Source organism: Musa acuminata, chromosome BXJ2-9 (assembly GCF_036884655.1).
Source record: "Musa acuminata AAA Group cultivar baxijiao chromosome BXJ2-9, Cavendish_Baxijiao_AAA, whole genome shotgun sequence".
In the NCBI taxonomy this organism is placed as follows: Eukaryota; Viridiplantae; Streptophyta; class Magnoliopsida; order Zingiberales; family Musaceae; genus Musa; species Musa acuminata.
The window spans coordinates 1520700-1638501 of NC_088346.1; the positions used below are offsets into that span (position 1 = coordinate 1520700).

Consider the following 117802-nt stretch of genomic DNA (forward strand, 5'->3'; position numbering starts at 1 on the left):
GCCTCTTGGGATAAGATTCCAAAAACTTGATTTCAAAAAATGTGCGTATATTATTATATTAATATTTAAATTTAATAATATTATATTTATCTATTGATATATACCTTATGAAACATTAGTTAATTAGTGATGCATTTATCCACCTAAGAAGGTTTGAAATCTTATTTGATATATTTTTATATAAATTTTTTATCTAAATTAATTATCAAAGGTTTTAGGATCTCATCTTTTAAAAAAATATTATCCATCTAAATATAAATTCATATATTCTATTGCAAAATAAAAGTTTGAATTTCCATCAATTTGTTGTCGTTTGATTATATTGAAGTACTAATAATGGTCAATATCCTCTAACAACATTTTGTTGGATACTGTAAAGGTAAGAATATTAGGAGCATTTTATTTGTTTCATAGTCTGGAAATATCCTTCATATATCTCATATTACAGTAAATAATTTTCCCAATCGCTTTAATAATTTCTTTTACAGAAAGAAATGTTGATATATCTATTGCAAAGCAAAAGCCGGCATAGGAGCTAAAGAACAAGACAACTGGTTTTATTATTGGAAACAAAGCTGAGAAGGTTGACGACCAATGCCGTACTCGAGAGCAGACTCACTCACAGGGCAGGCACTGAATTCGAAGACACCAGAAAACAAAGTAAAGAGAAAGCTACAGACTTCTCTCCCACACATCTTTATTGCGAATCCACTACGACCTCAATCCAAGCTTGCCGTCGGCCAACCCCGTCATCTCTATTCATTACAGCAGCGGTAGAGGACGAACTTCTCCATGGGGCGCTTGCACTCCGCGCACACCACCTGCTCCGTGATCCTGCCCGTGTCTCCGGGAAGGATGAGGCGGGTGCAGTGCTCCGGGGTGTGGAACGGCTGCAGCGCGTTCGTCAGGGCCGGGATGAATCCCTCCTCCTCCACCCTCACCTTCCATTTGTCGAACGTCTCGAGGCAGTTGTTGATCATCTTCCCCTGCGCCTTCACCATCTCCACCGAACCCCGGCTGACCACCGCCCACCCGTCGTCGCTGCCGTCGAAGCTCAGCATCGTCAGCACCTCCTGCACGATGGGGTCGTTCTCGATGGTCTTGCCGTGGTGCATCTTGGAGTACCACATGCTCTCCAGCCGCGTCCAGAAGAACCACATCATCACCGGGTCCTGCCAGTAGCCGCTCAGCTTCTCGTTGGCGATCACCGTCACGGCTTTCTTCACGCGGTCCCTCGGGCTGCTCTTCCCCACGTACACCATCTCCAAGGGGATCCTGGCTTCCTGCGACGCGCGCCTCATCAACGTGGTAAACCTCCGTATCCACTCGATGTCCTCTCCTCCATACAGGCAGACATGGCGGCCTTCTTTCACCTTTCGGATCATATCAGAGAAGAAGAAGAACAAGAATCATTTGCAAGCTTAGACAAATAATCCATGAACGCACAATGCTGATTCATACCCATCCAAGCATCAGAGGATCGATTTCGTCGATCAGGAACTCGAGCCGCCACGTCTCATCCTTCCAGAGCGCCTCCTCCCTGTTGCTGGTGAAGGGGAAGGCAAGGCTTCCCCAAATCCACATCATGTGGAGGGCATTAGGGCAAACGACCTTCCCCTGAGAGTCCAACACCACCAGCATTGGCCTCTTGTCGAAGTGCCACGCGTCCCGTATATACTTGATCACTGGTGGCTCCAGCAACGAGGGGTGGTGCAGCGAGTACCACGGCATCATGGAAGCCAAGCGGTTGAAGGTCTCCTCTTTGGCACCTCCCCACGGAACGTGCCTGTCGATGATGGGCAGCCAGACGATCTCGTAGTGCCGTTCGATCTTCCCTTGGTGCGTGTCACTGTATATCTGTATCAGAACAAAGAGCTCCTCCTGGGAGATGTCGAGGTCGGAGATGAAAAGCATCACAATCTTCCTCCTCAGTACGTCGACGCTAACTCTTCTCTTGGTAGTCCCGTCTACCAGCGGCAGATCATCCTTGGAGTACATGAGTGCCTTGAGGATCTTCATGTTATCGATGTGCACAGTCTGGAAGAGATGCACCAGCGTCTGGTATGCTTCAACGTTCTTCTTCTCACCTGAATCAAGAAAGATGAGTGGACTAATAACTGGTTTCAAACCATGACTAAAGCATAAATTTGTATTCGCTCTGACCAATGTGTCGATAGCACAGTTCAAGTTGCTTGGTGAGGTGATCATGGATGTTGCTGAGTTTGTGAGCCAGACTTGAGAGCTCCCATGCTTCGCTGGTGGAGCTGACATGCCTGCGACCAGAGAAGAAACGTTTATGGCTTCGAGCTTCAAGTAGTCTTTTGGGAACCAAGGGATTGAGCTTACTCATGACCCAGGCCTATGAGGGAAATGATCTGAGAAGCACAAGCTACGACACTTCTGATGGTCCAGTAGACGGCAGTGGGGATGTGCGCCAAGGCCATGGCCATGTCAGGGGCGTCGGGCGAGATGTACTCAGAAGGCAGCTCCTTGAACTGGACGATGCACTTGGTGACATCCACCATTGCCTTGATGAGGTTGTTGAGGGCATCGAACCGAGGCTTGAGGGCCTCGGTGTGCTCGAGAATGTCAGGCAGCTGCTTGAGGAGCGCCACCGACTTCGCCAGAGGATTGACTGTGTGAAGCTGGGCAGTCAGCCAGAACTCCCCGTAGCTCACAGCAAACGCCGCCAGCGCTATCACTACTTTTGCATCCCAAGAGTAGTTTGATAGTGAGTTGAACAGGGATAACGTTGTCGCGTGCCCGTCGCCTCCGCCGGAGCACTTGCAGGTCAACTGTAGTGGCCCGAAAGAACGAAAAGAAGTCTCAAGAATTAACCTTGGAGGCTTAAATAAGAGTGATAAGTGTACAGATGCTGCTGCATTACCTCGCAAGATATCTTGTGGATGGTGTAGGCCAGGGCTTCAAGCATTCCCACAACTTCAAGATGATGCGCTTTGTCTTCCACAAGCTCCAGATGAGCTTGCGGCGTCTGTCCAATTACCAGATCAAAGCAAAACGCAAGATTAGATCTACATTCCAACGTCAAATACTTGTTCTACGACTTGCAAGAAACAAGCTAGAGTCAGCTTATGTGATCATACCACGATGACAGTAGGGGTAGCCCGCTGCAGTATGTCCTCCACGAGTTTCAACAGCGGCATGGTATCGATGTCACGGCCGTCGGGGGAGTGCGTTGCAAGGATTTCCTTCACTACCACGCTGTCGTCCGACTTCGCGTAGAGGTGGCGATCTCCCTTGATCAGATGCATCTTAGTCGCCGCCGCCGCTGCTGTCGACGCCATTTCCGCAACAATGGCAGACGAAAGGGCTAAACGTGCAGTGGCTGTGCAGTGCAGGTGCTCGGAGGCCATGGTCTTTATATAGCCAAGTGCAGAAGAGGTAGAACAAGGAACACAGAGAATAAAGATGGCAGCGGACCAACAGTACTTTGCTTGCCAAAGCTCAAGTGAACCGAACCTTTGCTTCATAACTGGGGTTTCTTCTTTTGCCCGATACGTAGTGTCATGGTAGAGTTCAAGCATGCATGGCTTTCCTCTTTACCACGGACGTCCTCTAAAAGAACAGCCCACGTAATTTGCATCGACTTCTCATCCAGCGGAGCAAAGACAAATGCAGAGGCATCAATAAAGTAGAAGAAAATTCTTTTCTTATGGGTATAATAAAGGGGAAGGATGCATGCACTTTACGTCCTTTAGGGATATGTATCTTCCTTTCCATGGTTGATGTTTACTAGTAGAAAGGATTGGATTTAGACAGCTATCAGCCATTAGCATTGCGTATCATTATTGGAAGATGATAAAGCAATCTTTACGGAGGAGTCTTGTCAGGGCTCGACGTCAAGAACAGCACGTATCTCAATGCAAGATGGATGTACTCCCTCAGTCTTCCTACTCACAATTAATCATGAATGAACCGAACCATATTTGAATTGGATCGAACCAGATGATACCACTAGAATGGAGTCAATTCTTCGTCAGATCGATAAACGATATGTATAAACTAGTAATTGAAATCTTGATTGATATTAATTGGCTTGACTATACCACTTGATTCATATACGATCTCGACTAGAAACAGACCAACTTAAGTTCAATCATGGTTGAATGATCTAATCAGGGCAAATATGAGGACATTGTAGCATATGGTCAGTAGTAACACTAAAAATTGTATGTAATGGTACTCCTCGGTAAATTTTTTATAATAAATATATATTCAAAACTCATTCCATAATAAATTTTATATGTTTTTCAAAACCATTAAAAAAATCATCTTTATATTTTACTTATTCTCACTATATTTTTATTAATTGTACTAACAAATAAATAGCTTCTATTGATGATATTACAAGAAAAAAACCACATTGATCTAAAAAATATTTTATTTCACATCGTATTCTACCTTTGTTTACTCATTTTCAAAGTTTCATTGTGTGAATAATTATTTGAAGTCTTTATATAATTATAATATTTTTATATTCATCTTATTCTTATAAATTATTATTTATAAATCATTGGTCAACTTTCTCATCCTCAAAATCTTGTTAAACGAATTATCGCTGGATTTTTTAGACTCTGTTAATTGTCAATAATACTATCTGGTCCACATTCTTACCTCTTTTCATATTTCATAAAATTTGTTACATCATTTGTTTTGTATTTATAAATAAAAGTATGATTATTAAATCCATCACTGTTATATATTTATGTTACTTATAAAATATTTCACAAATTTCTTTTTAAAAAACCTAAAAAAAAAAATTTCACATAGCATCCCTTTTTGTTTTATTTGTATGGAGCATCACTTATTTTTTTAAAATATAAGATTCTTCCTCCATGGTCACCTTCATCATCTTCTAAGAATTACCTCTATAGTGATGTTATTGTTGCAATGACTCTTAGTGATAACTCCTACGATAATGACTCGGAAGATCTTTCCCCCTTAACTTTCTCGATGAAGATAGATAGTACGAAAGAGACGAGCAAAACACAACATGATGAGATAGAGGTGATCATGTGAGTCGAAAATAGACACGACCAGATGGAGAGGTAACATTTTTTTTAAAGAAAAAGCGTGGAAATAAAATAAAAAAAGGGTACTATGTGAAAAAAAAATAAAAACCTATTTTTTTTTAAAAAAATTATCCTAAAATATTCATAATTTTTTAAATAAAATTATTTTAAATCATTAATCGGCTTCTTTTATCTTCATCCTTAATGCATTTGGTAACTTCTAAAATCCTTAGATGATTTTACAACCGTTTAAGATGATATCTACAACATTTGTTCTTTATTTACACATTAAATCGATCTGTCGAAGATGCTAAAACTCATTGGATCGTCTTCTGAGGTTTGTGATCATCGAATTAAAATAAAACAAAAATCAAATCAAACGTCTCGATGTGATCGACGCACCATCATGTGACCGTGAGTGACTCCATGCTCCTCGTGATGCGAGATCCGGAGGATGGACGGCAGTGATCGTCCAGCAGCACGTGTCGGCCCATGCTCCCGAGACCCGGCCGTCCTCGTTGCAGGTTGCAGCCTCTGCTTCCGCCTCCCGCCGCTACTGCACGCGCACCCACTCATCTCTCTCGCACGCATATAAAATATGCGCACGAAATTTGAAGAAAAGGGGAAGGAAAAGCCACCGCCGCGTTCGTCCAAAGCGTCTGCCCTCCCACCGCCTTCTTTCCCGGCGCCGATACACACAAACAAACAAACGAATGGGCCGCTTTCGAGAGCGTGATCTAAGAATACAAAAAACGAAACCTGAATCGAAAGGATGCCACCTTCCAATGACTGGTTGTATTCTCCTCTTTAGCATTAATAATGAATCAATAATTGCTATTTAGCATGGCGGTTTCGGAGACGCATCTCTCCCGCCCTGCCATCAATGCCGCACACCGCCATGGAATGAATGCCTCGGTCAGCTGCACTCGTCCTTCCATTATTTTTAGTTCTTATGTATCCTTCCAATAAATTAAATATAATTATTAAGATTTCTTTTATATAAAATTAAAATTTGTTGGAGACGAAGCTTCGTATAATCACGAAAACAAACTGTTTGACTTTGACTCGAGTCTACTTTGACCCGTCAAAGCCAACACTGTCGTTGTCACTTGCTCTTTCACTTTTTATTTTTAAGCTTTTCATCTGGTCAAATGTGTAGGACTAATATCTCTACAGATGCAGAATAATTCAAGAAAAGAAAAGACAAAAATAATTGAAGAGGAAATACTATATAAATATTTTAATTATATGTAAAGAAAATTTTCTTAAGAAATTTAAAGAAACAGTTAAATCATGCTAATATTCACGAAATGTGGAAGCACAAGAACGGAGGCTGCTTTGTTTGGTGTTCGGTGTCATTGACTCAGTATAATGCATCAGTAACTTACAAATCAATATTAACACAATACTATATTTTATATTATTATTATTATTATTATTATTTTGGAGAACCTTCGCTGGAGTTTCCGCCTTTTGTTTGTGGTATTTACGGTTTCGCCTCAACAACTCTCCTGTCGTCGCTCATTAGTGAGGAGATCAGGAGAAGGAATTGGGAGGGAGCGATGGGCGGCGTGGCGTCGTCGGTGGCGGCGAAGCTGGCATTCTTCCCGCCGTCGCCTCCATCGTACGAGGTGGTGACGGATCCGGGGACGGGGATGGCGAGGCTGAGCCGCTTCCCCCACCGGGAGAACGTGGAGGTGCTCCGCCTCCCCACGCGCCGGGGCACGGAGATCGTGGCTGTCTACGTCCGCAACCCCATGGCGTCCTCCACCCTCCTCTACTCTCACGGCAACGCCGCCGACCTCGGCCAGATGTACGAGCTCTTCCTCGAGCTCAGCATCCACCTCCGCGTCAACCTCCTGGGGTACGAACGAAACCACTCGTTTACTCAACTATTTCCATCAATTCGTGTTCGTTTTCGCGGTAGACACCGGATTTGTTGTGGATAAGGTTTTGGTCCGTCGATTTGCGTGCTTCAAGTCTGATTTTCATCCAAAAGGAAAAAAAAAAGGAGCATCTTTGACGGCCGGATTAAGCTGTATCTAATTTCTTTATGAAGCTTGATTCTATATACCTAGTTGGAAAGTTAGTGCTTTTACGGAACCATGAATCTACGGATGCATTTGGTGGCATGTCTCCGTTAAACTGTGTCAGACAGCTGTAATCTAAGATTTAGGGTTCTTTATTTAATCTTGGGTTTTATACTGGGTAATAAAAGGAACATCGAGTGCTTGCTATATCGTAATAATTTTGCACCGAGGATCAAAATGACATTTGAAGGTAGATTTGTCATTTTTATTGTCAAATTCCTCTTTCCTTTTGATTGTTGGGAGCTTGATAAGCAACTGCGGATAAAAGTCACTGCTTTAGAGGAAGCAGATTTGGGTCATGGTCTGCTAGATTTCGTTTTAATGGGTTTAGCGAGTGTGCCTATGTGGTTTGGCTTTGGAACTTGTAACGGGCAGGAAGTACGTTTGCAGTTATATGAATCTTGTTATTGATCGATCCGTCACAAGCTTTACAGTATTCTGAAGCTTTAGTTATGAAGATAAGACAATGTGCATTTTATTAACTGCAGTTGCACTTTTCCTAGTTGTTGGAAGTTCTATAATATTTTTTTCTTTACTTTATCAGAATTTGGGCTAAAAGATATGTTTCTAGGCTCTTTGGTATCGTAGGTTGCAGCATGAGCCATGAAGAATATCTGTTACTTAACAATGTGTTTGTTCTTTTGTTTTTAGTATAATGGCATAATTTTTCATTCTGTTACTTAACATGAATCTTTTTTAGTGTGTATGTTCTTTTTTTTGGTAACATCACTAGTTGTCTATTTCCTTGTTGCATATTCTCTTTAGAGGTCTCTTTATCCTCCTCAAATTGGGAACCTTGATGAGAGGGTTATATCCTTATATCTGTTAAACAAAATTAATGTCTAGCTACAGATATTTGGTTCAGCTCAAAAGACTTATGCTTTGGTGTTAGTTGCTTTGCGGTCTTAAGAGAACATCAATATTTTTCTTACCCAGTTATGACAAGCTTAAGCCAATCAAAACAAAAGTCAACATTGTGTTCCATGTTCTTGGAACTTGAAGTACTAAACCAGACACAATAGTAAAGTCCAATATCAAGATGATAGTAAGAATGCAACTGGATCTTGTTTTTTTTCATATATTGGCATGTTGCCTCCAATGAATAAGTATGAGATCATCTCCAAGAGCTGAGGTAGGGTTGGTTTTCTAACATCTTGGTGAAAAGGAAATAAAAAGACAAACAAAAGAAGGTTTACTACTTGTATGATACACAATGTAACAAAGGGATCTAGAAAGAACAAAATTCATCAAGGATGATAAATTAATGAATTTGATCAAAATGATGAAGCAAATAGAGATCTTATGAACAGGGAAGACGGCAGTTGGACAGATTGTCATCATGAGGGGTCAATAATTTGAATTAAATGTTGGTTTTAATTGTGTGAACAGATGCATGTTGGTTTATTCTGATTTGTACTTGGTCAGGCTTTGTAGATGGGAGTACAATTCAGCGATAATTTGAATTAAGAATTTTTATTCACTCATACATGACCTTTACCATTTGTAGAATGCAAGCCAACTGATGTGTCATTTCAATAAGCCACATCAGGATATTGGTCATTTTTATCAACTTTCAAGTTTGACAGGACTTAACACATTTTCACAATTGATCAAATTTGCATATATTTTGTAATTTTATAGTTGCATGGTTCGTTTGACTGTGCTTCATCAACCTATGTATATACGGTATGTACTTTTTATGACAATGCACATTGACCAGTCTTTTCATACTCATGCAGGTATGATTACTCTGGATATGGGCAATCCTCTGGAAAGGTCTGTCTCTGTTCTCTTAGATTTATTTCTTGGATTTTTTCTGCTTGCCAGCATTTTGAGATTAAGAGGACCACGTTTGGCTACACTGTAAGTTTATATCTCTTTCTTTATTCTTCGCAGCCAAGTGAACAAAATACTTATGCTGATATAGAAGCTGCTTATAAATGCCTCATAGAGCAATATAGTGCTAAGGAGGAAGAGATTATATTGTATGGACAATCTGTTGGAAGTGGACCAACTGTGGATTTGGCTACTCGCCTACCTCGCTTGCGCGCTATTGTTCTGCATAGCCCTATACTGTCAGGTTTAAGAGTGATGTATCCAGTAAAGCGCACATATTGGTTCGACATTTACAAGGTTAACACTTTAATGGGCTTTTACAATTTTTGTTTTAATTTCTCTCTCTCTCTCTCTCCCTCTCTTTATTTAAACTTTCCCTCACCATGTTTATCCAGAATATTGACAAAATTCCACTGGTCAAATGCCCGGTGCTAATAATTCATGTAAGTTTTCTATCTTTGTTTCTTTTTATTTTTTTTATTGTGGATGTTGTGTATGTTTTTCCTACGTTCTCATTTGTTGCAATCTATTTTTGTAGAAGTAACTTCACTTTTTCAATGATTAGGAAAAGTTTATAAGAGCACTGTTATACGGCTTGTAACAATATGTTGTGAAAATGCAATGAATTCTGTACTTATTTACCATCATAATTTTAGGTCTTCTGCTGACCTCTGGAAAGGTCATTAAATTTCATTCCATATTATCACCTTTGTGACCTCATCAACAGATAAATTGTTAATTAATGTATCTTTAGGAATTTTCCAAATAATGGTTGAAACAAAGTCAATTGCTGACTGCAACTAGTACACATCTCAAGAGCTGAGATGTCACCAGAAAGGCTTTGTGGGTCACTTTCAGTTTTGGGCATATCCATATGTTTGTTAGGTATTGGGCATCCTTGAATGCATATATGGGTTAATTTAGAACCAATAAGAATAGCCTGCCATTATGTTGATAAATTAAAGTCATGAAAACAGTGACTGAGGCTTGAGTTAATAAAATCTTATGGCTCTACTAAGCAGCAATATATCTCCTGGCAGGACAACAGAACAGTAGATATAAACTTAGGCTATAGATCTGAGAAAAAAACTTAGGTTTATCCACTGTAAACTATACATATGCGCACAAACGACGGGCAGCAGATTAGCTGATAGCTGAAAAAAATTAGTACAGGAGATATTAAGCAAAGAGGAGGATGAAAAAATTAGTGTAAGAGTGAGTATGGAGAAGAGTAGATCAAAAGGTAAAAAGTGGTGGCCCAGTCAGAAGATAATTTCTTTTAATGAAATTACATACTCGTCACCGACAACATCACTGACCTCTGTACAAAAAAGATATGTTTGGCCTTCATTTCCCTCTTGGACTAGGATTTTAAGATTTAGGAATTAATCGGCAACTAAACCAGGTCCCAATTGAAGCTATCAGCTGCAGCTCTTAAATTATGTTTTTTCAGATCAGTGAGATGAGATCTGCTCCATCTGTATACCAAAAGCAGCCAGTATTTACCTAACATCTATAACTGATCCTTGTATGACTCACTAGATTTGTACACTTGCATTAAACGTGCAGGTGGCTTCCTTAACCTTTTGTTTAGAAATTTTTTCGTTGAGCATGCCTCTTTCAATATGGTAATAATATCTAAAATTGTATTTAATATATTTTTCGAGCTAATTTTTCGTGTTTAAGAAATTTTACTTTTTCCAGAATGAAAAAAATACAATACTTTAATATCCAATTTCAAAAATATAACATGCTCCAAGCAAACTTAAACACAGAAAGATAGCACTGTAAATAATTCAGTTTTTTGCTTGCATGCACATATTAAGTACTAAAAATGTAATTCTAATGCATACATAGCAAGAGTTGTCATGCATGCAAGCTTTTGTGTGCTTCTTAATTTTGAATTGATTTACCTGTTTGTATAAGAATTTTCTTTTATTTGTTTTGTTTGTCAAAACATATTGCTTGTAGTTGTGATTCTCATATATTTTCAATCTGATCTGCAGGGAACATCCGACGAAGTTGTAGATTGTTCTCATGGTAAGAAGCTTTGGGAACTGTGTAAGGAGAAGTATGAACCACTTTGGCTCAAAGGAGGGAAGCATTGTGATTTAGAACTTTTTCCTGAGTACATCAAACATCTCAAAAAGTTTGTATCTACAGTGGAGAAATCACCTTCCCACAGAAGCACCTGGAGAATAAGTACAGAAAGATTTGAACCTCCTAGGAAGAGCTCTGATTGTTTTGAACCATCAAGGAAGAGCATTGATCATAGGGAGAAGCATAGGCCTAGTTCAGATAAGTCAAGAAACAAGGATCAGCGACGTAGCAATATGGAAAAATTGGGAAAGTCAAAGACCTCGTTTGACCATTTGGAGAAATGTAGGAGAAGTGTGGATTGCCTGGAGAAGTCTAAGAAGAACACTGATCAGCTGGATAGAGGCCGGAAGAGTGTGGACAGGTTGGACAGGATATGGGCTGGCTAGTCATTTTACCCCATGTAAAAATTATAAATGGGCTTTGTTGTATCAAGGAATTTATTTGTGTTTTTTTTTTCTTTTCGCCAATTATGTAGTTTATTTGTGGATGTTACACAACAGTTGGTAGAGCTGGAAAGAAAGTTGTTGATGTAGCGTAGTTCCTGAGTTAAAATGACATCTTTTGTCAAAAATGATTGACATGATGGTTTGTTGGGATTTATGTGATCATCCATTTAATAGTTTGTTCTCTTTGGAAGCAGCTGCACAAACAAGTGAAGATTTTGGATTTTATTGTGAGTTCTTTTCATTTATATGATATCAGGACTTCTGACACGAGGGTTCTCCTCACTAGAAGTGATACTTTAAGTGCATGTAACAGGTTCTTTATGTTGATCACATTGCATTGCATCAAGTTATCTAGAACTTTATCAGTAACTTGATATAATATGTTTTCTCAAGTTTCGAACAGATCCGAGATTGCATACTGATCAATCTCAGATACGAAACTAGTGTTGGATCAAGAATTTAAACCTTGCTAAATTTTTTCTTAGTTGAATTTGTTTTGAGCAAGGTATATTTCTTGAGTCCTGATAACATGTATCTTACCATTTCATGTGGTTTCTTTCGTATGCTTGGATTCACAGGATACATTATTCATGTAATACACGACAAAACAAGAAAATTTTTATTATATGGGTACATGATAGTTTGGCATTTTACTAGGTTTATATCAAATAGAAAATTGTTGCATGGTTATTATTGTTCTTGTTATTATTATTTCTGTTTGTAATGTTTCTGTATGTTCAAAATATTTTGAGCCTTCCAAATTTCCAAGTCAAGTGAGTTTGAAACTGTGAACTGCTTAATTGTAAGAGAGAGGAAAAAAAATGAATAATTCACATTCATAAATTCTACCATCTGTTTTTCTGAATCTGCCTACTAATATATACAAACTCTGGCCTTCAATGCACTAAAGAATCGAATGATCAAATGATATAGAAGTTGACAGATCATTTAAGCAAGAATTACTACAAAGTCTGTGTTGAATCTCGTATTTTGATGATGAAACTACTTGATATATGTTTATGATTTAATCTGCGTTTTGAGTGACGCAGGATGCTTCGATCAGGATGAGACAATTAAAGCAGGAAAATCATGTTGTGCCGAAGGAACATGTCAGAAGATTGGACGTCGGGCCGGTGGATCGGTCGGCGTATCGACAGAAGGCTTCGGGCCGTGGACTCGGGCATTCGGCCAAGAAGAGCAGGTATTGTGCCAAGGATATCGGAGTTGCGGAGTCAACTGGCCGATTGGGCAATAGGCTGCAGGAGAGGACGATGCGCCGAAGAATCGGACGAAGCGTCGAGAGACCAATGACATGTCGGACAACTTGGTTAATTGCTTAGGATTAATTGTCTCGATCGAAGTTTTGTTTTAATTGTGCAGGATTAACTATGATAACGATGAAGACATAAAGCGAAACAAAGTGTCGGAGTCAAGCGCGAAGGATTTGTTGCGAGTTCGAGAGTTCGACGGAAGTCCGAAGATTCGTTGGGAGTTCGCGGAGCTCGCCGAGAAAGATCGGAGCTTGCCGAAGAAGCTCGTTGGAACTCGCTAAGAACAAATCGTGAAGTCTAGGAGCTTGCCGGGAGTCCGCAGAATGGTTTCCGAGAGTTCATCGGAAGACCGCCGGAAGTTTGCCGGAAGCTCGCTAGAAGAAGTCTTGACTTGCGGACTTTGTAATAGCTTAGAAAATGTCTTTAAATTCATAGTTAGCACGTTAATTAGGGTTAGGATTAGGTGTTAATCCTATAACCCAAGTAGGGGCCAATTAGGCCCAAGTTCGGACTGGTTTGGACCAAGTTTGGAGCCAAACCAAGTGAGCTGGAATAGTGAAGAGGTGCCACCGCCAGGGTTGGAGGTAGCACCGCCCAGGCTATGTCTTCCTGCGAGGTTGAGAGGTGCAACCGCCCCAGCCAGGAGGTGCAACCGCCAGGGCTGCGAGGCTGGGAGGTGCAACCGCCCCAGCCGAGAGGTGCAACCGCCCAGAGCTCAGTCTTCGAGCTAGACTGGGCGGTGCAACCTCCTCTGCCAAGAGGTAGCACCGCCAGAGCTCAAGTTTCGAGCTCTGCCAGGCGATGCAACCACCGAGCTCAGTCTTCGAGCTCTGGCAGAGAGGTGCATCAGCCTGAGCTCAGTCTCGAGCTCTGCCAGGTGATGCATTCACCGAGCTCAGTCTTCGAGCTCTGGCAGAGAGGTGCATCAGCCTGAGCTCAGCTTGGAGCTCTGCCAGGTGATGCAACCACCGAGCTCAGTTTCGAGCTCTGCCAGGTGATGCAATCACCAAGCTCAGTCTTCGAGCTCTGCCAGGTGATGCAACCATCGAGCTCAGTCTTCGAGCTCTGGCAGAGAGAAGCAATCGCCTGAGCTCAGTCTTCGAGCTCTGCCAGGCGGTGCCACCTCTCCAGTCAAGAGGTGCAACCGCCTGATCCCAGAATTCTGGGATTTGATCGATTTGATCGTTTTGAGCTCGAATTTTGAATTGGGTTGGGGCATATAAATACCCCACCCATTCAGCACTGAAAAGATACAGACCTACACCGAAATCTTGATCTTTTCTGTGATTCTAAGAGCTCAAAAGTGTTGAAAAGCCTTTAAGTTTCCTCCTTCTGTTCTTCAAGTTTTCAGTTGTAAAGTGAGGAGAGAAAGGTCTGTAAAGGTTGTCTCCTGAGCCTGTCAAAAGGAGAGAAACTGTAAAAGGGCAGTTAGCCTTCGCCCATTGAAGGAAGGCACCTAGTTGACGTCGGCAACCTCGTCGGTGGAGGAAGCCAAAAGTGGAGTAGGTCAAGGCTGACCGAACCACTCTAAATCTCTGGTTTGCGTTTATTCTCGAGCACTTTATCATTACTGCAAACCTCCTTCATTACTACTGCTCTCTGCGCTTTCACGAACAAGTTCTAAGTGCTGTTCTTCCGAATCTGCATTCAGACGTAAATTCGTATTTTCATACATTACAGTTTACGTTTACGTTTGATTCTGCAGAACTGTCTTCCGTGCTTTTACGAACGAGCTTCTTTGCAGTTTACCCTTACATTTTGATCCTATTGATAACTGCAAACTGTCCTCTACAATTTTACGAACGAGTTTCAACATTTAGACGTAAAACTGCATTCAGACGTAAATCGGCTTTCCTCGCACAATCATCATATCTCAGTTTACGTTTACGTCTTGATTTCAACTGCATACTGCTTTCTGCGAGTATACAAACAAGTTTCAAAGTTTAGACGTAAATCTGCGTCTAGACGTAAAACTGCGTTTAGACGTAAATCTGCGTTTAGACGTAAAACTGCGTTTAGACGTAAATCTACGTTTAGACGTAAATCTGAGTTTAGATGTAAATCTGAGTTTAGACGTAAATCTGCGTTTAGACGTAAAACTGCGTTTAGACGTAAATCTGCGTTTAGACGTAAATCTGCGTTTAGACGTAAAACAGCGTTTAGACGTAAATCTGAGTTTAGACGTAAATCTGCGTTTGGACGTAAATCTGCGTTTGGACGTAAATCTGCGTTTAGACGTAAATCTGAGTTTAGACGTAAACTGCGCTTAGACGCAAAACTACGCTTAGATGCAATCTGCGCTTAGACGCAAACTGCACTTAGATACAAACTGAGAATTTGCTTTTGCATCATAACAGTTTTTGAACGAACGCAGCTTTTGGTTTTTAATCATTGTAAGATTTCCGCTGCACTAATTCACCCCCCCCCTCTTAGTGCTCTCGATCCTAACAATTGGTATCAGAGCGGGGTATTTCTCATTTCGGATTTACACCCGAGAGAAATGGCTCTTCAAGAGGGCTTGTCGGTCTTTCGTCCACCGTTCTTTAACGGATTGGACTACACTTATTGGAAAACTCGAATGAGAGTTTTCTTGATTTCTCTAAATCTGGATTTATGGAATATCGTTGAAAACCGTTTTCAACTTCCCTCCAAACCGATGAACGAATGGTCGGATTTGGAGAAAAAGAATTTTTCTTTAAACGCAAAGGCTATGAATGCCTTATTTTGCGCATTGGACAAAAATGAGTTCAATCGGATTTCTACGTGTGAAACGGCTTTTGACATTTGGCGAATTCTTGAAATCACGCACGAGGGAACTAGTAGAGTCAAACACTCGAAAGTTAACTTTTTATTGCATGATTTTGAGTTTTTTCAAATGCAACCAAGCGAGACTATAGGCGACATGTACACCCGTTTCACGGATGTCGTCAATAGTTTAAGAGCTCTTGGAAAATGTTTTTCGGATTTTGAACTCGTAAACAAGATTTTGCGTTCTCTTTCTAAAAGGTGGGATTCAAAAGTAACTGCAATACAAGAAGCTAAAAATCTAAACAACTTACCACTTGAAGAACTAATTGGTTCATTGATCACATATGAAATGACGTGCAATGCACATGAAGAACTTGAGAACCACCTTCCAAAGAACAGGAAGGATTTGGAACTCTGGACAAATGAATGCCACTTGAGCGATGACTCAAGTGATGAGGACAATGATGAACAAACCAACCTTCCAAAGAACAGGAAGGATTTGGGACATAGAACATTTGAAGACCACTTGAGCATAAGCTCAAGTGATGGTGAACTTAAACTACAAATGAAACGAAAATTAAAAAGCAATCGAACTACTTGCTTTAAACGCAAGAAGAAGAACAAAAATTGGGATGAATCGAGCTAATCTGAAGACGAGAAAGTCAACAAAAGCGAGGCGACAAAATACGCCTTACCAGCCTACGACGTCGAGGTAATTAAAATGCCTTTGGTTTATTTTGAAATTACTTGATGCTTTCATGATATATTTTCTTTTTTAGTTTAGAATTAATTTTCTTGAAAATTACATGTTTAAAAATAAAAATACAAAAATTATGATCATGCTGATAATTTCGAAAATAATTGCATATTTTATGATAAACAAACAAAATGATTTTGATCATGGTTAAGAAGTAATAATGTGTATCATGTTTAATTAACATTGTTGAATGAAATCACGTTTGATTTAAAGTAATGCATAAAGATGTAATATGAAATGGTTATTAACAATTTTATGCATGTGATTTTAAGTTATCCATGATCATGAGCTTGTTTGATCTTCTTGACTTAATTTCAAGATCTATAGCAAAAATCATGTTTGAATATATGAAAGTGTTAATTTCATTTTCAGATTCACTTAACAATATGCAGAAAAAGAATCTCTTAAAAAATGCTTTTCCCATCTGATCGAGATTAATGATTTCATGATATTTTATGAATCTCGAAATTAATTTTAATGACTTGATCATGAACTTCAAGTTAATAATTTAATTTGAATAAGTTTTATCTAAATCATAATCTTGATCTTGCAAAATTGAAGTCACAAATAATATCTCATGGTATTCATGAATTGATACTCACAATATGAAAGCATTGATATTCATGACTTGAATTGGATTGAAACATTGTATGCTTAATTTAATCATTCTCCTATGTTTCAAAGATTCCTTAAATGCCTTATGTGATGATTGAAAACTAATCTGCTTTATGATGAATTACGAATCATGACTTGATCTATGATATAAATGCATTGAAATGATTGAAATATTTAACACTTTTATGCTTTACCCCCTATTTTCTTCTTGTTTTCAATGATAAAATGGGGAGAAGTTTTGATCATGCATGGTAGGATATAATTTGACAAAATTGATACCATCATGATATGAAACATTTATGATGTACAATTATGCATGCAATACTTGTGCTTTCTAATTATGATGTGATGTATTGCATATCATGATTTAAAATGCTATGAGTGCCAAGTTACACATTTTGAGAAGAAATTGTTATATTGAAATATTAATGTAATTATGAATGGTGATATGATATCATGCATGTAATACTTCAATTTATGATAATGATGCATGCAATGATAAAATATTCATGATGAAAAATTGTCTTGACATTCATAACTTGATTATCCATCATTTGTCATGATTTTGAAATCGTTCTAAAAGGAAAAGAGAACTACAAAACTGTATTCTCTCTTTCTTTTTTACAATGACAAAGGGGGAGATAGCTAGCTTGTACAAGTCAAGAAGATGCAAAAACTTGATTGCTAGCTTACCTATTTTAAGAAGCAAAGATTGCTATCTTGCTTATTTCAAGAAGAAAAATTGTCTTCTTGAACATCACTATCTTGAATATCTCAAGAAGCAAAACTTGCAATTTGCACATTGCAATAGGAAGCAAGAATCATGAGCTTACACAAGAAATTTATCTTGCATTTGCTTTCGAAATTTTTGCTAGCTTATATATTGTGAAACTTGTAGATCGTAAAAATTGCTAGCTTGTTGGTCTAAAGAGAAGCAAAAAGTTGCTATCTCAAAAGAAGCAAATGTGCTATCTTGCCTATCTCAAGAGGCAAAAATGCTAACGTACGCATCTAGCAAAGTGAGCAAAATTTTCAAGAAGCAAGAGTTGCCTTCTTGAACATCTCTAATTTGCTAGCTTGCATAATATAGAACTTGCTATCTTGAACATTACCAAAAGTGCTATCTTATATGCTATAAAACTTGCATATCTAAAACTTGATAGCATGAATGTTCTAAGCATGATGTAACACTTGCTAAATCTTCTAGCTCCAAGATTGCATGATGATAAAACTTGATATTATGATTTTCATGCAAAAGAGTTGAACCAATATCACACACAAACACTTGATTGTGATACTTCTCCTTTTTGTTGATGACAAAGGGGGAGAAGTATGTTGATGAAAGTATGTTGATGACATGACATGTGATGCATAAGTTTATGCATATGTTCATGTTGACGTATTGCAAGTATTCATGATGAATATTGCAATGACTTGAATTCAGTTTGAATTCAAGGTTCTATCAATATGGCATATTGATAGGGGGAGTTTGTTTAAACTCCGGGAGTTAAGTTTAACTCCGTCATCAAGTGGTTGTCATCATCAAAAAGGGGGAGATTGTTGAATCTCGTATTTTGATGATGAAACTACTTGATATATGTTTATGATTTAATCTGCGTTTTGAGTGACGCAGGATGCTTCGATCAGGATGAGACAATTAAAGCAGGAAAATCATGTTGTGCCGAAGGAACATGTCAGAAGATTGGACGTCGGGCCGGTGGATCGGTCGGCGTATCGACAGAAGGCTTCGGGCCGTGGACTCGGGCATTCGGCCAAGAAGAGCAGGTATTGTGCCAAGGATATCGGAGTTGCGGAGTCAACTGGCCGATTGGGCAATAGGCTGCAGGAGAGGACGATGCGCCGAAGAATCGGACGAAGCGTCGAGAGACCAATGACATGTCGGACAACTTGGTTAATTGCTTAGGATTAATTGTCTCGATCGAAGTTTTGTTTTAATTGTGCAGGATTAACTATGATAACGATGAAGACATAAAGCGAAACAAAGTGTCGGAGTCAAGCGCGAAGGATTTGTTGCGAGTTCGAGAGTTCGACGGAAGTCCGAAGATTCGTTGGGAGTTCGCGGAGCTCGCCGAGAAAGATCGGAGCTTGCCGAAGAAGCTCGTTGGAACTCGCTAAGAACAAATCGTGAAGTCTAGGAGCTTGCCGGGAGTCCGCAGAATGGTTTCCGAGAGTTCATCGGAAGACCGCCGGAAGTTTGCCGGAAGCTCGCTAGAAGAAGTCTTGACTTGCGGACTTTGTAATAGCTTAGAAAATGTCTTTAAATTCATAGTTAGCACGTTAATTAGGGTTAGGATTAGGTGTTAATCCTATAACCCAAGTAGGGGCCAATTAGGCCCAAGTTCGGACTGGTTTGGACCAAGTTTGGAGCCAAACCAAGTGAGCTGGAATAGTGAAGAGGTGCCACCGCCAGGGTTGGAGGTAGCACCGCCCAGGCTATGTCTTCCTGCGAGGTTGAGAGGTGCAACCGCCCCAGCCAGGAGGTGCAACCGCCAGGGCTGCGAGGCTGGGAGGTGCAACCGCCCCAGCCGAGAGGTGCAACCGCCCAGAGCTCAGTCTTCGAGCTAGACTGGGCGGTGCAACCTCCTCTGCCAAGAGGTAGCACCGCCAGAGCTCAAGTTTCGAGCTCTGCCAGGCGATGCAACCACCGAGCTCAGTCTTCGAGCTCTGGCAGAGAGGTGCATCAGCCTGAGCTCAGTCTCGAGCTCTGCCAGGTGATGCATTCACCGAGCTCAGTCTTCGAGCTCTGGCAGAGAGGTGCATCAGCCTGAGCTCAGCTTGGAGCTCTGCCAGGTGATGCAACCACCGAGCTCAGTTTCGAGCTCTGCCAGGTGATGCAATCACCAAGCTCAGTCTTCGAGCTCTGCCAGGTGATGCAACCATCGAGCTCAGTCTTCGAGCTCTGGCAGAGAGAAGCAATCGCCTGAGCTCAGTCTTCGAGCTCTGCCAGGCGGTGCCACCTCTCCAGTCAAGAGGTGCAACCGCCTGATCCCAGAATTCTGGGATTTGATCGATTTGATCGTTTTGAGCTCGAATTTTGAATTGGGTTGGGGCATATAAATACCCCACCCATTCAGCACTGAAAAGATACAGACCTACACCGAAATCTTGATCTTTTCTGTGATTCTAAGAGCTCAAAAGTGTTGAAAAGCCTTTAAGTTTCCTCCTTCTGTTCTTCAAGTTTTCAGTTGTAAAGTGAGGAGAGAAAGGTCTGTAAAGGTTGTCTCCTGAGCCTGTCAAAAGGAGAGAAACTGTAAAAGGGCAGTTAGCCTTCGCCCATTGAAGGAAGGCACCTAGTTGACGTCGGCAACCTCGTCGGTGGAGGAAGCCAAAAGTGGAGTAGGTCAAGGCTGACCGAACCACTCTAAATCTCTGGTTTGCGTTTATTCTCGAGCACTTTATCATTACTGCAAACCTCCTTCATTACTACTGCTCTCTGCGCTTTCACGAACAAGTTCTAAGTGCTGTTCTTCCGAATCTGCATTCAGACGTAAATTCGTATTTTCATACATTACAGTTTACGTTTACGTTTGATTCTGCAGAACTGTCTTCCGTGCTTTTACGAACGAGCTTCTTTGCAGTTTACCCTTACATTTTGATCCTATTGATAACTGCAAACTGTCCTCTACAATTTTACGAACGAGTTTCAACATTTAGACGTAAAACTGCATTCAGACGTAAATCGGCTTTCCTCGCACAATCATCATATCTCAGTTTACGTTTACGTCTTGATTTCAACTGCATACTGCTTTCTGCGAGTATACAAACAAGTTTCAAAGTTTAGACGTAAATCTGCGTCTAGACGTAAAACTGCGTTTAGACGTAAATCTGCGTTTAGACGTAAAACTGCGTTTAGACGTAAATCTACGTTTAGACGTAAATCTGAGTTTAGATGTAAATCTGAGTTTAGACGTAAATCTGCGTTTAGACGTAAAACTGCGTTTAGACGTAAATCTGCGTTTAGACGTAAATCTGCGTTTAGACGTAAAACAGCGTTTAGACGTAAATCTGAGTTTAGACGTAAATCTGCGTTTGGACGTAAATCTGCGTTTGGACGTAAATCTGCGTTTAGACGTAAATCTGAGTTTAGACGTAAACTGCGCTTAGACGCAAAACTACGCTTAGATGCAATCTGCGCTTAGACGCAAACTGCACTTAGATACAAACTGAGAATTTGCTTTTGCATCATAACAGTTTTTGAACGAACGCAGCTTTTGGTTTTTAATCATTGTAAGATTTCCGCTGCACTAATTCACCCCCCCCCTCTTAGTGCTCTCGATCCTAACAATTGGTATCAGAGCGGGGTATTTCTCATTTCGGATTTACACCCGAGAGAAATGGCTCTTCAAGAGGGCTTGTCGGTCTTTCGTCCACCGTTCTTTAACGGATTGGACTACACTTATTGGAAAACTCGAATGAGAGTTTTCTTGATTTCTCTAAATCTGGATTTATGGAATATCGTTGAAAACCGTTTTCAACTTCCCTCCAAACCGATGAACGAATGGTCGGATTTGGAGAAAAAGAATTTTTCTTTAAACGCAAAGGCTATGAATGCCTTATTTTGCGCATTGGACAAAAATGAGTTCAATCGGATTTCTACGTGTGAAACGGCTTTTGACATTTGGCGAATTCTTGAAATCACGCACGAGGGAACTAGTAGAGTCAAACACTCGAAAGTTAACTTTTTATTGCATGATTTTGAGTTTTTTCAAATGCAACCAAGCGAGACTATAGGCGACATGTACACCCGTTTCACGGATGTCGTCAATAGTTTAAGAGCTCTTGGAAAATGTTTTTCGGATTTTGAACTCGTAAACAAGATTTTGCGTTCTCTTTCTAAAAGGTGGGATTCAAAAGTAACTGCAATACAAGAAGCTAAAAATCTAAACAACTTACCACTTGAAGAACTAATTGGTTCATTGATCACATATGAAATGACGTGCAATGCACATGAAGAACTTGAGAACCACCTTCCAAAGAACAGGAAGGATTTGGAACTCTGGACAAATGAATGCCACTTGAGCGATGACTCAAGTGATGAGGACAATGATGAACAAACCAACCTTCCAAAGAACAGGAAGGATTTGGGACATAGAACATTTGAAGACCACTTGAGCATAAGCTCAAGTGATGGTGAACTTAAACTACAAATGAAACGAAAATTAAAAAGCAATCGAACTACTTGCTTTAAACGCAAGAAGAAGAACAAAAATTGGGATGAATCGAGCTAATCTGAAGACGAGAAAGTCAACAAAAGCGAGGCGACAAAATACGCCTTACCAGCCTACGACGTCGAGGTAATTAAAATGCCTTTGGTTTATTTTGAAATTACTTGATGCTTTCATGATATATTTTCTTTTTTAGTTTAGAATTAATTTTCTTGAAAATTACATGTTTAAAAATAAAAATACAAAAATTATGATCATGCTGATAATTTCGAAAATAATTGCATATTTTATGATAAACAAACAAAATGATTTTGATCATGGTTAAGAAGTAATAATGTGTATCATGTTTAATTAACATTGTTGAATGAAATCACGTTTGATTTAAAGTAATGCATAAAGATGTAATATGAAATGGTTATTAACAATTTTATGCATGTGATTTTAAGTTATCCATGATCATGAGCTTGTTTGATCTTCTTGACTTAATTTCAAGATCTATAGCAAAAATCATGTTTGAATATATGAAAGTGTTAATTTCATTTTCAGATTCACTTAACAATATGCAGAAAAAGAATCTCTTAAAAAATGCTTTTCCCATCTGATCGAGATTAATGATTTCATGATATTTTATGAATCTCGAAATTAATTTTAATGACTTGATCATGAACTTCAAGTTAATAATTTAATTTGAATAAGTTTTATCTAAATCATAATCTTGATCTTGCAAAATTGAAGTCACAAATAATATCTCATGGTATTCATGAATTGATACTCACAATATGAAAGCATTGATATTCATGACTTGAATTGGATTGAAACATTGTATGCTTAATTTAATCATTCTCCTATGTTTCAAAGATTCCTTAAATGCCTTATGTGATGATTGAAAACTAATCTGCTTTATGATGAATTACGAATCATGACTTGATCTATGATATAAATGCATTGAAATGATTGAAATATTTAACACTTTTATGCTTTACCCCCTATTTTCTTCTTGTTTTCAATGATAAAATGGGGAGAAGTTTTGATCATGCATGGTAGGATATAATTTGACAAAATTGATACCATCATGATATGAAACATTTATGATGTACAATTATGCATGCAATACTTGTGCTTTCTAATTATGATGTGATGTATTGCATATCATGATTTAAAATGCTATGAGTGCCAAGTTACACATTTTGAGAAGAAATTGTTATATTGAAATATTAATGTAATTATGAATGGTGATATGATATCATGCATGTAATACTTCAATTTATGATAATGATGCATGCAATGATAAAATATTCATGATGAAAAATTGTCTTGACATTCATAACTTGATTATCCATCATTTGTCATGATTTTGAAATCGTTCTAAAAGGAAAAGAGAACTACAAAACTGTATTCTCTCTTTCTTTTTTACAATGACAAAGGGGGAGATAGCTAGCTTGTACAAGTCAAGAAGATGCAAAAACTTGATTGCTAGCTTACCTATTTTAAGAAGCAAAGATTGCTATCTTGCTTATTTCAAGAAGAAAAATTGTCTTCTTGAACATCACTATCTTGAATATCTCAAGAAGCAAAACTTGCAATTTGCACATTGCAATAGGAAGCAAGAATCATGAGCTTACACAAGAAATTTATCTTGCATTTGCTTTCGAAATTTTTGCTAGCTTATATATTGTGAAACTTGTAGATCGTAAAAATTGCTAGCTTGTTGGTCTAAAGAGAAGCAAAAAGTTGCTATCTCAAAAGAAGCAAATGTGCTATCTTGCCTATCTCAAGAGGCAAAAATGCTAACGTACGCATCTAGCAAAGTGAGCAAAATTTTCAAGAAGCAAGAGTTGCCTTCTTGAACATCTCTAATTTGCTAGCTTGCATAATATAGAACTTGCTATCTTGAACATTACCAAAAGTGCTATCTTATATGCTATAAAACTTGCATATCTAAAACTTGATAGCATGAATGTTCTAAGCATGATGTAACACTTGCTAAATCTTCTAGCTCCAAGATTGCATGATGATAAAACTTGATATTATGATTTTCATGCAAAAGAGTTGAACCAATATCACACACAAACACTTGATTGTGATACTTCTCCTTTTTGTTGATGACAAAGGGGGAGAAGTATGTTGATGAAAGTATGTTGATGACATGACATGTGATGCATAAGTTTATGCATATGTTCATGTTGACGTATTGCAAGTATTCATGATGAATATTGCAATGACTTGAATTCAGTTTGAATTCAAGGTTCTATCAATATGGCATATTGATAGGGGGAGTTTGTTTAAACTCCGGGAGTTAAGTTTAACTCCGTCATCAAGTGGTTGTCATCATCAAAAAGGGGGAGATTGTTGAATCTCGTATTTTGATGATGAAACTACTTGATATATGTTTATGATTTAATCTGCGTTTTGAGTGACGCAGGATGCTTCGATCAGGATGAGACAATTAAAGCAGGAAAATCATGTTGTGCCGAAGGAACATGTCAGAAGATTGGACGTCGGGCCGGTGGATCGGTCGGCGTATCGACAGAAGGCTTCGGGCCGTGGACTCGGGCATTCGGCCAAGAAGAGCAGGTATTGTGCCAAGGATATCGGAGTTGCGGAGTCAACTGGCCGATTGGGCAATAGGCTGCAGGAGAGGACGATGCGCCGAAGAATCGGACGAAGCGTCGAGAGACCAATGACATGTCGGACAACTTGGTTAATTGCTTAGGATTAATTGTCTCGATCGAAGTTTTGTTTTAATTGTGCAGGATTAACTATGATAACGATGAAGACATAAAGCGAAACAAAGTGTCGGAGTCAAGCGCGAAGGATTTGTTGCGAGTTCGAGAGTTCGACGGAAGTCCGAAGATTCGTTGGGAGTTCGCGGAGCTCGCCGAGAAAGATCGGAGCTTGCCGAAGAAGCTCGTTGGAACTCGCTAAGAACAAATCGTGAAGTCTAGGAGCTTGCCGGGAGTCCGCAGAATGGTTTCCGAGAGTTCATCGGAAGACCGCCGGAAGTTTGCCGGAAGCTCGCTAGAAGAAGTCTTGACTTGCGGACTTTGTAATAGCTTAGAAAATGTCTTTAAATTCATAGTTAGCACGTTAATTAGGGTTAGGATTAGGTGTTAATCCTATAACCCAAGTAGGGGCCAATTAGGCCCAAGTTCGGACTGGTTTGGACCAAGTTTGGAGCCAAACCAAGTGAGCTGGAATAGTGAAGAGGTGCCACCGCCAGGGTTGGAGGTAGCACCGCCCAGGCTATGTCTTCCTGCGAGGTTGAGAGGTGCAACCGCCCCAGCCAGGAGGTGCAACCGCCAGGGCTGCGAGGCTGGGAGGTGCAACCGCCCCAGCCGAGAGGTGCAACCGCCCAGAGCTCAGTCTTCGAGCTAGACTGGGCGGTGCAACCTCCTCTGCCAAGAGGTAGCACCGCCAGAGCTCAAGTTTCGAGCTCTGCCAGGCGATGCAACCACCGAGCTCAGTCTTCGAGCTCTGGCAGAGAGGTGCATCAGCCTGAGCTCAGTCTCGAGCTCTGCCAGGTGATGCATTCACCGAGCTCAGTCTTCGAGCTCTGGCAGAGAGGTGCATCAGCCTGAGCTCAGCTTGGAGCTCTGCCAGGTGATGCAACCACCGAGCTCAGTTTCGAGCTCTGCCAGGTGATGCAATCACCAAGCTCAGTCTTCGAGCTCTGCCAGGTGATGCAACCATCGAGCTCAGTCTTCGAGCTCTGGCAGAGAGAAGCAATCGCCTGAGCTCAGTCTTCGAGCTCTGCCAGGCGGTGCCACCTCTCCAGTCAAGAGGTGCAACCGCCTGATCCCAGAATTCTGGGATTTGATCGATTTGATCGTTTTGAGCTCGAATTTTGAATTGGGTTGGGGCATATAAATACCCCACCCATTCAGCACTGAAAAGATACAGACCTACACCGAAATCTTGATCTTTTCTGTGATTCTAAGAGCTCAAAAGTGTTGAAAAGCCTTTAAGTTTCCTCCTTCTGTTCTTCAAGTTTTCAGTTGTAAAGTGAGGAGAGAAAGGTTTGTAAAGGTTGTCTCCTGAGCCTGTCAAAAGGAGAGAAACTGTAAAAGGGCAGTTAGCCTTCGCCCATTGAAGGAAGGCACCTAGTTGACGTCGGCAACCTCGTCGGTGGAGGAAGCCAAAAGTGGAGTAGGTCAAGGCTGACCGAACCACTCTAAATCTCTGGTTTGCGTTTATTCTCGAGCACTTTATCATTACTGCAAACCTCCTTCATTACTACTGCTCTCTGCGCTTTCACGAACAAGTTCTAAGTGCTGTTCTTCCGAATATGCATTCAGACGTAAATTCGTATTTTCATACATTACAGTTTACGTTTACGTTTGATTCTGCAGAACTGTCTTCCGTGCTTTTACGAACGAGCTTCTTTGCAGTTTACCCTTACATTTTGATCCTATTGATAACTGCAAACTGTCCTCTACAATTTTACGAACGAGTTTCAACATTTAGACGTAAAACTGCATTCAGACGTAAATCGGCTTTCCTCGCACAATCATCATATCTCAGTTTACGTTTACGTCTTGATTTCAACTGCATACTGCTTTCTGCGAGTATACAAACAAGTTTCAAAGTTTAGACGTAAATCTGCGTCTAGACGTAAAACTGCGTTTAGACGTAAATCTGCGTTTAGACGTAAAACTGCGTTTAGACGTAAATCTACGTTTAGACGTAAATCTGAGTTTAGACGTAAATCTGAGTTTAGACGTAAATCTGCGTTTAGACGTAAAACTGCGTTTAGACGTAAATCTGCGTTTAGACGTAAATCTGCGTTTAGACGTAAATCTGAGTTTAGACGTAAATCTGCGTTTGGACGTAAATCTGCGTTTAGACGTAAATCTGAGTTTAGACGTAAACTGCGCTTAGACGCAAAACTACGCTTAGACGCAATCTGCGCTTAGACGCAAACTGCACTTAGATACAAACTGAGAATTTGCTTTTGAATCATAACAGTTTTTGAACGAACGCAACTTTTGGTTTTTAATCATTGTAAGATTTCCGCTGCACTAATTCACCCCCCCCCCTCTTAGTGCTCTCGATCCTAACAGTCTGTGCCGCAAGGACTGTGAACAGGTCATCAGATAAAAAGTTCAGTGACACATAAACGATGGAGTATGTGATTCTCCAACAATAATTGTGTGGGGATTGATGAAGTTCCTGCTGAGTTGTGACACTGTTCTTCCTTTACATAAAATCAAGATGAGCATCACTTGCACATAGCAAGAATGAGGGAAAAGAACTTTCGATAAATTACAAGGAAAATTTACTGATGATAGCATGCAAGGGATAATATTTTCAAGTGGTTTTGATTCCACAATGAAAAATGTCTGTGGTTTCATAAAGTTCATGCAGAAGTTCGACTTAATGTGGTCGATCTGCAAGTAGATACATTTAGGGATTCAGCAGTACTGAGCAAGACCTTCCACAATGGAGAAATTTGTCGCCTGCTCACTGTATTCGACTATTGCTGACGATGGGAGCTGACCGATGCAGATCTCGTGTACAGTCGTGAAAAGTGGGAATATGGCTTGCCATCCCCGGTGACTCAGAATTTCATAAACTTCTTTTGCTGTGGAGACACCCTTCAAGAGCAATATCGCACAGTTAAAACCACTAATGTAGAAGATACTGATGAAGGAATGCTTTATCACATGTTTTGTGACAAGTGCGAACTTGTAATACTTATGCTATTATTCAATATGAGCTCAATTTTTAGCTTTTGCATTGAAACTATAAAATTGGAAAGTGAAGCCTGGCATCAGTAAGGTTGTAAGTTTGGGGTTATTTAAACAGTTAGACACTATCAACATATGCTTTGATTTCCTTCCCTGACATGTCAAATTTGCACATTTTTGTATGTAGATGATAGAATTCGGTAAAATTTAAATATCTTAGAATTTTACATTTACACATGGAGATATTGTAAAGTATCTAAGCAAATTTATCTTAATCTTCATTGTACCTGTAACTTCTGGCCTCCTAATAGCTCTGCTTCTAGCTCATCAAATGATCTGTCATCAGGTTCCACAGTTCAGATAAAAAATTCATAGAAAAATAAGCCCCTCAGTTCAAATTATATGAAATCTGTGTACCCAAGAAAGAATATTTAATCTAGTCAGAGAATAACCTTTTGCCACCACATTTTGCAAAAGCCTCGGCAACTTTTCTGTTTCTCCCTCCAACTGCATAACAAAACCATAAGTGGTGATATATACTATATAGCATATTGATACAAAGGTTTGTATGAAAAAGCTTCTTACGACAAGTTGTTATTAGATCGGCCACACCACAGCTTTCAAAGAAGGTGCTGTCTCTAACAGAAGGGAATAGCAGTTTTGAAAGTGCACGCATCTCCCTTAAACCAATCCTCATTATTGCTGCCTGGTATATATTAAACATGAGGTTACAAAATGTTTTATGCATAAAGTCTTATCAAGGTAAATGTATTCATGCAAACCTTTGTGTTATTTCCCATGTTCATGCCATCCACAAGACCTGTACACACATTCATTACTTGACTGATTTTTTCCAAGGTAAATAGGACTATAGGAGTATCACAAAGTCAACAAAACTAATAGTTTGAACCTGCTGCAATAGCAACCACATTCTTCAGAGTCCCACAGAGCTCTACTCCTTCCACATCCTGTACCTGCAATGATTTGGGCCTAAGCTTACTTGATGCAGATAAATTATACTTAGCCATATCAACGTTCTTTCTTGCTCCAGTGCTGTGGGTGTTTGCACTTTAAATGCATAGTAGAACTCATTGCCTGTTGGGCACAGGATGTAAAATTATGCACAAGTTTCAACCTTTTTCTTTTCAGCTATAACATACATGGTTTCTCTGCATCCTTGCCGATGAATTCTATATGTTCCTTTGCTTCCTGAAATCATCTCAGTGAGGAATTTTGATTGTCATCTAATATCTAGAAGTAACCTGTTTCCTAAGTTGAATACTCTTTTAGTTACATGTAATGCAATTGCGATAACCAACCTTTGCTATATTATCATATATTTCGAAATGCAGCTCAAAATAATCAGTAAATGTTAATCATTCCTCAAGTTCAGTTTGGTTTGGGGATTTCTACCTGTGAATGGTAGAGGATAATCCCCGGTTAGAATTGTAATCCTAGTCTTATCCTAAAGCTTTATTAGATACAACTCTGATTTCCAGGAATATGTTTTACCTTGTTTCTTCAGATATGGTAAAAAAATACTAAAATATTAGAAAAGTAATCATATGGTTTTGGGCAATTTACTCAGATACCCTGCATCATCCCTGCCTCTCTCCCCATGTGTAATCCAGCACAATAGTAGTAATAAATTATGATGTCCTGTTTAGACTACTTGTCGTGCGAACAATCTCATTGCTCAGATTCCGAGAGTTCTGCACTTGGCTATCCTGTTTTGGCTACTCTGTCCTTTAGAAGTGATCTAGATAATTTTCACTCTCCTTTTCCTTTCACATCAACAATTTAGCACTATTTAAATATTTTAAAATTGGGAAATATCAATAGTGTAAAAATATAATGTATACGAACATGTGTGATGAACAAAATTGCCTTGGATAATCGGAAGCAGCAAATGAACAAATGAATGCTTACCACAGATACTAGGAAGTAAGGGGTGCAGAATAATCTAGCCCATCTTTGTGCAACCTCCTTTTCTTGTTTGTAGCCAATTGTCGCTTCGCTGAACTTCTCAACAGCAATCTGTCCAAAAGACACAAGTCATATTCCTGAACAGAGAAAACAAGTTAGAATAGATAGAAAAATCAGATAACTCCTTGCCTCATTAGCGATGTTAGCACCCATGAGAACACAACAGTTGATCCCAAGCATATCAGTTATAAGTTTCGAGATCATGCATGGCCCCTCCGTTTTAACCTCCATACCCTTAATCAGAGAGATGGCCTCTGTGTTGGGTTTTATTTTCCCTACGAGCCTTTTGCATATGCCCGCAACGAACTGGTGGGGAGTTACAAAGACCAGCATGTTGGCTTCTTTCACTGAAAACCAGATAGATGACATGTCAATTGCATAAGGATGCCCCAGAAACACATTAATTTACACTACTAATTTACTTGGAGATGTCTACCTTTCTAAATGATATTTTACATGCCCAAATGCATTAGCTTTGATATACATACACATCATCACAAGTGCTTGGCACCTCAAGCACTTTGAAGAAATTAAGAGAGCAAGAAAGGGTCAGCAATATTGAAAACGAGCTTGTACACCAGGGAGGTAAGTTTGTGGTGCACATCTTGTGTGGGTGAGAATTTTCCGTCGCAAACATGAAGGCATAGCATTGACCTAAATACATTTGGTGATACAACAAGTTCTTTGAATATTAAAGTCATACTGATATATTTCCAGTCCTCCCTTACCCCTTACCAAGGTTCTAAGTACTTTTCAAATCGCTCCATATTGAATGTTATTTCTCAGTCCAATGGTGAACAGGCACACAAACCAAACCTTTTTGGATCATCTAGTTGGGTTCAACCCTTTTTTTTATTTAATGTAAAACTTAAACCCGTCCCTGCCTCTCTATCTTCCTCATACTGCCTCGTCGATCTCTCAATGTTGGTCCATCCTCCTCGGTACTGCAGCATGTATCCGAATAACAATCGCTGGATTTTGCCCCTTAAATGGATTTCTCTATGTCATTTTCAATCCTCGTGGAGCTTAATTGTTGTTTGAGCATTACTCACAAGGTCATAAAGTTGTAAAAGATGCCTACGTTGATGTGGTTGGAATATCGATTACCTAAGAAACTTATCGATCATCTTCTTCCAAACTTCCTCTCTGAGTGGTACTCCTTCTAGTGTCTAAGCTGTCTACTTTGAGAGACTCAAAAGGCGAAGTCAGCATATGATGCTAAATAAGAATCAAAGTATCTTCTAATAATTTCTTTGAGCCTCTCAAATCTATTTTCACTTCAGTATAGTCCACAGATCAATTAGATACCTGCATTCTCAAGGTCAGGATCTGCAATCACATTCTTTCCGAGCTTTATGCCTGGAAGGTACTTTACATTCTCCTGTTTGTGGTATAGCAGAAATCATCAGCCGAGACAGAATTCATGTAGCACAAGTGCGAGAGTCAAAATGAAAACAGTGGATCTCACATTAGTTTGATTGATCGCCTTGGACAGCTTCTCTCCACCAGGCAGTATCTCTTCGAACACCCACATCCGTACTTCATCTGCATCATCGAAACAAACAGTGATATCTCTTTAATTGGGTTCCAGCGAGATAAATTATATGCTATCCTCATCTACAGCTTGAATTGTTCTGTAAAGGGGATTGAATTCTGAGCATCCGATGTGAGAGAGATCGATGAGAAAAGAGAGGAAAGAAATGCTCATTCCAACACCAAGAAAAGAGATGACTTTTGAGGCAGTATTGGATGTCATGCAGGGGAGCACATAGGAAGAAAAGATTCACCGTGGAAGATGGGAAGCTTGACGGTGTTGGAGGCGATGAGTTTGGCGGCGACGCTGCCCCAGTTGCCGCTGCCGACCACCGTGACCCTGTACCGAGGAGTGATCTCCTCCCGGTTGCAGCAGGTGGTGTTCATTGGTGACTTCACCTCGGGCCGCTTTCCTTCGATGGAAGGAGCCATGTATATAGATATGTGGGGTAGGGGAAGGTGGTGGAGGAATCGGAGGAGTTGGGCGCGGAGAGACCGAAGGGAGGCGATGTGGAAAGAATGGCGGAGCCGCCTATGCTCGCTCCCTCCACTTTCCGTTCTCCCCCCCTCACCTCCCCCACCACCCCCCCTCCCTTCTCTGTCAGCGCCTCCTTAGGTAGGCCAGCGAAGGTAAGAGACTTGTCACGTGCGTCGCCGAGGCCGTTGGGGTGTTTGCTTGGCTCGCGCTTAGTTGGCGGCCCCATACGCGGACATTACCTGCACGTGGGCACGTGCGAACCTCCCTTTTTTTAATGTGCATGCGTGACTCTTTTTTATAATAATAATAATAATAATAATAATAATAATACTAATAATAATAATAATAATTTGAAAGAGAAGATTAAGGGTAACATATTCGTCGCTTTTGATTAATTTTATAAAAAAAAAAAATATTCTTAAGTTGTTAGGGTAAGATTCTTTTAATTTTGATAGGTAAGAAACCTAATTGCTCTAAAATAGATAATCTAATATCTATTATACTCTGTAATATGTTGTATAAGTTGATCATTAAAGTTTTGGCTAATAGAATTAAATTTTATTTTAATAATTTGATTGATCAAGAATAATTAACTTTTATTCTAGATATAAATCTCCATAATAACATATTGATTGCAAGTGAGTTAGTTCATACGATCTTTTAAGTCTAAAAATAAATCTCTTATAGTTCTTATCAAACTTGATTTAGGAAATCTTATGGCTTAGATTCGCATATATTCTCCCTTTTTTTTTTTCTTAGGACAAGTTGACTCAATCTCCTCCTATCTTTTTATTTAACAAATCCTTTCAAACCTTTTTAAAGATCTTGTAAAGTTAGAAGAAGATTATCCCTTTTTAAAGGAATTAAGATTTCTTTTTTTTTCGTTGATGATAGTATTATTGCTATAAGAGCCATTAAAAAATCTTGTAAAATCATTATTAAAGCTTTCGAAACCTTCACCAAGATTATTTTATTTTTTTCTTAAAGTCGTGACCTCATCATTAAGCATAGAATTTTTAATATTTTAAATATCTGAAAATATGGATGATCACTGAAATATCTTAAATATCGATTGTTGGATAGTTATCAACGAATAATGATTGATAAAATCACCCGCGAGGAAGATATAAGGATTACCTTTCAAAATTATACTTTAATTAATTCTATCATTAATGTTATTTCTATGCTTAGTTTTGGCATGACTAACAAAGTACTTAATGGAATTACTTAACGAAAACTTATCTAATTAGTTAGGATAAAATTATCACTCCCAAAAATTTGGGAGGCCATGCTTCTAAGAATACCATCAATATCAAGGGACAAGGACACCTCTTTATAGGTTCAGATCATCAATGCCAATGAAAGAATAACAAAAAGAAATCATCTTTGTGATATGCTTAACACTATAGAGCTGGATTTAGGTAAGTTTTGTTGAAAATGAGCAAAATACCAATATATGGAATGAACCTTGGGTCAGCAAAACACCTTTTAATGCTTGGCCTACTTACATTAATGTTATTAATGTTATGGAAATGAGAAACTTCCAACATCTGGCTGAGCTCTTGGAAGGCAGTGAATTGAGTATTCATGTCTTGAATCAATTGTTTCATCCTAGCTTAGTGGCTAAGATATTAAAGAGTCATATCCCCTTAAAACACAATGAGAACAACAGGTGTGTGTGTGTGTGTGTATGGCTAACAGTGACTCTTAGTTGGTGAAATAGATTTATCCCAATTAGTCCACCAAAGGTGAAAATTATTCTTTAGAATAGTTTATCTAAGTCTGATCTCTTCTCCAAATGTACACATAGCCAAATGTCTCCATGTCCCGTTTACAAACTCTATACTGATTCCACCAAACATGAATTTTTTTATTGCTCCTTTACCCAAGAATACCAAAATCTGTTCTAATGAAGAACAAAAATTACTGTTGATGGTCATGTCATGCCAATAGCATGACATGTATACAACATGACTTAGAAGCTTGATGGCCAACTCTCTATGATTCCTTTGGCTTAATAGGAATGATTCCTTATATCAAAATCATTTGGACAAGTAGTCCTTTATACATTATTATTGTTATTATGATATATAAAATATTTTTATATTTATTTTTAAAATTTAAGATTAACATATATATTTAAAAGGAACATTCTTTTCTTTGAACATGATACATTATTCATATCAATACTAACTTGATATTCTTTTAAGCATCCAGAATCTCTTACGTTGATACGAGTTAATATTTGACGCATACCTCTACGACTAAAAATGACGAATGATTTTGTATAATTATTCCATAGATTTATTTTTTACTTAATTTTAATGGTTTACTCAAACTTATTATAAGAGGTCTTATATACGCTCTTAAACAATTTAAGTTCGGTGTATATTCTTATTTTTTGAATTCTCCAACTCTACTAACTTATTTATCGATACACCTGACAAAATTATTTATAGGGTCCCTACTAAATCTTCTAATATTGAGTATGTCATGTAAAGTAAATTAAATATTTTTAAGAAAAAAACAGTAATATAAGAGACTCAAGGTAATAATCTATCTTATAAAATAAGAATATTTAGTGTTATTATTACAAAAAGTATGACCATATCGAAGGATTATGTTATTTAAAAGGGCAACATAAATAAGCTAATTTTGTGCGGAGAGATAATAAATCTAAAAAAAAATTGCTTGTCGATTTATTACTGATGCACCAAACAAATATAATTTTATGATCAAGGTGAAGTATGGTGATTAACTTAAATGGTTCGATGCTTATAGAGATAGATATAATTTGCTTGTCTTCCTCCACTTCACAAAGCAGGCCCTCCTGCACACACACAGATCTCACAAAGCCACCTTGTGCGAGTGCAGTAGCTGCCATGGAAGGACAAGCGACTCGATGTGTTCATGGAGAACATTAAGTGCAAGACATGAAGGACAAGGCTTTACAGGCCGAAAAGCTAAACAAGCTTGGGGACATGACCAGGGAATTCGAACTCGAAACATTTTGACTGATAAGCGGAAATGAAAACAGTGCTGCTGATCTCGCATAATGCTGTGTATGATCTCTCATTCGGATGTCAAGCTCGATTCGGTTGCATGCAGAAGAATCATAATTTTGTTGCCGCTCCTAATGCTGAATTATCTAATAATAGTGACAGGAAAGGAGGCAACGATGTATTCAGTTCATTAAATTTGCTTGTTTTATTGGGCCAATTTGGCATAAGTTAGATCAAGTTTCAAGGTTGCTGTTGGCATAAATTTACATAGCACTTTCCTATCTAACTTTGAGGGGGAGGTGGAGAAACTTCATATTAAAGATTGGATTAAAATTAATTATGATGGAGCATAGAATCATGATTTAGATAGCGGTATTGGTTTCGTCATAAGAAAAAAGAAAAAGATAATTCATGTGTTTTTCTTAGTTATAAATATATATTTTCATATGAAAATAATTGAACGTATGCCGTGAATCGATATAAAAACGAACTCCATAAGTTTGATGTTCTTAACAAGCGAGCATCTTCGTCTTCGTCTTTGTCTTTGTTTTTGTCTCCCCAGCATCTCAGATCTGTCAGCATCCATCAAGAACAAGAGGTTGAAAGCAGTGTTCAGGGACTGCTTGTGACCAACCCATCGCCAACAGTGGTGTGAGTGCATGACTCATGTGACTTCTTCTGTTAGCTCTTTTTCTCTCTACATGATGACAATGGGAGCAAGTATGGTTGCTGATAGCAATGCAATGCAGAAGATGAGTAGGGGCAGGAAGCTGCCTCTTCTTCTTCTTCAATGGCAATCTTCCAACTTTTCTTTCTCTTTATTTTTTTTTGAAGAAAATCTACTCTACTCATTAAAATTCATTTAATCTTTGGCAGAAGTCATCTCCTAATGTTGTCTTTGAACTTCTTTTATGTGAAACAGAAAAATTGTGCTTTTCTTATTTTAGTTCATATTTTTATCTTCTTTGTTTCATCATATTTCTGTGACTAAATTCCATCTCTTTAATGCAAAGCATGTTGTGAAGCATCCATCTGAAGACAATCCAATGCGCAAATCAAATAAGAGTTCTAAAATGTTATCTTCTCTCTCACACAGTTCCTACCAATGATTAGGTTGAGTATGAAGCATTAAAACATCACATGCTCATTGACCAACAGCAGAGCAGGACATCATGACTAGATCTACCACCTAATATATTAATTCTAATTATTTATGTAATAAAAATATTATATATTTCTAAAATATATTATATTTTTTTATTTAAATCATAATATTTATTAAATGAATATGGTCTGTTATTATCAAATCAATATTTTAAAAGTAAAACTTATCGAACAAGATTCACTATCATCGTATTAATCTTTGAAGTATAAAAATTTATCAAATAAGATCTCGTTAAATTTTTAGTAAATAAATTTAATATATTATCATCAAAATAATATTTTAGATATAAAAAAATTATAGGATGAGATGTCGAACCCTCGACTTAGGTCAAGTCAGATATACTACTATCAAATTAATATTTTATGTATATAATTTAAAAAAATAGGGCTTAAATCATGTCTTATGGTGAGCCTCAAATAAAATCATGTTCAATAGTATAAATGATGCATTAGATTGTTGGATCAGATATTAGGGTTCAGATAATTTTTAATGTGTCATAGCTCAACTATGATAGACAATTTTAGGGACATGTGAAACAGGAGAGAGATGCCACAAGAGATTGAGATGGTCACATATGATGGTCCCAAGATGTGAGGGGATGCTGCCCATGTCCTAGTGCTGATAGGTGCAAATTACGACAAGCTTCTGAGTCAAACAGCTGGGACTACCCACTGCACTCAGCCTTATCATAAGGTAAGAACACAAAGATATAAGCTCATGTGCCTATTTGTGTACCAAAGCTTTCCATCTCATAGTCACATTATTAATGGACCAAAAAGTCAGTGGAACCTACTCCTTGGAGTCTTCTACACCACAATCCCAACCTTTTATTTTTCTTACATTAACTTGTTCAAGGTTTTAAATCCGATATTGAGATGATCTATATTTCGGATCAATCGAGCTTCGACACATATATTTTCCTCGGTTGACTTGTATCTCATTATAAGGAGGAGGAGGAGGATATTTTTTTAGAATAATTTTTATTATAGAAATATTTTTTTTTAGTGTGTTAAAGATTTTAGACTCTATTTTGACTCTCAGACTAATCATGCTAAACACACCTTCAGCAGTAAATAGTTTTGAAGGAACATCTATATTATCGAAGATTTATCTTGCAAAAGATAATGATTTTCCAAGAGTACCTCATTATGTGGATCAAAAGCTAATTTCAATACTAAGATCTATCGATTTCAATAATTTATAGGATCAAAATCGAGGTGAGTTCTATATCAAAATTATGATAATTTCTTAGATTATATCTGTGGCCACAAAAATGGCCACATCGGAGTTGGTGCGATGTCAAGTCACTAGTACACATCCATACTACAAACAAACGAAATGAGGTGATTTGATCTATTATTTTGTTTTGGCTTTTTCTTTTGCTTCCATCACAACCAAATCTTAACGTGATTCATATGCTCATTATTCTACAATTAAAAGATACATGGACCCAACGCATAGCATTAAGAATCTATCGTCGATCACAAAAATTTTTCCAGCTAACATCATCAAGAAAATAGTAAACTATTATGTCATAATAAAAAAAGTTTTTCTTAAAAGATAAATAACGAGAATCTGATTCCATCATTCGATCTTACTATCAATAATCAAGTTAGACCTCTTCCAAAAAAAAAGAAAAAGAAAAAAAACCACATTCAATTCGATGTCCTTGTCATTGGGAAGGTGGAAGGAAGCATCAGCAGCAAGCAGTGTTTGTGTTGAGATTTACAATAATTGCGAAGAGAGATTAGAGAGAGAGAGAGAGAGAGGTGGACGTATGATAAGTAGGAAGAGACCAAATGATTCATAGACCCCACGACAGTCAAAGTTAAGATCATGGATGACAGAGATCCAACATGGTTGTGGGCCTCCTTAAGTATTAGAAATTAAGAAAAAAACAAAATTATTCACATGTAAATAATATATTCAAATTTAGTGATTTTTTATTTATCCTTCTAAATTTAAGTATATATTTATATATATATCTCGTAATAAAACTCAAAACTTAGTTGTCACCGACAAAATCTAAATCTACTTAGTTGTCAGTGACGAGGCAGCAAGTCAGCTTCTCAATTGAGCTCCAAAAAATTGCTCTATTTAATTTGCGGCTGAGCAATCTACTGTTTGATGGTAGATTTTGCATCTGTCCACCCAACCCTTCTCTTCTATAAACGCATCCCTTTGCCCTTCACATCTCCCTCTCCTCCCTCCTCAACCTACTCTCCCATATAGAGGAGCCTTTGGGAGACCCATCCAACTGTGATATGGGAGCTTACGCTGACCGTCGAAATGGCTGCCGGCGATGGCACGAGGCCGGGAACGAGCACGTGCCTCCCACCGACGTCCGGATCGTGACCTCCGACGGCCAAAGCATCCCTGCTCATTCCACTGTTCTCGTATGTCATCATCATCGTCTTTGAATCTTGCTTCTGATCAGCTCAAGCCTTCTCTGGATTGATTGGGTCGTGATGACAGGCTTCGTCTTCCTCCGTGTTGCAGCGGATGCTGGATCGTTCGCGGATCCTCCACATCCTCGGTGTCCCCCACGACTCTGTCGTCGCCTTCGTTCGGCTCCTCTACTCCTCCAGGTTCATCATCTCGACGTGTGAACGCCTCTGTGTTGAGATCGAAGCGGGTAGAAGCTGTAAGCAAGCGTGGTGTCTACTTTCAGGAGTGCGACGTCGGCGAGAGAGGCGAAGGAAGAGATGGAGCGGCACGGCATGGCCCTGCTGGCGCTGTCGCACGCGTACCGCGTACGGTGGCTGAAGCGGCGGTGCGAGGCGGGCCTGGCGGCGTGGCTGAGCGCGGCGAGGGCGATGGACGTGCTGAAACTGGCGAGGCTGTGCGACGCGCCGCGGCTGCACCAGCGGTGTTTGAGGCTGGTGGCCGCGGACTTCGCAGCCGTGCAGGAGTCGGAGGGGTGGCTCTTCGTGCAGAAGCGTGATCCGGCCCTGGAGCTGGAGGTCCTCCAATTCGTGCAAGAAACAGCCCAGGTTTGTGATCTGATCATCGCCATGGATGCTTGTCTGAGTCGTAATAATGATCCTAATTCTTATTCTAGTAGACTGCTTGGTGATTAGATCTGGATACTTAGGGTGGATTTGTATCTGATACAGAAGAAATTAGCTGTCCTTTTTCGTTGTCTTTTGTTCTTGTAAGGTAGATTAAGGTAATTGGAATTCGTCTATCTTAGCTACCTACTCCGATCAAAGGAAGTCAAGAATTGAGTCGAACACTCGGTAGGAGGAGCCTTTGAGTGCTGAAAAGTCAAGTGAGAGAACATAATACATGAAATCCAAGCGATTCCCATTCCATTAACCGACGCGAATCGACCGAAACATAGAATCGTGTTGGGTAGTGGACTAATCCTCGGTGTTCTGCGCAGCGAAGGAAGCGGTGGAAGAGAGAGAGAGCGGATCAAGCGATGTACAGGCAACTGAGCGAGGCGATGAACTGCCTGCAGCACATCTACACCGAAGGCTGCACCGACGTCTGGCCGCACAACAGCCGCCGCCCCGACAACCCTTGCATGAGTTTTAGCACGTGCGAGGGGCTGCAGCTCCTCATCCGCCACTTCGCCACCTGCGGCCGGAAGCTGCAGGCAGCCACCAAGACCTGCACGCACTGCAAGAGGATGTGGCAGCTCTTCCGCCTCCATTCCTCCCTCTGTGATCAGCCTGCCTCCTGTAGAATCCCTCTCTGCAAGTAAGCCATCCCTCTCGAGATCATCAACTATTGCTTTTGTGTCGAGTTGTTCTTCTGGGGTCTTACCTACCGTCGTTGGCAACAGGCAGTTCAAGGAGAAGATGCAGGAGGAGAAGCTAGACAAGACATGGAGGCTTCTGGTGAAGAAGGTTGCTACTGCTAGGGTTATGTCTTCATTGGCCAACAGGAAGGTGCCAAAAGTAGTGCACAAGTCATGGATGAGATGTAGAGGAACAAGATAGGGTCATGTACAATCTTCTCTTTCTCGGCATAGATGATTCTTTGATTCCCACCTTGTATGGAAGTAGCCAAATTCTACTCTAAGAATGATATTGATCTGTTGTATGAGATTGATATCGGTAAGATCATGCTCCTTACAGTAGCAGAAATAGAGATACGCAGACAAAACAGAAATGGCAAAACCAAGAACGAACAGTTTGCTTCGCTACGGTGCACACAGTGACATGGCAAACATCCAGTAGATGGATTCGAGCATGGTGAAATGAGAGAAAACAAGAACCAAATCAAGAACACTGTATTCCTTTTTCCATGGGATTGAGTTAAGTATTGCATTCACGTACTAAACATCTTGAGAATATATGAGAACTGCTAACCCAAAACTATACGTACTATATGAACTGCAGATTTCTATCAGTGCAACTTACGAGATACTAAGTTCTCGCCCTCTTCCACTCATGGAATGAACCTGTTGTTAATGGGTCTTCGATCGCTTACACGAGCGTAATCCTGATTCCACCACCAAGGCATCCCATCCGTCGTCGTTGTACTCGTTCCTCTAACCGGCGTCGGTCTCCGGTCATCGTGCAGCCTGATGGCGCCTTTGCATCAAGGAAATGAAGCACGGAGACAGAGAACATGTCAAGAACTTTGGGTGATAACAACAAGAATGACATGATGCAGTAGAAGGAAGGATGCTTTACCAGCAGCTGTAGGTTGTTGATGGAGGAAGGAGAGGACTGGAAGCGCGAGAAGAGCCATCCAAACCGCTGCGACTACTCTGAGATACCCCATACTCCCTCTCACTGACCTCCCTTTTGTATGGATTCAAAGTTAACTTCTCTCGTCGGTTCAACGAAAGGAGAGTTAAGCGAGCAGACAACCAGGTTTGCTAGTTCCAGTGGCTGGCCTACAGGTTATGAGAGAAAAGGAATCTCTAACTTCTGGTCTTTCTGTGAGCTTAGAGAAAGTTGTCTCTCTCTTCTTCTTTTGTTTCCTTTTGGAGGCTGAGATCTCTCAGAATACTTTTGTCTCATGTGAACTCCACTAGCAGAGTACGAGCACATGGCGGTGAGAAATTACTGGTCTAATGGGTGGACAAGGTCATAATGAGGGAGATGTTTATATGATTAGGGTTGGTTAAAAATCCTTTCCAAGTCAAAAAGGAGGATGGAGGGGACTCATTACTGCCGACTGTCTGTCATTAGAGTTACAGCCACTAGTCTTCTCTCATAATTGGTTGCCACCACCAGGAAAGACTAATTAATATATAAGCTTAAAGACCATGGAGGAAGATTAGAGACCAAGAATTCTAGCTGCTCCGGCATCATGAGATTTCTTTTGTTCCAGTTGCATAAAAATGATAGTTGGTCAAAATAAGGAAAATAGTATTTCAAGTTCCATTTATTTATTAGTTTGTCGACATATGTAATAATAAAATTTGAATAGTCATATCTAATTTTCTAAGCCATAAATGTACCACAAACATACTCCGGATGAAAATGTGCATTTGAAAGTGTGGAATTAAGAAAAAAATAAAATATTATTTTCAATGGGCGATTGCCCTATATATTATTTTCTTTTTGGGTTTTTTTTTTTGGGATGATATCCCATTTTCATAATTCTCAAACAATCATCTAATATTTCTAATGTCCCAAAAATGCCCCTTCAAAAAGTTGTTATTTTTTCCTGCTAACTATTTACAATGTTATGATTATACAAAATAAATCGATTGGCATTAATGATGAAAGGAAAAATAGAAGATATTTCTTATGAGCAATAAAATATTAAATTCTTTTAATATGATTAGAGATGTTGTGAATGACTAAATGAAAACAAGTTTGATGTAGACTCAAATATGACATATAACAAACTTTTCATCCTAGGAGAACGCACTAAGAAGAAATGAAAGAGCTTAAATAGGCTCTCAATGATGATGTTTAAGCATGAGGCACATGCTAAAGGGGGAAGCAAGGCATCCTAAGCAGATTTAATTTTGAAGAACATTAGCTAGTGATCCTTCCTGTGGTAATAGGAAGGCACTTCTCTGGTCATATGGTTAGTTTCAATACCTAGTAAAGAAGCCTCGGCAAGCGGAGGGCGTCGAAGCTTTTTAGTATTGAACTCTCTAGCTGCCGTGTCTGGGAATCTAGACAAACAAACAATGCAACAAAATCCATTATTGCAGGACTTCAACTTAGAAAGGGCCACCAAGTCTTCGCACAGTGAAGTTAAACCTGCATAAGGATGTGTAATGTCCTTCCTGAGAAAGGGAACTGCAAATTCTGCCGCCATGGCATTTTCTTCTCTTTACTGCTGTCCGAGTACGGTCGTTGCTGAGGAGATGAGAATCAAAATACCAATCTGTAAGAAGATTAGGCTAGCAAGGTGTTAAGAGTAATGGAATACATGAGGCTGGAACCTAAATGTTCCAAGAAATAAAAGAGTTTTCCAGTTTGACTATTTAGTAGAAGCCAGCTTCATAAGCATTTGGTTTTTGTGGCTGCCGATACTGTTCTTTGGAAGCAACATCGTTTGCTGTGCCTTTGCCTTTAGCATATACATACACTGCCTTCCCCATGCACCCAAGCCCTGTCGCAGCCAACCTCCACATTCGTAGATGACTTTGAGTGGACCTACAAACAAGGTAGAAGCAACTACGAACAGCACATACGACTTTTGTCACTGTGTGAAAATGGGAACAATGTGATCCAGACCTCTGATAATAAAGTTTACCAGTCTCTCGGGAACAGATTGTGTCATGACTCTCGTGACCCAGAACCTTGCCTTTTGAGCTTCCCTTACAGTCTTGATCTTGGATTAGATTTAATATCATTAATGAACAAGATGAATATCTAAAATAAAATTGATGATAGTGAAATCTTGATCTCAAACATCTGATGCTTCACAAAAGAGAAGTCCATCCTCCTAATTATAAATTACTGTGCATCTAATTTTCCTTACTACTTACACATGGAAGGTAGAAAAACATATTACTCTGTACTCAACAAAGTGTCACCCTGACCAAATATATCTGGAATTCCATCCCATTTTCCTTCCTCTCTTGCTTCCCAGTATCCACCCACATACTGGTAACAGTCATCCTCCACATCTTTTCTGAACCACCTTGGTTGCCATCCCTTCTCTTGCAGTTTCCTTGCCTATGAACAATGACAAATTTATTCCAACGTCAACCTGTCTCTTAACAAAAAAAAATTGTGCAAAGATAAAATGCTCAAAGTCATGCCAATCCATTAGCATGAAGTTTACTATTTTCTTCTCTATATTTTTGAAGTGTTGAATTATCAAAGTGCCTTCTTTCTTTATGAAAAATTTAGGAATATCCTATTATTCATCAGGATGGCAGGCACATTCTAACACTACATAAATGTGAAGGGTTATATATTCTATTTTTTTATTGACAAATCCATGTCCATATTACAGCTTAATTATCAAAGCGCCCATATTATCATAACTTAATCCATCAATTTCACCTATATCATAAATAATTAATTCTAACGCATGCTAAATTTAGTTCCAACTAACAGGCTTACTCCATGTAGTAAATCATATTTCTGATTCAACTATTCTCTAGTTTGCTATTGAATGGATCTCCGTTGTTTGTCCAAGACTCCTATATTAAATGTATCAAATTTCCTGGTAGCATGATTTGACAAATTTCAAAGTGAGAAAAGAAAAACTGGCGGTTACCTAAAATCATTATCAAAGGCAAAAGAAATGCAGATGGAAATCATAGTATGCGACACGATGGGGAATAGTTCTACATGTCGAAGCAGTGACAAAATACCTGTCTTTGCAACTGTTCCAGCCTGAGTTTCTCTGCATTTGCCAGCTCATATTCACCATTCTCTAAATGCCGCTGATCAGGCCTTAAGCGGGAGTCAGTTGGGGGCAACTTCTCCATCAAGGATGGTGTCAACTCATTTAATGAAATAGCAAATGGTGTGAGGTTGTATCGTGTTTGTGTTACAGACTTGTCTTGTTCCCAAAGCAGCACAGCCTCTGACATTGGATCATAACCCTTTGGCTTTGTACTTGGGTCTCCGAGCACATAATACATGGCCTCATCCCACTTACCTATCAACATAGCTACCTTGTTACCGGTTCTATTATCTTGCACAAAACCATGCACCTGAACAACAAAACAAATTTCCTTGAGTAGACAGAGAGGTGAAGAAGACATAAATATGACAGATCACAAAACAACTGTGAAACCATCACAATAGCAATCATCTAAATTTTAAAACAAGGATATAAAAGCACCTTTCATGCAATAGCATAAATATCAGAACAAATGTATTGATATATATAAACAAGGAACTACTAGAATCAGAATAGAATAATCCGTATCACTCTAATATGATGAAGCATGCCATCCTTGGAATAACTTGCATATCATTGTTGGGTCCAATGCTTATCGACTGTTTTTTATGCAGTAATCCCATTACTTCTTATATCAAGACAAGCCCAATTTTCGTGATGAAAACAATCAGTTGCATATAAAGATATTGCAACAATTTTATGCCGCTAGAACTAGTGACAAGTGTGTTTCGGGATTCAGACATCTGCAAGATCGTAAAAATACCTGATGGGGATTACGATCAATGATGGACTGTTCTTTAAATTTGAGCTTGCAGGAGTAATGGCCACTGCCCCTTATTCGCATAGTACCATAGTGGTCACAATAGATTTTTCCAATAATTATGTTGTATATTGAAGTAGTGACTTTAGTCCACTGAAATGTCTCTCCATCTTCAAACTGAAGAGTTAAGATCCCAATAGGATCAAGCTGAATAGATCGGCCCCAAAACTTTCCTTTTAGATTGGAATCACCCCAGAATTTCCATCCTCTACCTTCACAGTGACAAGCAACAATCATTGGATGGTGGCTCACCTGAAAGAAAATCATATGTTACTAAAACCAGTAATGTGATGTTCATGACAATGCTGTAGTGCTCCAAGCATTAAAAGAACATTTGTTGAACAGAAAAGAATGATATGCAAGGACTAGAAATATAATGAGAGGGCATATCCATCATAATTAATTATTACATAGACCGACTGCTGAGGAAAGAGAAACTGAAACCTTCTCAGAGAAGAAGCGGAGGCCCTTGTCTGGATAATCAGCTTCATATGTCTCACCAAGAAGAGGGTTAAAGGGTTTGCACTGTCGGCCTTCTGTCGAAGCATACCCAGAAACAGCAAAAGCAGCAATGTGAAGAATCCTCATCAGGCTGTTTCCCTGCAGTATGTTCATCTTGTTTCCTTGTTATCAGCATTCGAGCAATAATAAATATATTCATAGACATCAAAGAGTGCATTTCTTACAAAATCTTTCATTGCTTATATATAACTATGTCAGGCAGATGGAGATTATGTTAATGGAGTCTCATAATAGCCATGATTAATTAAACCAGCAACTAAAGCTACATAATGTTGGTTTTATTAGTACATAAAATTTAAAAGTCTGCCAGATATAGTGGTACCGAAATTTGATAGTCTATTGTCAGTTCTTTGCTAGAACTATTTCCAAACTTAAGGATGTTTCGATTAACATAAAATTTAAGGATGTTTCAAAGAGATATAACCGTATTCACTATAGTTTGAATTAACATTACAATATTTGCAGCAACCATTCTAATCACTACCGGCACTATTGCCGTCAAGCATTCATGATCACCATTCTGCAGGATCAGAAGCAAAATGAGAGATCTGGATAAATGTGACAACAGTTAAGAATGGTACCACAACTAAGAAGATATAGTTCACAGCTTCCATGCTGCTTCCTATCAACATATCATGGGCTACACTGGATAAATCAAATTTGAGAAGGCTCTAATGAAGATCTAGTAAAATTTTAAAACTGACTTTCCACTACCACATTAAGTCCTTGCATGTGGCAACCAGAAGACTTTCAACCATATCTACAAGGTTTTTATCTCGATAAGCAGAGAGAAGATTTGCACATGATTACAAACAGAAACATATGTAATAGAGGCCTTACCACAAATGATACTACCCAGTTTACACTAAAACGTCAGGTCTTAGAGCTAATTAGAGAGGGACCAAATAAATTATGGTAAAATATAGTCCATCAAAGCCATAATTCAATATGGAGTAGTTCATCGAATCAAAGGTTGTCTGAAAAACACACGGGAAGATAATCTTATGTTGCACTGAAGGTGTTTCCTAAAGAGGAAACTTTCAAAATATGGCATTGCATGTGTCGCAAGATATATCGGTTAAATTTTGGATGATATCCTTCATCTAGTACTTTCTGTAATGGACAAAATGCACCTACATAAAATTATTCCATCGACTTGTCATCCTGGGTTCAAATCTATGAAATAGACTATACAAAATGTGAAAAAAGGGAATAATTTTGGTATTCCTAAGGCCTGCAACATTGTTATTAGCCAGCACTACGTTGTCTTTTTGGAATATGCACCTACATGAAAGTAGAGGTAATTTTCATAGCAGGTTTTACACATTAGGAGTACCTCACTGCACCAACCTGGAAAAAAATAAACCTAAAAAGTTCCAAAAGAAGGTTCATTTGCCTACCGAATAGCCCTAGGAAATTTTTAGTCGTCAGTGCTGCAGTTTGTGCAATCTTACTATCTTTAACACAAAAGCAAGTCTACCTAGCAAGGATTTAAATCTTGTTCTGATATCAGTTTCGGTAATCTACCGGACTGGTATGGTACCAGTGTAATAGAGTATAACGATCTGTACCACCCAGAATCACTCGAAGAAAATATGAAAAGATTATATACTGACGGTATGAGACCATATGGTTCAATACCGATCCTTGCTTCGACAGGGAAAATATGGATTAACATACACCATACAGACCAGTATTTACCTAGCCATAAATTAACCAAATAGCTTCTGATTTGCTTTAACAAAAGTTTAATTGGTCAGACAAATACTCAAATAGATAACAAACATAAATGTTTCAATAAGTGATGGATCAATCAAATCCACAAAACCATCATAAGAATGTATGAATCTTCCTATATATGTTAAGATTCATTGGATGAGGATATAATGCGACATTTTTGTTTTGTGTACATGATACTATGACATGAATGATCAACTATCAGCTTAATAATTATTGCTTATGCATCTGTTAGACTTAAGTGGACACTCCTACCGTCATGTATAGAGACGACCTCAAACAGGTTTATTATAAATATTAATGCATACAAAAGTGAGAATATTGTTCTATGGTACTATAATTGAAAAAAAACAAAATATAACTATTTAAAAGGTGCAATTAACCACGTAAGAAGTTTCTTCATTATTATTTGATATATTAGAATCACATGAAAGACTGTAGGAAAGATTCTCGCCAACAGTAAAGAAAATCTAAAAGTATAACCAACAACCCATTCCACTGAAGATTCAATAAAAAATTTGTAGATAAGATATTGTACGAAGAATTGTCCTGGTCAAGACCAATGATCAGGTAATATGCTTACACTTCTAGAATAAAATTTCTGAAGAATTAAGGCTTCCAAATAAAAGACCAAGACAAACATTCTCCTAAGCAATCAAAAAGTGTATTTCACCAAAATGAAAAGAAATTAAATGTGTAACCATACCTGCCTTCCCCATTCTAACGCTCGATCCACCAAGTAAGAATGTTCCAGATCCTCAAAGCATTTCTGCAGAGAAGAGAGTGGCTCATTGAAGTAAACAGGAAGACAGACTCCAGAAAGATCCTTCCCAATATTCTCTTTGATTATTGACCACAAACCAACAGGTTTCTCCTTTTCCTTGGGCTCAGGCAATTTGTTCCTCCGCTTAACATATGGATACTCAATCATTTGAACTCCTGTACTAATATCTTGAATATTGTCGGGAAAGTAGGATTCAGTACAACATGTTGACCCAGTGCAACAATTACCCATAACTTCCCTACTACGATATGAAGCACTTCTAAGTGACTCGGAAGATAAGAAGTCTCTAGTATCAAAGTACATGCCATCATCTTCATCTGTTTCTGCATCTGCCCCTTGACTTTCATTATCAGCTTCAGAGTCAGTTGCTGTTCCCTCTGATATAACTGAATAGAAATCTGCACAAAAGAAAAGTGAGGACTGTTCTCAAAAAGGAAATGCACAGACAAGTCTAAACAAAAATTGAGTTTAGTTATGTTTATTACAATATCAGATGGTAAAAGGTGTATAATTCGGGCATAAAACATGAAAATGTAAGGTAAAATGGTAAAGCTACCAATTAAATGTCTAACATAAACAAGAAGGGTAAAAACAGCATGATCACTGGAAATATGAAATTTAACATTAAAAAAAGAATTAATTGTAAATTCCAAATTAACTAAAGCTTTTTCAAATAAAAAAGTTAATCGTATGGTCTTGGGCTCGAATCCTATCTTCGCCGCTTACTTTTTCAAATAATAATAATAACAATAATAATAATAATAATAATAATTTGGCCACTTAATTTTGATAAACTGTATAAAATCATCATGCTTTTCTACTACAATTTTGAGTTCTAAATTGAGTCAGTGACTAACTTGTTCAAACCATTTGTCCCACTAGCAACTTGTAAATTCTTTCCATTCGTCTCTGTGTAATTAAATTGTATGCTATTTCTATTATTCCACAGATGAATAGGGAATCTTGCATATTTTGATGGCAATAAGTGTTCCAGAATGCAGAATGCATACCATTTAAATTTTTGGAAAAAAACCATTGCATTTAGGATATAGCAGCTAGAAGAAAAGAATTTAGGGATCAACAAGTGAATATTCATCACATAAGACAGATATTTTTAAGAGCGGGACAAATGGTTTGAACAAGTTAGTCACTGACTCAATTTAGAACTCAAAATTCAAAAGCTTCAGTATGTTACATAAGCAGCTTGGAACAAAGATTCATGTAAGATAGGAACAAGATCCCAACATTACCTAGGACTAAAACTAACCAATGGTTGATGATACAGATATGGAAACAAGCAACACACTAGATAACATAAATTTATGCTTTTACTTCTTGTATTAATATCACAAATCAAGGAGACATAAACAGTACTAACCGCTAAATCTTCCATTCATCAGTCCAAGATGTGCTTCACGTTCCTTTGTTTCATCAATCACTGTAGTTTCCAATTCAACTTTCTCTGTCTGCATGAACAAAACTCCAGCAATAAGGGTACTCGCTATACAATTATAATAATAGTAAGCAAATATTTACCCATAAGAAACAGTAATTAATTATACATAAATATGCATATAATATAATATCTAGTTGCCCTTTCCAAGTCATATTATGTTCTTTCTTAATTTTTCGTGTTGGTTTGTCCACATCATATCCATGCCCCTATGTCCATTTCCCCATTTACTCATCCACCCTTTTATCCCTGTGCTTTCCACATGAATCCATGCATCTCCAGTTACAAGGAGGGAAATTAATAGGAAAAGGGAAAAGTAGAAGAAAAGAAAAAAAAAAAAAAAAAAAAAAAAAGAGAACATAAAAGAGAAGAAAAGAGAAATGAAATAAGAAGAGAAGGAATGAGAAGACAAGGAAAGAAAAGAGATCAGAACAGAAGAAAAGAAGATTAAAGAAAAATTTTGGCTTAGTAGAAACATAGAAAAAATAGAGAATATGAAGATAGATAACAAACAATGTAAAAATAGCAAATCAAATGTAATAAGAATGCATATGATAATTTATAACAAATAAAAAAGTATAAACAAATAATATATACTAAAAACTACAGAATAGAATATAATATCAGATCAAAAATAAAAACATCTAATAAAATTAGTCTCTAAAAACATAGAAGTGTTAACTGCCAATTTCTATAAAAACATAAACTACATAAATTTAATATAGAGCTGGACAATCAGAAAACATTCAAAATTTATTTACTAAAAGTTCATAAAAAATAAGGAAATTATTATGTGAAACGATTAATAAAAATAGAAATGAATCCATAAAGTTATAGAAAGATAATAGTCTTTCTCTTCTCACTTCAAAAGAGTAGTTAGATTCAATTTTTCAAAAAAAAAATTAAAAAATAGAAGCAAAGCTAAATAATCACTAAAAGTTTAATATTCTGTTTCTAAAAATAATTACTAAATAGTATATCCGCTGTAATAATCAGTAAGAGAGAAACAAATTGTTAATTTATCTATAGATCATTAAATATTTTTCTGTTTTCCTGTTTCCGAATCAGTATATCTCGACTCTTAAATGATTCCGAAGTCTTTTTGGTTGAAATCCTGATCCTCCAATCCATATCCTCCAATTTATCTATTGCTTGAAGTCTTGTGATCCTGATTCTTCCCACAGGTCACTTCTGATCCTAATTTAAAATACCAAGTTAAACATTATATGATGCTGTGCTTCTTCATTTTAGGACCAATTGATGAATAATGTTAAACACAAAAAGAACAGTTTTAAAGCACTTCAAGCACCCAATGGCATTAGATACTGTAAATTTTCTTCTCAGGTGCTATATCATTGAATCTTATTGAAAAGTAACAAGAGCTCTGATTAATAGCAAATGATCAAAAAGAGGTAAATTTATTTTGGCAGAATATTGATTTAAAGCAAAATTAGAGAAACTTATCAAACTAATTATTGTATCAATTAATTGAAAATAAAACCCTCCTATTCTATGTTGCATTGCCAATGTATTAGCCTCAGAGTCATTTTATATCTACCAGCAAATTATTTGAACAGTGGTATACCATTCTTTATAAAATTTCAGAAATTTTACCTCCAACTGCCTTAATGTGTCAAGCAGAATAAGATGCTTCTGCTGCAGAGACTTTAATTGATTCTGCAGCTCAGAGATTTCAGATAGCATAATAGACTCACATTCTTTCACTGTTGATTCACTCAGTCCTTCCTGCAACAGTCTTCCTCGCAGCTTGTCAGTCGAGACAGTAACTTCTACTGAAGGTTCAGATGCATTAATTGTCAGCAAATGCGCAAAATTCTCTTTGGCAGACAACAAAGCTTCAATCCATGCAGTTCGATCTTCTCTAGAATCACACCGTAGATGAAGAGTTTTCGTGCCAGTAAAAATATACAGCCTTTTGTCATCTGATTTGCTAGCACGAATTGAAGTAACCTGAAAAATCATTTCACTGTGCACTCATAAAAAATATATATTAAATAGGAGACCATGTAACTAGTTTTGAATGGATTAAGAGATCATAGCAGGATCCAAACAAATACCACAATGGACATAGGTTGAAGCAAGAGTAAGCATGTTTATTTTGATTATTTTATTTTATTACTGATCAATAAAAATTATGCCAATACCATAGGTATTGCTATGCAAGGACCTAGAAAGAAAACACACTTGCCTTCGAAGGATGTTTTCTTGACCGTACAACTTATTCATGTATTGTAGAAAATGTTATGATGGATCGTTGAGGCAAAATTTAGAAGATATAAGAACTAAATTGTATATTGCTATAGAGCATAAACCATAATTTCATGAATGGGAAATACCTTCCATCTTCAAAAAGATGTCTTTGTTTTAGCAGATTGATATCTGATTAACAACCGCACAATGATCAAAGCTCAATTTTGCAAAGGAAGAACTAATAGGACTATAGATAACCGGAAGGATGTTATCTTACAGCCCCAGAATTTCCTGTATAATTTGACTAATAATCATGGAAGACACAGCAGAAAAAATGATGCGAAAAAACTAAATTACAAAGACAAAAGAAATCCTTCAAAATTATAGCTAATATACTGGTATCCTCTCTTTTTTTCTTTGCTTAGCCTGAGATATGAATATCTTGAATTTACATTTTTCTTGGCATGGCTACAGGCAACTTATATGGTTAAGCTCCCTTATCTGTGGGCATTCTTGTTGTACAAGATTGTGGCAAAAAAGATAAGTAATGATGTAATTTGAAAAGCGAATGAACAATCAGACATAATGTCCCAACTATTTTACGTTAGCTCCATGAATCTTTTCCCACCAATGAGCTCTCTTTAGATAATATCACTTGTACTGTTTTACAAACCGACCACACTGATCGATACTGCTGACTTGTGCAAAGACCAAGCAATTTCACTCAGTCTAATCCTAAACCTATCTTACCACTTGGTAAACTTAAGCTAGGCCATTATCAAGTGGTGTTAAGCAACAATCTACAGCCCAATATGGAACCCATTAATGTATTTTTCCTCTAGTCTTCCCCGTTGCCGCCTCTCCTCCTCTCTGCTGCATTGTTGCATCACCATCTCCCCGGTCATTGTTTTCACTCTTCCTCTGCTCATCCATATCGCCACATCCTCATTTCTCCTCCATCACATGGGACCACTGCTCCGTCTCCTCCTTTCCTCCACCATCTCCTATTCTCTCTCTTTCTCTATTTGTAGTGGTCCATCCAACCACTACGAACGAGTATCAGCCCTTACCAACATCCATATACTGTATGATATTGACGTCATAATGGTTTGACCATCAACCAGTATTAGTACCAGATAGAGATCTTAATCCTTGTTAATAGTCTAATTTAGAGCAAACAGTTCTTTCTCCTAATGAGGTTTTAAGCCTCCTACCTCTCTTCAAGTTGGAAGTCTTAATTGATTCACTCATTAAAACAGGGTTAATTCTCCTGTGTTCATAGCATCTTTAAATGGTTTTTCCTCATGTTACCTTTGGTCAGAAGTACATTTAATTGTTCATGAAAAACAATAAGGAGTCAATTTAACCTTGGTGCAACCCCGTAGTAACCAACAATGTATCTTCTACAAAATTTTGAAGTAACTACTCTATCCTTTATGTATTTGGCCACGATAATGTATCCACTACAAACTCCTTTCTTTACTAATTCTCAGCACTTTTTATATAAAGGAATTTTGTCATAAGTTTATTTTTCAAGGCATCATAAAATCTTTACAAAAATAATTATATACTATATTTTAAGTAAATAGTTTATTGCAACCCATCTCATATCTATAAATTGTTGTTATTGTACTTTTGAAATTATTATGCATGTATGATCTATCACAATATCCTACTGAGTGACATGTTCTTTGGTCAAATATCTAGATAAAGGACTATCAAGGTAGTGATTAACCCTTCCATTCACAACAGTGAAACACACATCCAATAGGGCATTAACATTTTCATTTTGCTAAAACCTCATAAGTTAGAAGAGAAAGAAAGAGAATGTGATTCCCTGGGAGGATGAAACTAGCTTGTCGGGAGATCAGACAACAATTTAAGAAAATGAGCTTATAGAAGAAACCACATAATTAACAGGGTCAACATCATTATCATCTAGTTCATGTATAAACCATTTCTGATATTAAAGATTGTCACCCATGCTTTTACTGATCTAATTTTCAAAAGAACTTGAACTTCATATTTTGCCGCATCTGCTGAAATAAATCGTGATTTCAGTGAACCTAAACAGTATAAAGATCCTACAAAGACCCGTATTCCTGAGAGATTGGGATCAGAAGGAACAGTTTCATGATATCATGTCTAAACACAAAATAACATGTCATGACCCCGCTGCTTGTTGCAACTTAAAATCCACTGGCATCAAGAAAACTTAACTACACGATTCAACAGCAATAGAATACCTCAAGAATCATATCGACTTATCGAGTAAGAGCGAAATATTCAGTAGTAGCGAACATAAGAGGTGAAGAGCAGCCCGAAATCTCACCTTCAGGTGTACCTCCCCAAATGGCTTCCACTGGTTTGCAGCCCCCCAACCCACGAAACTACCGCTCTCCCACTGCTGCTCTTTCCTCACCCGTCTCAGCGACTCCTCGCCGATGACCCTCACCCCAGCCTTGCACGCTGCGGGCCCCACCGATACCCTATCCGGCCCATGAACCTTGTAGTACGACAGCACCCCGTCCTGCAGCACGAACCACCGCGAACGCCACCCTTTCCCGTAGTTCACCCACTTCCAAAGAACCCCCGCCACCGCCCCATTCCCACTGCCACTCTTAGCATCCCCACCCTCCGCTAACCCCGCCGCAGCTGCAGCCTCATCCGCCGCTTCGCGGCGCGCGGCGGCATCCGAGTCCGAGGGTATCGTTGGTGCCTGGATCAGCTTCTTGCTGGACAAGCTCCCGGAGGGGCTCTCGGCCCCCAGCGGGGGCTTCGCCGCCTTGAGTGTCCCCACCTGGGAGGGGTCCCCGCGGTCGCCCCGCTCCAGCGACACGGGCGCAATGCAGCACAGAGGATTCATCTTCCAGGGGGTTGCGATCTCCAGAAGTTCCACACCAAGGAGACCGATCAAGCAAAAGAGATCAAGCGACGATGAGATCTCGCCGAATCCAAATCGGCGGACAGGGGCTGCGATCGGAGGGCCGCCATTTCAGGGATCGGCGGAGCGACATGAGAGCGCCGCATCCAGATCTGAAGAAGAAGAAGAAGAAGAAGAAGAAGAAGAAGAAGAAGAAGAAGGGGAGAGAGAGAGAGAGAGGGTTGGGTTGTGCTAGTAAAGAATATTAATGGGCGGAGGAGTTGTTAAGAGAGGAACAGAAGAGGGCAGAGGAGGAAGGCAAATAAGCGGAGGCGCGGCAGATCTATTAAATTCGCTGAACGGGCGCAGCAGAAACGGCGGCAGCTGCAGCACCAGCGGTGGGCAGGCAGCAGGCAGACTAGTAGAGAAGTAGGGAGGGAGGGAGGGAGAGGAGAGGATGAAAGAGACCGGATGGGCCTCCCACGGATCGCCCGTTTGCTCCACCTCTACGCCACATCTTACAATGGCGTCACTTGGCTGCCAAGTGGCCAATTGCTCTCGTAGATCCACCACGTGCGGGCCCACGTGGCCCCCGATCACCGCCCGAGTGGCCGTGCCGGTGATCCGCAGATGGGTAGGAAAACGGGTAGAGCCGAGTTAGTGAAGTCATCTCTCGCTGGGCGCTCGCCGAAGACCGCGGTGGGTCCCCTTGTCTCCTTCAGTGATCGCACTGGTAAAGGAGGTGGTATGGAACGGACGGAGACGGGCCACGGGGTTCTCTCCCATTCACCGCGATGGCATATCAAGGGGTCGCGACGGGTGGAGCAGAGAAATCGCATGTGGTGATCCGTGTGGAGCTTACGTTGGTGCACGTTTGGGCTGGGTGGTGGTGAGGAGTAATAGAAATGGGATGTCTCTTTGATTGAGGGAATATATTGGAAGGCAAATGCTTTAGCTGGGAAACCTTCGGAAGAGAGCATGAGCATTGAAGGGGGAGGGGTTGGCTTGGTGATCTCTTTTCTTTCACTTTATGACTTTTTGTTTGGCATATGTTATCATCCCATCTTCTTTTTGGTGATTTATGGCTAATGTGACTACAATCATAAATGAAAATGGGGCCATGGATATGATTGACTATATTATCATAAATAAAAAGAGATTCGATTTTTCTAGTGTCAATTTCTTTATCGACTAAGATAGGTAATATCTTTTATATTTTAAAAATAGATATGATGTATGATATTAGCATGAATGAATAATTCATGAATTTAGTCACAGTCAGTAATATCTTGGAAGAGAGTTTATGACTCATGCACATCAACCATTCAAAAAAAAAATATATATATATATATATATATATGAACACGAACGGTAAAAAATGTCATCTTTTTGTATTATGTTGAAGATTGAGTTTTTATACTTAATTGTAAATAGGAAAAATATTCTATGAAATATTTTATAGGAATATAGTTTCTACCTTCAACAACCTCTCATTGACTGTGGGGCAGCCTATAACTATCTGTCTTGAATTTTTGCTCATGTGAGAAGACAAATGAACGGTAATATTCATTTTTTCCTTCTACGTTGGATATTATGGGACAGTTACGTGTTAGAAAAACATTGGTTAACAAGATACTCCCTATCATTTGTCTCCCCTAAGGCATGTTTCGAGGTTCTTGTGAGAGGATTCCAAAGCGTGACATCTAGTTTGTACGACATATTAAGCTGTCATATCTTTGATCTATCATTGACCCGATGGTACACCTAGTTCATCTAATATTTCTAGTTCATCATACCCGAGCACTACGAGTGGCGATTCATCATCGATTTACCTCTTGTATCATTGAGGGACACACCTTGACCGGATGGGGTTATGTTTCTTGTCCCCTATCTCTTCTCAACTTGGTTGAGTTTGTCGATCTCCATGGCTTGGGCAATGGAGGAGGTCGGGTTTTCCTAACCTCCATGACTCGGGCGAAGGTGCGATTCAAGTTTCTTGACCTCCTAGCCTTAAGCAAAAATGAGGATTTGGTTTCTCGACCTCTAAGCCTCAAGTAAAGGTGGGGGTTGAGTTTCTTGACCTCTTCATCTCTAGTGAAGATGAGGGTCAGGTTTCCAACCTTCTTACCTTGAGCATAGGAGGGTCAAACTTTTCGATCTCTATGCCTTATGCCTTAGGCACAGATGAGGTTCGAGCTTTCCGACCTCTACTCCTAGACAAAGTAGAGATCAGGTTTCTCTTAATTCATTAATTTTTTTAATAAATTAAGAGAAAAAATTAAATATTTTGTAATATTCTGATTGAAAAATGCCACTTGGCATATGCTTAACCATTTTAAGTGAATAATTCAAATTTAATTTTGATCCTTATTTAGTATATAAGATATTTTCATCTTTTAATAACTTAATATTGGGAATGTCATTACTAATGAATTATCAATTAGAATAATTTTATAAATGAAAAAAATAATCAAAAATGAATTATCAAATAAAAGCTCCAATTTCCCTCTCAAACTCTCGATTGTTCCCTTTTTTCATAAAGGAAACTGTGGCAAATAGAATCGAGTTTGACCGGACGTCTGACCGACGGCGTCCACGGTCAAGTCAACGTCAAATTGCGACTCCCTTCCTGTAAACAGTATCTCAACGATTCATAAGAACGAACATAACACCAAACAGCAACGAGGAAATTGTCGGCATTTTATATGCGATGCTGCAGCAAGCCAAACAGCAGATCCCGAGGCACCAAGCACACGCGGCAGTGCCGCATTTGACCTGCGATTCTGAAGAAAACCAAACAGGAGATCCGAAGCACGTGGCAGCGCTACAAGGCTCTCCCCTCCCAGATCGCGGGATCCGCTGCCCTGGGGGCGCCACCTGTCTCTGGATGCGCTGTGGAATTTTACCTGTGATCCTGCAAGGAAACCGAGCAGCAGATCCGGAGGCGCGAGCGCCCGGCAACAACGTGGCAGCGTTACAAAGCGCTCCCCTGCCAGATGGCCGTATCCGCTTTGCTGGTCGCGCCACCTGTCTTTGGGTGCGTCGTGGAATTTTACGTGTGATTCTGCAGCAAACTAAACAGGAGATCCGGAGTCCACAAGCATGCGGCAGCGACAGCCGCCAAACACTGCTCTTCTTCTTCAAAATCGCGGGATCCGCTACGGCGATGCTTCAAGGCGAGCCACCCGCTCACCTTCTGACACGCGGACCCTGCTTCGTCGTCGTCGCTAGCATCGCCGCCGAATCTCGCCGGTGGAAACTCTTCTCTGGTCCCCCGGTGGGCGCTGCTTCCCGGCCCGCATTGGTCATCGACAGCGGCACCGAGAATGGGCGACATCAAATTGGTTGTATGGAAGTCGTTTGATGATAGAATATATGTTCTGCTCAATTGGAAGAGTGCTCTTCCGCTGCAGACTGACGCATTGTAATACCGAACAAAGAGAAACATGGCGACAACCCACAACATCAGATATCGAACTATAAGTTCCAGCAGTGTTCAACATCAATGCAACTCTCATATGCAGATTGTAATAGAAACATAAGTTAAGAAACTAATGACACTATTATTTGTCTCCATTTCCCCCCAAAAAGAAAAGGCTTCCGTGTTGCTCGAGTGATTTGTCATGCAGGATCCCTGTAGCATCCATTAAATTGGGTCTACATGAAATCAAATATTGTCTGGTTTTCTTCTTTCAGACACTCTGTAGACTGAGAAAGGAAAAAATAATGGAAGAAATGAAGGCAGTTGTGAAGTTATCGAATGGCCATAAATAGAGGAAGCAATTCCTGCATCGACGATAAGCAGCATCAGCATTATCCATCTGAAAATGGAAAAAGAATCTTCTTCTCATATGTGAAGCTAATTGCAATAGAACTTATGGGGCTCTGTCAAAGGGGGAAGTGTCATTGTAGCAGATGTCCCAGACAGCCTCAATGGCATCTTTTGCAGCTATAGCTGAGCAATATGGATTGTTCTGAACCGACTTTAGAGCACGCCTTCGCACACATTCCTTTGTGTCCCCAATAAATATGAGACAAAATATTGCAATTAGTGTAGCCATTATTTGATTAATACAACGCTGACAGTATTAACAAGGACAGTAGAAAAATCATCAGACAACATAGTTGATTAATTCATGGAGCATGGTAACAATTTCTCATGTGTATTAAATAGCATATGAAGAGGACAAAAGAAAAAGAGAGAAAGAGTTGGTTTGCATAACTAGAAGTTAAAGAAATTTGGCATCACTACAGGAGCAGCCAACTCTGTTAAGCTTTTGCAACCTACAACTGATTTCACATCCCAAGAAAGCTTGTTCATTCTCTTATACAACTTTTTAGTTAAATATAATGATAACAAAACTGATCAAATAGATTTTTCCTGACCTTATGCAAATATTTCTTCAACCAAGATCTTGCCATCCAACTGTAAATATATAAAGAAACAATCGGGTCAAGTTGAACATATGTCCAATGCATAAGTTGCATTGGTGTAAATTCTGCTTTCAGATTCGATGTTATTTTTGTCCACACAGGTGGCACTTCCTAAGTCCATCCAGACTGACATTTATAAGGTTTTGGTTAAATGTTGCAAGTTCTTATCACAAAGGTTTGAGGATTCGATCTACATGACCATAAAGACCCATTTATTATATGTAGGATGCACGATTTGCAGCATAAAAAACCATCAAGTTATCATGAACAAGCCTATCACCTATTAAGAAACCATAAGAAACCAGAGGTCACGAAATCCTAAGCTGAAGATGTGGTTGATGTCCAACAACCTCATAGAACCAACTTCTTTACATGATATCCATGCTTTATTGGCTGCTATCAGTCTCTTATCACTACTGATTTATCTGTGTCAGAATGCATTCATTCATTGAAATCATAAGTGCTCTAATTTTATCAGATATTCACCCTCAATAGAGTTAGTTTCTTAATATTGAGTTAGATATTCACTCAAATCACCTGCAATAGATATTCACCCACAATGAAATCGGCATGATGACTTTATTTCTTTATTTCTACAAGTCCTAATTTTGGTGGTCTAATATGTTCTCTCTAGACTCATCCAGAAAAACCCCACTCCTAAAGCTTAGTTCTTCGTTTAGTTCACTCTAAGAAACAAAACCCAGTCAGAATAAATACTTTCAAAATAAAGGACAAATTTCAGATTTTTTGCATCTGTCATGGTCATGATAATAATAATGGAACTATTGATCATATCTTAAGTCATTATCATTATGCAAGAATACAGAAAGAAAGTGTGTGCAGGGTCTTCAAAACTTTTTCACATCTAAATTGGCAGGAGAAAGAGGTGGACAAGAAATTGTTGGGACAGTACCTTTATGGACATTTAGAGAAAAGAATGAAATACGAGAACATTCAATGGAGTACCAAGGATTCTTGTACTTTGATTGGAGAGGTCACCGACAACTTCTCCCTTCAAAGAAGTCAATCTTCTACTAGTGACTAAACTTCTGAAAAGCTCTTTGCACAAGCTATTTTGTCATCCCGATGAAGCTAGGGGCGATATCAAATGATGTATAAGACTTTGCATATATATTATTTTATTTCTTTTTCCTTTCTTTTTTTCTTCTATGTTTGCTCACTAACTAAATGAGATAAGTCAGCAACATTTTTCACTTTACCCAAGAAAATCCCTATAAGCAGCTTTTGACATGACCATAGATAAATAATCACAAATCCAAAGTAAAAATAGTTTGTAGGGCTTACTAAGCCATATAGCTACAAAATCCAATATCTGCATAAAGTTCATATTGAGTTCCAAATGATTGATAGAGATGAAGTAATGGTAGTTCTTGTACTCAGCCAACTGTTATTTTAAAGTTTTTACAAATTTCAAATGACAACCAATCAATACAAAATTGCAAAAAAAGAAAGCATTAAAATCATAAAATATAGATGTATGAAGAAAATCAAGAATAAGAAAAAAAGGCTCTTGACAAAAAGATTTGGCCAAAGATACTTCTAGCAGCAGGTCACAGCAGGAATCAAGACACATGATAAGGAAAAATCTTCAGAAATAGATAATAATAAGTAAAAAATTGAAAAGTGGATTACAAAAGATCATGTTAAAAATTATATCAATGTAGTTTTCCAGTGACAATCAGGAAATAGATGTCTCCATGTATATTCATATGTACCTAAATCAACATATGCTGAATAATGCTGATCTTGACAAATTTCATGATAAATACCAAGGTCCATGTCCCTAATTCTCACTTGGATATTCTCCATACTGTGGTTTCAAAAGGGATATTATGGTGCTTGTTCAAGTTTCATTTCACAAAATGATGCTGATGATGTTAGGTTGAGCAGATATCCTAACAAAGGAAAAAAGTGAAACTGTGTATGATTCAAGTATCACGATGACATTGAATAGGTTCACAATACTATACTCTAATAAATCGTCTTGAAGTGATTGCAGTCAAACAAAATTTTGGTTAAATATCAGTGACTGTTCTTGGAGAAGTATGCATCTCTAGCGTAATCTCTCCACAATGATGTGAAGGTCAGTGCAGGGCAGGCAACAACTTTCAATAAACCATGTGTAAAAATCAATTAGTGTGCCCCACTCTGCATTGAGAACTAGAACACATTCATATATATCTAAATAAATCTCACAAAACAACATATACAAGTTTATGCTAGTCCTTGTTACATTAAATAGAAAAGCTGAACAATAGATTTTCCAAGTTCTAACATAAACTCACTTGTCCATGGCCTCGTATTTTCAAAAACCCACGTAGCAGTTCTCGCTTGTAATGGCAATCCCCACTCAGATGATTAGCCCGAATCTAGAAGAAGTCAGAGTATTCATTCACTTTCAAGAAAAAACAATCTTGTGAATGCTACTGAAAACTTTGATGCATAAGCTCTGGATCAAAGACTATAAGAAACAGTTCTCTGACATTCCAATGCTCAGCAACAGACTGAAAGGTCAACACTACATAAATGTCTACCAGCAAGTATTAAAGCCTCCTAGTAATACTGTACCTCAGAGCAAGCATGATGGGCACAATTTGTCCACTCCATGTTTTTTGCTCGGCAATCGTCATAAGCGTGGATTAACTCATGAATAATAACTTGATTTATCTCATCTTGAAAAGTCATATGATTACAACAAATTGTTATCTGAAATACAAAAATTAGTAAAGTTGAATTAGACTCAGATGGTCTATTTTATACATCGACAAATACAAAGGCTAATTAAATCAAACAACTCGCTAAGACTTCTTATATTATCTGAACACAAAGTTGCAGAACAAATTTATCAGCAATAATTGCAACTGTGTTCTCTTTTGTGCTATTCATTTGAGAGATTACAGAGTGCAGTGGAACAATGTAAACTGCAATGTGCATGAGTATCCAATTCTAAAAAGTCACCAAATTCAACCAAGACAATTCTTGACCCACAGATACAACAAGCCACAATGTACCTTTGTCTATGGTATATTTCTGAAATTTGCAGAAGACATGAAGAAAAAGCTCTACAAATCAAATCCCAAAAATCAATTGGCAATTCTGAACTCTCCACAGGGAAACATACTAGATTTGGCAAATGATGTAAGACTCACAAAGAGGCAAACCAGGACCAAAGAAATACAAGAAACTCTCTAAGTATAAAGATGGAACAGGCAGATAAAAGTTTGCTAGGTTAGGCAAACCATTTAGATGAAAGTCATTACATGATCTAAGAAGTCTTACCCTGCTCCTTCCAACATTGAAGCAAGAGTTATGCATAACAATTTAATAGCATTATTACACATTTTGGTTTTTAGTTTGTAAATAAAAAGTAAATGAGTTTTCTTTATAGAATTTTGTGATGCAGTTGTCATCTCAAATTCTGGATGTTCAACTGTAGGTAGCTCTGGGACCACATAAATTCTAACTATTATAAACAACCTAAGAACATTTTGTTCCATGTTCCACATGCTTGCAGTTAATCTGGCCTTCACTACGATTTTGCATTAGGTTGGATGGTTGGTAACGCATTGGCAGCAGTCTTGGAAGTTGACCATTAACAATTTAATTGATGGTTTTGGCAAGAGGCTACTGCTAGATTTTTATCCATACTTCCATATAATAAAAAAACCTGTAACAAATGTCACGTAAGCTATAATATTACACTAGCAAGTGCCAAAAGATCACTTAGATAAAAGTTCTAAATTTTTTTCAAGGAGATTAAAAATTTTGTATTGGCAACTTTTCTCCCCCAAATACTTTCCCTCATAGATACTATGACATGCTTCCTTCAGTTTAGTGATTGTTCTTCCCCTGTTGGTCTTCCGATCATTGGTCTTTTATGTCATGTTCTAGAAATTCTATACACCTGATGGCCTAATCATGTTCTACAGGTTTGTTAATTCCTGGATGATATTTCACATCTACCTGAAATACAGTTCCATTCAAATTACTGCTTGATCCCTCTAGGAGTCAGCCCATGTGGAATTGTGCATATCCTTCATTTGCTACTAAGACATAAAACCTCAAAGGTGCATGAGAAGAGAATACGTTACTCTAATTAAATTTGGAGCATTATTCCCTTCTCAAACTTCAATGCTTTAGGATTCTAATCATGTAAAGAACAACAGGTGGTGGTTCCCAACTTATTCAGCACAATGTACCCCTTGGGCTGATATCACTATCAAGTGCTAATAGTTGCTGATCACTGAAAGCCTTTGTGCTGACTTCCCCTTGTGAAACGCTAATAGAAGAAAGGTCAATGGTGATACAACTAAAAATTAAAAAAGCTGCACCTCAAGTTGTTAGTCCCTCATGATTTGGTTGGTTCTTAAGTATTATGTTCTTTCATTCCAAGATTTATGTTCTAAAAAAAAAGTAACAAGACTCGAACTACACACACTAATAACTTAAACCAAAAAGAGGACTGAGCTGATCTTGTGTGAAAAAGGAGAGATAAAATTCGAAGCTTTCATCTACTACTACAATGGACCATCGATAAAATGTTCTCCTTGGGCACATTTAAACTGTGATGAAAATTTGACTGGGAATGATTAAAGAGCCAATCGACCAAAAAGACTAAATCTTGATGTTGAACCTTACTATATTATTCAAGACTAGCATCTAAAGCTTAAAAACACGAATTGAGCATGCGATGTACTCATATTTAAAAGCAAAGCAATAGCACGTAATCAAATGTCAATAATTCCACTTGTTGAATAAACGACACTGTCCAACAACAAAGCAGAATCACTTTCTATCAAGAAGCAATACCACATGTTGTCCAAGAGTACGAGAAAGAACACAACAGAGAAGGGTCAAGTTCTATATCAAATTAAAGATACCCCACGGCCACTGGAATAGCCACCGGCGGAACTCTGGCCTTTGCAGGTGATCGCCGTGAGCAGGCGCGGCCACACGGGGCAACCGGCCTTCTCCATCTTCTCCCTTAGGAACTTAACCGTGGGATCTGATACAACATCCACAGACATTACCAAAAGGTTAAAGTGTAATCACGGATTGGAATTCTCCGTAGCCGAGTGTAAGAAACGAACGTGCGAGGCTCTTGTTGATGCCATCGACGCACTCCTTGTGGGACATGCCGCCGCTACCGCCGGTTGCACCAGCCGCGCCCTCCGCGGCCCCGTCCATCGGCAACGCCTCACCCCCGATATCTTCGCTCGTTCTTGGCGGCGACGAAGAAATCGTTCGACCAGAACTCTCGGCCTTTCTCAAGCTGCTTCCATCTTGGCCGTCCGTTTCATCGTCGCGAGTCCCATCGTAAAGCGGGTGCGGGTCGGCCACTTCCGCCCGATGACGTTTACGACTCGTTTACCCGTTTAGCCGCATGAAAAAGATCAAAAAAAGGGAAATCTAAAATAAAAAGAAGAAAATTGAAGGCCAAATCATGGCTTCTCCTGTCCGAAATTACTATTGAGCACAAAAGGCACGAGAAGGATAACGAATCATAACGACGGTCGAGATAAAAGCATCGAGCCGCACGGAAGGTCCAGATTAATTAATCTTCTAACTTCTTTATGTTGAGGCACCATTTGGGACGCGAGAATCCGCAACGATCTCCTCAATGGTTTCGGAGTCGGTCATTCCGCCGTTGACGACGCGAGTCTTTAACCCAACCCTAATAACTTCCACTTACCCGTTTGTCGAAGTATAAAGCCGTCACGTCGCAGTCCACACCACCTGCACGAGGGAAGGGGCCCAACATCTCCGCCGGGGAGGCCGTCGCCGGGATCCTCCGCACATCGCTTGGCCCCATGGGCATGGACAAGATGCTCCAGATCCCCGACGGCGACGTCGTCATCAGTCAGTATGCGCCCCCTTCTTTCTATCCATTGCCTCTGCTTAAATCTTGTTTTTGCCTGCTGATCTTGGCGACGATTAGTGAAAAAAAACCCTATTTTTCTTCACCTTGTCTTTATTTTTTGGTTTGAGGATTGGTTTGATGGCAGTGGATGTGAAAAATTAAATACTGGCACAATTGATACAACAGAATACTAGTACACATTTGGATTGCTATAGTATGGTTAGTATAGTGTTTGAAACCATGCAAAATCTTTTAGGTATTAAATGCTTCAGGCCTAACTTGATAATCTTTTAGGTATCAGTTATGAAAAAGTTTATTTTGTAATTTTCATTTTCATAGCATCTGCATTGCAAACACTAGATAACCATGCAGTTATAAGTTTAGATGTTTTGAGTGTTAATGCTCTAAATTTAAGCATAACAAAGTTATTTTTATGAACTGCTATGATTTATATTTTGGTCATATCTAACAATATTAAGAAGTAAGAACATCCTCCTACCCAAAGTAGGTGTTTAGATGATTCAGCATGCCGTGACAATGATAGGGAGTGTTGGATTACCACCCATTATAGGGAAATTTACTGTCAACTTCTCAGCCATCAACCTCGTCAATGCACATCTGGTATATTTCCCATTAGCAATATTATTTTAGGCACACATGATGATTAACTGTTCGTGTCTAATCTCTTACATTTCTCATGCCTTACACCTTGTTGAAATGGACCTTCTCTGTGAGCATTTGCAGATGGTATAGTCAGTTGGCCTTTACAATTGGTAGATAATTGTATCCTTTAAGTTTACTCAGAATATTTCATGTTTAATGTAAGATCGAACAATGAATGTTTGTTGTCTGAACTTTCTTTCCCATAGTTGGTGCAGGAAAATAATCCATGTTGCGGCATAGATTGCAATGATGTTGGGACAAATAACATGAAAGAGCAGAATGTGTTTGAAACACTGATTGGCAAACAACGACAGATCTTGCTTGCAACACAAGTTGTGAAAATGATTTTGAAGATTGATGATGTGATCACTCCATCTGACTATCGATTTTGGTGGCTGAGGTTGTGAGCCAGGACATAAACTATCAGAATTCGCCATTGCTAAGTGGAAGAAGAATCAGCCAGGCATGCGAGACATCTCCTTGTATCTCCTTTGTGCCTTTTTATTGATTTGCGAGTGTATGATTATCGATCTTACAATAATTTTGTCACCGGTTTCTCTGCAGGCATCATTTGCATTTTATGGATGCATGTATTTTTGGGCAAATTGGTCATCTGAAATTCGGATCACGCAGAAGTTGACTAATCGTTGCAATTGAAAACCAGACGGCACTCAACTTGGGTAACTAGATTTTCTTTGCAATGCCCGACGTTGTTGTCCTCCTTGATTGGAAAATTTTGATAAGTAGAACTGTTAATATATTAGACAAGAGTGCATAGCTTGAGTTTAGGTATTTTGAACTAGTAGATCACTTATGTTGTTAAGTTATTATTTCTTTATTATTTAGCTCTTTCTTGTCAAAATTCATGTGTATTCAACCATGATAGTGACGGAAATGTGGATTATGGTGATTATTTATTTTATAAGACTAGTTGGTAATATTGTTTTCTGCCATGAATGGGGTCTTTTGGACTATGAAACCCGAGCAAAAGAACAAAGGAAAAGATGCCTCTAGATTAAAGATGTTCCATGCTTAATTTTTTCGCGATAAAATTATCGAGTCTTTGGTGTAGTGGTAAGATTCCTTGGGAACAAAGTATGAACCATCCTTAGGAGTAGAAAATTAAAGACTCAAAAGAAGAATATATAGCAGCTTTTCTTTGGAAGATGATTAAGAAAAGAAAAATCCCATAATGGAGTATAATGGCATATGGTTGAGGATTCGTATCAAACAGGATCACACGATACTTTGGGTTTTGAATATTGGAGACTTGGAAGAGCCTGCACTCCACTGTTCTCTCCCCCGAGGAAAGTCTCTAAAACAAGTTGCCTGCACAGCCAGCATCTTCTAATCTTCTTTACCTCTCACAAGTCTGGAGGATGCGTAATGACATGGAACAGCCAATCGTAGCCTTCCCACCAAAAGCGTGGCTGGCACGGCAGTATATAAGAAAGACGGCACCACCGCTGCCTCCCATTCTTCATCATGCAGGCACTGTCGGTAGGCAATCACTTTGTCCACGTCTGAAAGCAACATGTAACTAAGAGTGTGCAAGAAACATGCACCACTTGGATAATTCATCTATTAATTTTGTTGGATCTTAAGTGTTTTAAGTCTGAATTAATAATTAGTAGAATAATCGAGTTCTTATACACTAACTTAAGTTTTCTTTGACTTCTTATGAGGATTAAATTTAGACTATTGGTAGATAGAACTAGGGAACACGTTATAATATGGAAGCATCGCACATATATACCATGTTAGTACTCAAATTTATAATACACTTGATTAATCCTACATTGACAATAGAAGAAGAATTGAATAAACTTAGATGACCATCATTAATTTTGACCTTGACATTTTATTCCCTCAAGATGGATCTTCGCTATAATATGGAAGCGTCGCGCACATATACCATGTTAGTGCTCAAAATTTATAATATACTTGATCAATCCTACATCGAGAATAGAAGAAGAATTGAATAGACTTATATGACTATCATTAATTTTGACCTAGACATTTTATCCCCTCAAGATGGATCATCACTATAATATGGAAGCATTGCCCATATATACCATGTTAGTACTCAAATTCATAATACATTTGATTAATCTGATGTCGAAAATAGAAGAAGAATTGAATAGAATTAGATAACTATCATTAATTGTGACCTAGACATTTTATCCCCTTAAGATGGATCATCGCTATAATATGGAAGCATTGCACACACATACTATGTTAGTACTTAAATTTATAATACACTTGATTAATTCTACATCAAAAATAGAAGAAGAATTGAATAGAATTAGATGACTATCATTAATTTCGACCTAGACATTTTATCCCCTCAAGATGGATCGTCGCGAGGTTAGTTGGTAGTTGGTGTCATATGGCCAGCAGGATGGTGATAGAATTGGTTGGGTGTGAGATGCCATTGATGCCAAAAGCTCTATTTGTGGACCTGTTGGAAACAATAATATAAGAAGACTGCATGGACCACAGGGAATTGGAGTCGCTTTCTCCAGTAAGTGGCTGCTTTAAAGAACTGTAAGCGTGTCAAAACGAGGCTCAACATATCGCAAGCAATCATTGATTTATAGATTGTAATGCGTAATAAGTAAGAGTACCTTATGCAAGTCAACCATATGTAGCTTGACCAGAAAGATCTGAGGATGGATTGCCACCAAACTTTGGCAAGAGAAGGACCATTTGAATCTATGAACCATTGAATTAGAAAAAAGAAGGCAAACAATTTGGTACACTGCAAATTAAATTACCTAAGTACATTTGTCAGCTTTATACATTTGAAGGATCCAAAGTGCTTCACCTGTTGAGACTTCCTTGAACTGCAAGGATGCATCATCTAACGAGGTTCACTGTTATATACACTTCAACATGAACTATGAACAGATCAAGCTATAGTCATATGAACAAGAGGAGATTTTGATTAGTGCCAGAAACAATTGAATGGAACTGCAAAGAATCAGCAGGGCGTCAGGCCACGAAGCGACTGAACTAACTAAGATTGATGTTGACTTGCTCTGGCATCGCTCTTTCGGTCTGCTGTGCAGGAAGTTCAGTGCCGAGCTGCCCCTTATCACCCGCTCCGAATGCATACAGTTTCCCGGAATCTGTTAGAGCAAAGGTATGCGCGTTCCAGTAGACCGAGTTGGTGAGACTAATCTGCACTACCCTCTCGTTGATGTTCTTAAGTGAAGTCACTAATTTTGGGCTGAGTACATTGGCATGTCTGTTACCCTGCAAACAAGACAAAGCTTGGAATTAGCTGACATTATCGAAATTGCTCGGGCAATGCTAAGACTGGAGGGGACGCAATCTATTGCCAAGTTTGCAAACAGTTTAACATCTGAAGACCCTAACAAGGTTCACTTAGAACAAGAAAAGGATTAAAAAAAGAGGCAAACAAGTAGCATTGCCCTCAAAAACCTCAGGGACTAATGGAATGCAATGGTGTTAGATTTTAGTTTCATATACCGTGCAATAAGAGATCAACTAGGAAAACATGACAAACCTGTCCATCAATGATGGAGGAATGACCCAAACTTGAGGATTCTCCATAACCAAATGAGTAAACATCCCCAGCATCAGAAACAACGAATGTAGTGTAGTCGCCCGTTGCGACATGTACAGCCTTTATGTTGTCCAAGGATTCCACGACCTTGGGAACAGATTCAGACTCCTCATTCCCATGGCCCAAGCACCCATAGCGCCCCCATCCCCATGTACATGTCCGCCCATCTTGTCCCACGACGGCAGCATGCCAGGCACCGGCTGCAACCACCCTAGGCTGCAGGTTTAAAGTCTGGAAGTGCTCGATCAACCTTGGATACTTCTCATCAGTCATGGAACCATGCCCAAGTTTCCCTCCTAAGCCACAGCCCACAGAGTAGACCGACCTGCATTACAATGAAATTATAAACATTAGGATATAATTAAACATTCGAATTCACTGTAAGTATGCTGTTGAATCCCCTAGCAAAACCAGTGGAGTATAACAGCAATGAAAAAGCTAATGCAATCCCTACAAATAACAAGTAATGCAATTGTGGAAACTATGTGTTCTTGAAGAACATTTCAAAAGATGTCATCATAGCAGAGTTCTCTTGATGTTGTCTGAGCACCACATAAAGTTTGCATATACATATGTGTGTGTGTGTGTGTTGCAAACTACTCAGGCAATCTCATATCCAGCAAGAAAGAAATAAGGACTATAGCTGATCTTTTAAAGTATCAAGAGATTAAGAGTGGAAGAAAGCTTACATGCCGCTTGGTTGACATGCCAGTGCTAGAAGGTAACAGTAGCCAGCGGCAATCTGAACCACTGGTATGTTCTCAAGAGGACCCAATAGCGGATGTGGCTCCAAGTCATTTGGTTCTGTGCGATGACCGAGCTTTGATTCATTTCCCCAACAGAAAGTGTAGACCCTGCCTTCTCGAGAAAGAACTGCACTGAAGAAATTTCCTATTGCTGCCTGAACCACATATATGTCTTTCAATGATTTCACCAGTTGCGGTGTAGTGACAACCTTGGACCCTTCAATTGTGTGTTCTGCCTCACCAAACGATTCCTTCCCGAAAGCATAAACCTGTCCAGCATCACTGATCAGCATTGTTCGCCCTGCTCCGGCGGCTGCTTGTATAATCCGAATGCCTTGCAGCGATCTGTCAAGCACCAAACCTTTCTTGTTCATGGTACGTGTTAATGTGCACCTGAGTGTATGAAGCAACTGAAAATTTTAAAGCACCTTATAAGTCGTGGCCTCCATTCCTCCTCCAAGGTGCCATGGCCGAGCTGTCCTGAGCTGTTGGATCCAAAGGAATATACAGATCCAGATGAAGTCACGGCAATGCTGTGACTAGGACCCGCAATTGCCTGAGACTTTTCTCTCCGGCAACATATCTCACCTGCCAATATATACCTAAGAACTAATTTCCAAGATCCCCCACAGCGTTGTTTAAGAAGTTCTTTTTCTTCTGAATTCATTGGCTTGAAGATGGCCCTTTCCTGGCACATGTCTAATGCTGCGAGCTCTGTGATAGATAACTGGACATCAGGAGCAAAATTTGAAGGCTTTCTGAAAAATGTACATGTTGCCTGCCATGAATATCGAAATCTATCAGCAACATTACAGATCCTTTCAACAAGAGAAACATAACAATGATACTTGCCTCCAGATTAGCAAGATCCCGGGGTTCCAAATCGCAATTGGTTAGAATAATGAGAACGATAGAGGGGGTTTCAGCCAAGGGGAATTCCCCTGGGTTCGAGTCACCAAAGCAATGCCTTTGCACACGTTTGAAGGTTCGCTGCAATGGGGGCACCAAAGAAAGGGATGGATCTACAATGGTCTGAAACGGTAGGGAAGAACTGCTACCACTAGTGGTGGGATCCATCGGGCAAGTGCCCAAGGATCAAGCAGTAGAGTGAATCCAATCCAAGGCTATATCCTCGTTCAACTAACTCCAAAGCAGCAGTCTATAAGATTGACAAAACCCCAATTGTCAGCAAAGCAACACTCAGAACTAATGGCTGCAGTGTTTCTGAGAGATCATATCAACTCCACAGTTCTCGATCTTCAAACCTCTATGCTTTGAACATACAAAGGGTCCGAGAGCATATTGTAAGTCATGAAAGAAAACTGCAAAAGCTTCTATAAAGTTCACATAAAATTTCAGATAACATACCCATAAATCCATAATAAGAAAAAGAAGGCACCAAACAAGTAAAACACAATTGCAAATTGCAAATGGCTGAAAGAATGTGAAAGACCAAAGCAATGGAGGCACAGACCAAGAATGAACATGGCCATACTCGTTAAAACCATTAGCGAGAGAAGTAATGAGAAATTCCAGACTAACAACTGGACTAGAGAAGCTGAAATAACAAGCTTAAAGTAAAAGAGAGTAAAAAGCCAAGTAGAACAAGGAAAGGAAATGATGTGTAAGCAGTACCACCTCCCAAAGAAAGCATATTCCCAACGATCAAAGATCGTCTACAAAGAAAAGCATTTCACCTCCAAAAGGATACTTTTCTTAAAAACATCCATAGCTGTCCATCGACTCAACAATTAGTCAAGCACTAGGAACAAGAATCTAAAACCAAATCAACTCGAGAAAAAGAAAGCAGAAAATACAAAGAAGTAGGGAATAGAATTCCCAAAGCACATAATCATTAACACCACTTCAACTCCAAAAGATCATATCTCGAAAGCAAGATCCGTTCTCTTAGACAACTTACCCATACGAACAACACAATCGAACACCGATGAACACAGAACACCACATCCTTCGTTCAACCAAAAAAAGCAATTGCATCTTGGAGTCGGTTCGTCATCAAAACCACGGATCGAAAACATCCTTCACAAAGAAAAGAGACCAAATTCCACGGGAAGAGACAGATGGAGAGGCCCAGGCAGAGAAACAGAGGCAGGAGAAAATATCGGATTTTTACGGTCTAGATCAAGTCAGATGGAGCAAGGCAACGACGGGGAACGCGCAGTACACATCAAAGGCAGCAAAACATCCACTGATTCCCCCTGAAGTCTAGGATGCGGCCGACTGACCCACAGTATGGCGATTGCTTCGTGTGCTCCTCCCTTGGCCTTCTCCCTGTTCCTCCCCACGATCGAAGATCAGAGTCCGATTCGGAAAATGGAAGCGATCGGAGCACTTGTGTTCTTTGAATCGGGATCAACTATAGATTAAGACCGCAGGTAATCGAGGGGAAGAATGGGATGAGATGAGGAAGAAGTGGGAAGAAAGGGGGCAACGAGAGGACCGAGATGGGAATGAGGTGGAGGACAATTGCTGAGTTTTATACGCATGCCGCGACAGCCACGTCATCGTTCGTAATGAAGCTAATGGATCCAACGTCGGTTGACGGTTTCGGATGAGGGTTTGGTTATTAGTGATCGGAATCGGATCGAACGAGATGATCGGAAAAATACAAATAAAAATAAAAAAATTAGATTTTTGATCGAATCGATTTAATTATTGAATGAGTTATGATAAGAAATAAAATGAATCGATCGACTCGACCGATTATTTTTTATAGCCACGTAAGAATCGATTGAGATAAATAAAACTAATTTAATTTTGTAAATATATTAGTATTACTTAGATTCCATTAATTTAATTTTTTTTAATTTATTTTAAAAATATTTATATCAATTTTGAAATCAGGATTAATATAAGAAAGTAATATCTCCCATGCAATCAATTCTCTCTCCCACTCTCCCTCATTCTCCCTCCATTCCTCATCTCATATAGCATATATTTTTTTAATAAACTAATATCTATTATTTATTCAAAAGGATATTTATGTTAATTTTAAAATTATGTTTAACTTAAGATAGAAAATGACCTCTTTGGTGCATTTCTTCCTCCTATAGTCTTTCTCTTTCTAATATTATGATTTTATCATTTGTAAGATAGAGAGTGAATTTGATATTTATAAGACCTCATGCTTACGAGAAATTATCTATTTTGAGTGGATCCAAATTTTTTTTTTTTTGGGTCAAGGGTGACTTTGGTACTTGTAGAAATTATATCTTGAGTGTACTTACAAGAAATTATCTATTTTAGATAAACCTTACATGATTTACCAAAAGGGTCTCTTAGGATAGAATATGACATAATTTGCCAAAAGAGATCTCTTAGGATAGAATATGACTTTGATGCTCATAAGACCTTCCTCCTGAAAAATTATCTATTTTGGATAAGTCTTAAAAAGAACTTATAAGGGTTAAGGTGAACTTATAAGGGTTAAGGGTGACTTTATTGTCTCATGAAAATTATTTACATCGGGTGAGCCACTCATGGTTTTGCTGCTCCTCCTTTCGGGTGAGATTTTGTGTTGTCTTCCCCAACACGAACACATGAGGAATTGTCTTCTTTCGATAGATCTTATATTGTTTTATTTTGTTTATAATGTATCCCAAAAAAGTGTATTTTAAGGTTAGAGCATGACTTTGACATCTGTAAGATCTAGATTCAGTCGTACACCGGGGTGAGGGATGAAAAAGGTTTTGAACTCCTTGCCTTTGCTCAGTGAGGAACTCCTTGCCACGGACAATGCAAGGTCTAATAACGGGATGAACTACTTCATGTCAAGATCGAACTCCTTGCTTTGACTACAGAGGCCAGTGACAAGTAGAGAACTTCTAATAGTCGAACATCATCACACAGTATCAAAATTTCTTATCTTATCACAGGTAATGAGATGCCATTCAACAACGGTAAGTTCAAAGAGTTCTACGCTAACTATCAGACTGAAGTAACAAATCCTCAAGCTGTCCAATTCTTCAAATCCGATCTTCGAATCAGAATAAGAAAAAGCACATAATCCTCTTGTGGTTCTTGTTTGCCCAAAGAAACCACCACTGAAAGAACTGCAGAACAACTGGTCGAGGATCTTTGATTACCAAAACAAGCAGCCTCATGAGTAAATACCAGCAGTTGCAGTAGCAAAATCATTCAAGAAAATCCAAGGAGCTCTACAAGTATCTAACAATAAGAACTCTGGAAGTCAGAGGGCAGCCTAAATCATATCAAACACGAGACTAGCTAGAGATGCAATGTCTGAAGCTGATCTAATGGCAAGAATGCTCTTGCAGGGTTAGCCAAGTAACCTCAAGGCAAGAATCAACTTGACCCATTAAGTGGTGGTTTGTATGAAAGTCTCACGGTAGAATAAATTACAGAAGGTTCAGCCATTGCACCGTTTCCATAATCTCCGCATGCCAACCTCTTGGTGACAGGAGGGATGAGATTAACACCAAGCTCGTTGATTGCATCTAGATGGCGCTTTGTAAAGGGATTATTCCACATGAAGGTGTTCATAGCAGGAGCAACAAATATAGGCTTGCTGTAGTCCCAGGCTCGCACAATACACGTCAGTAGGTTGTCACACAATCCTCCTGCAATCTATACAACGAAGAGCAAAAACTTTAAGAAAAAGGTGAAAAAAATATATATTTGGCACACAAACTATGTAGTCAAGTAATCTTTGTACCTTTGCAAGAGAATTTGCTGACAGTGGGGCAATAACCATGATATCAGCCCATTTCCGAAGCTCAATGTGCAATACTCCATCCCCAATCTTCTTCCAACTAGACCATTCATCATCGTCTGTGTAAAGGATCACATCCTTGGGGAATGATGCTTTATCGAGAAAATGCAAGGATGATTTGGTAGCAACTGCCCTAACTTCTGCCCACTCCAGAAAACTACGGCATAAAATCTCAAATTTAATAGCAGCAACACTTCCAGACACAGCCAACAGGATCCTTGGTTTAACAGGCTGAATATTGTCATGCTTCATATTTTCTGATGCTATTTCGATATTAGCCATCATGCATTCAACACACTAGGAAAAATTTCCTTCCACTGCATAAAAAATGATGGTCATCTTTTACAGATTTCCACCAGGCATTATCAAAGGGCAAGGTGATCCTAAGCAAGCATCATCTTTAAAAAAAATCCATATACAAAGTGAACCTTTTGTACTAGTACAGCTTCCCAAGAACATGGTCAAAGCAACTCCAACCATGAGAAGACCATTGCATCCAAGCAGAATGATTCAATAAACTGGAAGCTGGAAACATTAACATAACGTTAGTGCTTTGTACAGAAAAGCGATTATCAAAGAAGACATAAGTTGCATGAAACTGACCGACCAACTATAGCTATGAGAAATTATTGATGTTCGAGTAGGCTGATACAAATGCTTATCTTTAAAACGTGCTTCAGTTTGCTTGAAACAATCGGTTTCAATCTCTTATCCATGAGTCGAGAAACAGCTTAAGATGAAGTTAGAAATTATATATTTACATACTTATATGAATGAGCATGAAAATCCAATAACAACACCAACAACAAGGCTGTAATGTCTCAACATTTAGGGTTCTACCTAGATCCTTTTGCTACCATTGAGCTATATAAAAAGCCATATCCTTAATTAAAATTAAAATATTTACTTAATAGTTTTTAGTAAAATGTTGTTAGGCCTTCCTCTATCTCTCTTAGTACCAATCATTTCCCCTCTTCTAACTACAATATCTATGGGTCTTCTTAGGACATCTTAAACAATTTTTCCATTGATTACACGTTTTTTATGACGAATAAGCACAAACATAATCATATAATCTTTAATATTTTTATCATCACAAAACTAAGAGCACAAAATTTTCAGCAACCCTAGTTTCAGAACTTCCTTCAATCTAGTTTTGGATCCTCCATCCCTCTCCCCGGTGTGGTTTCTTCATAGGCCAATTCGCGATCGGTGATCCGTTACTCAGTATTTTCCGGTTGCCGCCGAATGTCTAAGCCCCCTTTACCGTCGCGGGCGATTTCCAGCAACCGGATTGGGAGATGAAGAAGCAATGGGAGGAGAGGTGAAGAGAAAGAGAGGGGACAAGAACGAATTAAATATTACGACAGCGCGCTGAAGATCAAAAGCTAACCTCTCGCCGGTGTGCTCGCCGAATACCACCGCTGCTTCGACGCTCACCGCAGACGACAAGAAGGGATCGAGAGAGAGAGAGAGAGAGCTTATATAGTGGACAGAGATGAGGGTAATTTAGTCATTTTACATGTAGACGGAAATTAAACGGCGACGAAACAGCACCATCTCGTCCCCAAATTCCTCCGCTATTCACCCTCAGCCTTTGGCCACCGCCGCCGCCCCCCTCGATCGCCTCATCCCCGGCGGTAACCCACTCGCCACCGTGCCGCCCCCCACGTCTCCGCGGTCCAGTCCTGCTTCCATTCTTCTACTTCGCCAAATTGAGTAATGGGTTTAATCATATGTTATGATTGCAATCCATAGCCAGCTCAAGTCAGATTCAATTCAAAGATCGATTCGGCTCGGTTCGAGTCTGAGTCCCCGACGGGTCGAGTCGTGGACTAGGAAAAGCCTTATGGGTAATTACGGACCGATCAAGCCCACATAAGCAATTATATTACCCGACCCAACCTGATCGATAACAGCAGCAGAACACCATGGCGTCGTTTGGGTTGGGAAAGATGAGCGACTTCCTTCTGCCGACGCTGTCGCGGAAGCGCGACGTGGACTGCATCATCCGCGACACCCTCGACAAGATCCTCGTCCTCCGCTTCGGCCGCGCCGCCGATCCTCTGTGCCTCCACTTCGACGAAATCGTACGCTGCGCCCCTCTCCTCCCATATCTTGTACTTCCTCTACTCGGTGCTTGGCGAAGCCTCTGATCTCGTGTGGCCTTCTGGCGCGCAGCTCTCCAAGACCTCTCGTGAGGTCTCTAAGTTCGCGACGATCGCGCTGGTGGACGTCGACTCCGAGGAGATTCAGGTCTACGTCAAGTACTTCGATATCACCTTGATACCCTCCACCGTCTTCTTCTTCAATGCTCATCATATGAAGATGGACTCCGGGTAATTCAATTACATCCCTAGATGAACATCTTGTTTCTGTCATCAACTCTCTTTATGTCTTGCCCGGTTCTGCGTTTCGTAGGGAATTTTAACCTTCCGCTTAGGTAATTTCTTTTTGCCCTAAATATTTGATTTGATATGTAGGTTTCTGCAAGTACGAAGGCTGTAATTTATTAGGGCATGCACAAGATGTCACCCTTTCTACGATATCTTATTTATTTTGCCCTAAATTTTAGTGGTAAATTTTCCTTGACATGAATACTTGTCACAAGGATGTTTAGAATTATTAGGTGTAGTCGATATGTCTTATAAATTAGTGGCCTGTAGATAAAAGTCCGCTAATTTGACATTTGACATGTTATTACGATGATTGTAGAGAATAGCAAATGCAATAGTAGCATCATCTCCTCTGTTTCACATCGTAGCCTGATTGGATATCCTAAAATTTCATCCGAAGCTGAACCCTATTAATTATCTAGGTATCTGAACTAAAACCTTATACGGGTTACCTACCTTTATACCAAACTCATCCCAAACCCTATCGAAGGAAACCCTATCTAAGGGTACCAGAACCTTGTCTTGCTCGGTTGGGTATATTTGGATGCTGAAAAGAACCCAACCTACTAAGCTGAACCTAGAAGTAACATTAGGTTAGGGCTAATCCAACCAGTCTGTCTACCTATGTACCTGAACCCGACTGGAGCACATTCATCCTCACCTGAACCTGTTTCCTAGCTGATTAAAGGGTAAACAAGTTCATTATAAGCGGATCAAGTAGACCAAGGTGCAAAAAAAAAAAGAAAAATAAATAAATACCTCTGCCATCCCAAATTATGGCTCCCCTCTCTTCTCCTTTCCCGCTTTTTTACTCTCCCCTCTTCTTTTTTGTCTTTTGAAGCTGTCAGATTGGCTGGAATTGGTCAAAACTGGCCAACTCTGGTAGTGATTTGTAGATTCTAGTCAAAATCCACTGACTTATTACTATAAACTGGGAAGTCAACAAAAGTTGGAGTGGCCTTTGACGATAATGATATGGATTCTATTCCTTTTTATAGTGATTTAGTTCTATTCTTTAATGACTATTTTCACCTTAAATGTAACTTGATAAGTGAATTTTTCGGCCATGTGTCTCTTGGTAAACTGTATTTTTTATTGTATTCAGGACTGCTGATCATACTAAGTGGGTTGGATCTTTTCATAGCAAACAAGACTTAATCGATGTTGTTGAGGTGAGTGCCATGCTCCTCACTTGGAAGGTCCTTTTTCTGAATTAAATATATTATATTCAGTTTCATCTACTGAATTCATTAAGCTTAAGATGATGCCACATGATAGGTTAGTCTTAATATCAGTAGAACAAAAGCTAGAAGATTTTTTTTTTTTCATTTCATAATTTGAGAATACAGTTACATAGTTTGATTTTGGACGTCCGAGATACTTATTCTTTCTTGGATTGTATGGGAAAAAAAAATGGAACTGAATGACTTCTGTAGCAAAGTTTGTAGAACTTTGATAATTTTTTGTGTCTGTAAGAAATGAAGATGTCCTTTTTGATGAATAAGTAGGAATTATCCCTTGTCACTGAGACTTTATCATCAGATCTTCCTAATCTACTTAGCTGGCTTCCAAATGCAATTATCTTCATCCATGATTACCAGTATAGTTGGTCTGTTATATTGGTTTTTCTCTTCTGGTAATATTTTTCGCAAGAGATTAAACCTGTCATCAAGGCTCATATGATCAAGAATGGGATTGGGATTAGCTAACTGCATTATGATTGAGATTCATTACATCTGATCAATTGGAGCAGGATAAATTGAGAAAATAATTTAAACATGAAAAGTGTAGAAATTATAAAAATAACAAAGTCTGGAAAACAAAATATAAAAAATGATAGTTTTTTGAAAGAGTAAAACAATATGTTTTTATGTAAAGCCACAGTTGTCAGTTTCTAATTTCTTTGACTTGGCCATATCTTCTTAATTTAATATGAATAGCTGCACATTGTATTCCTGAACTTCTTATGTATGAAAATGTGAAAATATCTGTCTATGTACCAGCTTATGCAATCTGGGGGTGATTCCATGGGATGGGCTGCATATCATACATAGATGATTGAACCTTAGAAGTTTACCTTATGGATATGCATATGATACCTTAGAAATGATGGGGGATAATATATCTGAACTGGATGTCTTCATTTTAGAATAAGACTGCTATCTGCTGATGTCACCACCCTCATCTACCAACACAGTTGACTGTTACCTGAGTACGGAGGATGACCTTTAGAATTGCTCTAGGCATAACCTTTTTTTACATGATATATAATTCACCATCTTACTCATACATTAACATTCTGACTATCTTTCAAAACACAACAACAGAAAGTTCTAATATTTTGATCAACATAAACCAACTACTAAGTGCTCAAGAATTTAGTGGCGATGTGTATCTCATCATTCAACCAACATTTCTGGACAGTGGAGGGACCATCTGTTTTTGGGGTATATTCTGTATATTTAACTCCTAACTGATTTGATGAAATCATATTTGAACTTGCTTTTAGTCTGGTTGAAAATTTGCAGAACTTTGTAGAACTTTGTGTTTTTTTTTAAAAGAAAGGCAAATTAGATAAACTTAGAAAACAAACTTATAAAATATCCGGAGTTTCTCTAGTCCAAAAAAGTAGCAGATACATTCTGTCTAGCATAATTAGCAAGATTGTGAGCCTTGTTAAGGTCTCTTGGGATGGAACTCCAGTTGGAAACCTTCACTGTCTTAGCTAGATGGAGGATGTCTTTGCATAGAAACCTTCACTGATCTCACCCAGATTTGAGTAAATCCAAGTTGTAGTGCACATTGAAGCCCCACTTAACTGCCAAACATTCTGCTTGGAAAGTATCAGAAAGTCATCTATGGTTGCACCTCCTGCAACAATAATACCCTCAAGTCACTAAAAACAAAATGTGTTTGTAGAACTTTGTTATTTGAATAGTTTCTGCCGGTTTCTATAGCCAAAGTCTAGTTCTAGTTAAGAATATTATTCAATATTCAGTGGCATGCTGTAACATCCGACTAAAAAGGACCCAAGCTTCCATCTACCTTAAATTTCTTCCCTTTTCATGTTTCCTTTTTCTTTCTTTGTTCACTTTGACAAGTTCTCGAGGCTGTTTGCTTTACCTTTCGGCATGCTGTTCTCATCTGGTAAGTTTATCCTCTTCAAAAGTTTCTTTTCCCTACCCGAAAAAGAAATACCTCTCGCAAAGTAGCCATCCATACCCAGAATGAAACTTGCAGTTAGAAATTTTACTTGTTGAGTCATCAATAGTTCCTTTCTTCTCACTAATGTTTGTTATCTAGCCGCAGTCTATAATGTAATATTATTATGATGCCTCTTTATAATAAATAGATTCTCCCAAAAGAAGCCATATAACCATTATATTTTGTTGCCTCTCGTAGGCTATATTTAGAGGGGCGATGAAAGGCAAGCTGATCGTTAGCTGTCCACTTCCACCAGAGAGGATACCCAGATTTCAGCTGCTCTTCAAGGACGTGTAGCGATGAGCTGGAAGGTGGACGTGATAGTGTGTGTCGAAGGGGATGACATAATGACTCTTGGTATTCATCCTCTTAACGGTTCTTTTAGTAGCTTCTAATCAAGTGTCAAATGCACATGAATCATTGTGTCAAATGACATCTTCAAGCATTCTGAAATCCCTTGGATCGATCATTTTACTGTAAGCTGTGTACTAATATTATTTTGCTACATTGGATACAAATACGAGCATTATTTGCTTCATTCAGTGTTAGATACAAATTTGGAAAAACATTACTTGAAATACAAATTTGCTTTGTTATGGAAATATAGTTATTTGCTATCTCCATGCATTAGTTCACCAATTTTACTCTATGGATTCTTAATCTAATGATTTAAGCTTGTTCGACTTAGTGGAGTCTGATCCCCCCCCCCCCCATCGCATCTTCTAACCTTCTCACTGTCCTTCATTCCTTACACATGAAACCAGTAAACAATTTTTTCTCCCACGCCTCATCACATGCATGTAGTTAGACGTAAAAAATAAACAAGCCATCTAAGTTTTCTTCCTCTCTTCTTTTTTTTTTTCGGTCTGGGTAACAAGTAATACGATTAAAGCAATGATAATAACCAAATGCAGATAGAGGCATGCTACAGTATCCAGGACTCAATTATCAAAAGAAAACGTGATTTATCATCAAGAAGAACTTGCAAGTTGCAAGACACTGTCAAGTCCCTTGACTTCACCCAACACAAGCACAATTGATTCAAACGCCATGTGAGGAACTCGGAAGACAACCAATTTTGTCTTTGGCTTACCCTTGGCCAATGAGAACACTGCTTTTAATCAAAAAGCCTCTTGAATAGAGCGTTGAAACAACAGTTTTCTTCCACCCAAGCCTCCAAATTAGACTGCATAAAGAGCGCAGTCCGAACAAACGCATTTCTTGAGGCCAACTGTGGTGGATGATGCTGCAAGTAATAAGCCCACTAGCTTTCATTTCCAGTCTGGTCTTCACACACACCTGCATTAAAAGGCATCAATAGAAGCTTGGAATACAACCATTCTTCCCCGGAAAGGCGACAAATACTGGCCAACTACACCAGTAAAGGTTGTCCATGAAAAGCATCTTAAATGAAGGCACTAGTCATAAGAAAAAACCAGATGTATTAAGCATTTTTATGTGAAAACAACAGATAAAATTTACGATACTAAATAATTAAAACACTAAATAACATTTGTGAGCAGCTTCCTCTGAATCTACTTATGAGATGGAACAGAATACTAAGCGGTAGCTGTTAGTCAACGACAGGCATATTAAGAATTGAAAGTTCTCGCTATGCAAATCCAAAAATAGTTTCTAATATTTTGCATGATAAGCCATTAAAAGTGACCACCGGGAAGCCGTGGGAAGCAACTTACTTGATTGCTTCGTGACAAACACAATCACTACTAGATCATGAATCCATGAATCTTCATGAGATGTCAAAGAACAGAAGCAATAAACGCATCAAACATCATGAGGAAGCAAATGAAACCATGAAACTCACATTCCATACAATTATGTTAATTTCCTGAAATGTAATAGATGATGTGGATGCACTAAACTGAGAGATAAGCATCAAAAGTTGCAAGGATATTCTTGTTTGAAAAATGAGAATAAGAAACCTGCATTTTCTTGAAAAAAGTAACTGGTGATCCCTTAAAATGCTATAGTTCTCATCACCTGGAGCGATTAAATCTCTTGAGAGAATCTACATGAACTCTTCTGATAATAACGCTATTAAGCTTCTGCTCCAAACATCTAGTTTGTAAGTTACGGATAATCTAAAGCTATATTTAGATAGAACCTACACAAGTAGGTTGGATAATTACAATGTATATAAGCAAATATTAACAGAATTAGCTTTGAAGATTTTGTTTCATACATGACTTCATAAGCTCCCAACAACACAACTATGAAGTTATCCACCAACTATGAAATATGCAATCAAATAGATAGAAAATTAGTTCAGAAAGGTTTTACTTTTAGGCATCCAATTTACAATGTATGAGATTAATAAGCTACACAAAACCTAAAGTCATCCATCAAAAATTCTATTTTCTTCCACAGAAGAAATGGTTCAAATCCAGATAAATGATGGATAAGCATAAATGAAAGATAATTAGCATGGAGACCATTTAAAAGGTAAACATATATAGCAGTAATACAAAATTCAACCCGAGAACGGTGTTGTTTCATTTTTTTCCAAGTGCTAAGATCAAACAGAACTACTGCATCCGAAAATACTCTTTTGGGTGAACATATTAAGCCTGTATTCAAATGGTTTAACTACCGAGATCAGTAAGTCTCAACACTACAAAACAGATCAAGAACGGGTTCGATTGAAGATGTAAAAGGACAACAATTGGAAAGGCGAAAGCTTTATACCCTAGATCTTGATGATCTTGGCAGCTTTAACCACAGGATTAGCCTTAGCAATCTCCTCCCTCCCCAACGCCTTGTAATCGAATGAGCAATCATGAGTGTCGGAATACCGGTGGCGACCGCAGAAGAGATCCCCGCATCGGCACCGGAATCCGGTCAGCCCCACCTTTCTCCCGCAAGTGGAGCACCCGTTGATGAATTTTACCTGCGGTTTGGATTCCTCCTCAGGCTTCGACTCCTTGTCGGTCTTGGGCGTGGTAGATGCCGCGACGGCGGTCTCCGTAGCCGAAGTCTCCGTTCTCGGGTTCGGTGATTGCTCGCAAGGTTTCAAGAACAGAGACGGGGGTAACGGGGACGATGATGGAGGAGCGGGGGTCGACGGGGAAGGGGAGGAAGGTTTGAGGATTTCGGCTTCGTCTTTGTCAAGATTACAACTTTCTCGAGCCATTTGATGCACTGGAACAGATGCGAACACAAGCAGATCGAGGATATTGGAGCCGAACAGGATTAAGAACTAAGAATAAGTTTCAAGGATCGACGTGATGGGTGAAAAAAAGAGGTTTTCAGGACGGATTCATAAGAAATCAAATAAAATTCGATCTCAAGCCTCAAAAAGGGACGAATTTTCCAACAAAAAAAGCGCAAAAAATCAGTAGTCAGGAGGGACTAAATCTGCAGCGGATCGATCAGGATGTAAGCTTCGTTGAACGCGAAATCGAATCGGAGACCGGATGAGGCTGTCAGAGATTTTTCCCCATGCTTCCTAGGAATCAAGTTCGAAGGGCAGCGACAACCGAGAAGATGATCAGAAAGAGGGGAACCCTGATCGATCCGATCGAGGAAGTGGCGAAAGAATCGGTGGAAACAGGGGATGATGAAGGAAAAGTAAAGGTGGGAACTTCGGAGGCGGTGGAGGAAAAGGACGAATAAATGGGAATACATCCGTCGCAATACAAATTATAAGGCGATTAAAATAAAGCAAAATGGTCGAAATAATCTTCGTGTCCAAGCGAAATTCCACGCTGTAATATTCTTTTCTTTTGCCGCAACACATTTCAGTCAACTTAAATTAGATTAAAAATATTTATTAATTAATTTTTGAAAAAGACTTTCCCAATATCCCGATTCAACTCAGAACGGATCGAGTCTGAGCGACCGACTGATTCAACTCAGATCGGGTCGAGTCTGAGTCGAGCTGATTTGTCCTCTGATACGATTGAACCACATGGCTCAACCTTCAACCCAAACCACCTCCCCAACCCAACCCCACGCGCACCCGTGCTCTAAACGCAGCCTCTCTTTCTCCCCAACAACTGCGGCAGTGCGGCTTAGCCTCGGTGCACGGTGACTGATTTCGTCTCCATCGGCGAACGGCTGCAGCTTCTTCCCCTCCCGTTATCTCTCTCTCTGCCTCTCGTCCTCCTCCTTCGCCGTCGCACACTCCCTTCTCCGCCCTCCTTCCTCTTCCCCTCCGTCGTCACAGCTCCGTCTTGACCGGAATCCGGTCAGCCCAGCGCCTTTGACTACACTGGGCAGGAGGGGAATCCTTCCATTTCTCCGTGCCGTAACATTCGTGCTTGATGCTTATCCCTTGATCAACAGTAGAAGACTCGAGAATCTGTCATCGTCGGGCCGTCGACGATTAAAAGAAAATCCCATCGATCACAAAGACGAAGCGCGAGGACTGTTTTGGCCATGGAAGAGGGAGCGAAGGGCGGTAGCGGAAGCTCAGGGCTCGAAACCCTAGTCCTTGAGAAGGTTGGGGAGGTCTCATCCGCGATCGATGCCGCGAAGCACGTCGACGAAGTGATCTGCGCCCTCTACTCCCTTGCTGTCCGCATATTTCCCGTCGACTACTCTGCCCTTTGCGGTTCGATTTCGGATCCTTCACGTCTCTTTCTCTTGGAATGGGTCTTTTTGTCGTACTTTTTCTGTCGTAGTGTCACTTATTTGTTGAATCATGAATGATAGATGGATTTGCACTGAAAAGGAAAAAAAATACTTAGGAGCTTATGATTGGGGGAGGCATCTGAATTTTTTGACGTGTCTGAAAATTTATTTATTTTCTTAAATCAAAACGGCTCATTGCAATATTTGGTTACTTTGCAGAGACCATCGATCCTGCTCAGAGAAGCAAGGTACTACTCTGGTCCACAATGCTACTTGGTTTTATATCTCACACAGAGGAGGTTCTTAACGTTCTGTGTTATCTATTTATGCAACTACAATAGTGTCCACAAGAAAAATCTGAACTTGATGTGAAAAATAAATAATGTGAAGATGGTTGTAATTCTAGTTAAAGGTGAGATAATGCCTGGAATCGAAAACATAGATGCAGAGAAGAAGAATTCATTGATAAGAAAAAGGTGCTAGGGTGAACATCCAGCTAAAGATTGAAAACTATAAGAGTGGCTCAGTGCCCAAGGCCTTGTGCAATGGTGTACACCTGTGGATTTTCAATTGAAGGGGTGTTTCTTCTCAGGGACTTTCGAGTTAAATTTTATTTCGAACAAGAACTTATGCTATATACAATCCCTGACATTCAATTCCAACAATTATCTATATTTAGTTTAGTAGCAGTTGTATAAGGTCCCCTAAAATCATGTTTGTTTGCGATGCACTTATATACTTACAAACATGTAGTTATCGTCATTTATGAATAAATTCTCTCTTCCTGGAACTTGCGATGGCTGGAATGAATGATCCATTTTGCATATCTTGAAACCTGTTCAAAGATCCTGTACACCCCGTAGTAGTAAACTAGGATGTCCTCAACATAGAGTTGAACTCAGATTATGAATCTTCTTTTACTTGCATTCAATTTAGTCCAGTTGCTTACTTGCATGAATATGTAGTTTGGGACACTCTTCATGGCTTAATTTTTGGGTGTATTGCTTTAGATATCACTACATCCTTTGAATGTTAGAAGTGTTCTTTGCCAGATTAGTGGTTGAAGCATTAACCATTCTTTGTTTTCTTACTTTTACACAAATCTTTTGATTACAGATGATTCTTTTTTGTCCATCATCCATATTTATTATTTTGAAAGGATTATATGAATAAACATACTATGCATGCTTTAATCTCCTATATTAGACTGAGCTCACGATTTTGAGATTTGATCCACTTCGAGTGTCCATTTTTTTTGTTTTATGTGTGGGGGTTCAGTGATGGGTGTCACATGGTGCTTACAGTCCACAAATAACCCTTACCATAATAGTAACTTGTGGCTGACTAGATCCATGCCTTACCATGTTAGCATGAGGGATTCTGGAAGAAGCTGCACTGTCCTTACTAAGCATGGAGAACTGTATCTAGTCTTTCAGCTGCAACAAAATTTTGAAAATCCTGAAGTTAAGTGTTATGTTTTTGCTTCCAGTTGAGAGAATCAGCCTAATCTAGTTGACTTTGATTGACATCAAACCCTTCCTGCTAATAATATGGTCAAGAAATTGGTCAAAATTGGATCAACCTTGGATGCTATTGATACATATCGGATGTGTTGTATCAAAATTGACAAATACCACAAACTGAGGCCTTCTTATTTTGTTTACCACTGTTTTTCAGGTACATGAGATACTATCTCCTGCCCCTGCTGAAAGCGGTGAATGGAGGCAGGCTTTCTACTATGGACCTGCGTTTCCAACCTTGGCTAGGATATTGATCTATAGTAAGTTTCATTCTTTATTTGAAACATCTTTATTGTGATAAGATATGCTGGACCTAATAGAGTTTTCTCTAAGTTGACACATATTTCTATATGTAAATATATGAATTATATATCAATTTTTTCCTATGATACCATATGACTAATGCTATCTTCAAATTTTCAAATCCCATGGTTGTCCGTATATACTGATTTTTATGGTTCTAACATGTGTATGTACTGATTTATCACTAATCTTGTGTTCAACTTTTTCCTCTCTTTTCTTCATTCCTTTATCTACGAAGAAAGCAGGAAAAAATAAACTTCTTCTGCCCCTTTTTTCCTTCATTCTCTCCTCCTCATTTGTTCTCAGGCTTGGCTGCACCCTTCCAGATTGCCTCCCCTTCTCTCATCATTCTCATTCCATTCTCGGATGGGGCTAGTTGGGTCTGGGAATCAGCAACTTTGCTTCCTCATCCCTTCCTCTTGCATCCTTTTTCTCTCTTTTCATTTTCCTTTCTAGTTTATTATCTGACAATTGGAACTGTCTGAATTGGTCAAGATGTCCAATTCTGTTAGAGATCTGTTGATGTTGATCAATTCTGGCTTTTGGCATTGAAGTGGGCAAAACGATCTAAATCAGGTTGGCTGATTTGGTGAGCCATGCTTGTCTGCTAAACTGAAAATTAAGGTGTATATGTGCAAACATGAACCTTTAGAATGATGCATCCAAATACTTTTTTAATAACTAGCATTTGATTTGTGAATGTGATATATTCTTTAGTAATTATAATTCATATCTCCATTCGGAAAAATAGACTGCAACAATTTTATTGTAAGAACTTGTTCTTCATTGAAAAGCCTGTGCGAGTGCATGCTATTAAAAATGCAGAATTAATTTGAGCTGATGGTAACATTCTTTGTAAAGAAAGTAGCTTTAGATGACTGGCACACGTTTTAGTAAAAGGTTTTCTAAGTGCTTGATAATTGTCATATCTAATGTGCAGATGTTGCAAAAGACTGGCTTGCATGCTTTTCTTCATCTACGAAGAAGCAGGTTTATGATTCATTTTTCGTTCAAGGACCTCCAACTGAAATAGTACAGGTCTTTGTTCCTGCTTTGGTGCACGGTTATGATGATGCTATCTACTCGAATATTGAGAGGTACTTACTGTACCATCTGATTGATGCCACAATTAAGTTGATTTTGGTACTTTGGAGCAGTATGAAAGTTATTTTACAGCAGAGTTAATTAAGATTGTGCCTCATTTAGCAACAATGGTGACTGCAATAATAAATCATGTTAGTGCGTCACAACAAATGTACTTCCTAGATCATATTACTCGTCAAACCTCTTTTAACATACCATGATTTTGGCCTTATTTGACCAAATCATTTGAGGAATCCTTAGCTATTACTTATATTTGGTGGTAGTATGAGAATCCAGATGTCATGAAAAATCATTAGAAACTTTAGTTTTTATTGGTACATGATAAGATGTGTATGTGATCAACCATATATAATGCTCTTGTTTATCTAGATCTTGATATGCTGATTATACTGATTTAATACTGAGCATAGTTATCGGGATCAGATCGAACCAAGTGGTGGTGCTGGAAAAACCGGGAACCGGACCATTAACCAATCCAATTCAATTATTGGAATGGATATGTTCAAAAACGGGAATGAACCGATTAACCCGGTTGGATTTTGGATAACCAATATAAAACCGACTGACCGAGTACATAAAACCGATCCAAATTACTTAAATACGCTTAAACTTTTTTATTATTTATTCGAGAGGGTATTTGAAATTAGGGTTAACCTTATTTAAATATGACAGATGATACTCTCAATCTTGATGAGATTTTAATGATATCAAAAAGAATATAAGGGAGATGAAATTAGAGCACGCTATATAAGAAGAATTTGATTTGAGGACAAATAAAAATGAGGAGAACGAAAAAAATATTGGAACAGATAAAAATGAGTTCGAAAATTTAGATTATAATACAAAAATTTACTACATGGGTTAGAATTATCATGGCATATTGATGACTAAAAAGTTTCCATCTAATCATGAATTCATGATAATTATGTTGGATAAACTATTTCTTATATATCATTGAACAATTGATTTTAGATTGGATTAATGTAATTACGACCAAGATTTTTTCATGTGTTATTTGATCTGGATAAATGTTTATAACTTTATATACACAATGTTGCTTGATATTATCATTCCACATCTTCTATCTATTTTTTAATTAGTTTTAATATTTTAGATTTTTACTATATATAATTTTAAATTGTTTAATATATTTTAAAATATTTTTAATTTAAACATGTGGTTCGACCAATTGATCCACCGGTTCAACCAATGACCCAGAGAACCAAGGCTTGATCGAGTCTATTCTGGTTCCGTTATGATAACTATGATGCCAAGTCCTTGAGATTCATAGATCATTTGCTTCGATATTGGTTTATGTTTTCACCTCATTACTAATCGTTCTTCTGTTGTATTATTCTATTTTTCTAAAACAAGGACTATGATAATATAATTTTAGTTAAATACACCTTTTTGTATTACTTATACTTATCACTTGCATAATTTCTTTATGAGTAACAAACTATCAATATTATCAGATAAGTTGATAATTTAATCATAGCATAATTTAGCTTCTTCTTCTTTTTTTAAATCTATCCATTGTTTTCGCTGCAGATGCACTAGGTGATACTTAGACCACTTGCATATCATGGTTGTTTTTGGAAGATTTGAATATAACCATTAACAGTCAACCACCGTTTGATGATCAGCACGTTCTATCATGGTTCAAAAATTTGATCAGTCAATGTTTGTTAGTTGATGTGTTTTGATGATCAACTTTTGCTATTCATCTATTGTTTGACTTTCAATTATCAAATTGTCATTGGTGATTGATGATTGCCATTCAACAGGATAGACTGTCCATTGACTATCACTTACTGATTGGTCATCTGCTGGCAATCAACAATCATCTATTGACAGCTTGTTGATACTTGGTGATCATTAACTGATGGTTGTTGGTATGCTGAAGATTATTGACTGAATATATAGTACGTTTTTGGTCACTTATCATCATGGTCTATTGGATAATTGATGATTAGTGATCATCAATCTGACTGCTGGTTTGACTGTTATTGGAAATGTCTGTCAATTTGTTAAAGAACAAAAGATTACCGACTTGATCTATGCGAGCAACGGCTGTCTTAATGATTTCCTTCATCACTTACACACTTTCGGAATTTTGAGCTGTCACTTACGTGGCAAATGTACAGGATCATATAGCCATGGCCAATCCCTTGTCTCACCACTCCATCTATCCATCTCTCATTATAATTTGATATGATTTCTAGTGACTATATCAATATTGGATCTTTACTGACTGTAAATGATGTGTACTAACTTGTTAGTTAAATATAACCCAATATCCAGACTAACCTAACAGATTTTGTTCTTGTGGTGTTCATTATATTTCTTATCATTTCCTTTCTATGTGTAAAGCAGGCAGCATTTATCTTTTCCTCTACTATGTATATTACAGGTTACTGGTACGATGCTTGCTTAAGAGCGAAGGGATACGGCATATTATCGGCGAATTTAGAATCCAATGTAGCAGTAGCAAACATGATTATGCACTTAAGCCAGAGATGTTAGCAGTCATGTCTAGGGTTGCACAGCTTCTCACTTCTGTTCCTGACAAAGCAAGATTGCAAGCCTCATCCGCACTTTCATCGCAGTATCCTTCTGAGATATTGTCTTGGTTCTATAGATGTAATTTTAACGATTCAAAGCTCAATTTGGATTCTGTTTGAGGATTCTGGAGCTTCATGTCATGTATCATGATTCCTTTTCATGTTGATACCAGGAGTGCGCTTATTGTTGGTTCTTAAAATTTTCACATTAAGATCATATGCTCATTTAATTTGCCCTTTTTTCTTTTTATAATGTTTTATCAACATCATCTCCTCTCAGTAAAATCAGTCATAGAAATCTCTTCTATTTCCTAATGTAGATTACATTTCAAGGATACCTTTCATTATCAGCTATTTTCTGTTTTTATCCTTGATTAGCTACTAGCTTGTTCTTCCAGCAAATGGCTAGACAACTTCTGTGTGGAGCAGAAGATTGTAACTTTGAAATGTTGAACCCAAGAGATGCCTCCGATGCAAATACTGTGGATGGCTCATTGTTCTTTATCGGCGAAACATTTTCAAGGATTTGCAGGCGTGGCTCAACAGGTGATAAAAAAATAGTTTAATGCTAAGTCTGGTCCTGCAAATTATTATTGTTCCAGCAAAGCAACTTATTGAAGTTAACTTACCTGACAGTAGATAGGTTAATTATAGGCCAAGCAGATGTTAAAATTTTACTTTTAACATTTAATATGAGCAATTGATATAAATTGATCACAAAAACTTTACTTTTAACAGTTAGGTGTACCATTGATAGAAGATAAAATGAGGAAAAACCATTAGAAGGATATATGCATGTTCAATGGAGACCTATAAATTCCCTGGTGAGGTAAGATGAATTGATCAATATTAGTGATGAGGAAAAGTAGAGGACACATAGGAAAATTTTATATGAGCAGGAAAAGGAAACTTGACTGCTTTATGTAACTAGGGATATTCACCTACCCAGAGCTTAATGGGAAGAAAAAATTCATGCAAGCAATCCCAAATAATTTGGATCTGTGGCTAGTTGTTGTACCTTCTAGTATACAATTGTAAGAGATCTTTAATAAAAGAATGAAATGTAGTTAACCATTATCTTTTTATTTGAAACTTTTTCATTTTTACATATTGCTCCATGAATATCATTGGGCTGTTCCATGTTGTGTTTCACAATTAGAACAGTCTTCATATGTTACTGGGCTATCATCTTAATTGTTGATTTACAAGTTGGATGGACCACTAAATGTAATGTATGCCACGCAATATCGTCAGATTTGGGAATTTTAAGATCTTGCTAGTGTCCTATTTCTATATTGTTTTAGTCATTAAGTTACTATTTTTCAGATATTCTACTCGTAAAGGTGATCCCTAGGATTCTTGATCACATCCGAAGCTGCTTGTCATCGAATGCTGGTTCTGTTGCTTTTAATATGATTGAATCTAGTCCAAAATCCCATTTTTGGTTGTTCATTATGGAGGCAATGAAAGATCAATATGCCATTGAAAGATTTTCTGAGGAGCTACTACGGCAATTAGCAACTCAGAATGTAAGTGATGTTGAAGCTTATTGGACGCTTTGGTTGTTGTTTCATCGGATTGTCAAGCAAAAAACTAATATTAGGTGAGATGGTGTCACCATGTTATCTATGATAGCAAGTTTGTTGCTATTGTGTTGTTAATATTCTTCCTCCCAATTGGTGCATATTCTGAATGTGTTTTTGATATTAAAGATTCAAAATTCCCTAAATCAATAGCTACAGGAAAAGAACTTCAGCAAAAAAAAAAAAATGATTTGATATCTACCGTCAAGCAATAGTTTGTCAAACTCCTATCTATAAATTATAGGTTGCTCTTAATGAGTAAGATCATGCATGTGTACATGAAATCTTGAATCTAAAATGCCTACTCTGGATGATATATCTTGCATTATTAGTTTTTTTTTTTTCCCCACAGAAATCATTGCTTCTATTCAATGATTAATATTGTCATTGCTACGACTGGTTAAGTCATTATCTAACTAGTTGTGGTCTCATGATAAAACTCTGATCTGATACAGCAGATACTGACTTTTCATCTGGTTTCTTAAGTTTGACATATAATCACATATAGCTTCAATCTGGAGTTTAACTTTGACACACATTTATGATGTTTGATGCCTGAGTGTGTAAAAATACAGTATGCTTACCTTAACTGCACTTTTTAATTATGCTCATTTCAGGTACATCTTTGTTGACAAATTTGTGTTTTGGAAAGTATTTCCTATCTGCTGCTTGAGATGGATTCTTCAGTTTTCGGTTTTTGAGTGCCCACCGAATTTCGATTCTGAGGCAAGAGCCCAGAGGACATCATCTTTTCTAGATGTATTGCATCGAATAATTAGCATTTGGTCCAGGCGTGAGTTTGTTCAATCATCTTCTATGGAGCAGCAAGCTTGTATCCTTCTGAGCAATAGTTTCTTAGTTTATTTTTCTTTTCCGTTACTCTTTTGTACTTCCTTAAGTGAAAATCAGATGTCACTTATGCTGTTGCTTTATGCATTGAGAAAATGTCTAAAGAGGAATTAGAAACAACCAAAGATATATTGCATTCTATTCTTCAAGGAGTCAGCTGTAAATTCTTCTTCTAGATTAAATAATTTTATGTGAATTTCTACCAAAGATTCTATAATATTTTTTTATTAAACTTGGTTCTAAGATTTGTAGGTAGACTGGAGAGCCCAATTGATTTAGTTCGGAAGATGGCTAGCTCTGTTGCATTGGTATTTTCTAAAGTTGTTGATCCAAAGAACCCTCTCTACCTTGATGATGATTGTTCTGAAATTATTGACTGGGAATTTGGGTTTAAAAGAAAGGATGTGGTAACTACAGATGAAACTAGAAAAGATAAACTAAATGGTACTCTGTCCAAGGATATGGAAAAAGATAAACTAGATGCTACTCTGTCCAAGGTTACAGAAAGTGCCTCTCATGCTAAAAGGCTGAAAGATACAAAGCATCATGCTGTAGATGGTGGTAAATTGATTTCAGAATGCAGGGTGAATCATTGTGCTGGCATGCCAAACAATGAACATGCCTCTGCTGAAGAGGATGATGGTGAAGGCAAGAATTCTGATGCATCTTCAAGTGACTCACTAGAACCATATGATCTGTCGGACGGTGATACAGATATGAAACTTTTCTCCCAGCTTGGTGATATTGCTGCAGCATTACGGAAACCAGATGATCCAGATGGTGTAAGTTGCTGTGCTTACTTTATATAGTCATTGTCAGGTTATCGTCTGTCAAAAATTTTCACCTATTTGAAAGTTTAGTGAAGCTATTAATGAATGCCCCCATTTGAACATTCATAATGCCTTACTTATAGGTGGAAAGAGCACTGGACAGTGCTGAAAAGCTTGTACGAGCAACACCTGATGAGCTTCCCCATTATTCAGGTGATCTTGTCAGAGCATTAGTGCATGTTCGTTGCTCTGATGTAGCAGTTGAAGGAGAGGAAGATTCTGCTGAAGGAAAAAGGCAAAAAGCACTGGTTGCGTTGCTTGTCACATGCCCATTTGAATCATTAGATGTGTTAACCAGATTACTATATTCACCAAATGTGGATGTTAGCCAACGGATTCTGATTCTTGATGTCATGACTGAGGCAGCACAAGAGCTTTCAGAGAGTACGATCATTAGAATGAAACATCAGCAAAGGAATTTAATATCAAACATTTCAGGTCAACCATGGTTTATTCCTAGCAGTAGAGGACCACCTGGAGCTGGTCCTTGGAAAGAGGTTTCTGATCCTGGAACTTCTATCAGTTGGTCCCACCGTTATGAAAGAGAAATTCCTTCAAGAGGTGGTCAAATAAAGTCAGGAAAATCTCGTAAATGGGGTCTTGTAAAAGCCAAGGATCCAGAGTTGGAATCATCAAGAAACAGATTTCCTCTTTATGCTGCTGCATTTATGCTTCCTGTAATGCAAGGATTTGACAAAAAAAGGCATGGAGTAGACCTACTCAACCGGGACTTTGTTGTCCTCGGAAAACTAATCTACATGCTTGGTGTATGTATGAAATGCAGTAGTATGCATCCTGAAGCATCAGCTTTGGCTCCTCCACTTCTTGATATGATTAGATTTAGGTAGTAGAAATTTGATTTTTTTTTTTTATATGTGAATCTAAAGACTGATGACCTCACAGGAGTGGTTTTATTGAATTTTCTTCAGGGAGTTATCACATCATGCTGAAGCATATGTCAGAAGATCTGTGCTTTTTGCTGCATCATGCATACTGGTTGCTTTACATCCATCACATGTTGCATCTGCTTTAATTGAAGGTAATCAGGAAATTTCCGATGGACTTGAGTGGATTCGGACATGGGCACTTCATATTGCCGAATCGGATCCAGATGCAGAATGCTCAACGGTATGTATATTAAAGCCCCAACCACAGAACATGCTGTCTCCATTTGTTAATTTTAAATATGAAAATTTTAACTTCGAATTGATTATCTTTATTTGATAATAGTACTCCAAGAAGCAATTTATAGTAAAGAATAGTTGCAATATGATTATTTAATTTCAAAGACATTCAAAATTGCTAAATTTTAGAATCCATGTTGGCTTAGGATTAAACATTCCTTTTCTGAAGATGCTGCATGGTTTCCTGCACTAGTTTTTAATCATTTCTTTACATTTATATCCTTTCCTTTTCAGGCCTCAACTCATGAAATTTTCTACTTGTACATATAGTTGCACCTGAAGTCATTTATGCACATAAATTCCCTCATTCCTTTAACATTTTTTAGTTTTGTTTAGCATGATCCATGAGTCTTACATGTGTCTTATTGCTAAAATGTGGAAATTAAGATATGAAACTATCACCATTATGCCATATATCATTCTAAAAGAAAAATTCTTTGTTTGCACTTTGCCAATAAATCTAAAAAATATAATATGTGATTTATGGATTCTCATTGCAAGTTAGGAACATAAGTATTGGATTTTGTTTTACAAGAAATGAATTTTATTGCTAACAGGTTACAGATTTTCATCAACATATTCTTTGATTTATGAACTTGAAGCTTGGACTACAACACACCGTAATGGATTTTCTTTTCTGAGAAATGAACTTTGTTCCAAACGTGTTGCAGATCTTCATCTAAATGTTCTTAAATATATTAACTTGAATCTTGGATTACAACATGAAGTAACATAAGGTTACTTGTCTGCATTATTAAGACTAGTTATATAGATAACTTGTTTAATGAGATAACAGTTCGACAACTCTATCAATGACAGATCTGGTTAACTAGCCACACTATCAATGACCAATCTCCATAATGTGAAAAATAGCAACATGAATGCTCTTCTGATTTCATTGGAAATATGTATTGATATTGATACTTCGAATCAATAGCAAATTTCATCAACTAAAGAAGACATTATTAAAGTAACTCTTCCCCATCATCCAAAATCCTCAGTGTGACATTTATGAATGAAAAGTATTGAAAGAATTCTAGTTCATACCTTGGTTACTGTTTTACAGCAAATCTGTCAATAGATTGGGGTGTCTTATCATATATTCTTCAGCTTATTTGTTTATTCATTTTTTACTTGATACATCATATATGTACTGTGACAACGAGTTATCTTAATATGCAGATGGCCATGACATGTCTTCAGCTTCATGCTGAGATGGCTCTCCAAACATCCCGTGCACTTGAGTCAGCCAAGTCTGTCAAAGCACGAACAAATACCCTACCTTTGAAGTTGGATGATATTATAATACCATTCTCGAACATGAGATAAGAAATGAGAACAATCTGTAGTTGGATTTTGATGTACTTATGCCCTCTTTTTCTATCATTTGCTTGATCTTCTTTATCTTGCAGAAGCAACAAATAACTTGCCTCATCCTATGAGGTACAGATACAATTAAAGGTTATTTTATGAACTACATATACTTGTTTAATTTGTTAATATAAGTGAAACACACAATTAGCTGTTTTTCTAACTCTTGTGTAGAATAATGGTGGTATGCTTGGTATGTATCTGTCTGAGCTAAACCAATATGGTATTGGACTAGTTTCAACATTAAACCAATATCTTTCTTTGACATATCTCATCAGTATCAGTTAATACTGTTAATATCACTGTTCACTCCAAGCTACAAAAGTGCATCTTATGTTCAATGCATTCAACATCTTTAGGGTCTAGTAGAAAACAGCTGGATGAAGCAAGATATTATAATTTCTTTGAATCATGTTACCACTTAATGATACATCCTAATAAGAGCATCATGAATTTTGATTGGACTGTCATACCAGTCCCATAATTGAAGTGTTATTTTGATATAGAAAGCCTATTAGGAGGCTTTATTTGCAGCAGGAGGTTGATACTCATTTTGTAAGGCTATGTACTGATTTCATCATTTTGTTTCTTTGACAGCATCAAATAGATGCTATAACACTTAACAAGCGTAGGATGTTGTGTCCAGTGTGTTATATATATATATATATATATATATATATATATATCTATCGTACCAAACGAATATCGAAACATTAGTATAGTATCATATTTTAAAGTATTGTGTTATCATAATTAAGTACTATCTTCTGGAAGTCATGTATGCTTCGCGGTTCTCTCACGTCGACCGCTGTCTCAAAATAATTAAGTTCAAATCAATGGTTGTACAGCCATAAAGCCTTTATATAACTCAATATGTGAATCAAACCTGCATGGATGCGTGATGGAGGCCATGCAATGTTCCTAATTTTTCGAGTACTAAATAACATATTCTAACCGGGCTTTTGAAAACACGTTCCTTCATGTTTTTATTATTTAATTATTTGAATTTATTATGTTTTTGGAACACAATAATTTCCTACCTTCTCAGTGAAGAAGAGCCAAAAGCACGTCTTCATCCTTGTGTTCCTTTTCTTCTTTCTTCCAGAGACATTGGCCTATGTTCCAGAAACCTTACGTGCCAAGTCACACTTTATCTTTCTTCTTTCCCACTCTCAGATAATAATAATAATAATAATAATAATAATAATAATAATAATAATAATAAATCTTGGGGCGTAACATTCTCGATGCCCACGTGACTCGAGCCCCCAATAACCCATGTCACGTGATGGCAAGCTCCACTTGGACCCCATGCGGCTTCCCGCCATTGCGCGTTGAAACGTGGCACCAGGCTATCCTACTTTCGATGCCATGTGCCGTTTTGACCGGCTCGTTAACGGTCCTCGGGCACATCGAAGCGTTAGGAGAGCCAAGAAAAAGCGATTTGCCATCACCAATAGTACCGGTTCGCCACGATGTGGGACCGAGACTGCTCCCAATCCATGTCGCTGGGTATTTGGGCGGGTGGAATGGTTGCTCGTCGTATATTTCCATCACCCACCTTGGCTTCCCCTATATAAGGACAAACCCCTGGCCTGTTTCTCGAACTCGAATTCTCTTCTCGCCGTTCTCCTCGATAGCATTTCGACTTCGCTCTAGTTTCTGATCGTGATGGGTAAAGCAGTCTTTCTCCCCTTCACATCGTTCATCTTGTTAGTCTTCTATTTGTCTTGTGATCTTATTTGTTGGTTCGGATTTGTAGGCAAGATCAAGATCGGGATCAATGGTGCGCTTCTCTTGCCCTCTGTCTTCCTTGTATCTCCTTAGAGGGATGTTTCTTTGAAGTATCGGTGATGATTTTTAGGGTTTTTTTGGTTTGTAAATGGAGCGATGCTTTATCGATATACGTTGATTTGTAATATCGTAGGGTTCGGAAGGATCGGGCGATTGGTGGCGAGAGTGGCTCTCCAGAGCAGCGACGTGGAGCTCGTCGCTGTTAACGATCCTTTCATCACCACCGATTACATGGTAAGACGCTCCTCGCCTCTCTATTCCGTTCTTACTTGAAGCCTTAAGGATCCATACAAAACAAGCTATCTGCTAATGGATTGACTATATGTCCAAGAGTAAGCCTGACTTGTTTGCTCAGATTCAGAAGAGACATGTTTCGTGAACACTCGGAACCCTTGTGGTCACTTATGGAGAAGATGGAACTTCCTTGCTCATCTAAGTGGCAAGAAGAATCGACGACCATGCCATTAGGAGTTAAAATTATACAACTTCTCTAGTCAGATCGAGTCACTTATTTGGTGGCCCATCTCTACAAGAACATGGCCTCCGGTGTTGAGATTGCCTATTTGTTATTCCTGACTTCACCGATGCAGTTTATGATCTTTGTGCGCACATAAATTCACACGTTCAGAAAAGAAAATCCTATCAAATGTTCCCTCATATTGTTCCTCCGGTTGCAATTTGCTGAGTACTTGGTTTGCTCAAACTTATCGCTAGATCTTGTGTTTTATAGCATCTTCCGGTTGGATTGAGTTGCTCACTGTTTATGGCTTCGCAGACGTACATGTTTAAGTATGACACCGTGCATGGTCAATGGAAACACCACGATGTGAAGGTTAAGGATTCCAAGACACTTCTCTTTGGTGAAAAGGAAGTCACTGTTTTTGGACTTCGGTAGGTTGGATTTCAGTCTTCTTTTTCCTGATAGTGATCAAACTCTATACTTCATATCTTTTGGAGGGTACTTGAACTTACTATAATTGGTTCCTCAAGGAACCCTGAGGAGATCCCATGGGGTGAGACTGGTGCTGAGTATGTTGTTGAGTCAACTGGAGTTTTCACTGACAAGGACAAGGCTGCTGCACATTTGAAGGTCATCTCTATTAGAATGTTTTTTCTGATGATATTCTCTCATTTGGTTTTGCTATCATACTGATGGAAGTTTACACTGATGTTTTACTTGCTTTTGTGCATTCTTTAATTCCAGTTCCAATAGTGAACGTTTATTCGACTTAAATGTCCAAAGAAAAGAAATTTAATGCAATTAATTATCAGTACATATTTTTCATGCTAGCGTTGGATTATCAACCTGAAAAGTAATTTGCATCTATCGGATAAGGAAGGTGGATCAAACTTATTTTAACTTTGCCTTGATGTCAGAGTTGGTGTCATGATGGCACTTGATGACCAATCTAAAATGAACAGGAAACTCGATTCAATTTTGCTATTAGGTGATGAATCTTAGTTCATTTAGCTATCGCCCACAAATTGCAGCCTTAATCTCTGTCATGCGAAATATTCATTAACTTGTGATGGATATTTTACAAGCTTCAACTTACTATTTTGAGATTGAGAAAATATCTTCTCTTTACCCTTCCGTTTCTTATCCTTATCTGATTGCTTTTCATAATCATAGGGTGGTGCAAAGAAGGTGATCATCAGTGCTCCTAGCAAAGATGCTCCCATGTTTGTGGTGGGCGTGAACGAGCATGAGTACAAGCCGGATATTGACATAGTCTCCAATGCCAGCTGCACCACTAACTGCCTGGCTCCCCTAGCTAAGGTCTCATTTGCCTTCATATATAGTATACCTTAAAGAACGTGAAGCCTTTTAGAAATAGAGCTCATCTTATGTATGTCTTGATCATCGCAGGTTGTCCATGATAGATTTGGTATCATTGAGGGGTTGATGACCACAGTACACGCAATTACTGGTAATTTTTTTGTGAAACATAGTATCACTTTTGTTCTTTTTTTATAACTCAATTTTTATGCTCAATGGTTTTTTTTTGTTCTATTTTCTTTTCCTTTGTTTTTAGCTACCCAAAAGACTGTTGATGGACCCTCTAGCAAGGACTGGAGGGGTGGAAGGGCAGCTAGTTTTAACATCATACCGAGTAGCACTGGAGCTGCCAAGGTATGCTCATATGTTACTCTGTCAATGTTAATCCCCTCTCAAAACAGAGTTTAGTTGTCAGTCACCCCCCCATTAGCTGGGGTCATCTTTGTTTGATTCTTCAAATATGTATGTCTCCTATCCTTCTGTCTTGTTTGAATAATGCTTAAAAAATGTTTGAACTTCTTCTAGTTTGATCATGACTTCATACATGACATTCCATATTTCCATATCTGTAGTGTTTGAGCAAGTTTTGGAAACATTAAATGCCATTTAAAGGCCTCATTTCTCATCATATATATTACGATTTTTGAGTTGGCCTTGTTGTGTGGAGATGAATCATCTGAATAATGTGTTGAATGATTATAAATTATATAAGTTTTATAGATGTAAATAATAATTTAATTTTTTATTATCCTCGAATATTATAGCTTGCATCCTGGGTTTGAATCGGATCGTGGATGAATCATTTTATTTTTTATTTGATTAAAGCTTAATGTCTCATTTTTTGGTTCATCAGTGGCTTCACTTGCAGTTCTGTGTTTTCGTGATTGTCTAGGCTGTTGGGAAAGTTCTCCCTGCTTTGAATGGGAAACTGACGGGGATGGCTTTCCGTGTTCCTACTGTGAATGTCTCTGTGGTGGATCTCACTGTTAGGATTGAGAAGGCTGCAACATACGATCAGATAAAAGCAGCGATCAAGTATGTATTCTGAATATTGTTCTGTAGATACCAATTCTAGAACATTAAATAGTTCAAGCATATTGTTATCATATGCATGATATCAGAGTTTAGATATATTCTCTCATTAATAGGAATACTTGCTATGCTCGATCTCTTATTCTAGTCCGTGTGGCTTATGTACGGTGTCAGAGACCTCAGGTATAGTGTTTTGATGCCAGAAGACTTGGGCGGTGGTGTAATTTGTTCTGATGGTGGGAGTTCCTTATATGTATATCTTGCATTATTCTAGTCTCACTTAATCATTAATGATAGGGAAGAATCCGAGGGCAAGCTGAAAGGAATCTTGGGTTATGTTGATGAGGACTTGGTTTCGATGGACTTTGTTGGCGATAACAGGTGCTGTCTTATGTGTATATATCACAAAGAATTTAGTATATGAACACTCATGGTTGCTGAGAGTACTCCCTGTTGCAGCTGCTTTTTATTCTGTTTAATTTGAATCGTTCAAACAGGTCGAGCATTTTTGACGCCAAAGCTGGGATTTCTTTGAATGAACATTTTGTTAAGCTCGTGGCTTGGTACGATAATGAATGGGGTTACAGGTAATTTAAAAACTTGTGTATCTTAGTTATTTTTGGTGGACTTCTCCTCTTACTGTCTTTTAAATTATTGTTATTTCTTTTTTAATTTTACAGCTCGCGTGTGGTTGATCTGATCCGTCACATGGCTACCACCAAGTGAAATTTACTTGCTTAACCGACTATCTGCTGGTGTCGACTTGTTTGTGGTTTATGTTTTCTTTCAAAATAATTACCGTGTGATTGGACTCGGGATGGTTGTGTGACGCGATTGATCTTTGTCTTAGTGGAGACTCGCGTGGATCGAATCTGGAGGATCGTTTTTTCTACTGGTTGTGATTGGTATAGCCGGAATCACCAGGCTTCTTGCACCATGTTTTAGCTTCTGGTAATTAGCTGCTACTGTTTCTTTAGACTGAGGTGAGGGTGATTAGCCTTGCGGTCGAGAACTTGTGCTCGGTCCGTGGGCTAGTTGTGTTTTACATGTTTCCAAGTTGTGTTTTCAGTCCACTCATGGTCTCTATTTTCTACAGTTTATATGAAGTTTTTTTATTAAGCCTTTGAACCGATTAGAGTCTTTTTTATCTTTTTGACAAATGTTTGCCAAGCCAAAGTGCAGTGAAGAAGAATAACACAATGCAGAAAGAAGAACAGAGTAGTTAAATCTCTGTTAACAATGTCTGTAGTAAAGATCCTCAGAGTACATGACATTTCTCTGCCATCACCGCAACTTCACGAAAGCAGCATACATAAATCATAACAGCATACATAAATCATGGTTTCAGAGAACAAAACCATTTCTTCCCAAAGACGATCAGCTGCATCTTGTCGTAGTCAGCGAGCACACCGGCACCCTGGAACGGGGACTTGCCCCCTCGTTCTTGACAATTTGGGTGAGAGCGTCGAGAGAGATCTTGTACTAGACAGCTTCTTCCGAGGCCATCATCATTCTTCTCCTTCCCGTGTCAACAGGATAATCATTCTTCTCCTTCCCGTGTCAACAGGATAATCATTCTTCTCCATCCCGTGTCAATAGGATAAAGATACAAGGCTAGCTCCGTTGGTGATCAACCACAACAATATCCTGCAATCAGGGCTGATGGTGACAGAGATTAACGTATCATAACATGCAATATGTCTATTGCAAGTCATCCATATTTCTTCCAATCTGTAGATACAAAGCCTACAAGTCCAGTTGAAGTACTTGTAAAAAGTTTAGTGCCTATCCAATAAGAACTATCAAACAATATTGGAACCAAAGACTTCCGTTAGTTAAGCCAGTATTACCTCTATTAAGATTATCTTATAAAATTCAGAAACCAAGATCCAGGAAAGTACATCAAATCTTTCACCAAATAATGTAGTAGAATATGAAGCAAGTATAATTTGCACGGTAAGCCAAAATTTACCTGTTGATTTCCAGTGAGGACTACTGGCTTCGAAGAGTCAACTGCATCCCAAAGTAAAGACCACGATAGACCATAATCCCAACGCATGAAATATTAAATCCTTTCTAAAGTCCAGCAATGCCAAATCCAACTGCTGGGTCTTCCGGTAAACATCACCAAGACCGTTGAATTGCCTTTCCCCGCCCTTCTTCGCTGCCTTTGCATCATTTGCCAAATGCGTCCGAGCATAGTCCAGAGAGTACTAAAACCAGTGAACGAGCACCAGCAGAGCACCACCTGAAGCAAGATTGCCAGCAAACCATTTCCAGTGTCCATCTTTGTCTTTCTTAAAATTAAACATCCTTTTGAAGGAATCCTTGAAGGTAAAGTTCAGAGCCTGGAAGCGATAAACTCATTTTATCAGTAAGTGGAGCTAAAGGGGGGAAAAAGCACAATAAGCAAAACGGTAAGAAGGGCAATTGGTATTCCGGAAAGTGAAACTATAAATCAAACTATAAATAATGCCATTTGTTTAATATATATAATGTGACTGCAAAAATTGTACATTCTTTTTTGTACAAATTATCATAAAACATGATAACTATGGGTAAATTGAACCAACTGGTGACTGGTTAATTTAACCAACTGATGCTCCATTTCCACATTGTAACAACTGCTTGTAGACAACAGAAATCATTCCAATAAGTAGGTCATGCATAAGAAGCCAAGACCAAGCAGCATGAAGTTTGATGGTCACACGGATTCAGCAATTTTAGTTACCACCACTATGCTGACAAACTAGATTACAGATCAATATCTGAGACTAACACTGAAATCACTGTTTGATGATGGCTTATCTATGTTCGCAACATAAGTTTTGATATTTAGACAAAACATGATCTATAGTACAAGAAGAGTTTCTGAGCAAAAGAACAATATCAAAGTAGTTAAAAGGCCATGAAAACAAAGCCAAATCCAGCCTGTTAGCAACCAGACATTTAAAGAAGCAGGTGCAAACTGAAACTTGACAATCCAACATGCCTTCATGGTGATTTTTGTATGAAGAAATTCTGGGATTAAATTGAATAAATGTGTAACACAAACACCTATAAGTTTACCTGAGTGGGAAAATAACGAATGACATTAGCTGCGTTCCCTCTCCATAGAGACAAAGCACCTTCATCCTTAATCGTTAAGGCAAAGCAGTCTGTTATTTCTTTGATCATCTCATCCTAATTTTCGATCAGCAGTTACCGTTTTGGAGACTGCAGCAGAAACACCCCCTATGAGGAAATCAATAGCAAAGCTTGAAAAGCCTTTTCCGCAGCCACATGGGCAAACACAGGTGAGGTAGAGTGACAATGGGTAGCTAATAGTTACCACTGTACACTGCCATAGATGGTTTCTGAACTCCCTCATCTGTGTAATTTACTGTTGTGAAACATCTCTCATACAAAGAGTGGCTACACAGGCTGCAGTTCAAAGCTTGTGGACCTCGAGAAAATCTGGACCTGAGGGGGAATGGGCTGGCAACTTTCTGCATTACGGTTGGGTGATTAACTTGATCAGCCATGGCATGCCGATAAAATGACCTACAAAACAACCACTATGAAGTTCTGCAGAAGATATTTTGAGATTCAAGCAACATTACTAAGATAAATATAACATATGGTCACTGCCATATTACCTCAAAGCATGTGCAATTACCAAGTCGTAGTATTCCTTCAAAGAATTAACATGTCTACGGAAGCGGTGAGGTAGGAAAAAGTAATATGAACAAACAATGTGCATTACAGGACATACAAAATGTAATAGCATGAACAAAATAGAAGGAATAAATCATCATAAAAGCAAACTCTATTGTTAGTTCCAACTGAAATGTTATGATCACGGAACACAAAGTCTAATTACTAGTTGATCATTAAACAACAAAACTTTGCTCCAACTACTGCTACAGCTCTGTTATCTTTGTATTCTGAAAAAATCAATGGGTCAATGAAGATGCAGCTGGCAGATTTTGCGTTGGCTTCATGCATCTCTATTAATTTATAACTCATAGATGAAAAGGTGGATATTCTTTAGAGATCTGAGCAAATGAAGCCAAAACTGCAATCACGAATACCCAACAGGCACCCTTGACAAGGTAATATGGGTAATAATATCATCCCCAACAATCTCAACTATGTATTATAAATTTAGCCACATAAAAACCGCAAGTTATAAATCAAAATAGGTATCGTGATGAGATGAGAAGCTACAAGCTGCAAGATCTAAAACCTCCAAGTCACCCTGAGAGGTCAACCACCTCGAAAGCTATCGAGGACGGAATTTGCCAACAAGGATTACAGCAAAAGAGAGCAGATGGGATTCGTACACGAAATCAAGTATATAGAACGAAATCACCCTTAAAACCATTGCAGATCTACCTGATCTAACAGTTTGCAGGACAACCAAATCAACAGTCATACCCACCATATCCATGTCTTAAAACAAGATTCCCAACCCTAAATCGATCGAAGTATGAACGAGGAAATGGAAAGCGCGATAACGATATGGAGAAAGAAATAGATATCCACCAAACGGATCGCTTAATCAAAGAAACTTAGTAGAGAGCACACTTCTAAATATCTTCAAAAAGACTCGAAAATAGAAAGATGGAAGACAAGAATCGATCGATCCACTCAGATACATGATCAGCAATCACATAAACGACAAGGCTTTTAAAATAGATTCATATTCTTAGAAATCAAGAAAGAGTTCATATGGAAGTAGGGTTTTACCCTTCCGAAGCGTCTCCCTCTTTTCTCGGAGACAAGGCGAGATGCGTTGGAAACGCAACGACGAGAGAGAGAGAGAGAGTGGAGCGGTGAAGCGACTCCTGTGCTGTATCGAAGGGCTTTCTGTTAACGTGCAAACCATCGTCAGCGGGACTTGATATATTGACCGTTGGATCTCATCAAAGTACCGACGAGCAATATGATGAGCGGCGGAGCTTGATTCTTTGTAATTTGGACCATATATTTCGAAGGTGCACGTGGCGGAGTAAAAAAAAAATTACAACCAAGTCGTGCTTGTTGACCCGTTCGTATACCGACTACTGTGTACCTCCTATACGCAAATGGGACCCGATCAGTGAAGGAAGGCGGCAGTGACGACATTCAAAAAGGTCGTCGGAGGCATACTTCCACCGGCGTGCCGGCCACGTGACCGAACGCCGCTACCTACTGAAGCGTGGCGAATCTCTATCGCAATTCAGGCGAACCGGCCGAAACGGCTTTACTGGAGAGGAGAGAGAGAGAGAGAGAGAGAGAGATCAGAAATGAGAATAATAATAATAAATATTTCGAATATCAATTTTCTTTTACTCAAAAGATTATTTAAGTCAAGAAAAGCTTTAAAAAGTGCCTCTCAAGACCAAAATAGGGCAGAATACAAAACTCAAGATACTTTTTTTTCCAAAAAAATAGCACGGTAAAAATAGTATTGAGTAATAGATTTGAGATTTAAATCTAACCTCATGTACGTTATTTAATATAATAAAAATAAAAATAAATGTACATGCACAAAATATGAATATTTATAATATTAACCACACATCACCAAAAACCTCATGCCACAACTGGAACAGGTCAACAACGTTGGCCAAACGACCGATTCCCACGCACGTAAAACGCTCCTCGCAACCACCAAGCTTTGAGGTAGCATCTCCGACTATCCATCCCGGCAACTGAAACACGCTATAAAACCCTCCTTCCCATCCCACATTCCTCCTCAGGCCTGCACAGGAGGAGAAACAAGCCACCCCAAATAAGTTTCTCTTTCTCTCTCGCTACCATCTCTGCCGTAGCTCCAAGGCCACCGTCGTCAGCAATGGAGATGGGAAAGATCGCCTGTGCCGTCCTCGTTGCCGCCGCGTCGGCCACCACCGCCCTTGCAGCCGAGGCCCCGGCTCCCGGCCCCGCCAGCGCCTCCTTCGCGGTCACCCCCGCTGTTGGAGCCGCCGTCGGGGCCGCCGTCCTCTCCTTCTTCGCCTTCTACTTGCAGTAGCCTCAATGAGCGAGAGAGAGAGAGAGAGAGAGGGAAAGAAAGAAGGCAGCCCTATATGGGGAACGAATGACAGGACTGTTCTCTTTGTTTGTGATCTATTTCAACGTTGCATCGTCCTTTGACTACCATCGTTGTTGCCATCTTTCTATTATGGAATTAATTTCCGATTGAAATGCACCATAACATTTGCAATCACTTCGTTACCAAAGCTATTGTTAATTCGAATTAGGGAGCTAATCCGACCTGAATCTTCCATTGTTATCATAGCCATCATAGTCAAAGCAAGTTGCATCACCAAACTCCTAAACGGACGACACCATCACATGATGCATAAGCTTGGTTGGCAGTGCAACAATCAAAAGAAAACTAATCACGTCGCCATCGTAATATACACCCAACGTGATGCAAAAGACTCTTCGAGGAGTAATTATTGAGTTTAAATTTCCCAACCGCTTAGAAATTATTATTTCCACCAGAAAACAATAGAAGGTGTCTGATGCACTTGTTGGAGGTATGAAAGTGGATCCATCCCAAATCGAATTCCCATCCGTTGGTTGGGTGCTCAATGAATTGTAATTATGAACTTGATTAATTGGCCGTGCATTCAATTTCCGAATCAAAACCTAAATTCAATTAACAAACCTATATTTCTATCTAAATTCATCGAAAATAATAAAGTTGAGGCTTTGATAAGGAATTTACCGATGTAGCCTTGAAGGCTTTAAAACTCCCTCTCGATGCCACTTCCTCTCTCCCACGTATCTTCTTCTGCTCGTTGTTGACTCTTCGAAGTCTTGTTTGAATGCCGAAAATGAAAGACTTCGAAACCCTCGTTTGCGGTGGCGGCGCCGACACCAAGGTGGCCTGCGAAACCCAGATCGAAGCACCGCAGCTGCCCCCGCCGGAGTCGATGGTGGTGCGGGTCGGCAGCGGCCGCGACCTGTTCTGGGGCGAGGTGGGCGGCGGCGCCGTTTACGAGCGCGACGACTCAACCAAAGGGAACACAAACCCCAAGGCGCAGGCGCAGCAGCAGCAGCAGCACGCCAAACCTAACTACAAGCCCCGATCCAGCTCGCAGCGCTTATCCGGTGGCCTCCAGTCCAAGCCCCCCATCATCGGCATCCCCGGCAAGATCCAACACCACTCCGGCTACCTCGGCCGTAGCGTCCGTCGCCCCGCCAACGGCCGCATCTTCCCCAAGAAGCTCCCTCGCCCCGGAGGCGACGGTGGCGGACGGCGCAAGTCCGCTGTTCCCGACGAAGACCCGGGGTCGCCCAAGGTGTCTTGCATCGGGAAGGTCCTGTCCGAAAGGGAGCGGGACCGGTGCCGGAGGCAGCGCCGTCTATCGCCGAGTGAGGAGGAGGAGAAGGTTGGGAGGGTGGAGTCCTCTGGGTGCTGGGCGAGTCTATCGGCGGTGATCTGCTGCGGCGACGGGGAGCGGCAGGCCGGAAGCGTTACGAGGCAGACCACGAAGGGGGATTCACCAGCGAAGACAGCGGCGGAGAGGAGGACCACAGGGGAGCCGGCGATGGAGCCGCCGGGGCTTGCGGCGATGAAGCGGTTCGCGTCAGTGCGGCGGCCGGAGTCATGGGGGGTGGATCTGAGGCCGTTGGATCGGGAGGCGGCTGAGTGCGGGAGGCGACGGTCTGTTGGATCGCTGGAGGACGCGCAGCTGGAGTAGCTGGCCGACGGGTCCGCCTCCGTGTGACTTTAGAATTGTTAGTGCAGAAAATATTCTGCTTTTGTTTCCTCCACACGCACGTAATGCTGTTTTTGTTTCTGTTTTCCGGAGTATTTTTTGTTTGCTTTTTCTAGTCCCCTATTATTGGCGGAATTAGTGAGAGATTGTAAACTAGTATAATAGTAATATAACTGTGTGTGAGATTGTAAATGAGCATAATAATAATATAATTGTGTGTGTCTTCTTGTGCGTCTCCCCCGCCTCTATCTCTTTTACAATCCTGTGTTGTTACTTGTTTTTGTCTTTGTTATTGAAATCTAATTTTATTATCGAGAAGGATGTTGTGGAAGCCCCTTAGTGTGCTAACCAGCACAAGATGCCAAACAATAAAATTTGTCCTTGCTGCCAGTGACTTTGTGGAGACTTCCTAGGCCATGAACCACAGTCTAGTCCCTACCACCTGACATGTATATTTCTAAAATCAAATATTACTTTTTTTCTGTATGGCCTACAAGTTTTGTTATATGAAAGAAAATAAGAGCAAGGATGTCACATCAGATAAGTAAAAAAATCAAATGACGTCCTCTATTTTTGACAGCATATTTTAGGTAGGTAATCGGACAACATAGAGTTTACGATGCGTAAGAGTTGTTCTAGAAAAGACTTGCTATGTAAGCTACGACTTGCCGAATAAATAAGAAGAAAAATATGGAAAACAAGGACAGCTAGATAGAAGACGTGATGATGGCACGGTAGCTAAGTTATTGTAAATTTTTATTTATTATAATGATATCCCGCTTGTTGACGTCTCTTCTTACCACTTTATTTACAACCACAAATGAGCTTATGCTATAAAAATAAACAAGTATAGATAATTTATATAACCCCATCCCGTCTCATCTCCATCTTCACTTCATCCGCAAAAATTCACAAAACTTTCATATTCTCATAATTGATCCATTTTATTTTTTAAAAAAATTATTAAAATTAATTAATAATATCAATTTTTATGAATAACAATATTATTTGTAAAATTTATATATCATAATAATATTTAAATATAAATATATCAAAATATTAATCCAAACGATTCATATTTGATTTTTAATCGATTTTTCAAAAACTTAACCCAACCTCTACCCACATAACATAACCTAGTAAAATATAGGTCACATCCTTCGTCCCCTCCCCATCAGGAGTGGATCCCTATGGGTACTCATACCCTCGATATAATTGACACATTAACAGATTATTTACTGTATAAGATCATAGTCTTAATGGAAAAATCAAGCCTGTAATTGAAACTATAAGACAGTCCAAATTAGTAGCATAACATCCAATATGACATTGAATAATATTGAACGATAAGAGTATTAGTACAAATCATACTGTGACTATTACCCACTCATGTCAAAAGGAATCAAGTTCTGGAACTCACGAAGCATAATCCCGTAATCTCAATCACAGTAACAACATCAAGCTAACAAGGAATCTTCAACCAATATAAATTTAACATGCAAATCTCAAAAGTGGGAAAGCAGTACTGTGAGAAACATGCATTCAGAAATATCCTCAGCTAAATAAAGGCGAGATTAAACTATTTATCTTGAAGAAACTACCGAACTGTTTGTGACAACAAAAATGGGGATATGCTGATGTACTACAGTCTCCTTCCTCTTCTTCCACCCTTTCTGCGGGTGCTGTCTGTGGGGATCGGGGTTACATCCTCTGCAGTAGGAGACAACACATTAAAGAAACTCAGATTTAGATAGTAGTGTAATATATAATGTTTATACAGGACTTTCAAGTACTACCAATCTTAAATTAGAAAAAAAAAACACACACACCTCTAGACGGAGACCTCCTGACAAATAATATGCTGCCTTGGATATGTGTATATGACTATATGTACAGAGACATCAGATGCATTTCTTGATTGAAGAAATTAATCAAGGTCCTCTGCTGACTAAACATAATGAACCTTAGAGATTGACACATTTGACCATTTAAAATACAAATTGCATTTTCATGATCAAATAGTTAATCCAGATTTTTTGGCAGACCAATTGACAATCAAGTCTCATGGACCAACACTTTTGCCCATTAAACATGCAAAACACATTTTCTGACCAATAAATAATCTAACGTAATTCAGCCAGATAAATTTTAAACAGGCATTAATTAGCTCATTAGTAAAACATGTCTGAAACTATGAAGATTAGAACAATACTAACGCCATTTAATACACAAACTATACTGAAGCAACAAGCATGTCTAGGGAAAAAAAAACACAGTAGCAAAAAGCAGTGCCAAAATGAATGATATACCAACAGTATCACATAACAGAGAGAGAAGTGATGATAAATACCAAAACAATAGGAGCTTACCAATACGGCCAATTTTCATTCCAGAGCGAGCAAGTGCTCTGAGAGCAGATTGAGCACCAGGACCAGGAGTTTTCGTCTTATTCCCACCAGTAGCTCGCAGCTTAATATGCAAGGCAGTAATACCAAGTTCCTATTGGAAATAACAGAAAAAAAGTAAGCATATCAGTATGACCAGAAAATGAGCACAAATGACCAGAAAATGACCTTGCATCTCTGTGCAACATCTTGTGCTGCAAGCATGGCTGCATATGGAGATGATTCATCCCTGTCAGCTTTAACCTTCATACCACCTGTAAATAGCAAGATATCCATATTTTACAGAACATTATCCAAGATAAAAACAACAGTCAATGACAGACGAGGGGAGAAACTGGGAGGAGGGAGAGAAGCAAAAAGTATAGCAGACACCTATAATAGATGTGACCAGATACGCCCCATGCAAAAGAGAATGCTACACAAAAGGACATCCAAGATTGCCTATCATCGGAGACACTAATGTCTAAACCACAGACACCGTGCATATTTGTCATATCGTGGTCATGTTATATCCTACACATTGTTACAGATCCAGAAACTTTACCACACTAATGGTCCTCAATATTATCTTTCCAAGAACTCAAATTCATGCACTGTACCAGCCTCAAAGGAAAAAAAACAAAGGGAAAGACTTTTTCGTATGTAGCAATCCCTACAATGAAATCAGCAAGTCTTAATCACTGCCCACTTCAAACCATGGAAAGCAGTTCACCTATCAAATTACGATGAAAATGAACATTTCAGAAAGTAACATCGTAACTTAACTTTGATAAGATACACATGTTTTAGTTACACAACCTCAGAAATACTCAATTTCAAACTAAATGTAACCCCCTTAGATGAATTAAGCACTTCACAAGTGCACTAACAAGTGATATCCACTGAATCACAACAATCAAGCAAAAAAAAGAAATGTAGCCCAAATCCAGTGATCAATTTAAGGAAAATCGAATACCACTCCAAAAAGTGCCTAGAAATTAAATGATAAGGAAAGGTATCAAAGAACTCTTAGCCACCACACATTCATATTGTGTGGTTATGACTCAAAACACTTCCATAAAGTGATGGAGGATGATCTTAAGGGCCATGCATAGAAAACCAAGAAACAACATTAAATTACATCAAGTGATCAGAAAATTCAAACATAATCAACCAACTGAACTTTTGCATGACAGCCTTACTAGATCAATCCTTTCCTCCAACAGCCAGACATGCAATTGTATGGTCATGACTATTCAATTGTCACTTCTTTTGACTTTCAAGCAGAGCCAAGAAATCCATAACTATTATTCTACCATCTTGCATGCAACACAATTTATCCGAGAATGGTTTTTTTATGCAGCAAATACAACATACTAACATAATACAACAATTCAACAACATTACCGATCATGAAATAGCAATGTTACTCAAAATTCAAATCAGCTCATGTTACTCAAGAAGTACGTCAGCAAGCTAATCTAGGGAAACGGTTGAAAATCTCATCTGATCTCATCCCACAGAAATAAATGCAGGTAAGTTAAAGAAACCTGTAATACGAACAAGTGTTTCCCTCCCAGACAGATCCGTAACATGCTGCAAGCCAGATAAAACAGAACCCGTTAATGATACACTAGAAATCATGTGCCTTGTGCAAACCATCAGCTCGAAAATAAGGCATTGTATCTCACAATGAAAGTGTCATTGAATGATGCAAAGATGTGAGCGACACCGAACACTTGCTCCCCTTCTCGTACAGCCGGCCCAAGCGTCACATTTTCCTCTTTGGGCTCCCTAGTCTTCTTTCTGCCAGACTGCAGATCGCACACGATAGACAATAAACTCAATTAGATCCTACTCTTGTTAGACTAGAGAAGAACAGAGCAACACCACTAAACAATCAATCCATTAACTCACCCCAAACACTATGCTCGTAACAGATTAGGGATCTAAGGAAAACCATCAAAATCTGCTACAGAAACCAAAACTTCAAAAACAAAATCCAGAACCCCCCACTTCATCGAAAATAGAAGAGGGAAAAGAGATGTAGAGGACTCGGAAGACATACCATTATTGAAGCGGGAGAGGCGACGGCGACGGCAAGGTTCGTCGAGGGATGTAAGACTTTGAACCCTAATCGCCGTCCCACTTATATCGTGCTGCTTCCGATTGTGCTTGTCGTGTATGTCGTTACTTTCATCGGCTGATGGGCTCAATGTTGGTTGGGCTTTGATGGCTCAGCTCGGTTTGGGCTAATGTCCGGCTTGGAACTTAACCGCGCTCGAGTCGAGTCAGCCATATCGGGTGATCAAGTCAAGGCTAGATCAGGTTCGCCCATGGTGACGATTTAGTGAGGTTGGCTCGATGTGGCCTCAATACAACGATCCAAATCGGTCCGACACCTACGACTTGACACCCATGGCCTAATTCCCGTGGACTCATTCCCCTATGTTGAACCAAATTAAATTGGTTCGATTGATTTAAGGTGATTTCGGATCAATTTTATCTTGTTTAAGTCGATGATGCCATTATGGGGTTAGTTGTTTAAGTCAATTTTTGACATAATCAGTTTTAAACTTGATTAAATGTGATTTGGATTCAATGTGGCCTCAATACAATGATCCAAATTAGTCCGACACCAATGACTCGACACCCACGGTCTAGTTCTCGTGGACTCATTTCCCTATGCTTAGCTCTATGTAGTTGAACCAAATTAAACCGGTTCGATTGATTTAAGGTGACTTCGGATCGATTTTATCTTGTTTAAGTCGATGATGCTGTTCTGAGGATAGTTCATATTGTAAGTTTAAGTCAATTTTTGACATAATCGGCTTGATATAAACTTTGATTCAATGTGATTTGGACACCGATCAATAGTAATTCTTAGTTTAGAAAATAAATATTTGAGCAAGTTTTAACAATAACCAAAGGAAATGGAGATATCGATAGTGAAAATATCAATAAGTATCAAATCGATTTTTTTGTCGGGGCATTCAGGAGAACTTATCTTAAATCATAAAAATTATGATTTATTTAGAATCCAAACTCGAGATCTAAGATATAAAATTTGAGGATATTAAAAGTATTAAATTCTTATTCACGTCTATAAAATATGTAAAGTTTATAATTGTCATAAACCTATTGGGTTAATTGGATTGTCAATTTTATTTGACTCAAATCACTAGCCAAAATATCTAAATTAAAGTTAATAATAATATACTCATCATACTTTTATAAGTTGATTTTAATTTTGCTCGTAGGATTAATTGGGGTGTTTTAATTTTCATCACTCAAGGGCTTGATGTTCTCGTCAAGATATAGCATAACCTAGATCAAACCCTAACATAGTACTTATGAGGTATAGCCTAGTAGTAGCTCATGTCATGATGAGTCCTTCTGACTCCATTTAAGGATAGTTTTTTTTCACTTAAGTTCTCTCATCATGCCTAAATATCAGGTCAGTTTTGATATCAAATGTCATGACCCAGACTTTATAGGATAACTAACCAAGATTTCTATATCTTTTTAATATATTATAGAAGATCAATTTTATCTCTTAGCAATTATAGCCCTCCCCAACACTCTTAGGCATATGTAACAAATTTAATATCTTGATATTTTCAAAATATATTAGGGATCTATGTAATGTATACTCGTATCTCTTCTATGACTGAAAATGAAGGAGTACGTCATAGGAATTAAATTATACGAATATCCACTAGTAGCCATACATGTGGCCACTTGGGTATCGAGAAGAAGATGTCCAAGAATAGTATCCACATCTTATTCAAAAAGATAAATTAAATTTAGAAACAAAATTGTTTAAGACGAAAGAATGTAATCACTTGAATTTTATTTGTATTTCCTAAATAAAAATTTTCATAATTAAAACTTTACCATATGGCTATAATTTATTTCCTAATAAGTGTATTCCTAAAATGTAAATTTATTTTTCAGCCCTTAAGTTTTTTTTTCAATTATTAAATGAGAATTTTTACATAAATATAATTATTTAATTAAATATTAAATTTGAAAATAAAAAGAAAATAAAGTTTTTACCTTAATTGACATCTTCTCTACTCATCTATTTAAGTTGGAAGAATTCTCTTATTCACTTTAGTAGTGAACAATAAGAGTTTGAAGACAAGGAGAATAGAGGGTGGAAAAACAATGATCACCATAGGAGAATTGTAAGTCCTCCATTATTTCTTTAATTTAAGTTAAAATATTTAATTTATATTTATATGATTCTTAATGAATTTTGGATATTATATAATGGCATATTTCAAATAAAATTGAGATGCATGATGTAAATTTTAGAATTCATAATGTTCTTAAATTACCTAGAATTCTTTATTAATTTTAGATATTATTTAATGGTATTATTTTTTTAAAAAAATTGATATACATGATGCCAATTTGCAATGTTATTAAGTTACCTTATTTTTTATGAATTTCATATATTATTTGATGATAGATTTTTTAGAAAAAGAAAAGAGACATGATATAGATCTTAGAATTTACGATATTATCAAATTACCTCGAATTCTTTATGAATTATGGATATTATTTAAGGTAGATATTAAAAGCATTTTGAGATCCATTGAGTAAATTTTGGAATTTATCAGGTTATTAAATCACCTTAATCTTAAATTATGAATTTCATAAAAGTTTATACATTTCTATTCATAGTTGATTTTAGATGAATTAAATAAATTTAAAGCATGTCAAATACTTTTTTAAGTTCATGTTGCATTAGATTAAATTTAATTGCTTATCTTTGTTATTTTATTTGTGTTATGACACAACATAAGGAATTTTATATTTTTATTTAATTAAGTAGATAAGTTATTCATTTAATATTGTATAGAAAAATTGGATTGATGGGCCATAGTTGAATCAAGTCGGATCAACAAGAGTTGACCAAATCTAACCCGAGATAAGTTCAACCTAAGGTGATCGTAATGTGGATCAGTCCTACGATGTTTATGATGATAGAAGAGGATAAAGTGACATATAGGTTGGTATTGATAGGATGATCATTTTTAAGAAGTAACATACCGTGATTATTAAATGGTTCCTTCATTCACTATTAGGAGGAATATATCCTCACCTATCGAGGAGGAATGTATTGTCCTCACCTGACAGGTGAGGATATTGAAGATGGAATACTATCATACATGTCTATCGAAGATGTGCTTCTTTTCCATCTTCCACCCAATTACATTTGATTATACTGAATTCTTCTAAAATTTTCTCTGAATCTAAGGTGTGGTGTAAATAATTAGCAGCAACTATATGATTTCCATCGATGACGAAGGCCAATGGCATCAGTAGATACATTTCCATCGATCTCGTGGAATCAGTGTTGATGCATATGAACCCCAAGGATGCCATGCGCCTAAGCACCACATGCAAGGAATGGAGGGTCACAACCCCACAATATGATCCAACTATACGTAAAACTCCATGGTTTTTCACCATCATGCGTTCCACCAATTCCTGCATCCTACGAAGTGTGGTAAACGAGGATACATCGTTCGAGATCAAACTTCCTTGTTTCTCCGGTGAAAGTATTTTCATCGATAATGTCTTACATGGTTGGCTGGTGATACAGGATGTCACGATCTCTTTGTATAATCCATTCTCTCGGCTGCGATTGGACCTTCCATTTGCCCCCTTCTCATCCTTTTATTCTTTTTACATGACATCAGCTCCGACGAATCCTGACTGCATCGTCCTCGGACACAACGGTGAGTATTTGTTCGTTTGGAGGCCCGGAGACGACTTTTGGAGCGTTGACGAAAATGTGGAAGTCAAATATTATAAGTCAGTCGTCATGTTCCGAGGGCAATTATATGCTGTACGTTATTCAAAGATTTCAAGTAGACAGTTTGTGTGTTTCCAAGTTGCTCCGTTTCAACGCAAGGATTTGGACGTGCCACCGCCGCCTATGGATCTTTATAACAATGACGTTTATTTAGTCGAATCTCGTGGGGAGTTGTTGTTGGTGTGCATCTTTGGAGTCTCGAAAGTCCATCTGTTTCGACTTGATTTGAAGAACAAAAAATGGATCGAGATGGAGAGTTTGGGTGATCGAGCAATATTCCTGAATAAGAGACACAATAAAAATAGCGGTGTCTCTGTCTCCGCTCATGAAACTGGATGTCTTAAGAATTGTATATATCTCATTGATTGGATATCGGTGTATATTTACAACCTAAAAAATCATAGCATCGAAATATTTGACAAAGGGCTATTAGGATATAACTTGATGCAATGGATTATTCCGACTTCCAGTTGAAATAAATGACGACAATGAGATTTAATTAATTTTGGAGTTTCTCTATATTTTGAAGCAAATAAGAGCTATTAATGGAATTGTATGTGGCGATTGACTAAGTTTCATTTTATGAGCTTTTGCAAATAGATATGCAACTCGTTATTGTTAATGATCATATAGCTCTTGAATCTGTATAAGTAAATCTCAAGTTTAAGAAATCATTAAACATATGCATGCAACTTGCAAAGTGACTAATCCATCTCTAATCATTGAACTTGGTAAGATGACAAAGGACTTATTGGAGAAAGATCGACCATAAATCTCTCTTCTTTTTTGTAAATATTTTTCTTTTAATTTTAGTTCTATTACACATGACAATGCCTATTTTATATTTAAATTAATAGTCATATTATGCATGTTTAAACAAATTTTTAGTGAGTAGTATCTCCTCCAAACATAACTCCAGTTCTGGAATCGAAATCGTATCGTGTCAGTTCTTGAGTTAAACCGATAGTTCCGATTTCGACGATTATGATTCTAGTTCGAAACATTAATTTTTTATTTTTTAAAAAATAAAACATGAAAAAAATTATGATTTGATTTCTAAGCTTTGAAAAATGGATGTATAATGAGTATAATGACTTAAAAAATTGATATAAAAAGGAGTAAAATTATAAAATTTTCAATCGTTTTCGGTGCCAATTGTTCTAATCAAGGATTGAAATATCCTACTGTATCGAAGTTTCGACGTTCTTTCGGTATAATACGGTATTGTATAGCAAGCGATATATCTTTTGATTTGATACAAATCAGGTAACAAACATGAAAGATGAAGGACAGGATTTTTCTGGGTAAACTGTCCGAACAAAATGAGATTTGGTAATAATTGTGGAGAAAAAGGAAAGCAGACCACTGAATTATTGGCTTTGTCACTGTAACAACTCTTGTTTTATTTAGATGCTCATCCAATCAACCAGAGAAAGAACACCATGGAGAAAAACCAAAAGAAAACATGTACAACCCCATGCTGTCTTCTCTTTAGCCATTCTCCTCATTGGAACCAAAAACAAGAAAGATAATGAACTCTTCAGTTGAGGACCAAACAGAGCAAGTCAAGTGTTACTGTTTGCATGGGCTCCAAAAGGAAAGAATGC

The 117802-nt window shown here is 38.5% G+C and overlaps 14 protein-coding genes, 2 long non-coding RNA genes and 1 pseudogene across 25 annotated transcripts; 7 read left to right on the forward strand and 10 right to left on the reverse strand.

Moving 5' to 3' along the window:
• Positions 1-531: 531 nt before the first annotated feature.
• LOC103996731 (protein SIEVE ELEMENT OCCLUSION B) lies at positions 532-3341 on the reverse strand. Its single transcript, XM_009417709.3, has 6 exons — positions 3105-3341; positions 2888-2992; positions 2347-2795; positions 2164-2273; positions 1462-2087; positions 532-1373 (listed from the first exon to the last, which is right to left on the reverse strand). The coding sequence occupies exons 1-6, from the start codon at positions 3303-3305 to the stop codon at positions 756-758; spliced, it is 2109 nt and encodes a 702-aa protein (XP_009415984.2). The 5' UTR covers positions 3306-3341; the 3' UTR covers positions 532-755.
• A 3187-nt stretch (positions 3342-6528) lies between these two features.
• LOC135622326 (uncharacterized) lies at positions 6529-11614 on the forward strand. Its single transcript, XM_065124085.1, has 5 exons — positions 6529-6897; positions 8863-8899; positions 9020-9256; positions 9355-9402; positions 10966-11614. The coding sequence occupies exons 1-5, from the start codon at positions 6596-6598 to the stop codon at positions 11443-11445; spliced, it is 1104 nt and encodes a 367-aa protein (XP_064980157.1). The 5' UTR covers positions 6529-6595; the 3' UTR covers positions 11446-11614.
• A 15711-nt stretch (positions 11615-27325) lies between these two features.
• LOC135623381 (glycerol-3-phosphate dehydrogenase [NAD(+)]-like) lies at positions 27326-31904 on the reverse strand. Its single transcript, XM_065126300.1, has 11 exons — positions 31543-31904; positions 31224-31300; positions 31064-31136; positions 29885-30102; positions 29699-29806; positions 28680-28743; positions 28552-28589; positions 28355-28475; positions 28222-28276; positions 28057-28105; positions 27326-27676 (listed from the first exon to the last, which is right to left on the reverse strand). The coding sequence occupies exons 1-11, from the start codon at positions 31718-31720 to the stop codon at positions 27494-27496; spliced, it is 1164 nt and encodes a 387-aa protein (XP_064982372.1). The 5' UTR covers positions 31721-31904; the 3' UTR covers positions 27326-27493.
• A 6178-nt stretch (positions 31905-38082) lies between these two features.
• Positions 38083-39986, forward strand: LOC135622330 (BTB/POZ and TAZ domain-containing protein 2-like). 2 transcript variants are annotated; one of them, XM_065124090.1, is made up of 5 exons: positions 38083-38329; positions 38433-38521; positions 38605-38926; positions 39319-39638; positions 39724-39986. In XM_065124090.1, the coding sequence occupies exons 1-5, from the start codon at positions 38198-38200 to the stop codon at positions 39878-39880; spliced, it is 1020 nt and encodes a 339-aa protein (XP_064980162.1). In that variant the 5' UTR covers positions 38083-38197; the 3' UTR covers positions 39881-39986. The 2 variants fall into 2 exon arrangements, with proteins under 2 accessions (XP_064980162.1, XP_064980161.1); XM_065124089.1 differs by having other exon boundaries at positions 38085-38329; positions 38409-38521.
• Positions 39987-40162: 176 nt separating this feature from the next.
• On the reverse strand, positions 40163-41015 carry LOC103996734 (uncharacterized). The gene is made up of 2 exons (XR_672610.3): positions 40580-41015; positions 40163-40477 (listed from the first exon to the last, which is right to left on the reverse strand). It is a non-coding gene; the product is annotated as an uncharacterized LOC103996734 (long non-coding RNA).
• A 1712-nt stretch (positions 41016-42727) lies between these two features.
• On the reverse strand, positions 42728-54530 carry LOC135622328 (oxysterol-binding protein-related protein 1D-like). 2 transcript variants are annotated; one of them, XM_065124087.1, is made up of 8 exons: positions 53578-54530; positions 50649-51005; positions 48960-49047; positions 47504-47979; positions 44983-45138; positions 44482-44790; positions 43684-44028; positions 42728-43036 (listed from the first exon to the last, which is right to left on the reverse strand). In XM_065124087.1, the coding sequence occupies exons 1-8, from the start codon at positions 54109-54111 to the stop codon at positions 42869-42871; spliced, it is 2433 nt and encodes an 810-aa protein (XP_064980159.1). In that variant the 5' UTR covers positions 54112-54530; the 3' UTR covers positions 42728-42868. The 2 variants fall into 2 exon arrangements, with proteins under 2 accessions (XP_064980159.1, XP_064980160.1); XM_065124088.1 differs by having other exon boundaries at positions 50649-51021; positions 53578-53685.
• Positions 54531-57555: 3025 nt separating this feature from the next.
• On the reverse strand, positions 57556-63930 carry LOC135622331 (mitochondrial inner membrane protease ATP23-like). Its single transcript, XM_065124092.1, has 5 exons — positions 63654-63930; positions 63444-63568; positions 61132-61269; positions 60849-60932; positions 57556-58118 (listed from the first exon to the last, which is right to left on the reverse strand). Exons 1-5 carry the CDS (start codon positions 63748-63750, stop codon positions 57984-57986), a joined length of 579 nt encoding a protein of 192 aa, XP_064980164.1. The 5' UTR covers positions 63751-63930; the 3' UTR covers positions 57556-57983.
• A 292-nt stretch (positions 63931-64222) lies between these two features.
• On the forward strand, positions 64223-66054 carry LOC135622332 (uncharacterized). Its single transcript, XR_010491034.1, has 3 exons — positions 64223-64426; positions 65293-65549; positions 65651-66054. It is a non-coding gene; the product is annotated as an uncharacterized LOC135622332 (long non-coding RNA).
• A 1762-nt stretch (positions 66055-67816) lies between these two features.
• Positions 67817-71897, reverse strand: LOC135622333 (ultraviolet-B receptor UVR8-like). 6 transcript variants are annotated; one of them, XM_065124098.1, is made up of 6 exons: positions 71671-71897; positions 70277-70583; positions 69853-70202; positions 69368-69769; positions 68619-69003; positions 67817-68344 (listed from the first exon to the last, which is right to left on the reverse strand). In XM_065124098.1, exons 2-6 carry the CDS (start codon positions 70499-70501, stop codon positions 68102-68104), a joined length of 1605 nt encoding a protein of 534 aa, XP_064980170.1. In that variant the 5' UTR covers positions 70502-70583; positions 71671-71897; the 3' UTR covers positions 67817-68101. The 6 variants fall into 6 exon arrangements, with proteins under 6 accessions (XP_064980170.1, XP_064980169.1, XP_064980168.1 ...); XM_065124097.1 differs by having other exon boundaries at positions 71610-71897; XM_065124096.1 differs by having other exon boundaries at positions 71559-71897.
• A 1650-nt stretch (positions 71898-73547) lies between these two features.
• On the reverse strand, positions 73548-75758 carry LOC135622334 (phosphopantothenoylcysteine decarboxylase-like). Of its 2 annotated transcripts, none has more exons than XM_065124101.1 (4): positions 75571-75758; positions 74606-74702; positions 74121-74494; positions 73548-74032 (listed from the first exon to the last, which is right to left on the reverse strand). In XM_065124101.1, the coding sequence occupies exons 3-4, from the start codon at positions 74460-74462 to the stop codon at positions 73751-73753; spliced, it is 624 nt and encodes a 207-aa protein (XP_064980173.1). In that variant the 5' UTR covers positions 74463-74494; positions 74606-74702; positions 75571-75758; the 3' UTR covers positions 73548-73750. The 2 variants fall into 2 exon arrangements, with proteins under 2 accessions (XP_064980173.1, XP_064980171.1); XM_065124099.1 differs by having other exon boundaries at positions 74121-74516; positions 75571-75755.
• Positions 75759-76086: 328 nt separating this feature from the next.
• On the forward strand, positions 76087-80315 carry LOC103996740 (uncharacterized). The gene is made up of 4 exons (XM_009417724.3): positions 76087-76267; positions 76359-76516; positions 77679-77745; positions 79976-80315. Exons 1-4 carry the CDS (start codon positions 76109-76111, stop codon positions 80072-80074), a joined length of 483 nt encoding a protein of 160 aa, XP_009415999.2. The 5' UTR covers positions 76087-76108; the 3' UTR covers positions 80075-80315.
• Positions 80316-82484: 2169 nt separating this feature from the next.
• LOC135623966 (zinc finger AN1 domain-containing stress-associated protein 15-like) lies at positions 82485-82928 on the reverse strand. The gene has a single exon (XM_065127437.1). The coding sequence runs from the start codon at positions 82926-82928 to the stop codon at positions 82485-82487; it is 444 nt and encodes a 147-aa protein (XP_064983509.1).
• Positions 82929-83764: 836 nt separating this feature from the next.
• LOC135622335 (uncharacterized) lies at positions 83765-95841 on the forward strand. Its single transcript, XM_065124102.1, has 13 exons — positions 83765-84350; positions 84590-84618; positions 86048-86150; positions 87134-87290; positions 89711-89905; positions 90247-90407; positions 91188-91464; positions 92062-92276; positions 92354-92452; positions 92546-93075; positions 93207-93967; positions 94053-94251; positions 95490-95841. Exons 1-13 carry the CDS (start codon positions 84176-84178, stop codon positions 95634-95636), a joined length of 3048 nt encoding a protein of 1015 aa, XP_064980174.1. The 5' UTR covers positions 83765-84175; the 3' UTR covers positions 95637-95841.
• Positions 95842-97239: 1398 nt separating this feature from the next.
• Positions 97240-101403, forward strand: LOC135622336 (glyceraldehyde-3-phosphate dehydrogenase 2, cytosolic-like). The gene is made up of 12 exons (XM_065124103.1): positions 97240-97353; positions 97441-97464; positions 97606-97706; positions 98248-98363; positions 98463-98562; positions 99106-99252; positions 99343-99403; positions 99509-99606; positions 100145-100287; positions 100582-100665; positions 100782-100871; positions 100965-101403. Exons 1-12 carry the CDS (start codon positions 97350-97352, stop codon positions 101008-101010), a joined length of 1014 nt encoding a protein of 337 aa, XP_064980175.1. The 5' UTR covers positions 97240-97349; the 3' UTR covers positions 101011-101403.
• Positions 101404-101488: 85 nt separating this feature from the next.
• On the reverse strand, positions 101489-105509 carry LOC103997218 (ADP,ATP carrier protein 1, mitochondrial-like; annotated as a pseudogene). The gene is made up of 3 exons (XR_010491035.1): positions 105016-105509; positions 103354-103827; positions 101489-102632 (listed from the first exon to the last, which is right to left on the reverse strand). The product of XR_010491035.1 is annotated as an ADP,ATP carrier protein 1, mitochondrial-like (transcript).
• A 1540-nt stretch (positions 105510-107049) lies between these two features.
• Positions 107050-108216, forward strand: LOC135622337 (uncharacterized). The gene has a single exon (XM_065124105.1). The coding sequence runs from the start codon at positions 107085-107087 to the stop codon at positions 107961-107963; it is 879 nt and encodes a 292-aa protein (XP_064980177.1). The 5' UTR covers positions 107050-107084; the 3' UTR covers positions 107964-108216.
• Positions 108217-109444: 1228 nt separating this feature from the next.
• Positions 109445-112566, reverse strand: LOC135622338 (small ribosomal subunit protein uS11y). The gene is made up of 6 exons (XM_065124106.1): positions 112434-112566; positions 112057-112179; positions 111916-111961; positions 110555-110640; positions 110351-110480; positions 109445-109691 (listed from the first exon to the last, which is right to left on the reverse strand). Exons 1-6 carry the CDS (start codon positions 112434-112436, stop codon positions 109624-109626), a joined length of 456 nt encoding a protein of 151 aa, XP_064980178.1. The 5' UTR covers positions 112437-112566; the 3' UTR covers positions 109445-109623.
• Positions 112567-117802: the final 5236 nt, after the last annotated feature.

Bases quoted from the DNA above. Each gene is read 5' to 3' on its own strand.
- LOC135622338 (XM_065124106.1), bottom strand. The intron at 110,481-110,554 runs GTCATTTTCTGG...TATTTCCAATAG, and splicing joins ATGTTGCACAGAGATGCAAG to GAACTTGGTATTACTGCCTT. The intron at 109,692-110,350 runs GTAAGCTCCTAT...CTCCTACTGCAG, and splicing joins AATGAAAATTGGCCGTATTG to AGGATGTAACCCCGATCCCC.
- LOC135622337 (XM_065124105.1), top strand. From the start codon at position 107,085: ATGCCGAAAATGAAAGACTTCGAAACCCTCGTTTGCGGTGGCGGCGCC.
- LOC135623381 (XM_065126300.1), bottom strand. From the start codon at position 31,720: ATGGCTCCTTCCATCGAAGGAAAGCGGCCCGAGGTGAAGTCACCAATG. The intron at 31,301-31,542 runs GTGAATCTTTTC...TCGATGATGCAG, and splicing joins CAAGCTTCCCATCTTCCACG to ATGAAGTACGGATGTGGGTG. The intron at 28,277-28,354 runs GTAAGAAGCTTT...TTTGTTATGCAG, and splicing joins CGATCTAATAACAACTTGTC to TTGGAGGGAGAAACAGAAAA.
- LOC135622331 (XM_065124092.1), bottom strand. From the start codon at position 63,750: ATGGACGGGGCCGCGGAGGGCGCGGCTGGTGCAACCGGCGGTAGCGGC. The intron at 61,270-63,443 runs GTATCTTTAATT...TTTGTATTTCAG, and splicing joins GCTATTCCAGTGGCCGTGGG to ATAACAATTTGTTGTAATCA. The intron at 58,119-60,848 runs GTGAGTTTATGT...GGGGACACAAAG, and splicing joins AAATACGAGGCCATGGACAA to GAATGTGTGCGAAGGCGTGC.
- LOC135622334 (XM_065124101.1), bottom strand. From the start codon at position 74,462: ATGATGGCTAATATCGAAATAGCATCAGAAAATATGAAGCATGACAAT. The intron at 74,033-74,120 runs GTACAAAGATTA...TTCGTTGTATAG, and splicing joins CAGCAAATTCTCTTGCAAAG to ATTGCAGGAGGATTGTGTGA.
- LOC103996740 (XM_009417724.3), top strand. From the start codon at position 76,109: ATGGCGTCGTTTGGGTTGGGAAAGATGAGCGACTTCCTTCTGCCGACG. The intron at 76,268-76,358 runs GTACGCTGCGCC...TCTGGCGCGCAG, and splicing joins GCCTCCACTTCGACGAAATC to CTCTCCAAGACCTCTCGTGA. The intron at 77,746-79,975 runs GTGAGTGCCATG...TGCCTCTCGTAG, and splicing joins ACTTAATCGATGTTGTTGAG to GCTATATTTAGAGGGGCGAT.
- LOC135622333 (XM_065124098.1), bottom strand. From the start codon at position 70,501: ATGGATCCCACCACTAGTGGTAGCAGTTCTTCCCTACCGTTTCAGACC. The intron at 69,770-69,852 runs GTGCTTTAAAAT...GGTGCTTGACAG, and splicing joins TGGAGGCCACGACTTATAAG to ATCGCTGCAAGGCATTCGGA. The intron at 69,004-69,367 runs GTAAGCTTTCTT...ATTGTAATGCAG, and splicing joins GCATGTCAACCAAGCGGCAT to GTCGGTCTACTCTGTGGGCT.
- LOC135622326 (XM_065124085.1), top strand. From the start codon at position 6,596: ATGGGCGGCGTGGCGTCGTCGGTGGCGGCGAAGCTGGCATTCTTCCCG. The intron at 6,898-8,862 runs GTACGAACGAAA...ATACTCATGCAG, and splicing joins CTCCGCGTCAACCTCCTGGG to GTATGATTACTCTGGATATG. The intron at 8,900-9,019 runs GTCTGTCTCTGT...TATTCTTCGCAG, and splicing joins ATGGGCAATCCTCTGGAAAG to CCAAGTGAACAAAATACTTA.
- LOC135622330 (XM_065124089.1), top strand. From the start codon at position 38,198: ATGGGAGCTTACGCTGACCGTCGAAATGGCTGCCGGCGATGGCACGAG. The intron at 38,330-38,408 runs GTATGTCATCAT...TCGTGATGACAG, and splicing joins CTGCTCATTCCACTGTTCTC to GCTTCGTCTTCCTCCGTGTT. The intron at 38,927-39,318 runs GTTTGTGATCTG...TGTTCTGCGCAG, and splicing joins TCGTGCAAGAAACAGCCCAG to CGAAGGAAGCGGTGGAAGAG.
- LOC135622335 (XM_065124102.1), top strand. From the start codon at position 84,176: ATGGAAGAGGGAGCGAAGGGCGGTAGCGGAAGCTCAGGGCTCGAAACC. The intron at 84,619-86,047 runs GTACTACTCTGG...ACTGTTTTTCAG, and splicing joins ATCCTGCTCAGAGAAGCAAG to GTACATGAGATACTATCTCC. The intron at 92,453-92,545 runs GTAAATTCTTCT...TAAGATTTGTAG, and splicing joins TATTCTTCAAGGAGTCAGCT to GTAGACTGGAGAGCCCAATT.
- LOC135622328 (XM_065124087.1), bottom strand. From the start codon at position 54,111: ATGAATCCTCTGTGCTGCATTGCGCCCGTGTCGCTGGAGCGGGGCGAC. The intron at 47,980-48,959 runs GTTAGTACTGTT...TCTTTTGTGCAG, and splicing joins GATGAATGGAAGATTTAGCG to ATTTCTATTCAGTTATATCA. The intron at 43,037-43,683 runs GTATTTTGTCAC...CATTGTTCATAG, and splicing joins TGGAACAGTTGCAAAGACAG to GCAAGGAAACTGCAAGAGAA.
- LOC135622336 (XM_065124103.1), top strand. The intron at 98,364-98,462 runs GTAGGTTGGATT...TGGTTCCTCAAG, and splicing joins GTCACTGTTTTTGGACTTCG to GAACCCTGAGGAGATCCCAT. The intron at 100,872-100,964 runs GTAATTTAAAAA...TTAATTTTACAG, and splicing joins GATAATGAATGGGGTTACAG to CTCGCGTGTGGTTGATCTGA.
- LOC103996731 (XM_009417709.3), bottom strand. From the start codon at position 3,305: ATGGCGTCGACAGCAGCGGCGGCGGCGACTAAGATGCATCTGATCAAG. The intron at 2,796-2,887 runs GTAATGCAGCAG...GGGCCACTACAG, and splicing joins TCCACAAGATATCTTGCGAG to TTGACCTGCAAGTGCTCCGG. The intron at 2,088-2,163 runs GTCAGAGCGAAT...TTCTTGATTCAG, and splicing joins ACTGTGCTATCGACACATTG to GTGAGAAGAAGAACGTTGAA.
- LOC135623966 (XM_065127437.1), bottom strand. From the start codon at position 82,928: ATGGCTCGAGAAAGTTGTAATCTTGACAAAGACGAAGCCGAAATCCTC.